The sequence below is a fragment of the Pan paniscus genome, chromosome 1 (assembly GCF_029289425.2).
Source record: "Pan paniscus chromosome 1, NHGRI_mPanPan1-v2.0_pri, whole genome shotgun sequence".
NCBI lineage: Eukaryota > Metazoa > Chordata > Mammalia > Primates > Hominidae > Pan > Pan paniscus.
In genome coordinates, this window is record NC_073249.2 from 28,558,624 (window position 1) to 28,702,802 (window position 144,179).

Below are 144,179 nucleotides of genomic sequence, written 5' to 3' on the forward strand. Positions count from 1 at the left end.
CAGGCTTTTAAAAAGCAAACAGCCATGCTGTCAACTGCCTCTGGAGGGAGGCAGCATCTAGGACTTGAGGACCTTTGGGAGGAACTGAATTCTGCCAATAGCCTACATGAGCTTGGAAGTGGAGCCCAGGCTCCAGATGAAAATGCAACTGGCCAATACTTTGTGCCTTGTGAGACTCTGAGCAGAGGACCTAGTTAAGCCATGGCCAGATGCTTGAATGCTGAAACCATGAGATAGTAATGTATGTTTTACACCACTAAACTTGCTGTAATTTGTTACACTGCAATAGATAACTAATACAACTACCCTGGGGACAACATGACCAGTTCTGAAGGGCTGAAAGCTCTACCTGAGTCTGTTGATGCTGCAGGGCTCCAGATGGCAGTTTATCCATGGGCTTGAACCTACAGGGGGCTGGAGGCTTTTAAGAGACCGTGCCTGAGATCTGTCAATTGCCTTCAGCTGGACGTGGCTAGCTGCCTGGGGTTCCTGAGGTCTTGAGGAGGCATTAGCTATTTTCTACTTGAAGCAGCCTTGTGGAGAGTGGAAATGACACAGCATGAGGCCACACCAGTCTGGGCAGGAAAGTGCCTTTTGATATTTATTAACCATGTAACTTGATCAAGTCATTTAAGCTCTTTGAATCTCAGATGTGTCAAAGGGAGATAATATAATTTTTAGAGTTATTTATAGAAGTAAATAAATAATATATATTAAACACCTAACCCAGAGACTGGAATATAACATGTGCTAAATCCATGCATTTTCTTTAAACTTAGCTTAAGCGCTGTCAGACAGCCTTAGTTCAATTCTGCCTCTGCTGCTTGCTAGTATGTTACTTAACTGCTCTCTGCTTCCGTATGATCATGAAGAAAATTAAAATCGCATTCGTACTTATTGTATACAGTTGTAAGCATTAAATAAAATAATTCAGGTAAAGCACTTATCATCTGCATGGCACATAGTAATGTTAATATGTGTAGTTATTATCCCTTCACTCCCAATGCCCAAACTGGAATTCTTCACTTCCTCTTCCATAGTCTCATGAACTAATTGAATTTCTAAGATAGCACTTCTCATATTCTCAGATACCTGTATTGTAAGAAGTTGCATGCATTTCTTTCTCTCCCACTCTACCTTTCACTTTATGAGGCAGGAGCCATAATTGATTTATTTCTGCAATCCACCCAGAGCCTTGTCTATCACCTTCCATGTAGCAGATGATCAAAAGCATTAACTTGACTGAACTTTGAATTAAATTGAACAGTGCTAATGGCAGATAAGTACTACTTATGCATCCTAAGAAATGCCAGTGACCTCGTAGAATCTTTTGGTCTTTTCTTCTTGGTAGGTCAAGTTGGACCGGATCAATCTGTCCCTAGCTTTGGTCGAAATATCCCTACATAAAGACTTGTTCATATCATTCATCAATCGACCAACTGAGCATTTATTTTCTGGGAGATGTACATCTATAGCATCTAGTAGATGCTTTGGTGGTACAAACCAAGAGGCAGAAGCCAGATTCCTCTTCTCAGAAACCTCCATGATAATGCAGGGAACACTCTCCTAGTCCAGAACTCCTTTTGCTGTAATGTTGCCCCTGCCCCAGCTCTGCTCATACCTTCTCCTCTGAACTCAGGAGAGACTCCCCAAAACAGCTGCTCGCCATCCTCAGCCACATGAACCTCACATAATTAAGACCCATTACTGAATCACCCTCAGCCCTTGCCTCACTTAGGCTTTGCCTGGAAAACAAGGATATTGATGATGACCTGCCTGGTAGGGCGACTGTGAGAAATAACTCATTAAAATGGCTGCACAGTGCAATGAAAAGGCCAGAGAATAAGATCAAGCAGCTCTCCCTGGCACTCCATTCATTTTCAAGGGAAAACAATTCCGGATCAGAGCTATAAAAAGAATGCCAAAGATAAAGCGAGCCTCTCTCCCCACCTCGGGTTATTTGTTTTCAATGAGGACCCAGGCACTTGCCTGCCTCCTTTTCAGCCTTTATCACAGCACATTTCTCATCTGTTCTTTTATTCATGCTGGGTCATTTTCATTGTCTCCTGCTCAGAAATGTTTGATAAGAATCTAGCTGAGTGGCATTAGGAAAATCCGCTGCTCAACAAAGGAACCTGCCATTGTGACCCACGCACTTCAAAGCTCTTGCAATATCTTATTTTTATTGTTTCTTTATGTTTTTCAAAAGTACAAACAATGTGGTTTGCGTCCTAGACCATCTGTGGGAAAATATATTTCTCATTAGTTGGATCCTGAACTGCCAATGACTGAAGAAAAAAATGTATAGTAATTCATGTTAAGGTTTGTAAAAATGCTTAACAAATTTTTTTTCTTCTAAAATACAATAGCAATGATTAGATACATGGGTAGAAACCCAAGAGTCAAGATGTCACAACTAGATTGCTCCTGAGTTAATTTAGCGTATCTTTATTTATTAATTCCATATAACTGAGAGTGTAACAAATGCAAAGTATTATGATTGGCCTGAGGGGAGCAGAAAGAGCCTATGCTTTTCATAGGAAGGGCCCGACATGTCTACCAAGTATTACGGAAAAGGACAGTAACAAGGGACCAATGAATGGTATAGACAGGCTTCACAATTATGAGGATTACTCTTAACAGTGCATAGGGCTAGTTTAAAAGATCAAGTTAGTCAAAACAAAATTGATAATACATTACAGAGAACAGGAATTAAAGGAAATTCTCCAAATAGCAAGGAGGCATAAATTGAAGGGAAATGGTAAAGTGGCTTCCTATGATTCATTCATAGAAGCAGAATTAATTGGGCAAACTCAGCAAAAGGTAGTTATTCTGAACTTTCCTCATCGCAAATACCATCCTTGGCCTTCTCCGGTGACATACTAACACTCACTGGGGTTAGTTTCCTGGACTGTAAGATGTTCCTAGTTCCTATCTCGTTCAAACTATTTTCCCAACATCTAGCAAGGTGCCTGGTGCACAGGCAAGTATGTGTTTTATGAATGAATCAAATAAAAACCTGAGTCTAAATGGCATCTTGAAAGGGACTCCACATTTTGTTTCCTTTCTTCCACCAACTCCTATTTTTGGGACACCAGTGGCAAATATTTAACTTAATCATATTTTTCTGTCCATGTCATATCATCATCATCATCCCTTGCAAGGCTCCTTTCTTATGTTATTTTACTTTATTATTTTCTCCTTTTATTCTTCCAGCCTGACTTTCATTCATTTCTCTCCCATAAGCACCCACTCCTGGGTATCTACTTTATGTTCTTAGTTAGGTCCATACCTGTAAATATCATGATATTATTGCATATATGTGATTAATGTACACAAATTGTATTTATCTGTGGATCTCGTTATATTCATTACTTTTTCATGCAAAAATATATTTTTGAGATTTAGTCATGTTGTCCTTTACAGATTGATTGATAAATAAGATAGATGACAGATAAATAATTTAAAAATTCTGACTCTGCATTGTATTCCATTATTTGTGTCTGACATAACTATTCGTTCCTTGGGAAGAGATTTATGGTTGCCTTTAACTCCTCACTATTTCGATTGCCTCTACTAAACAATCCTTTCCTCATGGATTTTGTTGGTAACTTATAATTTTGATACAATTTCAAATTTAAAGAAAAGTTGAAAGAATAGTGCAGGAAATGCCCATATACTCTTTACCTAGATTTATTAATCATTTCATATTTTGCCCCATTTGCTTCCTTACTTCCTATTTCTATTTATATGTAGGCATTTTTAATCATTTGAGAGTAAGCTGGAGATATCAGCCCCTTTATCCCTAAATATTTCAATGTTTATTTCCTTAAAAACACAAACATTCTTTTATATGTCACAGTTCCATTATCAAAATCTGGATATTTAACACTGACATAATACAATATGATTATGTAATCTACATTGCATATTCAAATGGTAACATTTGTCCCAGTACTGGGCACAGAGCTATTCTGCTCTCCCAAACCAGTATCCAGTCCAGGATCATGCATTGTGCTGTGTTGGCTTATCTCTTTAACCTCCTTTAATTTGCAACAGTTTCTCAGCCTTTTTTCTTAACCTTGACTTTTCTGAAGAGGACATATCAGTTATTTTGTAGAATATTCCTCAATTTGGGTTTGTCTAAAGTTTCTTGATGTAAGGTGAAAACTGCCATATTTCTCCACTGTAAGGGTAGTATTTTCACCTTTGTAACTAATAAGTAATATTTTGCAAGATCCTTTGAGACTATGTAAATGTTCTTTTCTTCCCTAAATTTTCACTTTTCAGTTTTAGCACCCATTGATAATTTTCTAACTCCAACATTCCTTCTGCTGTAAGGAAGAGCTTGTTCTTTACCCGTATTTATTTATTTATTTATTCATTGACTGACAATATCAATATGGATCAATGGATTTTCATTTTGTCAAATGAGTTTAATTTATTACTATTCAATTATAAAATTATAATAGATTTGGCCTGTGACAGCCACTTCAGGCTAGCTCCAATATGGTTTTAACATATCCTCATTACTGGACAAGCACTTCCTGACTTTCCGGCACAAACAAGATGTTCTAGGCTCATTGTTGACTTCTGCCCCAGCCCTGGAATCAGCCTTTTCTCCAAAGAACGCTGATTTCTTTTAATGGAAGGTGGTATTTAGAAACCAGGATCTGGGCATTAGATAGAACCATTGCCGCCAATGTGGCATGGCTTTTAGGTCTTTTCAGGCGACAATGGCTAGGAAATATATATAATATATCATGTATTTTATTATACTGATGTTCAGACTGATACCCCTAATCTCAATTCAACAACACACAGTACATTCTACTCATCCTTCTTGCTGTGTTTGTAACTCCAACAATGGGAAATCTGGCTCCCATTATCCTCAATATTTTTACTCTTTTGCTAACCATTACTACTTCAACAAGCAAACTTCATAATAAGTTTAATGTTTGCTTACAGTTCTTCTTCATATACAATCTTCAGAAGTGAAATGCACAGATTTTAACTGCAGTTTGATGAGTAGTGGTAAATGAAATCACCCATCTAACCACACAGCTATCAAGATATAAAGCATTTCCATGATCCCAGAAAGTTCTTTTGTCAACCACCTTCCCACCAGCAGCCATTTCTTATATTTTATTTTTTCCACCATAGATTTTTGTCTGTTTTCCTGTTCTTGGCCTCATATAAATGGGATCATAAAGTATCTACTCCCGTTTGTTTTGCCTCTTGCTCAGCATGTCTGAGACATTGATCCACGCTGTTGTGTGTTCTAACAGTTCTTTCCTTTGTATTGTTCAGTAGTATACCATTGTATGACTATACCACATTGATCTATCTATTCTTCTATTCATAGACATTGGTTTCCAGTTATTGTCTATTATGAATAAAGTTGCTATAAACATTCTTGTAAAGTCTTTTTGTGGACATATGTTTCACTTCATTAATCTTCCAAAATAACCAATTTTTGATTTTGTTAGTTGTCTCTATTATTTTTCTATTTTGTATGTGATTGATTTCTTCTCTTATCCCTAGCATTTCTTTCTTTATATTTACTGTGGGTTTAATTGCTCTTCTTCTTCTAGTTTCATGAAGTAGAAACTTGGGTTTTATATGGCCTCCCAAAGGGCTGGGATTACAGGCATGAGCCACCGCACCCGAATGACTGAATATTTTTTAGCATTCCATTTTATCGCCTCTACTGGCTACTTAGCTTTACCTCTTTGCATTTTTTGTTTAGCAGTTGTTCTAGGGATTGTATATGCATCCTTAACTTATTACTTAGAGCTAATATTGCCTGAAATATAAGAGCATATTGCAACAGTATAATTCCATTTGTCCACTCCCAGCCTTTGTGCTATTGTTACATACATATTATATCTCAATACATTATAAACCCCAAAGACAGTACTCTAATTTTTGCTTTAAACACTCATATATTTTAAAGAAATGGAAGGAAGAAAAAATACTTTCATCCCACTGAACTCTCTATTTCAACTATTATATTTTTTCTACCCTGTATTTCCATTTGGCTCCTATTCATAATTTATATCTGCTTCTTGTTTCCAACATCCTTTATTAGAATTTTGAAAATACTTATTACATTTATTTATATTCCTGTTCTTCCCAGACCCTTAACTCTGCTTCCTCTGGTATATGTTGTTCAGTTTTTGGCCTTTCTTTACTGATGTTTGTGTTCCTCAGAATTCTCTTTTTTTTTTTTCTTCTGAAATCCTATCAGCTACCATTACTGTTCATATATACCTTGGAGGAGAGTCAAATGCCTAGATTGTATAGACTCCAAGTGAGTTGGGAAAGGGGCACGCTTCTAAGCACTTCAGGGTGATGTTGCATTCTGCTATAATTCCTAGGTATGTAGTAATGCCCAGAACCTCCACTCAGGCACTGCTCTTTTCAGAGGCTGTCTTTCTCTGTGGTAATCTCTAAGCCCAAAGCATCAGCAGGACATTGCTCTCATATTGCATATTGCTCTTATATTTCATGCAATATTAGCTCTAAGTGATAAGTTAAGGATGCATATGCAATCCCTAGAACAATTGCTAAAAAAAAAATGCAAAGAGGTAAGTAACCAGTAGAGGAGGTAAAATGGAATGTTAAAAAGGTTTTGGTAAGGGAATCCTCAGAGTGGCCTGTCCAGCAAATCTCTATTGACTATCCTGGTCAGGATCTAGGATCTTATTCTGTTGCCTTTGAGAGGCATAACTATTTTCCTGTCCTATAGGGTCAATGTGGTGGGCAGTGATCCATCCAGATAAATATGAAGGAAAGAAAGAAACCAACTGGCAAGCACTTTCCAGGCATAACTCTAGTATGTTAGTCAAGGTTCTCCAGAGAAACAAAACCAACAGGAGACTAATTGGCTCACAGGATTATGGGGGCTGGCCAAGAAGTCTCAAGGTCAGTAGTCAGCAACTTGAAGACCCAGGAGAGCCGAAGTGTCATTCCAATCTGAGTCCAAACACCTAAGAACCAGGAGAGCTGATGGCGTAAATTCCAGTCTGAAAGGTGGCAGGCTCAAAGCCCAGGAAGAGCTGATGTTTTAGTTCAAATCCAAAGGTAGAAAAAGACCGATGTTCCTGCTCAAATAGTCCGGCAGAAGAATTTTCCTCTTTCTCAGTCTTTAGTTCTAGCCAAGCCTTCAACTGATTAGATGAGGCCCACCCATATTAGGAAAGGCAATCTGCATTACTCAGTCTACCAATTCAAATGCCAACCTTATCCAGAAACAACCTCACAGACAAACCCAGGATAATGTTTGATCAAATGTCAGGGCATCCTTGGTCCAGTCAAGCTGACATAAAATTACTCATCACACCCAAAGTGTCTGTGACATTTTGCCCTCCCCCAGGCTCACCCTTACCATGTCTCCCACCCTCACCATGAAAATCTCTACAGTTTTTCTCTTCATTTTCAGGATCTGGCAACTTCCTCTCACTTCAAGATTGGGCTTTGGGAGGAAGCCAATATCCTGTGCTAGCTCACCACCTTTTTTGAAACTAGAAGCTTTCAAAGCATTTAATTTCTACCTGACATAGGAAACTCCTAATTGTAAGATTACTCTAAGACATTTCTTTAAAAGGTACAGAAGACTCATTTGCGGTTTTCCAACTTCTCTAACCTGAAAGAAGTATGAGAGGAAAGCACCAACTTGTTATTAATCAAGCTGTGTCTGCCTGGTTTTCTGTGGGTGTGTTTTGTTTTTAATAAATGACTGCTGATAGTTGAAATTCAATATAACTAGCCATAAAAGAAATGTGACAGGTCATGGGCCAAAAGAAGTTAACTGTAGGAAGTGGAAATTTTGAATAAGACAATGAGATTCAGTGAGTGATAAATATAGTGTATCATGTGAGCTTTTAGTCCCAGAAGAAAATAATTTTATAGACTTAAAGTTATTGATGGTGCCAGATTTCCCTTCCCCTGAGGGAGCATTTCCCAGCCTTTCATCCAAACCTTCCCTTACTCCACACCCTGCACTCCTTTTCCTAATGGGTTTCTGAAGTCCCAGTTAGAGAATGCTGCAGGGTGAACGGAGAGGCGCTGTGTGTCAGCCTAAAAAACAAATCCAGAGAAATCTGCCAAGCATCAAAGTGCGGTTAAAACCTGGATCTGGTCTCTGGTGTGGTCTGTTTGTGTTTTATGTTGCATTTCAAGATGTTTGGAGCAGCCCCTTGGTTCTTGAAGAAGAGGGAAGTAGATGAGATTTCAACTGCACTATTACTCATTCCTTTGTCCTGTGGAGAGCAGAGTTATGGCTACTGTTGCAGAAGGAGGCATGATTATGTTTACTCACATATTTCTTTGTGTTTTTCTTCCTACCAGGCCAGGTGGTCTCAGAAGAGGCAACTGGTTGCCAGGAAGCACAGTCTATGAGACCCAGAAGTAACTCTGGAGATCCTCCAATTACCTCTCACTTTACAGTGAAGGAAACTGAGGCCCAGATGGAGTCAGTAGGTTACTTGAGATCTCACAGTTGCAGAAGTGGACTAGAAGCCAGGTGATCTGATTCCTAAACCAATGGATTTTCCATTACACTGAGAATTCACACATGAAGTGAAGTCCTTTAAGACTTTACTTTAAGACTTTCCTTTAAGTCCTTTAAGACTTTCACCTGTTACATAAGAGTATGTTATTCATCTTGATTTTTTATTTTTTAGGTGGAGTTTTGCTCTTGTTGCCCAGGCTGGAATGTAAATAGTGTGATCTCGACATACTGCAACCTCTGCCTCCCAGGTTCAAGCGATTCTCCTGCCTCAGCCTCCCGAGTAGCTGGGATTACAGGCACCTGCCACCACGCCTGGCTAACTTTTTTGTATTTTTAGTAGAGATGGGGTTTCACCACATTGGCCAGACTGGTCTAAACTTTTAACCTCAGGTGATACACCCACCTCGGCCTCCCAAAGTGCTGGGATTACAGGCATGAGCCACCACACCCGGGCTTTGATTTTTTTTTTTTTTTTAATGAATTAATGGCCTTGGCTTTCAGAGGTAATGCTTTTATTCCTATTTATTTCTACAGTTTGCTCCTTTAAATTACTCCTTTCTTGGTGGTGGGGAAGTTACTGGGTAGAAATAAGATAGCCTAATTTGAAACAATTAGCCTTAGCTTTTATTTTTTGATGCAAGGGTTTATAAAGCCTAAGTTGAGGAAAAGCTAGAGATGGGGCACAGAGACCTGCCCTTGCTTTCCCAACCCTGAACGACACACAGTCAGTGGGTTGTTCACTCAGTTGTCAGCCTATGTGCTTTCCTAGAGCTGCTGTGATGTGTCAAGTTGTGTACAATGCTGGGCATATGAAACTAGAGTATATGATTTCATTCTTCAGGCAGCTGAGAAGACACAACCCAATGAATCAATTTCTTGCCAGCATGTTACATGCCATAATGGAAGTATACACAGGTGCTGTGGAAGCAAAAAAGAGACACCTAGCCCAGGAGACATTGATTATATCACACTCATTCTCATTTACACATGTGTTGGGTCTTAGTTATCTATTTTACCAGCATTCTACATAATACCAGCTCATGGTAGTTGACAAATAATTGTTAAATGAAAGAATGCATAGCTAAGCATTACTGATTTTGTAAATATAGTCTAGAATGGGAAAGGACTCAGTACTTTGCTTACACCCACAGGTAACCAACCAGCAACCACAGGCCTGAATCTGATGCACCGTCTTCTGCTCGTGCCATGGTTTTTGTTTTTGTTTTTTTTTAATTGAGTCATCTTTACTTAAAAATGCTAATTTCCAGCTTCACTTGTAAGATCAGAATATCTGAAAACACTTTACACTTATTCCAAAATGACTCCAACTGGTTGGAGCTAAGTAGAACTTAGAGCCTATGATGATTAATTTTATGTGTTGATTTGACTGGGCTAAGGGGTGCCCAGATAGCTGGGAAAACAATATCTCTGGGTGTGTCTGTGAGGGCGTTTCTGGAACAGGTGTGAATCAGTAGACTGAGTAAAGAAGATCCACCCTCACCAATGTGAATAGGCATCATCCAGCCCATTGAGGGCTCAAATAAAACAAAAGGCAGAGGAAGGGTGAATTCTGTCTTCCGGAGCTGGGACATCTTCCCTTAGATATCAGAGCTCCTGGTTCTCAAGCCTTTGGACTTCGGGACTTACACCATCAGTTCTCCTTGATCTTATGCCTTTGGATTCGGACTTAATTACGTCACTGGCTTTGCTGTTTCTCCAGCTTGCAGACAGGAGGTGGTGGGTCTTCTAGGCCTCCACAATTGCATGAGCCAACTCCCATAATAAATCTCTTTACATATCTACCCAATGGGTTCCATTTCTCTGGAGAATGCTGACTAACACAGATCCCCTTCGATCAAGCACGAGCCCTGAGTTGGCCATAGTCCTACCTGTCATAATGAGAGAACTCTTCTCATTTGTGTTATGGGTCCTGGAGGCATTTGATTATTGGTCTGGTCATTCACAGGAAACCCATGTAGAAACAGCAAGTATACCTAGGAAAACTAGGAGAGAATTCCCAGAGTTCTAAGGGCTTATAGAAGTGCAGTGTCAATGAATGCAGGATTGAGCCAAGCTGGAGAGAGGGAGGCTGGCCTGCAGAAGAAGATATCCTTTACTGGTACCTGAATTGGCTCCTGCCAAGTTTATCTCTGCTGATGAGGAAGCTTTGCCTCTAGTTTCTCTCCTGAGAAGGGAGAGTTTCAATCAACCTTGGCTTTTCATAAAGGACTTGGGGCTGCTGACTGAATAGCCTGTGTGTTGGGGTTCACCCATGGGGATCTGCAAGGATGCCTGAATCTTCTGATCCATCCAATCTCTCATTTTACACTTGAAGAAACTGAGGCTGAGAAAGGGGAAGTGACTTGGCCAAGGCCACACAGCAAGGTCAAGATCCAAGACTAAAACCAATTGCTTCTCTGTTTTGCTTATTACTACAGCACAGAAATAAAGAAATAGAGAATGGGAGAGGAGAGGTAGGTGTGGGGAGGCGATATGAAAACATGGAACAAGTGCTCTGCTTTTAGAATAACTAGAACTTTGAGCCCAGAAGATTTCTTTTCTTTTAATAAATAAATGTTTTATAATCTTACTTCTGTGGCTGGTGGGAAAAAAAGTCCTTCAAGTCCCCAAGGAATGTTAGGAAAACCTCCATTAAATTCTAGTCTTCAAATCTGAGTCATAATAACTATAATAAACTCTGGGAGTGTTTCCTTAGGGTTTCTCTTTTAGGGTGGAGAGGAGGCAGCAAAAAGAATAGGCAAGTTTTCACAAGAAAAACTTGTAAATAGGCAAGTATAACAAGAAAATGTATAAACCGGGATGGCTTCATAATTAGGCATAGCCTAATTGTGCTTATGTGTCTAGTCAAGAAACTCTATCTAGAGTTCCAGGGGAAGAAGGTGTTGGGGATGAGGGAGTAGGATTGGTTTGAGGGTAGTAGACTATATAAGGCATCATGCTCCTTCCCATGGAGGGGATGTATGATGGTTAATATTAGGTGTCAACTTGATTAGATTGAAGGATGCAAACTATTGTTCCTGGGTGTGTCTGTGAGGGTGTTGCCAAAGATATTAACTTTTGAGTCAGTGGACTGGGAGAGGCAGACCCACCCTCAATCTGGGCGGGCACCATCTAATCAGCTGCCAGCACAGCCAGAATAAAAGCAGACAGAGGAACATGGAAGGAGTAGACTTGCTGAGTCTTCCAGCCTTCATCATTCTCTCGTGCTGGATACTTCCTGCCCTCGAACAACAGACTCCAAGTTCTTCAGCTTTTGGACTCTTGGATTTACACCAGCAGTTTGCCGGGGGCTCTGGGGCCTTCAGAAGGCTGCACTGTCAGCTTCCCTACTTTTGAGGTTTGGGGACTCGGACTGGCTTCCCTGCTCTTCGGCTTGCAGACAGCCTATTGTGGGACTTCACCTTGTGATCATGCAAGTCAATACTACTTAATAAGCTCCCCCTCATTTATACATCTATCCTGTTAGTTCTGTCCCTCTAGAGAAACCTGACTAATATAGCATGTGTATGTGCTTTTCCCTTTGCTTGGAATGCTTGTCCCCACTCTGACCCTAAGCACCACCACAACCTTCCTTCCTGGAGCTCAGGCGGTTATCCTCCAGGGCTCTGCTGATTCCCTGGGCACCCCGCACTCTGCTTCACAGCACTCATCACATTTGTCACTTGTGTAATTTGTTGCTTATCCCAGGCTTCCGTATTACATGATAAGCTCCATTAATGACAGTGTTGTCTGCCTTGGTTTTGTTCATGATGAGCACAGTGCCTGGCCCACAGTACCAGCTCACTAAGTATTTAGCAAAGGGCTTTATGAGGTCATCCCTGGCTCCAGCACCTCACAATCTTTATGGTGACTATTCAGAGGGCAGCTAAGCAGAAAAGAAGTTTTCAACAAGGCTGTTTCTGGCCTGTTTTCCCTCTCAGTACTACATGGCAAGTCACGTCTCCAAACTGAGGAGTGTGCCTGAAGAGTCAGGTCTGGCAGAGAAAGGATTTCTTGCCCTAGGTTTAAACAAGCAATGTCAACATAACTTCCAAAGGCATCGGCTGCTTGGAAGAAGTGAATCCCTTGGGTCATTCCCTTGATTATTGTGAACCCATGGCTGAGCAGGACAGAAATGTCACACAGGTGGACTGAGAACAAAATGATTTCAGATATGGGAGCCCCAAAGTGGCATCCCAAGGACAAGTGCTCAGAATTGCATGACTTGGTTTTCTGTTGAGCTATTCTGTCTTGGATAATTACAGCATGAGCTCTTGGCCAGTGGTGGGAATTAATTGGTTTTAATTCTCTCGCAAAGATTCTCTTAAGTAAAAGTAAACCATTTGCAAACTGGAGTTCTTTGAGTTATTGGTAACAACTTACTTTGCACACACCTCATAGCACACTGGTTAATAGCCTCCGCCAAATAACTAATATTTAGGCACTTTGCTAATGTATGCAAAGTGCTTTTAAGTATTATGCTATTAAATCTTCACAACATCACGGGTAGGTATTAGCACCATCTTACCTATTTTATGGATATCCAAACAGAGGTCTTCAAAAGTTAGAAAATCTGCACAGTCACAGAGCCAGTGGAGCCACAGCTGAGGCATGGACAGGCTGCTCTCCTACCACCTGCCAGGCCGCTCTTGCCCAGCTCATGAGGTCCAAAGTTTTCTCAACAAACTGCTTGGTGTCGATGTTGTAACCTGGAGCATTGCCCTGCAGCAGAAAGGCAGGCCTGGACATTCGCATGTCAGCATGGGGCGAAGCTGATAATTTCCAGTTGGGATCCAAGAAAAAGAAAAGCTCTCCACATGCCAACAACATTGTTATGAAGCTCTCTTGACCCAGCTACCCAACAGTGATCTCAAACATTTGGTCTCTCCAGTGTGTGTATGGGGGTGGGGGGCAGCTGGGCGTGTAGCCTTGTACACTTTGCACTTGGAGAGGTAGGGACAGGGGTCTAAATTAAGGGAAACCCTGCCCAGGGGCTGGCTTTGGGAAGCATGCCCAGCAGCCATGTGGAAGTTCACTGCATTAAGGTGAATTACACCAGGTGGGGTGAGTACAGGACAAGGAAGTAGAAGTCAGAGCCTGCTTTTCAAAATCACCCTGCAGGCTGTTGTCCCCAGAAGAAGAGATCAACCTCAGGGGAGACCAGAGTCCTAAACACAAAACAAAAGAGTAATAAGGGAGGAAGCAAATGAAGTTGCTTATCTCATTTATTTATTTTTCTCTCCCATTTCCGCCTATGCTCCTCCAACTGAACCCCCCCTAGTCTCTGGTTTCCTGGCCACTATCTGGCCAATAACCTCCACATTAGCATCCCCAGCCCCTCTGTGCCCCCTGTAATCTCTTCTCCAGGCTTTGCTGAGGACTGTATTTACTGCCACACAGGATTTCCGTAGGTGATAACAGCAGGGCCTGGTTGGCTTGACCCTCTGTTCAGAGCCAACCCTTGGCTTCTTATGGTGTCCTCTTACAGCAAGGGAAGAATCTTAATTTCTCCCAAGAATGTGACTCTCTTTAAGTGTCTTACCTACACTCAACAACTAAGCAAGCCTCTTGATGAGCAGCCCTTCACTCTCACATCCTCAACACTGTGGACTGAGAATTTACATTTTTTTAAAAAGGCAGGGCACAGTGGCTCATGCCTGTAATCCCAGTACTTTGGGAGGCTGAGATGGGAGAATCGTTTGAGGCCACAAGTTTGAGACCAGCCTGGCCAACACAGGGAGACTCCATCTCTACAAAAAAAAATTTAAAAATTAGCCAGGCATGTGCTACTTGGGAGGCTGAGGTGGGAGGATTGCTTGAGCCCAGGAGGTCGAGGCTACAGTGAGCTGTGATCACACCACTGCACTGCAGCAGTGTGGGTGACAGAGCAGGACCCTGTCTCTAAAAAAAAGTAAAAGATAAATGCAAAATCAAGTCTGTTCTGCTCTGTATGTGTATGGGTGCCCCACATGGAGAGCCAAGAGACATAAGAGGTGCTGAGGGGAATTTTCCAAGGCGGGTCACCCACTTACAAATCTCTAATCTGGGGACTGGATTGTGTGACGGACCTGCAGAACCCACCCCTCCAGGACTCTGACAGGCATCGTCAATCCAGGTCCCCACAAGAAGGGGACCCTTGATGGCCATTCTCATAGAACATGTCCCCACCCTACCACATTCACTCACCACAGGCTGCTAGCTTTTCACTCAGAAACATATGTGCCTTACAGGGTGATGTGTTCTGTTTTTTAACTTCCTACTAATGTGTAATGCACATTCAGACAAGTACACAAGTCGCAAGCTCAATACATTTTCACAAAGTGGACAGACTTGGGTCATCAGCGCCAGATCAATAACAGAGTATTTCCCATGGCCAGAATCTCTTGTCTGCACCTGGCCCCATCACCGCCCACCTCCTTCCCACCCAGTGTAACCACTGTCCCGACTTTGAGCACCACACATCAGGCTTGCCTCCCAGGGGTCACTCTTTAGAAGCTGATTCCAGAGATGCACAGAAAAGACTTTACTTTTTCTTCATCAGCAATGCCTGAGGCTGGGGAGGCTTGTGGAGCTTGATCTGGGTGTTCTGTGTTACTTTTAACTGTCAAGATCCCTAACACCTTAACACCACGTAAACCAGAGGAATCATAGGGACAGGATTATCTCAGAGAGAAACACAGCGGTGGGCAGCCGGCCAAGTGTGGAGGAAAGTGAGATGAGATCAACAAGAAGAAGGCATTGTCAAGAGTCAGGAGCTGCAAGAGGTCGGGGCCCCCAGGGACAGACTGCAAAGAAGGCAGGAAACTTAAATATATGCTCATACTTTTACCAAAAGGAGAGAGAAAAGAATTCCAACCCCTTCCTGCAGTCTTCATCCCATCATTGTATCTTTCAATTTCTTCCCCATTCTAGAGACACTGTTGTAAGCAAAGCCACACCCTCTACCTCTTTAAACACCCATTGCACAATAGAAATATAATGTGAGACACACATAATTTTTATTGCAGTAAAAGATACATAACATTTACTATTAGTGGCATGTAGTGCATTCACAATATTGTGTAACTGACACCACTATCTAGTTCCAGAACATTTTAATCATCACAAAGGAAACCTCGTACCAATTACACAATCATTTTCCATCCTCAAAACCATGGTTAGATGCTACAAAGAAGGTGGCAATGCCGAAGTTATATGAGTGTTGTACAGGCCTCTTCCATCCTTGTCAAGGGGAATGCTAACCTTCTCTTCTTTATACAACACTCACGTATGTAATTTAAAATTTTTTAGTAACCACATTAAGAGGTGAAAAGAGACAGATGAAATTAATTCTAATGCTTTCTTTAACCTAATATTATATAAGCTATTATCATTTCACATGTAATCATTATACAAAAATTACGAAAATAGCTTACATTTTCACTTGTACTGAGTTTTTGAAATTGGGTGTGTATTTTACATACACAGTGCATCTTAATTTCTATTGGCCACATGTCAAGCACTCGATGACCACACGTGGTTAATGGCTACCATGTCAGACAGTGCAGCTCTAAACAATTCATAAGATGCTATCAACATCCTAAATCATCTTTTTAAAAAGTGATTCTTACATATGCAGAGATTCTAGGCTATGATTTCGATATAAATTTTATGAATTTTAATTAACGACATTTTAAATGGAAAAATTAATATTAATTTTAACATAGGCTGGGCACAGTGGTCCAAAACTGTAATCCCACAGCATTTTGGGAGGCCAAGGCACGTGGATCACTTGAGCCCAGGAGTTCAAGAACAGCCTGCGCAACATAAAAAACCTCATCTCCACAAAAAATACAAAATTTAGCCAGGCAGAGCTGGGTCCCAGCTACTCATGAGGCTGAGGTGGGAGGATGGCTTGAGTCCTGGAGGCGGAGGTTGCAGTGAGCTGAGATTGCACCATAGCACTCCAGCCTGGGTGACAGAGCGAGACTCTGTCTCAGAAAAGAAATTTAATATAAATTTACTTTCTTAATTATAAAAAATAAAATATTTGGAAGCTACAGAAAGAAAAAGTAGCTGTAAGTCCTAAAACAAGGGCAAGGGTAATCACTTTTTAGCACCAGGTGTGTTTAGGACTTCTTTGTGGTTCTTTGCTCATCATATAGCAAATGAAAACTAAATGCCAACACAGCCACTCACCCAGAGACAAACATGCAGACGTCCAAAGGGTCATGACTGTCAGCACACAAGGCCAGGCAGGGTGACCCCTGAGGACAGCGGCAGATTTGTCCCATGGCCTGACAACCCTCCTATTTCATCAGCAATTTTCTAGCAAACCAGGAGCTTGCACCAGCCAAATCTAGAAATCTGGACTCAGCCCAGCATCATGGGAAGCTGCCCTGGCAGTTTTAGGGGATGCAGTTGGTCCCTTCCATGAGGGCCCTGTGGAAGATACACCTAGAATGGTCACACCTTTGCGCCTCTGCAACCATGTGCCTGAGTGTCCCAACTCCGCCACCACCGGAGCTCCCTCCCTTGTGCTGCCTTATGCTTATGGGGGTGTCCATGAAGACTCCTTTTATCAGGAAGTCTTTAAAAGAAGGGGAAATGTCCCTTTTGTTGAGGACTCAGGTGGGAAGAGGAGTGAAAGCAATGGCTGAATTCCCTCCCATTTCAAAACTCCTTCCAACCTTCCAACCTCCAGATCTTTCCAGCATTCTCTCTCCCACACATTTGGACCTAAGCTTAAAAATATGACCTGGGTAATGAGGAGGTGAGTTAACTACTTTGTATCCAAGAGCCTTTCCAACCCAAACATTCCAGGGTGTTAGGATGCCATTCATTCCTCCACCTGTCACACATACAGACACACACACACACACAGAAATCCACATGCTCTGCCTGAGTCTCCAGTTCCACCCCATAGAGAATCACACAAAGAAATGAGAACAGGTCTCCTCAGCCCTGCTAACTCACAGGAAATACAGATGGCTAAAAAGAAGCACTGTTATTTAGCATCCATGCTCAGAAAGAAGGAAATCTAGCAGAAACCAGAGCTGGTATCCAAGAATGCAAAAACATTTTTGGGGGGATGCTTCATGCCACAATGCCCCAAGTTGGAAAAAAATGTGCCATTTCATATGTTTATAACAACATCTGATTTAATATTATACAGTTTTGCTTAGTCACAAACCAGAACAAATACTGTCAGATTTATTACATCCTTCTATTCTGAGACTTAAGTAATCATAATTAGCAATGGAGCCATTCCACAGCTTAAGGGAAAGCTTTACAATTCTTTGGGACCTATGATTCCTGAGAGGCAGGTTATTTCAAGAATTTAAGGTTTTAAAGCTCTCAGTGGAGCTTGAAATTCATCCCTTACATTTCACATGAAAAGAGTTTCCTCTGAAGCTTGGCTGGGAGAGAGGAAGAGAGGAAAACAAGTTGACACAGACTCTCACTGAGCTCTTAGAGAATGGGGCCATCGTTCATCAACATTCCCAATCTTTACCTTGCCTTTCTTTAAAAAGAAAGAAAGGAAAGGAAGAGAGGAAGAGAGAAAGAAAGAAGAAAGAGAGAGAGAGAGAGAGACAGGGAGAGAGAAAGAGAAAAAGAAAGAGAAAGAAAAAGAAAGAAAATACCATTGGCACTTATGCTTTTAAAATCGTTAATGCTGTATTTGGGACCCCCTTATCTGTTGATTCACTAAAAGAAACTGGTTGATTGTTATAAGGAAATTAAATTTTCTTACAAAACATGCTTTCTCATTTACTCCCCCACACATGCATGCACACACGGTCATTTGTTACATGATATGTGGACAATCGTTAAGCCCCAAGCATTGCCTCTGCTTGGCTGACAAATTCAGGATTCGTTAATGATGTGGTCATTGACTCTGTTGCGTGGAGGCTCAGGTTGTGGGTTTGGTACCTTCAGAGCTTCACTCCCTTTCAGGGCATACACGATCCTCTGCTGCATCCAAAAGTGGGGCTGTGGTCCCCTGAGGACTAGGGGAGGTGTGTTTGGATCAGTGTGACCCCATCACTCAAAATGAGCACATCCATGCTTAGCCATGAAGTAGTCTAATGGGTTCCATTTTTCTCAGAAAGCCAGAATTTGTTACTCCAGTATTTCTTTACATACCACTAAGAAGAATGTCAACATTAATGTGGGGTGAGTAGGAGTGATGGAAACTTGGTCTACAGAAAATCAAGTAAAAGTTTTGAACAGCTTGGAGTCTTTATAAAAATGAGAATTTCTAGGTTCCATTGCAGAACTACTAAATCAGGATATCTGAGAATCTGACACAGGAATCTACCCATGGTTCACAGGTGATACAAACACACACACCAGTCTTAAAGGTCCTTTCAGTAAGTCATAAGGTTTTAAAACAAGATTGTAGGATCAAACCAGTTTCCGGATGAAGGTACCACCACACTTTGAATTCATTCTTGCCAACTTATTTTGTAGCATTGCCAGAAGGCACAAGCCTTGAGTTCTAACTCTAGCCCATCACCTATAATGTGGACAAGTTAGTTAACCTCCCCAAAGCTCAGTGACATGCGTTATGCATTCAGAAGAAGAATGATGATACGTAAGCAGCTTACAAAAGACTTTCACACCTATCCTACCTCACTGGGTCATCAGCAAGATCTAATCATATAGAGTGGATGAAGGTGCACTGCAGGTTTCATGGCACTTTACAAATGCAAGGTACACTGGGTTTTGTTTGCGGGTTTTAGTTTAGTTTAGTTTAGTTTTGTTTTGTTTTGAGATCAAAATATCTGCTTTTTTTCTGACAGAAATTCCATTGCTTTTGTATTCCTAAACTACATCCTCCAGCCTAGGTTTTATCAATAATACTGAATCCCAATATTGAATTTATCTCCCCAGCCTTGCACAAAACTGGAGAACTACAGGTATCTCCCAACTAGGGAAGGGTCGTTTCTGCCAAAATCACCACTTGGACCAAAGGGACCAGGGTCCTAGCACCTTGAAGGCAGCAAGAGCCCAAGTAGAAAAGAGAAGGAGAAAGAGCAGAGCTCAAACTCACTGCTTCCAAATTTACCAATCAGATCTCCCCCAAACAAGAGAGTGTGAGGAGGCAGAGAGGGGCCAAGACTAAGGAATGTCTCTTCATTTGGACATACTAGGGATGAGTGTGATTATAACACATTTATTGTAGCTAAGTTATCTGTATCCCCAAATTCCTCAATTTTTTGTTCTTTGAGCCCATTGTGCTTACACATTATACCCAGTCATATATAGGTATATATATTATAGGGATAGCATCTTCAGAGAGGGAATAAACTCCTATCCCCATCTCCAGTGTCACTTCCATGTAGATCTTTCTAGAAAGGTACTGTGTGTTTTTGCCCCATAAGGTTCTGAGATGGGCCAGTACAGTACATTGTGTTCTTCAAGGCCTTTCTGTAGTCAAGATAAAAATTGTCAATCCTTTTCTATTTTCCATCTCAAATTATGTCCAGACATCACACTGCCCAACAGAACCTATCAGAGACTGTGCAGCAAAATCAAGTGATATCACAAAGGTACCTCAACAATAAAATGACAATAAGATGCTCTAGATTTGAACATAAACCCCTCTAACACCAAATTACCAAGGAGTCTGAAGTCCAAAATTAAATTCCAAGTTAAGGGCCAAAAAAGGCAAAATGAGAAATTAAAATCTGAAGTTAAATCATCTCACTCTCAAGTTCAAAAACATTACATTGCAATTTCTTATTCTTTTTGGTGTCAGCAAGAAGAGTTCTGAATGGGCTGCGTGGGATCGGTGTTCTTTCAGCAGCAGTAGCCTAGGATGCCTTTCCAGGAAGGGACTTTAGAGTTGGGATTAACGCAACTCCAAGTCTCTGAAGTGTTGTACCATTTTAAGTTATTTTTTAATTGTGGTAAAATATATGTAACATAAAATGTACCACCATAACCTCTTTTTTTATTCTTTTAAAGACAGGGCCTCACTCTACCACCCAGGCTGGAGTGCAGTGGTGTGATCATAGCTCGCTGTAACTGTGAACTCCTTGGCTCAAGCTATCCAACCACCTCAACCTTCCAAGTAGCTAGGGCTAAAGGCATGCGCCACCATGCCTGGCTAATACTTTCATTTTTTGTAGACATAGGGTCTCACTATGTTGCCCAGGCTGGTCTTGAACTCCTGGCCTCAAGTGATCCTCTTGCCTTGGCCACCATAACCATTTTTTTTTTAAGTGTACAGTTCAGGAGTATTAAGCACGTTCACTTTGTTTTGCAACCAATCTCTGGAATTCTTTTCATCTTGCAAAACTGAAACACTATACCCATGAAACAACTACTCCTCATTCTCCATTCTCCCATCCACTGGCAACTAGCATTCTACTTTCTGTTTCTATTTTATGTCTAGAACAGTGTGACTGCTCTAAGTACCTTATATTAATGGAATCATATAGTATTTGTCCTTACATGACTGGCTTATTTCACTTAGCATAATGTCCTCAGGGTTCATCCATGTTATAGCATGTGTCAGAATTTCTTTCCTTTTCAAGGCTGAATAATATTCCAATGTATGTATAGGCTACATTTTGTTTATCCATTCATCTGTCAGTGGACATGGGCTATTTCCATTTTTTTTTCTTTTACTATTGTAAATAACGCTGCTATGAACATGGGTGCGTGTACCTCACTTTTTAAATTGCTCAAGAAGTTCAAACAACACAGGAGATGATCACAGCACAAATTTAGAAAATAATCCAGTCCCCAGTCCCAGAAAATTTATCCAGGCAAAACTCATTCCTAAAGCCCAATACTTGGTGTTGCCAAAAACAACAGCAGATTCAGAAGGGAAAATCACTTTAGAAGATTCTTCAAAGGGAAAAAGGGTAAATGGTTTTAAATGAAGTGCTCTTCATTCATTGCCAGGTGACCATAATCCTTGGAGAGGCTAATTATGGCACCATTTTTGTTTGTTTGTTTTTTGTTTTTTGTTTTTTTTACCATATCTGGGGGAAATGAACTCATTCCTATAAAGAGTCTGCTCTGACAGTAGCATTTGAGACATTACTGCTTTAAATGCATTTTCATGGTTCAAAATAATAGCACTATTAAAAAATGTTTCTTCAACAAGGATTTGTTTTCTCCCTAAGAAGCTTAATGTGGACACTACAAATAATGACCAAAGCTGCTGAGTATGGCATAACAAAGAGAAAACAAAGCACTCATCCTGTCCTCCAGATCATGCCCAGAACACTGTCTGCCAACATGTGGCTTGCCAACTGGAATGATGCAAATGTCAGACCCACATCTGTGGAAAAGGGGCTCGTCCCACAGGAAACAAGCTATTGGGGAATGGGGAGAATGATATAATTAGAAATTTAAGACACAGCATAACTCAGAAAAATGTTGGCTGGGCAGCACATTGCTAAGACTTGAAATCTTTATTTTGTTCTCTTTTCAAAAGCCCTGTGAGCATAATGAGCAGAATATGGCTTTAAGAACTAAGATTCACCCCATCAGGCATTAATGGTGTCCAGAAACTATGTGAACAATCTTACTTGACATCCCCAAGACGTTTATATCTGTCCAATGCAAAATCAGAGGGGGGAACATGTTAATTTTCTCAGCCTTTTGATAGCATATATACAAGATCTCTTAGCCCCACAAAAGCTCCAGATATATTCTCTAGGACTTCGACTGCCTTAAAATATAGACTTGCATTTATCTTGGCCACATTAACGAGATCTGTTTGACCAATACATTTATATTTATGATGACTGAGGGCAGATTATGGTTGTTAAAATTTGTCCTTGGGACATGAAAACACTCTTCTGTCATTAATACATTTTATAATATAAACTATGATGTCAGGTCAACATAAAGGGTAAAAACGTTCCTAAAGTATGCACACATCATTTTTTAAAGCAATTGAGCCTAATGGAATAACAAAGGTCATCATAACAAACCATTACAGCCTTGGTCTTGGCAACTCTGGCCACAGAAGAACCTCCAAGAAACGATCATCATTCCTCCAATGTTATGGCATCCAGACGACAGGAATGGCTCGCAAATGAGTCATACGGGCTCAGATCCGCGGTAGCTATGTGAGCGCTGGACGATCAATTATTCATGTGTTTACAAAGAGCTTTCCCGGTTGATGTTAACCAGAGCTGCCTGCAACGAAGAGCTCTCCAGCTGTCCTCGGCCGTCCTGGGCCTCGGACTAACAAGCGGCTTTAATTGCTGGGCAGGTCATGTGGAAGGTGCTCCTCCCTTCAACCCAGTAAATTCAATCTCTCTGAGACTTTGTTACGTGTAAAAATGTTAATCAGAAATAATTATAACAACAATACTTTATTTACAGTACTCCCAGTAAATTCTAAAGAGGGAGACAAAAGTTAGACTTAACTTAGTTCCCACAGGGATCCACCAGGATTGGAGACTGACCAATACCAGGTCAGGGATTGGTAGAGGGCATAACAAATGCCAGGGAAGGGGAGGGACTAGGGGTTGTGGGTTTCACAAGGAAGGTAAGAGGAAGAGCAGTCTAGAATGCTCTGTAAAGGTAAAGGAGCATGACTGAGGACCAGCAAGGGTGAATGCACTAGACTGGCCAACAAATAACCAAATGTGAGTGAATTTGACCTGCCTATCAAAAATGGCCTTGGAAGAGGCTGAATGGGAAGTCACTTCTCAGTCCTTTTTGTTACTTTACACAACCTACAGCCTGTCCAGGAAGAATAATAATGTAATTAAGGCAACTCTTCTCTCTGAGCCAGGCCACAGAGCATGGGAGCAGGTGCCCCACCACCCAATTCCTCAGCTGTGTTTGGAGGAAGAGCAGAGTTATAGTCAGAGCTGCGGCCCAAGCCTCTTCCTGTGAAGAGGGTGTGGTCAGAGCAGACCAAGGGATGCCTCAGGGACTTTTTTACTATCCCAATTCCAAGAACATCTGTGGTACCGAGCCAGATTCTTCCTCTTGCTTGAAATTGGGTAACTTTAGATATCATCATAACTCATTCATCCATTCAGAGAAAGTGGTTGAAGCAAACAATCTCTGTTCTTGCAGACAGCAAAGCACAGTAGTGCTTTGTGCAGACATAGATAGAGTCAGGGCCATAGGACTTCTGAGGTAATTCTGCTTTGTAGGGTGGAAGGCAACACTAGTTGAGAGGACTTGCAACAGAAAGGAAAAGCTAGGGCCGGGCGTGGTGGCTCACAACTGTAATCCCAGCACTTTGGGAGGCCGAGGCGGGCAGATCACGAGATCAAGAGTTCGAGACCATCCTGAACAACATGGTGAAACCCCGTCTCTCTAAAAATACAAAAATTAGCTGGGTGTGGTGGTGTGCACCTGTAGTCCCAGTGAGAGGTGAAGCCAGCTGGACTTCCTGGGTCTAGTGGGGACTTGGAGAACTTTTCTTTCTAGCTAGAGGATTGTAAATGCACCAGTCAGTGTTCTGTGTCTAGCTAAAGGATTGTAAATGCACCAATCAGCACTCTGTAAAAACTCACCAATCGGCACTCTGTGTCTAGCTAAAGGATTGTAAATGCACCAATCAGCACTCTGTAAAATGGACCAATCAGCACTCTGTAAAATGGAGCAATCAGCAGGACATGGGCAGGGACAAATAAGGGAATAAAAGGTGGCCACCCCAGCCAGCAGCAGCAGCCCATTTGGGTCCCCTTCCGAAGCTTTGTTCTTTCGCTCTCCACAATAAATCTTGCTGCTGCCCACTTTGGGTCCGTGCCACCTTTAAGAGCTGTAACACTCACTGCGAAGGTCTGCGGCTTCATTCTTGAAGTCAGCGAGACCAAGAACCCACCAGAAGGAACCAACTCCAGACACACCAGCTACTCGGGAGGCTGAGGCAGAAGAATTGCTTGAACCTGGGAGGCAGAGGCTGCAGTGAGCTGAGATCTCACCACTGCACTCCAGCCTGGCAACAGAGCGAGACACTGTCTCAAAAAAAGAAGAAAAAAAAAAAAAAAAAGAAAGGAGAAGCTAGCAGAAGAGAAACAGGGCACCCCTCCCTGGTGCATGAAGCATCCTGGAGCACTTTCATTACAGGTGTTTTTGTAACTTACATCACAGGTATTGCTGTAAGGGCAAGGTTAGAGAGAGTTTGGTTTCCCTTCCCTCACCCTGATCCACCCTATCCATCCAAAAATGCATGTTTGGAAAATGAGCCCGAAGAAAGAGAGTGCTTCTCCCTAAGGCCCACAACAGGAGAGCTGGTCTAAGACACTTCTCCACACCTCCTTTAACCTATCAAGTCCCAGTTCCATCCTTTTACTCCAGCAAGAGGGGCAAGGGAGAGGACAAGGGGAAGTGTCCCAAGAGAGGTCTCCTTCACATGGTGGGAACTCTTAACTTCTTCAGTCTTCCCATGAGTGCACCCCTCCTGCTAACTGGGATTCCTTGGCTCACTGGCATTCTGCCTAGAGATCAGAGGATCATTTCTCAAAAGACAGTCAAAAACAGACCTTTGGGAAGGGCAGCATTAAACACAGATGTCTTCATGAAGGCCTCTCCAGAGCCTTTTGCCTTTGAAGAGAAGTGAGGCACGCAGGACTTTCCAAACTTACTGGTCCATGGAATTGTTTTTAGAAGCATCCCGAAAGGCAAACTTTCAGAATTCCACGGACCAATAAAACACGGGAAATGCAGTGTTAGGGTGTGGTAGCAACACTCCGATTATACCCACAATCAAGGTCTGGTCTGAGAGCCACTCTGTCATTTTCAAGGAACTTTAATGTATCTGTTCTCCACCATCATGGGTTGCTTTAATTTGATACACTCTTGGAATGCTGGGAGCACTTGCCTGGAATTTCAGCCTGCCATCACTGTTGGTGACAGCCTCACAAATGGTTTCCCGAAGTCCCATTTGGCTAGTCTAATTTACCCAACCTCCCCATGCACTCTTACCAAACTGGCAGACCCTCACAAGCTCATCTCCTCACCCTGCCCCGTTATCAGTAAAGGGAGAAGGAGAGGAGGAGTATTTCTCCCTATAGGACAACAGCCTGAATTCCAACAGCCTCCCCTTCCCCAATTTCTTTCTGCCTTCGTGTGTATAAGTTGCTGCCCTGGTCTTTCGGTTGGAAGTTTCTAACATTTTCTGCAGAAGAGTCACAAAAGCAAGCCTTTAGGCAGCCCCTCCGGAGCCTGGCCCACATTGTCCTTTTCAAGACCTCCAGCTCTGAGTTTGTGACTCCCCACTGTGGCTGCAGCATAAGTTGCCACACAGAGGAGACGCCCACCGAGGGTGGATATTTTGGCCTGACCTCAAACATCTGTCATTTGCTGTTGTAAGATCTGAAAGTCTGGGATGGCCTACATTCCTGATCCTATATTTCAAGTGGAATAGTGTGCAAATGCTCAGTATCCAAAATAAATGGGATATCAGCTTTGTCTCTGGCATTAACCAACTCATTAAATATAAAATAAACACAAGTAAATGGCCTTTAAATCTCACTGACAGAAAGCTTGGCAACTACTCTGAGATTCTAGAGGTCACTGGAACTTCTCTCTTCAAACAGGACTCTTCCTCACACTGTGAGGCACAGAAGGACAGGTCTGCCCAGTGAGGAGGGTTTCTGGGTGCTCCCTTCCACGTGGGTGCTGCCCTGCAGAGCTAGCTACCCCGAGAGCCTGTCCATGGAGAATGATGGTTACTGCCCCGATAGGGCACAGAGAAGTGGCTGTTAGTTCTTACAAGTGGTTAGAAATTCAGGACTAAGGCTTTCACTTGCCACTAATTATAAATACCTAGGAAGAGCCACCAAACCTTGGGTTTCTGATTGCTCCCTACCTATTGGCTATTCCAAGAGAGCCCATATTCACATAGTTTCCTAAATCCTGTGTACACTCACTCTCCCACGGGTCCCCCGGTCCCATTAGTAATGCTACTTGCTGAACACTTCACTTTGTCTCAATCTATCTGTAGTTTCAACATCAACTGGACTTGTTGGGGAAGGTGATGGCCCAGGTTCTCTGGATAATTGATGTAATTATTCACCTCATGCCAAGCATGCAGAAAACAAACTGTAATAATTCACCAACCATAAAACAAGCACATGCACCTCTTTGCTCAGAACTTTACTTCAGGGCTCAGCTAGATTTCAGCGATTACTGACCTCTTTTATAAAATCAAAGTGAAAAATGTGCAGCTTTTGGTAAAAAGCATGTTGACTTGATAGTCCTTCAAACGTGGGTGCTTGCCTGGGAGGCTGTGGGTGAGCAGGTCCATTATGCAGAAGACCCAGCTGTGGTCAGGTGTCAGAATTACTGGCTTTGCCCATTCACCTCAGTCAGCTTTCTTTTTTTTCCTTTTTCTTTTTTAGAGATAGGGTCTCACTCTATCACTCAGGCTGGAGTGTAGTGGTGCAATCATAGCTCACTGCAGCCTCAATCTCCCGCTCCTGGGCTCAACCAATCCTTCTACCTCATCCTCCCGAGTAGCCATAGCCAGGACTGCAGGCACACACCACCACACCGAGTGCATTTTAAAAACATTTTGTAGAGACAGGATCCCATTATATTTTCTGGGCTGGTCTCAAACTCCTGGGCTCAAGCCATTCTCCCACCTTGGCCTCCCAAAGTGCTGGAATTACAGGCATGAGCCCCTGTGCCCAGCCTCAGTCAGCTTTCACAGTCTAACTTTGTGCCAAGAAGTTAGTAAGATCTGAAACTAGTCAAAGTAGCTTCCATTTATTCACAGTTTTAAAAACATTTTTCAAGTTTAGTCAACTTCCCAATATAATCAAAGGACAAAATGGCAATAAAAAATATACTTCATCAGATCTTAGAGTTATACAATCAGTTAAAAAATAGATATTGGGTTTTAAACAACTGACATATGCTTTCCTTTTCCCCCTTTAAACGTTTTCAGTAGTCTATCTGAAATCACTGAATCACTTTTCTTCTCCTCCACGGAATTCAGAACTTTTTCACCCGGAACTGGAGAAGGAGCACTCCGTCATTAGCTGAGGGGAATGGCAAGGATCCAGGGGTCCTCCATGACTACACAACCATCATCCTGAGCACCTTTAGGAAATCCAATGCTGTCTGAGAAGCAGCAGGGCCAGATCCAGATCTATGGAAAATTAATATCTGCAGTGCTTCCTGAAGGTCACCTCAGTCTTTACGCCATTTCAAAAGCTAGCCCGGCACTTGAGAAGAAAAGGGAAGTGGCATTGCAGCCATATTTGGGGAGCAATTTAATTTTCATTGCGTACCTCATGAACAGGGGCAATAACACATTCTAGGACATTCTTCCAGCCCACCCACTCTTCCTCTTTCTCTTCTTCTCTTTCTCTAACGAGTGGTAGTGACAGGATGCAAGTCTGCGCTCTTGGTAGATAAACGGAGAAGCAGGAGAAAGAACTATTCCATAATCAGTTAAACGGGGAGTTTTCAGAATCCTGTCTTGTCATTTAAGTGACTTACTGAAGTCCTACTAAGTTATTGAGACTATATTTCTTTACTTTTTGCACTGGGACATTGAAGCATTGAGACACCAGAAGTCCAAAAGACAAAAAATGTGAAAATCACAAATTTAAAGAAAATGTTGAGGTCTCAGTTCTGAAACACCATGCTTCAAGTGTTGTCATTTTTGAGAACATTTTAAAAAGGCGTCTAATATTCCAGGACATACGGTTCCCATTACTGGCCCAGCAGGTACACAGGGTCTCCCACTTTGATGGTCCCTGGGTTTTCCAGCACAAAATACTGCCCAAAGAGTGGTGATTTTCCATATAACTTTCGTTCTGAAGGGTCACACTGGCGATAACTGCAATAGGAAAAGATCATGATGAGTCACAGCCAAGCGGATGCAAGAGCTCAACCAGCACGTGGCTTCCATCCCACACAGGGCCTCCGCATGCACAGCTCGAGAGGGCACCATCCCGTCAAAGCTCAACAGAACAGCGCCTCCTGGAGTGGGGCAGTGAACAGCCTGCCCAGCAAACAACGACAGAAGCATAAGCAATGGCCACATCCCCACATCTTTTCTCTACCTTTATGTTCCCCCTTTCGGCATTAAGACGTTAGATACTTGGCCAGGTGTGGTGGCTCATGCCTGTAATCCCAGCACTTTGGGAGGCCGAGGCTGGCAGATCACAACCAGGATGGAGATCAAGACCATCCTGACTAACACGGTGAAACCTCATCTCTACTAAAACTACAAAAAATTAGCCAGGAGTGGTGGCAGGTGCCTGTAGTCCCAGCTACTCGGGAGGCTGAGGTGGGAGAATGGCATCAACTTGGGAGGCGGAGCTTGCAGTGAGCGGAGATTGTGCCACTGCACTCCAGCCTGGGCAATGGAGCAAGACTCCGTCTCAAAAAAAAAAAAAAAATTAGATACTCAATGTGTCTAGACATACTTTATCATCTTCCTTTGCCCTAGGCATCTTTCCTCCTGTCTCCTCCATGTCTGTCACCTGAACCACCGTCCTAGCCGTCACTTGGGCTGGGAGCCCATCCTTTACACCACTGTCCTCTCTTCCCACAGCCTGTCCGCAGCTGCCGAGTTCCAAGGTTCTTCCTGTACAACATCATTTGACTTGGCTTGCTTTTCCTCATTCCGACTGTCACGATCTTGCTTCCAGCATGCTCAGACTATCATAATAACTGCTTAACCAACCTCTCTTCCTCATTCTCTACCTGTTTTCAATTCATTGTTGACACTGCACTATATCACTGTTTTAATTGTGTTCTGGTCTTATCATTCCTAGCCTCACAAACCTTCCATGGCTCTCCAGTGCCTAAAGAATAACATTCCAACTATTCAGCCTGGTGTGTAGGGCTCTACCTGGCCCCAGCCTGCTTTTTCAGACCTGTTGCCATCTGCTCCTTACCTGTGCCTCTGCAGCTCTCTGCTGGATTTCACCTTGCTTTGCATTGTACTGACTCGGTAAGTCCTCTGTGATTCCTGTGGGATGCTCCTCCTCCAGGTCCCCATGCTTTAGAATTGTACCTGCCTCAAGGCCCAAATCAAACACCACATCTCCCAGGAAGGAAGCCCAGGTTCCCCCAGCTACGAGTAATTCCCCCTCCTCAATTCTCTTTGCCCCTCCAATACTCACACGTCTTGTCCTGTAATGTCAGGGCACAAGTTTGTCTGTTCTACAAGGCAGAGTCCCTGGAGAACAGGAACTGTGATTAATGCCCTTGTACTGCTCACTCCCAATGCCGGGCCTCCTACGTCACCTGTGACCCACCATTGTTTGCTGGCTGGATTAGTATGCTCATGAGTAAAACCGTCTGTCAGAGGCAGTATAAATATGAATATTTTTGTCCAGCAGAAAATTAAAGAAGACGCAGGGAGAGGGTACATGAACAGATGTGTGGGACTCACATGGCAAGATTCCCCCACCTTCCCCACCGGGAAGAAGTTAACCTTCAGTTTTTTATTTAATCTAACCCTAATTTTACATCATTTTTATATTTAAAACATTTTTAGATAAATCATTCATTTTATTCTGCCTTGCTTTAAAAAAAAAAGTGAAAAAGTGACTGCAACAACTTGGTTCTAATGTTGTTCTTCAAATCAGAAATTGTTAAGGAGAAAACAGGGAGTCAAATCTAGAACCACCTTCTGGAGACCCGCAGCTCCTTCCCCAGACTGTAAACATCCTGTAGGCAGCACTGTGTCCACTTTGTTCTCTGTTGCATTCTCATGGCCTGGAACAGTGCCTCACACATACACTGTAACCACTCAAAAATAATGTTGGTTGAACAATGAATGAACAAATGAATGGATGAATGAAAATAACGAGCTGCTGATGCAGGCTTCCCTGCCTTGCCAAGAGTATTTCCTCTCTCTGTAATCAGGTTTCTGCAATGCCCTTGGACCTGACAAACCAGGCATCTCTCCTAGCCTGGCTCTCCTCTTTCAGCATGCAACATTCATGACATTCTGAGATCTATCTGTCAGAGGGTGACCTCTTCAGGAACAGGGGACACATCAGCTGCTTGTATGGGTGTTTCCGTTGCTGCCAAGCTCTGCAGTCTAAGAGTCCAGACTCTCATTATCTTGGGGAGAAATTGAGAGTTGGAGTTCTGCGCATCACACATGGATAGTTTATAAGGAACTTTACACATGTTCTCTTTTTTAATCCTTACAACCTGCTTATGTGGGAATTTGCCTTTTCTTCATTTTACAGTTAAGTCTCAGGGGAGTAACAGACTTGCCTGAGATCACAGATCTAAAGGATCCAGCTGGGGCCAGAGCCCAGGCCTGGCTGACTTCAGAGTCTAGTGGACTCTTCCCACCCAGGATGTAACCCTGGTCGTCGACATCCTCCTGAGTACACCCACAGGCCTGAGAAGAACCGAGGGGTCTCACAATTTAGTCATCTACACCAATTTCTAGCCACTTACATTTTTCACCTATCCCTTCCTGCCAACCAAGCACAGACACACTCACTCCCCGACCAGGTAATGAGGAGCAGAGGACCGTAAAGAGCGGCTGCCCCTCCCGGCACAGCCTCCCTAAACTGCACAGGTCAGGGTGAGGGAGCTGCTTTGTGAAAGTGCAGGTGTGGTCACCGGCTCACAGGTGGCGGTCCACTCCGCTGTCTAGGAGTAGAAGCGGGAAGAGCTATGGGAGTGGAAAAGGGGTTCTCGGTGGGCCGGCCTGCCAGGGCTTTCCTACAGCTGCCTGGTTTTGCTGCGGGCTCTCACCGCCTCCTGCACCACCTCCTCTTGCTACTGCTGCCGAAGCCCGCCTCCAGGCTGTGGGAAGACTCAACGAGGTCACTAGCGGCGCCTTGTGGCATTAAGAGGTATTGCAAGCAGTCTATGAATTCGTGTGCACACCAAGTTCAACACGCTGAAACAGTATTCTTTCATACATGGGTCTTCTACGATTTTTTAAATATGTGACTTTTCATATATGTATTCCTGTTGGTATTAATAAATTAAAACTCATTTAAAATCTTCCTTAGTGCACTTTCTCCTTAAATGAACATGAAACATAACTTCTAATGAGCAGGAAGCCCAAGACACTTTATTTAGCTTAAAACCGAGGTCTCTATTATTTACAAGGTGCAATGTAAATGGAAACAGTTTGTTACCGTTAAAGTGCTGTGCACCACAGAGGGCTGATCCTTGTTTACCCTGCCTGGTTTACGCATTCACTGGTCAACGTCCAGGCCATGACTCCAGGCAGAGTATCTGATCACTGCCCGATCCCACCACTGGCGTTCATGGGACCATAAGTCACCAGCGGCAGAAGCCATTCCTGAGGCTTCATGACTGCCTATCTCTATGGCCAGGTTAAGAATTAAACAGCATTGTTAATCCCAATACTTTGGGAAGCCAAGGCAGACACGTCACCTGAGGTCAGGACTTTGAGACCAGACTGGTCAACATGGTGAAACCCTGTCTCTACTAAAAATACAAAAATTAGCCAGGCGTAGTGGCGCATGCCTGTAATCCCAGCTACTTGGGAGACTGAGGCATGAGGATTGCTTGAACCCAGGAGGCGGAGGTTGCAGAGAGCTGAGATTGCTCCACTGTGCTCCAGCCTGGGTGACAGAGTAAGACTCTGTCTCAATAAATAAATTAATTAAATTAAATTAAAGAATTAGACGGCATTGTGAACGTTCCTGGGAGAGGTGCCACACTGAACCTCCAGAGGCTGGCCGCTGGGCAAGTTCGTGTTAGGTTTCATTTAAAGCAGCCTCTGAGTATGGGAAGAAGTGTGGTCAGGCTTCTCCTCCTCTCAGAAGGTGTCAAGTTTATAAACAGTGACTCTCAATGACCGCAGCTTACATGGTCACTGTGTACAGTATTTTATCATCTATAAAAATCCTATATCTTGCCTTATTCCAGTCTACCAGAAGAGGTATTACAAGTCCAGTTTATACCAATAAACAAACTGTGACTTGAAGAGCCTAAGCGACTTGCCAATGTCACACAATTAGGAGGTGACAGAGCCAGACTAGGGTGGAGAGTCTGCCTCCTCCCATGGAGTTACCACTGCTATATATTCTGTGTTTAGCTCGGCAGAGCACAGCCTGACACAAGTGGCTGCTGGCAAACGTCATTACTGTCACAGTATTCGTGCATCCAGCAAAACGTTTTTTTTTGAGTACCCATGCAGTAACTGTGCTATATTCTTTCCATTAGGGGCAAAATGTCATGGAAGCAACAACGGCAGACTCCAGCCATTCCTTCAACCATGGGGATCAGTGTGTACATCACTTTCCCTTAAGAAAGAAAAGAAAAATTCCATTTTCATATCTTCCTGTTAGCAGACATGCCTCCACTGTGCCTCCCGCTGTGAGCATTTTACAGACAAAGCCTTCCCTATGCCTCTGTATTTCTTCTCCTACCACTGCTGTGCCACCGTGGGCTCTGCCTGTGGGTGACTAACATCAGGAGGCAGGGCTGGTCAGGCACAGAGGTCTCCCAGCTGAGCGCTGGCATTCCAGAAGCAACCCCAGCCATGGGCACCATGAGTGCCCAGAGGCAGAATGTGGTGTAGCTCTGAGCAACCTGCCCAATAGCAGAGAGGCTGTGGACACCACTGTTTGCTTCCCTTCCCATGATTTATGGGATGTGGCCAGGCCTTTCTCTTCCCGATTTATGACCACCTGTCTTGGGAAGAACATAAATTACACATCCATGGCAATTTAAATCTCAGTAAGAGATAGGAGAAGACACCTAGGCTGGCCGCACTGTCTCCTGGGGTATTAGAAGCAATTAGGGCCAGATTGTTGGGCTTCACAAAGCCTGCGGAAGATCAGGGGGGTGTGCTGGCTCCTTGCGCCCCCCGCCTTCCCACCCTCACTCTGTGTTTAGGGTCAATTATCCTCCTTCTATAAACACAGGCTCCCAATGGAGGAAGGGGGGCACTGAAGATGCAGAGAACGAGCCCAAACACGTGAAGTGCTTTGCGGAGGCTGTTTCTGCAAGAGCATAAACCTTCTAAATCCAGAGGGAAGGATGCCCCACACCGAGCAACACACTGGGGGAAGAGAAAGAACAAGATGGACAAAAAAGGATGACAGCCAATTCCCCAAACCACTTGGCTGATTTACACAGAATCATCTATTTCTGTCCTGCCTCCTTTATTTTATAGGGAAGAACACTCAGGGTCTGAGTGCGGGCAGGGGTAGGAGCACAGCAGTCGGTGTGCTGCAGATCCAGGTCTCCTGACTCCCAGCCCGGGATCTTCCCGCTGGCCCACCCTGCTTTCTGCCCCTGGTAGCTCCTCTGTGGCCATGGAAAACAGGAAGACTGAATTCTGGTTTGTTCTGATGGTGAGTGAGCACATTTCAGAGAATAGCTATAACCCTGATCCTCTCATCAATGTTCTGTCACATATAGTGACATTTCCCCCAAAATTTTACTATGAAAATTCTCAAACAGGCAAATGGTGAAATAATTTTACAGCAAACACCCATTTACCCGCTGCTTGAATTCTGAGCTTAACACTTGACTATATATATATATATTTGGTTTGTTTGTTTGTTTGTTTGTTTTTTTGTGTGAGACAGAGTCTCACTCTGTCATCCAAATTGGAGTGCAGTGGCACAATCTCAGCTCACTACAACCTCCACCTCTCGGATTCAAAGGATTCTCCTACCTCAGCCACCCGAGTAGCTGCAAATACAAGTGACCACCACCATGCCCAGCTAAGTTTTGTATTTTTAGTAGAAACAGAGTTTCACTATGTTGGCCAGGCTGTTCTCAAATTCCTGACCTCAAGTTATCCACCAGCCTCAGCCTCCCAAAGTGCTGGGATTACAGGCATGAGCCATCGTGCCTGCCCTTGACTATGTTTTCTTTATCACACATGTATCTATCCATCAATCCACTGTATTGTCTTTTTGCATTTCCAAGTAAGTTGCAGACACCAGTACATTTCAACTCTGAGCAGTTCAGCTTGAATATTATTACCTAGAGTAAAAACCATTATTTGCTTTTTTTTTTTTGAGGTGAAAGTTACATGGAATGAAATATACCAATCTTAAATGCTCCACAATATTAGCTTTTTACAGAAAAGTTGTTAATGTTTTGAGTATTGAGAAACATCTCTCAAAATGTTGGGATTCCCTTAGGCTGGTCTGTAGCCCCCTCTTTGAATGTTGCTGCAAATCACACCCAACGCTGTTGGAGCCAGGTAGAGACCAGCTGCTTGCTATCCACCTAAGGATTCCTTGAGTACCACAAACCCCCTTCTCCGTAATTCCCTCCACCCACCCTGTTTGACTTCCCTGCTGACCACTGTCTCTCTGCCAGGTGGCCTAGGCCCTCATGACCACCTGCTAACCTTGCTGCAGCCTGGCCCACACCCTGGGACTTATCTCCTATAGGATGACAGGTGCTGTCCAGAGAGGTCAGGCCACAGCCTCATGCTCAGGGATGAGGTGACAGCGGGGATGACAGCCCTCCAGCTCAGGGCTTCAGCTTGCCCAGAGAGGGGGCCAGATCTGGGACAGTAGAATTGTCGGGGAGGGATTGGTGCTGATCAAAGAAGACTGAATCGTTGGCCCCCAAAAAGGCCATGAGGTTGGTGAGAGGTGGAAGGAAGGGGAGGCAGACAACCTCACGTTACAGGGAATGAGTCCTGCTCCACAAAGTCTAGAGCAACCTCTCTGTCATGCGTTCGTTCATGATGGTTTGGATACAAGATAGTCACATCTCAACTGCATTCCTTCCTCAAGGTTCCCAGGGCCCTCCCTTCTACAAGATACAGCTGGGGGTGCCAAGTCAGGACCAAAGCCAAGGAAGGGTCTTACACAAAGCCAAGGAAGGGTCTCAGGGGCTGTAGAGAAGAGACCTGACACCTGGCCTGTGACTCAGCATTCAATGTCAAAGGGACCAACGAAGAGAAGCACCCTTAGTTCATTTTCAGAGTTTCAGCAATTTCCTGGGTCCCAAATTTGGCAGATATCAGCTCTGAAGTGCTTGGATACTAAACTGTTATTGTTGTTTTCACAAAAGTAATGCAGAGTAATTATAGGAAGTTTAGAGACTGCATATAAGAATAACCCTTTTCCATAATTCTATGACTGTACCAAAAGAGTATCTCCATTTTGTTTTATATCCTTTCAGCCTTTTATCTACTCATGTGCATTTATATGTTTTTTAAAAAGCAAAATCAAATAAAAATGAAAAAGTAAATAGTGCTATTTTATAATCAACTTTGTAAAATCAACACGGCATCTTGACTATCTTTATATACAATTTAAAATGATTCTCGGTACTGTGTCTTTCACCTAAAATTTTTCCTTAAGAAATTTTAAAGTAAACATAAAAGTAGAATAGTGCAATAAACCCCACGTAATTATCACCCAGATTCTATTTATGAAGATTGTGACACATTTTTTAAATGTACTCATCTATCCTTTTTTTCTTTTTGCTAAAATAATATATGGCAAGTTCCAGATGTCACATCACTTCACTCCTACACACATATTTCAATCAGCTTCTCTAAAATATATTGACATTTCTTATACAACCACAATGCCATTAGGACACCTAGTACATTTTTTGGTATCATCTAATACTTAGCCCGTAATAAAATTTGTCAAAATGCATAAGCAATTTTCAAACATTGATTTATTTGAATTATGATTTCTAAATGAAAAATAAAAGTACTTCTTTAAGCAGACATGTTGGTGTCCAAAACACCAGGGAATGTTTCCCAAATTATCTCGTTAATGGGACCCTCTTGAGTTTCAAGACTATGTGTGTGGTGTTTTCACTGTTTCCTCTTATAAACATTAAGCAACAAATATTGCTTCTGTTCCCGGCACCTAAACCCGAAGATGAGCCCCGTCTGCCCAGTCCTACCTCTTCAGTGTTTCCAGCGGTTCCTTCCTGCTCATGACACCGGTGTCTGGGTCCACTGTGGTTAAAATGCATCTGGACACGCACACAGAGCATCATAAGGGGGACAGAGCAGAGCGACCTTATCCCCACCTCCACCCCACAGGGACAGGAAAGCACCTTACCTGGAACAAGCCATCACCCTTTTCAGTTCCACGTCACCAATAAGAAGCTCATCCCAAGAATCCTAGGGGACAAAGCACAAATTCCCATGAGCACCTCTGGGCCCTGCCCCTGACACGTGTGTAGAGACTTCCCAGGAGCCCTCGCACCTAACGATGTCACCCACATCAGTGATGGCAGCCTTCTATTCTCCCCCAGCCCTGCTCTGCCAAGTGATACCCACACACCTTGGCGTTCCCTCTCTCTGGCTTTGATATGCCAGTTGATTCCCCTGAGATGAGATTTCCCTCTCCTCTCACTTGTAAAAATGTCGTGGAAACTTGCCTTGCTCAGGGAGGCTCCCTGATGATCCCACTTGACTGGTGGTGGGGGGTGGGGTGCACAAAGTGAATGGGGTGGGTGAAAGTGGGGAGGGGGACAGATGGGGGCATTGCTCATTACTTCAGATTATATCACATCCCTTAGTGCCTGCCTGAAGTTATATGGATCAAGAGCCTTCAGTCACTGAGTATGTGCATGTCTCCCCTAGCCAGATACGGACACATCAGGAGCAGGACCAGCAGCCTCATTCCTCTTTGATTTTTGCTGGAGTATTTACGAAGCACTGTGGCCAGGGGAGCTGTGGGCTGGGTCAGTGGAGCCTAGTTTCCATGACAAACCGCATTAGTGGACCAAGGCCCTCCAATCCAGCAGCCAAGATAGGCCATCCATACATGGAATTCTAAAGATAAATATTTTATTTTTAAATGCCAGAAATATTCACAAAAAGCACTCCAAGGCAGCACGTCATGTGTTGGTTTAACTGTGCTGGCAATACTTACTCTGGGGATTCAGAGGCATGGCTCTCCAGGCTGGTCTGGTTAGAGGAAGTTTTATAAGGAATAGGTAAGATGGGTGCTGAGTCTAAAAGGGCAGAGAGTTTGAGAGGCACAAAAGAAGGGTAAGGGGACTCCAGGCAGAGGGGACAGCAATAAGAAGGAAGGGCGCCGAGGAGGCAAAGGACATTTGATTATAGTCCTGACCTTCTTACCCTCGGAGAGAATTGCCCACCACACGAGGGCGGAAGGCAAAGACCTGGAGTTAAGCAAACTGCCTTGTCCTTGGTTGATCATGAGCTCAGAATTTTAACTCCAATAGTGTGTGTTATTCTTGATATATATGACACAGGGGTTTTGTTCTGTCGTAAATCATAAAATGGATCTCAAGCACATATTTTCAACAGTCCAGAAAACTGGGCACAGCGGATTAGCACAGCCACAGCCTGTCCTGTGAACATTTCTCCACAAGGGGGCACTATGGTCACAAGAAAACACATAAAAAGGGTATATAAAAGGAGAGAAATAAGGGTTCCACTTAGGAAATTAAGTTATTATTAATTAAAGAAATACTTCCAGAGCCCCTTCTATTCCAAAAAAAAACTACTGGAGATTGAGTCATAAGCACTGATGAGCCCAGGAAAGTCTTCCTACAGCACCCGGAGGTGACCAGTTCAAACAGGACAAGCCTGGTAATGGGAGAGGCTCAGAGCACACAGTAGCTTCAGAGAAGGGAGGGAGCGCTTTGAGGTCCGGCAATCAGAGCAGGCTTCCCAGGGGAGGGGGCTTTTAATCCAGGCTTTTAGAGAATGTCAAGAGTTTTAAGTAGGGAAGGGAGTAAGATTCTCAGTGACCAGGAGACACCAGTTTGCAGTTTGGAGCTTTCGTTCGTGATATGGTTTGGCTGTGTCTCCACCCAAATCTCATCTTGAATTGTAGCTCCCATAATCCCCATGTGTCATGGGAGGGACCCAGTTGGAGGTAATTGAATCATGGGGGCGGGTCTTTCCCATGCTTTTTTTGTGATAGTGAATAAATCTCATGAGATCTGATGGTTTTATAAAGGGCAGTTCCCCTGCACGCACTCTCTTGCCTGCCACCATGTAAGACGTACCTTTGCTTCTCCTTCACCTTCTGCCATGATTGTGAGGCCTCCACAGCCATGTGGAACTGTGAGTCCATTAAGCCTCTTTTTCTTTATAAATTACCCAGTCTCGGGTATTTCTTCATAGCACTATGAAAATAAACTAATACAGTTGGTAATAAAGGCTGGAAAAGCAGACTGTGGCAAGGTTACAGAGGAATGTAATGATTGAGTGGGAAGTTTGGACCTTTGTGACATGGAGAGCCACTAAAGGCTTCTGAGCAAGTCAGCAACACTGATGATTTGTTACAAACTTTTAGAGCGGGAGAGATCACGCTGATCAGCTCTAGGAGGCTTGGCTGTGGCAACATTCAGGAGGGAGCACTCAGTGGTCCAAACTTAAAGTAACAAACGTCGGATCTGGCTGGTGGCTAAGAATAGAAAGGGGAGCCAACATGGCTGGGGCTGGGAGGAACACAGCAGAGGGAGGAGCCAGGGCCGACTGTCACGCTCTGAGCCTGGGTGAAAGTAAAAAACATGCTGCCCTGGATAGAAACTGTGAAGTCAACAGAAGGAGTTTGGGGGCCAGGCGCAGTGGCTCATGCCTGTTATCCCAGCACTTTGGGAGGCCAAGGCAGGTGGATCACCTGAGGTTAGGAGTTCAAGACCAGCCTGGCCAACATGGCAAAACCCCGTCTATACTAAAAATACAAAAACTAGCCGGGCATGGTGGCATCTGCCTGTAATCCCAGCTACTCAAGAGGCTGAGGCAGGAGAATCGCTTGAATCCGGGAGGCAGAGGTTGCAGTGAGCTGAGATCATGCCAGCGCACTCTGGCCTAGGTGACAGAGCAAGACTCTGTTTCAAAAAAGAAAGAAAGAATGAGTCTAGGGAGGTGGGGTGAGGGTGTAGGGGCTGGGGTGGGAGCACATAAGTCTGAGTTTCTCTGTCAACCAACAAAGAGTTGGAACTGTGGTGCAGCACTCCAGAGGGAGTCCTGGGTGGACATTTGAGGGACCTATGTCAGGTGACAGAGGGCGATGCTGCAGGAGACAGTGTGATCACCAAGGAGGGGAGAGAAAAGGGTCAAGGCCAGAACTTTTGGAAGTAAGGGATGAGGACAAACAGCAGAGAAGCAAGGGCAGTACAGCTAAAGGAGAAACGTTTCAGTAAGTAGTCTCCATGTGTCCTCAGAGCGGGGTGGTGGTGACTGAGAAACGGTCACTGACTGTGGCAAGTAGGGTGGTTGTCTCTACTGTGGCTTCGGGGAGAAGTGAGGTGTAAGAAATGAGTGTGGGGAGTGCCGATGATGAAGGGAGGCAGAGAAAAGCCACAGTTGCTGAGAAGGTAGCTTCCGAGATGAGGAGTGGGTCTGCTTTCCAGAAACTTCCATGCAGGTCCTCGGCCTTCCTCCATACTAGCCTGCTCTCCCAGCTGCACCCTGGCCCCACCTGCTCTAATCCTTCTCCAGGCTCCTGGCAGAGGCAAATGTGTATCATGCAAATCGGATTCAGTCACTCCCTGGCCAAAAATTCTTCCCAGACTCCCCAAAACCTGACACCAAGTACCTGTGCTCTCAGCTCCCCTCCTCTCCTGAGCCCCAGCACTGCAAGATGGCCATTCTCTCATACCTTCATAGCCCTGTGTATGCACCCCTCCCTCAGTGCCCCCCTTTCTCCTGGACAATACTTTGTCCAGGTCATTCATTTAACAGATAATTAGTGCACACCTTCTATGTACCAGGGGCTCTCCTAGGGGCTGGAGATACAGCAGCCCCTGTCCTCAAGGAGCTTGCATAGGGGAAACAGACAATACACTGATACCTGAGTACACACGGCTTGTTAGGTGGGGTGTGTGCTGTGGGGGGGCTGGATGAGCGGGGTCAGTGAAGCCCGCAGCAGGGGACTGAAAGAGGCACTGGAGTGAGCCATGAGGCCTGTGAGGGAAGATATGCCAGGCAGAGGACCCAGCCGGGGCCCAGAAAAAAGGCCAGTATGGCTGGGGCAGAGTGAGAGAGCAGAGGGGAGTGAGAGGAGAAGGGGCTGGGAGCTGGCGGGGTGCAGGTCATGTTGGGCCTTCCAGGCAATCCATAAGGATCCCATCTTTTACTTGAAGAAAGGTGGAGAACCATGAGAGGGCTTTGAGCAGACAAATCACATGATGTTACTTACATCAACAGGGTTACCTTGATGGATGTGCTGAGAACAGCCCATGGATGGTGCAGGGCTGGGTCAAGGGTGGGGCAAGGAGGCCAGTGAAGCCAGGCTGCTGCAGCACCAGTGGTGACTGCATCCGGGCAGAGAGGGGAGTGGGGGGGAAGGCCCAGCCACCAAGATCTGTCAACTGTAGGAACTTAGGATGTGAGAGAAAGAGAAGAACAAAGGGTGGTTAGCAGTTTGGGGCCTGAGCCAGCGGAAGTCAGAGCTGTTGTGTGCTGAGATAGGCGAGACAGCACAGCAGGCTTTGGGGTGGAAACCTGAACCTCAATTTCAGATATCCTGACGTTGGATTAGACATCCACATGGAGATATGGAGAAGCAGGGGAAAGCTCTGGCAGAAGGATATAGTTAGGGGTCCTCAGGGCAGAGAAGGTCTTAAAAACAGATGATTAAATTAAAAAAAAAAAAAAAAAAAGGAGAGAAAGAACAGATCAGAAAAGTGAGTGCAGACAAATGAGAAAGGGTCTGAGACCAGAGCCCTGGGTGCCCCATGCTTCAGCTCACCCCACAATGCAGGTGTTAGTCACGTCCCCACGTCTGGCTGCTTGCCACCCTCCTGGCCATATCTCACTGTGCTGTGACTGCTTGTTCACTATCTGACCACACTGAGCTCCTTAGGAGAAGCAAGTGCATTTCTTCAACCCTTGTTCTCATGTGTCTATTCACAGCGCATGCCACACAGGGGCAGCAACCCACTCGATGATGGGTGAGTTACTAAAAACAAGGCCGGCTCAGCCACCATTGTGTTACCGCCCAGCTTCACATACAGAATGTTCTCAACTAGGAAACACTCAGAGATAGAGAGAGAGATACGGGTTTTTAGAGTAAGACTCAATTGAAAGAAATCTCCGAGATCTGAAGTTCTACTCTGGGCCATCTCCTCTTCTCCTCTCATCCGAATCTTACTGTCACAGAATTTTGGAGTGGAAATGGCTTCAGCATGACCCTCGGTGCACAAATCACACCGGGGGGAAAGAAAGCTTAAAGTCGATCATAGGGGAAAAGCTGGTACCTGAGCCAAACTCCCAGGAATTAAACTCTTCCTTACCTCTCTGTGGTACTTAATGTCCTAGAACTTTTCCACAAATTGTCATCGACCTTGATTCTCACAGATCCCATCAGGCGAGGGAGTCATTGAAACTGCCCGTGTTTTACAACTGCAAGAAGCAGATGCCTCGGCGAGTTTGGTGACCTGTCCAGGCTTGTACGGTCACTTGCTGAAGCAGGTGGATTAGAATCCAGCTGTCCCAGCCCCACACATATGCCCTAGAATTCTCAGGGTTCCTCTGGCCTTGTACAATTGGGGTTCAAAACCCAGCCCCTCCTTGCTGTGGTATAGCCTAGGGCAGGCCACCTCACCTCCCCAAGCCTCTCTCTTCTCTCCTGTAAGATAGGAATGATAGCTTTATCCCGCTGGGCTGCCGTGAGGCATAGAAGAGACAACATACTTAAGCGCAACACAAGTATTCATTCAAAACCCTCCCCACTCATTTCTCTTTTCCTGAGAAGGAACGTTCTCAGGAGAAATGGCTCTCCTAGCCACAGCTGGTGGAAGATGAATATCAAGGAGATGGTCAAAGGCAACCAAACACTGATTATTTTCCTGTTGTCTAAGTCAGGCTGGCCCATGGTGCACAGGAGCAGGACAGGCAGAACTTCCTTGTCACAAAGAAGCACTGAGAGATGCCCAACCCAGGACCGTGGGGGACATGCACACAGTCCACCCGCCTCACACTAGGAAGTTCTCCGCCATCTTTAGAAGAAACGCTACCCTTGGAAGTTTGGAGCAATGAGTATTTTATATGAAGCATTAGCAGTGGATTCGGGCGTACTTTTATTGTCCTCCATCGATTGATATTGCTTTTATACATCTCATAAATTACATTATCCAAACTGACCCTTCAACAGACCCTTAAGGTAACCCTAGGCAGAAATATGATCATCTCATTGTTCAGGCAAGGTAAATGGGACTTAGCGGGGCTGCTCAAAGTCATGCAGAAGCCAGCGCAGAAGCTGAAACCAGCCATCACATCTTCTGGTTTGAATGTGGGAATCAAATTCTTAGATTATTTCTCTTTCAGCATAGTTTTGCCTCCGTACAGCAAAAGTGAAGAATATAATTGGTTCCTCTGAGTATAAAAGGTTAAAACTCAATTGCTTTGATTCCATTTTTCCCTGTTATGGAGGAAATGGGCAGACGTAAGGACCACTATATGGTCCCCTTTACCTCTCCCTTCTCAACATAAATATGAGGCACAACCAGAGCTCCTGAATTCCTAGCTGTGGGTCAGGGTTTCTGTTGAGTATCCACAGCTGGTGGCCACTCACCATGCCTCTAGGCCACCAACCTCTGCCTTCATGGAAGCCCAGGGAGAGAATCAAGTTAAATAGCCAAAGGCCATTTATTACAAAGGTAAATTTGCTGCCAGAATCCTGTGGAATCCCAGAAACCAAGCCTCAGGGCTGTTCAAGCTAAGTCACCACGCAAACATCTGAGGGCAGATGGAAGGTGGCACTGCAAGCATTTCAGGGTAGTGCCATGAAGCTTAGGGGCAACAACCTCTCCCAACCCTCACCCAGCAGCCTTGCAGTAAATGCCTGTCTTCTCCAAGAGAGCTGTCTACTAAACAGTAAGACCATCCTTTAACAAGACAGGAGCACACACTTTCTTTGTTCCATGGCCCACACAGATCATGTAGTCTATGCAAGAAAATGTGACTCAACAACGAACCTGTCAACTCAGAATTCTCCTTAGAAGCCTTAGATACTGAACTGCCTCCTTGATGACAGTCTCTGACCCATCAACATTTGTATCCTCCACACAGAAGTCTGCACTTATTAAGTGTTGAATAAATCTAAAAATCAAATTGTTATGTATTACAGAGTTGATAAATAATGCACCCTTCAGAATAATCTAATCCAATGTCAAAGACTCTCATACCTTAAAAAAGAAGTCAAATCCAAGGAAAGATCCAAAGGGGCATAGCGTTACCTCTGCATAGACATCGCATCCTGAAATTACAATATTGGGCCTGAAGTTGGTTGCTTTAACTTTCTTCTCGAGCCTGGAGTTGAGATCCGCCAGCGACGCCTCAGAAAGGATCAAGAATGGGCTGGTGTCTGAGTAAGCAATCTGATAAGGAAATAGACATTGTTATAACACATGGCACACCAACTTTTCAGTGGTTAGGTGTGCCTAGTTCCTTGACATAGCCTCCATGCTCCACCCCACCCCACACACAATCTTTCAAAGTAGTTCTCTTGTTCTTTTAATAGAAGTCACATTGACTCAGAAGTTTTAAATAGCCTTGCAGATAGCAGAAACTGCATGGTGGAATGAAGGGAACAAGGACTCAGAATCAATCCTAAGCTGCCACAAGGCATGTGCCCTTGGGGACATCACTGAACCTTTCTAAGCCTCCCATTTCTCAAATGTTTAATAAGGTGGTTGAGTTTGATGACCTCATTATGTTTGATTTAAATGTTCACTAATTCCATGAATACTTATTTTATGCAACTTACAAATTAATATTTATGTTGACCATAATTTATGCATTTGCTTGTTTCTTTATTTATATATTTTGAGACAGAGACTCCTTGTCACCCGGGCTGTAGTGCAATGGTGCCATCACAGATCACTGCAGCCTCAACTCTCTGGACTCAAGCAATCCTCCCACCTCAGCCTCCTTAGCAGTAAGGACTACAGCATAATTTATTTTTTTTATGGCCATGGTAAAAGCAGTATATGGTACTACCAACCCTGCTTTTATGATGAATCCTTACAGCTTTATGCCATTAAGGCTGATCATTTGAGTCTGTGTATCTCCATACCCATGCCAACTTGCACAACTGGAATCTGACATACAACTGCAAACTGTAAAAATTCTGGACTCCATGTGCAATTACAGAATGGAATGAAAAAAAGACACTGGTGCAGAACAGTTTTGAAACCCTACTGGCATCAGAATGCTTACACAAATAGGAAGGTAGATGCTCAAGGGCAAAAATTCAAGAGTCCCCCAAACAAAGAAACAAACAATGCTTCCAAGGGAAGGGCTTTATTTCTGCCTACTGCTTGTGATCTGAGCTACCAGAGGGCTGCCCCAGAAAACAACAGAGCCGAGTCATCAGAGATGCCACCTGAGCCCCCTGATCTGGGGGTGACTGCTTTCTACCCATGGAGGCAGCAGAACCTCTCACCTGGTCCTTGGGTCGGAACAAGTCTGCTATTTGATGAGGACGTCTCGGTCGCATGTGAGGCTCGAAGTGCACCAGGCGGTAGGGCTGTGACTTCAGGAAGCTGGTTATCCACTGGGCGGCGGCCTCGCCACAGTCCCTGCCCTCTATCTCCAGGCCGTGCACTCTGCAGGGGTGGCAGGAGCAAAGGGCAGACATGGCTTTGAAAATCCATGCACCCTAATATGTGCCAGCTATATCAGAAAAGCTGCTCCCAGCTGTAACATTACTGTCATTTCTTAATTATCAGAAGATGTAATTTTAGTCCTGGCCCTGACTCCAAACCTGTGTAAGGCCAAATGAAAATGAAAGCACCCCTTTAAGCATTGCTTTCCTCATTTTAAAAATCAAGTTTTGTACAACTGTGTCTCCCTACCTGGAAGGAATGCAGGGAGGATGAAATGAAATAATATATTTGAAAATGTACTGAGTTCTCCAGAAGAAAACTAATGTATCAGTATAAAGTAAACTTAGAATTACTGCAAAATCTAGTTCACCCAGCTGAATAGCGACCAGAAATCTTTATTCGCAGGCCTGGCTATGCTTTGCCAGTATAGTACAGCAACAATATGAAAATGTTCTACAAAGCCTAAAACATTACAGATAATAACTATATATAAAACAAACATTAACAATAATATTATATTTATTTAATAATAACAATAATAATCTACTGGATTTGATTGCAAGTTATAACTTTGTAGGATTTGAAGTTCCCACTCCCCAGCACATAGTCCTGTGCAGGGCTGTTTGGCGTTACATGAATTTCACAGCTATGGAGAGGAAAATAAATGCTATGGTGTAGGCCAGTGTTTCACAAAATGCAAGACCATTACCACTGCTGGCATTCAAGATAACTGTAGATGGCACCTGGGTATAGCATTAAATAACAGTGAATTGCACAGAGAGAAATTTCAGTTTAGTGGTAATAAATCTTTACCTTTTAGCAACACTTGATAATCATCTCTTTTAACAAAGAAAGAACACAGCTTAGGTCCAGAGACCTCTGTAGGCAACAGCTTCTAGCTCGAATTTAGTAATGTTTTAGCATATTGAGTGTTTGTTACTTTCTGGCAAATTATATAGGTAGCCATATAAAGTTTGTATACAGGTAGCCATATAAGGTTTATAGGTAGCCACATAAATTTATATATAAACCCATATATATAAATTATATAGGTAGCCATACAAAGCCGTATACCTGGCAAATCATATAGGTAACTACATAAAGTTTCTTTTTTAAATAAATGTGTTTAAGATTAGTTTTTAAGCTGAATCAATTTAAAGAGAAATATTAAGTAAACAAGAGTACAGGTGGTTTATGGTTTGGCCTACTATCATCGTGGTGTTATGCAAATGCTGGAAGTTTGAGAAAGCTTAGTGGATCAAGTAAATCTACTTGGGTGAGCATTCCATTTCCACAAATGACTAGCTCCATGGCCTTGGTGATAGTTTCTTATTCTGAGACTCAGTTTCTTCATCAATAAAATATGGGTAGAAGCAGAACTCTGTTGTGAGGATTAGGAACAATCCGTAAGAAGTCCCCAAAAAATTCTTAGGACTGGGATGTGCTCAGTAGGTAGTAATGACCCAGGGTCCCCCAACCAAGTTATTTCAACCTATCTTTGTATAGTTACTCCATAAATCAAACATTTAATCAAACAAAAGCATCCATTCTCTAATAATAATGTATAAATGGATTTTTATATTGTAAAATATATTGAGTATAGTATCCTATATAATTTTATATAATTTTATAGCTTTATATCTAAAATGAGAACTCATTACTAACAGTGTCTGGGTTACATTAAGCAGTGAGATTGGTGTATTCAAAGTTTTCATAAATTTTTAAAAACTTTTTATTGAAGCGTAACACTCATGTAGAAAAGTACACTGCTATAGTATATGACTTGATACCTTTTCGCACACTGTCACCCCACCCATTCTAAATTAACTCCTGAGAATCAGAGGGCTGAAATATGCACCCAAGGCCTATGAAGTAATGAGACCATTTACAAAGACCAGGAGTGTCTGCCTTACTCTTTTCTGGATCAAGATGAAAAATAAATAAAATGAATAAAATAAACATACCCAAATTTATACACCCAAATGGATATTACCTTTCAGAGCAGTCACCTTGGGAAGTAATCATTCTAACCTAGTATTAGTCATATCTACTTATTACTACTTTTAAGCCTAACCTCATTTTTTAACCAAAAAAAAAAAAAAGGTCCTATCGTTTTCTTATTCACAGGGTTTAGCTCCAAATAATTTTTTACTTTTCCCAAAAATCAAATCCACCAGTTCTAGAACTGAATATATGTGGGGGGCTTAGCATCTGTGTGTGTGTGCAGTTTAATGTCTGAAATGCTAATTTCAGAAGCATCTTATGAAATGCCAGCATTACCAAATATCTAGGTATGGAGACAGCCTTGAAGGTCATCTCCTTGTTAGATGCCTCTTTGCTGGTGCCTATGAGAAAAAAAAAAATCACCCTCCTTTCTCCAGTCAAACCCTTACAGCCCACCAAGGCACCCTCTCAGTCTCAACTTGCCATTCAGCAGCAGTGGGCTTCCCTTAGTTGCTTTTACAGGAGGGTGGGAGGGCACACACAGCGGAGGATATAGACAGAAAGGCTGCTTTGACTCCTTGGGGCTTCAATTGGCAATAATTATTTTTACGAAGTCAAAGCATTTGCATCTATCTTGGGCCATTTAAACATCTGCCCTGCTAATCTGACACTGATTTCCATTGCAACATCTATTTCTAGATCCTGGGGTTCAGGTTCATAATCACCCAGAACTTGAGGCCTTTCAACGAGTAGAATTTGTTCTGCCTTCTTCCTGCTCCTGCCACATTTCTCCTGAGTTCTGATTGGCCTCTGCTGTATCTTGGCCCCAGCAACCCACCTGCACACTGTCCCAAAAAGTGCAAGTGAAGAATTAAAATAAAATTCCAAATGCTCCTATAACCTTTGACCCTTTGACAAAGATAATGTAGGCATGGCTTGAGATGGTTTGAGGTTTGAGGCTGTTTGTCTGAATAATCCATAGCAAAAGTCCATAATTCTGTGTATCTTATTAATAGCAGGCAAGGCATGTGAGAAAATCAAGTAACATCTTCGACCATGAAAACAGGTGTACTGCCTGTGATCACGACCCCAGCGCCCCAAGAACTCATCAGAAATCTTTAGGAAACTGTGGGCTGAGGTTACAACTCCCTCATAAGAGAATAGGTTGGGCTGTCAAAAGAAACCTGAATCCAGAAGATTCTTGGAATCTTTGCTCGAAGAGTCTGTATACTACCATAGCATGTCTAAGCCTTTACATTTTGCAATTTCCAAGCATGCCCTTGTTTAGTCTTTTGGGCATGGACCAAATGCCATATGGGACTGTGAAAAAAGTTTCAACATAATTTCAAATGAATTAAAAATTAAACAAAAAAATTAACTATAAGAAAATATGGGTAAATATCTAACCATGGCAAATAAACACAAATCAGGACATGGAGAAACATGAAATACAGATTGCAATATAAATATTTAAAAGCTTACCTCATTCAGGGAAAAATACAAATTAAATTAACAAGAAATTATCATTTTTGCCCATAAAAATGGCAAAATGTTTTTTAACATAATGGTTAAAATGGAATCGGTAAAACCATTCTGCAAACAATTTAGCAAGATGTATCAAAAGCCTACAGGATCCATATTCTTATTTCAAGCAAAACCACTGCTAGAATTTTTTCCCTAAGAAAACAACAAATGATATAAACAAAGATTTATGCCAAGATATTCATCACATTCTTCTTAATACCTGGAAAAAAATTAAGACAATCAAAATGTTTAATCATGGGGCATATTAAAATGCATTAGAGGACACCCACAAAATGAAATATTATGCCAACATGAAAAATGGTATCCTTAAAGATTTTTTAACAATATGAAAAAATACTCAACATGTCAATTTAAGTATATAAACAATATTAAAGGATTTTTTGTATTATTTCAGTTTGGTTTTTAAGTAGTAGGCATAGAGACCGAAAGAAAATATGCCGCAATATTAATTACAGTTATCACAGGTAGTTTTTGTTTCTTTTTTTTTTTTTTTTGGTATTTCCCAAATTTTCAACAATGAATATGTACCACTTTTCTAATCTGAAAAACCACCAAATTCAAAAAAGTATATCATCAGAATTGCATTTTGTGAACTTTTCTGGGTCTTTAGACGTTCAGATAACTACATTTTTTGAGGTGATGCTATTTTTTTATGATAGGCTATAAACTACATTCACACTGCATCTTTATTCCAAATGCAGAAACTATAACAAGAATATAACTGGACCAACTTTAATTTTCCCATAATGAGATAAGAAATCAACTCTAGACATGACTTCTTGGAGGCAAAACTAGTTTTCCTAGAAGAATTGCTTCATTGCAGCCTTTCTGATGTTGAGGGAAGGGCTTGTGTACAGAACATCCTCCTGGGTTACATCCCCAGCCTCATTCTGACACTGACCCCTGGGCAGCCGCTGGCTGGATCACTCTTCTAGCTAGAGTTGTTCTTTTCTATTTTGGAACTTCCTTTCATTAGAACTAAATCTTACGGGTCACATAGCCATTTGCAACTCCTTTCCTAACTCAGACTTGGAAGGTGCCCAGTTTTTCTAAGCCAAGTAGAAAAAGTTCTATGAGAATACGTAGATCGAGTTTCACCTCTGCTAGGACACTCGCCCCCACCACTCCCACCCCATTTTTGTGCTTGATCTTTGGGTGCTGTTATTTTTCTCTTGCTGACATGTCAATATGCTTTTGTTCTCATGGGTTTCTACATAGCACTTTCATGTCTGTCATCTCCACAACACAAGTTTCTGAAGCTGCTTCCTTCTTTCTCCTTCTTTTAGATCTTCATAATGTTGAGGACTTGGTTCTGTATATGGTACACATGCAATCAACGGTTCATTATTGATATGTTTCTCAGGATTCCCTCTCGAGTTTATGCTTTCTCAAAATTGCATGACTATTCATTCACACAAGGGCTACGACCTGCCGTTTCCTTACCTGCACCTGTGCACTGCATTTGTGGTGGGTGTTTTGATAGGCAGTAGTAGGTCCTTTGTGTAGGCTGCACTGAGAGTCAGGGTGTCACCATCGCAGGTCAGGGAAATCAGGACCAGGCGAGGTTCCTGGCGAGCAGTAACCATGTTTCCCTCCTGGTTGATCACAAGCCAAAACCTGCCGTTTTCAAAACACAGGATATGTGTGAACCATTATGGCAGGAAGCCAGACCCTGGAGGAGCTTCAATTAGACACTGTTGTCATCTTTCATTTCTTCCCCATAAGCCTGGTGTGTGTGAGTTTGAGTGTGTGTGTCTGTCTGTCCTAAACATCAGCACACAGGACTGAGTCTGTCACTTAATTTCAAAGGGTTTCATAACCACTCAAGCATCCAACATATATCTGGAGAACAGTTTGAGCTCTTTGATGGCACAGAAATCAAAGATGTTAATTATATTTTCATTTCAATCTCTAGAAAGCCTGATCACTTTCATTAAACATGCCCCAAGCAGATGACAATAATCTATTTTACAGGAAGACTTTAAGGGCAGGAGGAAGCACAGGGCCTGGCATCTGGTAGGCAACGGGCTCTTGTCAGTGGAAATAGCAGGACTGCTGCTTATATTGTTCACAGGGCATGGAGTTCAGCTGAGCAACACACAGTGCCACATATACTCTGCCAGTTCCAGCCTCCCACATTTTAAAAATTTTTATGTTCCAATATTCAGTGCTGTCCATTCTGCAATTTGCTAAACTAGACAGTATTTTTTTTTTCTGGCCCAGTATTCCTGGCCTACAGGTACTTCCTAGAAAAAAAGATAACTGGAGAAATAAAGGTAATAGAGCCATTTCCAGAACAAGAACAACACGTTTTTGCAGGTTATCTCTCAGCTACCAAGGAAGCAAAACATATTGGCATTTCAATCCTTACAGTACACACTGATCAAATGATTACAATTATAGAAGTGAGCATGTGCTTTTGAGATTTCCAGACATAAGAAAAAAATATGGCCGGTACTTTAGGTCGTTCAAGATATTTCTTGCATCACTTCCAGCAGGTTATCATGGTTGAGTTGTTCAGCTACACTAGAAAAATATGCTTAGTATAAGCCCTTTCCGTAACTGCCCTTTTACCAGACTTTGTTTCTGCACAGACAGAGGCCTGCCCTGCCCCAAATCCTTGGGACTAGCAGGTGAATATTCTCTCTAATATTCTTCCTGGTAATGGCAGTTTACATCGTTCTAAAATGCAAATCTAACTTTATGACCCCCTCATTCAAAATCCCTCCATGGTTCCTGCTTTCAGGATAAAACCAACTCCTAAACAAGGGCGTGCCCAGCCCTTCATGATCCAGCTGTTGCTCCAGCCATTCTTACCTCCCGAGGTCTTCACACAGGCCAGTCTTTTATATATTTATTTTTTAATTGCAGTAAAATATATATATAACATAAAATACCTAGCACACTCCTACGTATAGACCCCAAAGAACTGAAAACAGGAACTCAAACAGACATTTGTGTATCAATGTTTATTGCAGCTTTAATCAAAATGCTGAAAAAGTAGTAACAGCCCGAGTGTCCATCAACAGAGAATGGAATTTTTTAAATGTGATTTTAACCATTTTGAAGTGTGCAATTCAGTGGCAGTAAAGTACATTCACAGTGTTGTGCAACCATCACCACTATTTGCAAAACCTTTTCATCACCCCAAACAGAAACTCTGTACCAATTAAGCAATAACTCCTCGTTTTCCCCTTCCCCCAGCCCCCAGTAACATCTAATCCACTTTGTCTCTATAAATTTATCCACTAGACATTTCATATAATTGGAATTATGCAATATTTGTCCTTTTGTGTCTAGCTTATTTCAATTAGTATTATGTTTTCCAGGGCCATCCATGTTGTAGCACATATCAGAACTTCATTCCTTTTCATGGCTGAATAATATTCCATTGTGTGTATATACCACATTTTGCTTATCCACTCATCCATCAATGGACACTTAGTTGTTTCCACCTTTTGGCTACTGTGAATAACATCATAATGAACATTCAACACTCAATGCTGCAAAGAACATTCATCCTATTTATGTCCCAGTTCCTTTTGGTAAATACCTTAGAGTAAGCTTGTCCAACCCGTGGCCCAGGACAGCTTTGAATGAGGCCCAACACAAATTCATAAACTTTCTTAAAACATTATGAGATTTTTTTTGTTTTTGTTTTTGTTTTTGCTCATCAGCTATTGTTAGTGTTAGTGTATTTTATGTGTGGCCCAAGACAATTCTTCTTCCGATGTGGCCCAGGGAAGCCAAAAGATTGGACCCCCCTGGCATTGACTATGCCAGCCTTTCCCCCAGCATACCCCATCCTCACAAGCCGAGTGTCTTTGCCCAGCTTATTCCCTCTCTAGAAAGTTCTTCTCCCAATTTACTTGCCCAGCAAGTTCTGAACCATTTTCCAGTTTTCAGCTCAAGCTGTTACTTTCTCTCTGAAGTTGTCCCTGACGGCCCCAGCCAGCTTCCAGCAATGCGTCCTCTATGCTGGCACCCTGGCACGTGTCACATCCTCTATGCTGGCACCCTGGCACGTGTCACAACCTCTGTTTAGTCGGTTGTCACCTAGGACTGTAAGCCAGTGTTGGCTTCTTTTGATCACACTTTCTGGGAGTGTGTGATGAACGAAAATAAAGAATTTATCATAGTGTCTGGTACAAAGGCCAGCTCTTCTTGTCATCTATTGTAATATGAGCTCGAAAACTGCTTTTTGAATCTAAGTAGTAAAATTCCAGTGCCCTTTGCCTCTGGGGCCTACAAAAACTCTACCACTTTTCAGAGCCTACTATACGAAACATGGATTTTTTTTTTTTTTTTTTTTTTTTGAGACTCAGTCTCACTCTGTCGCTCAGACTGGAGTGCAGTGGTGAGATCTCTGCCACAGTGGAGCTCTGCAAGCTCCGCCTCCCGGGTTCACGCCATTCTCCTGCCTCAGTCTCCCGAGTAGCTGGGACTACAGGCGCCCACCACCAAGCCCGGCTAATTTTTTGTATTTTTTAGTAGAGAAGGGGTTTCACCCTGTTAGCCAGGATGGTCTCAATCTCCTGACCTTGTGATCCACCCGCCTCGGCCTCCCAGAGTGCTGGGATTACAGAAGTGAGCCACCGCGCCTGGCCCAAAACATGGAATATTTAGGATTCTTGGCTTCCTTCCTGAAGCAAAGATGCATGCATCACTCACCTTTCAACTATGTCATGAATTGCCCTCTGTCTGGGGAGCTGGTAGGAGAAAGGTTACAGCTCCCATTAGTCCTGTGTTACTTGCTGAACTGCGAGGGCTGCTCTGGAAAGGAGTTTCAAGTGCAGCCTCACAATAAGACCCGAGGCTGGCCTGAAGCCAGACCCTAAAGAGGACAAAGCTGCCGGCTCCCGGGTTTTGCAGCCTTCGCTGAACCCCAGGAATCCACGCAGCTCTCAGAACCCAGACAGGACATTAACAAAATCGCTCTTTACAAAGCCCCAGTGTGCTAAAGAAAATAAGAGTCCTGGTTCTGCTGCTGTGTGGCTCTGAATTCAGCTTCTTTATCCACAAGAGTGCTTGAGAGCATTGGAGAGAATTGGGGAAAATAGCATCTGCAATGCCCCCACAACCCCTTTTTTTTTTTTTTTTGATTCGGAGTCTCGCTCTGTTGCCCAGGCTGGAGTGCAGTGGCGCAATCTCGGCTCACTGCAACTTCCACCTCTCGGGTTCAAGCTATTCTCCTGCCTCAGCCTCCTGAGTAGCTGGGATTACAGGTGCGCGCCACTACGCCCGGCTAATTTTTGTTTGTTTGTTTGTTTTTAGTAGAGACGCGGTTTCACCATGTTGGTCAGGCTGGTCTCGAACTCCTGACCTCAGGTGATGGACCCGCCTCGGCCTCCCAAAGTGCTGGGATTACAAGCGTGAGCCACCGCGCCCGAAGGTATTCGTTGAACTGCTGTCATTACTATTATGAGCTCCGCCTTGGTGCGCTCTTGGAGGGCTGGACTCCACAGTTCCAGCTTTCTCCAAGATCTCAAGAAAGTCACTCAAAATAAAGCGACTGGGAACAAACCTCTTTAAGCTAGCCGCCTCCACTAAATGGAGATTAAGAAGTTTGCTCACTGGCAGACACCTGGGAGCGATACCACACCTCAGCAGGAGCACATGACGCCAAAGAGCCAGTGGGAGGTGGAGATCCGCCCACCCCGGGAAAACGGGTCCACGCGCTCAGAGTCCCAGAGCCCTGGGGTCTGATGCTGGGGGGTGAGGGTTCCTTTTTCTCTTTGGCCTTGTCTCACCCAACTCCCAGTTTCTTTGTAATAGGAGGAAGGACCTGTTAGCCGACTCTGCAGACCTCCCCTGCGCTCCTGCCTTCTCACCACCTTGCCCCGAGCCGGATCAGCGCTGCCCCGCGCCCGCGCTTGGCCGTACCTGTCCCGCAGGTTGCCGCTGCGCAGCCCCATGGCCGTGCACTCCGCCTCGCTCACCGGCACCCCCTTGCAGGATTTCACAGGGTAGATCCAGAGCTGCGCCACGGTGCCCACCTGCTGCAGCAGCCGCCGGCGCCGCGTGGGCCATGCGCGGCGCCAGGCAACAGCCCCCAGCGCCACCGCGGTCAGGCCCAGCGCGGCGACCCCGAGCCACCCGGGCCGGGATTGCGCGAGGAGGACAAAGCGCGCCAGCGAGGAGGAGCCGGCGGCGCCCATGGCTGGCTTCTCCGCGAGGTGGCGGCGGCAAGGCCGGAGCGCGCTGGTCGCCCGGGGCCGCTAGGGGAAGGTGCGGCCTTTGGCCCCGAGCCCAAAGGGTGGGCAGCTCCTGAACCCTTCCGGGCCAATCAGAGCAGTGCGTCCTTCTGGGGGGCGGCGCGGGGAGTGGGAGGTGGTGGCTCAGCTTCCACGTGGTCGGCGCCCCACTGCCTCTGCAACCTTCCGTCGCCTGCGCTGCAGGGCGCTGTGCCCTCCCCCACCCCACGATCGCTGCAAGTGACCAATTTATTTACTTACGTATTTATGGGGTTATTTGACCTAAAATAAACAATATACAACATTTGCAGGACAAAGCGTGATTTTGAAATTAAAAATCAGACAGCTGGCAGCAGCCTCTCCTGGGAATAGTGGAGAGCTGGTAGGCCCTGCCTGGCCTGTGCAGTGTCCAGCTCTCTGCTGCCGCCGCCCTCCCCTCAGTCTGCCCAGGGGCTAGGAGCTTCCAGAGAGTGGGGGTCTGATGAAGGAGGATGCTACCAGGCCCTCGGCACCGGCGAGCCAAGGCCAGAGTTCTCCTGGCGGCCCCTGGGAGCGGCAATGGGCGTCTGAGAGTGCCTTCTACACGGCTCGGGGACGCTAGACTCCTACCGGCGGGGAGCCTCGAGCTGGAGCTGCATTGGCAAGGGCCTTGGCTCAGTTTAACACTGCACAAGGTCCCCAGGCTGCTTCCGGCGGGAGGGAAAGTCACTTGGTCCTGCAGGCACTCACCTCAGTCACTTGTCACTTCCAAATCAGGTTATATTCCAGACAACAATGTCAGCATACCCCCGAACAGCGTGGTTTAGGAGTCAGGCTCCTGCTTGATGTACCAAGCTATTAAAGGAAAAAAATTCCCTCAGACGCTTGTTAAAAAGGTAAGGAAGACTATTCAAGGCTACTTAACAGGGGCATCACAATAGGGGAAAGAGATTAGGCTCAACTCTGTATTACAGCAAAGACAGCTCAGGATTCATAGCCAAGAAGCGAAGTTCCTCGGGGTCAGTGAATGGAAAATCACTAAGCGGAGACATCAAGTGTAGAGGATTCTTGATAAACCCACTTAACAGGATTCTACTGAACAAGGCAAGGACTTACACACTGAGGGTGACATCTGAGGAATCTGAGCAGACATCAAGGGTGATCAGATATTAAGGATGGGAGAATACTCTGGAAACTGACTAAGCAGGATTCTTGCTAAACTGGGCTCTGCAGGGAGTAGGGTGGCAAGGTCAAGGCCTCATGAAGAAAAGGGCTCAGAAGAGACCGAAGTTTGGTCAAGGAGAGTCTGTGTCATCCCCAGCTCAGCCATGGTCCCCTGAGCCAGGAGTGTACATTTCAAGACTCAGCCAGAATTGCCCATGCAGGGCAAGGGTGCATGGATGAGAGAAGCGGGAGTTCGCCAAGAGAAAAGAACAACACTCTTCCTCCAGCTGGCAACTCACTGCAGAGCAGTTCAGTGCTCAGGGAGGCTCTGTCTTTATTGGCCTGAACACTTATCTGTCCTGTTTTTCTGCTCTATTCTCTTCTCTTCCAACCCCAGGTCACACCTTGTCTGTAAAGGACACAGATCAGCAGGAGGCACGACTTGATCCTCCTCGGAAAGGCAGCTCCGGGGCACCAAATGTGCGTTTCTGTTTATCTCCCTCCTGAATTCCTCTTTGAAAATTTAAGAGGAAAAAATGGCTTCCCTATTTTAATGGCTGACTTTGAAGTTCTGATTTTTCAATTTCATCACTTCCAGAATTTACCCAGGCCTACAGCTCACTTACCACTTTTACCTCACAGGGTGTGGGGAATGGTGGTGAATTTCAGTCCCAGAACCCAGCAAAGGAAAATGGAGGAGGAGGGAACAGCCACTCCTCACTGACCACTAGGAAGGCCCCTTGCGGACACTGGCCATCCTGCCACAGACAGGCCACCTGTGTGCCTGCAGCTCACAACGCCCTCGCCCCCTGCCAATGACAGAAGCCAGTGTTTGTGGAGTCAGATTGTATCTCTGGAGGCAATCAGAAAGGGTAAGGAAAAATAAATTGCAGTGACTCAAATTCTAATATACAGAGAAAAACCCAGGAAGAAGACTCATAAATACCAAAGATAAAGCAGGATTGAGATTCACATTTATTATTTACAAAGAAACCATAAAATTGTAATTAGGTGAATTCATCCACATACTATTTCAGTGAGTATTTTTGCTTAAGATCATACCAAAGTTGTTCGTTTCTTTGTTACAAAAAAATTATTTGCACTGAAAAAAATATGTTCACGCTGTCTTCCTTGCATTCCTACTCTCAAAATTCCATTCTCTTTTAAATGTCATCCTCTTCTTTATCTTACTTGGAATTCCAGGTGGTATATCTGGCAGTTACACACAAACAGATTACTTTTATGTGGCTTAGTAAAGGTGTAATAGAGTACTAAAACTAAGTCTATAAGAGAATTTCCATACTCAAGTACAGCCCAGATTCCATAATGCTAGAGTAAAAAGCACATGAGTGGAAAGTCAACAGGACTCAATGGCCACGTAAAGACCAATATTAGGCATTTGTGAGTGTGGTAACATGCATCCTGCACATCAGGACACAGTGATCTGTTGCTTCCCATTTCTCCCAAAACATAGACTGATAGGTAATAAAAGGCACACATTTTAAAAACATTTTTGCAGCTTTTTAGTTGATTCATTAAACTTGCTTTATTCATCAATATTAAAGTCAGGAAGTAAAAGTGTAATAGCCATGATAACATTCAAAATAGCATTTTTGATGATCTTAATTATTTTTAAAGCCTTCAGTACCTAAAATTTATATATATACTTTCATATTCCCACCTCTAATACTTTCCTTGCATTAACCTGGAGCATACACAACTTTGAAAAGTCAAAAATCGAGATTGTTTTCCAGGGTAAAGATAGTTGAAGGGTGGATAATAAGGATTTGCTGATGTATCGTTGCTGCTGTTGTTAAGATCTCAGTCAATCCCTCCTGGTTGCTGAAGCCTGAATAAATAATAAGAATCTCTGGTTATTTGGTTGTTTATCCTACTGTTCATAAATAATTCAAACTCCCACAAAACAGTCACTTATTGAGGTTACACATATAAATGTATGGTGCAGTGCTGTGCAGAAAGCATGGCCCATTAGCTCTAACTCACATCAGCTCCCAGGCCCTACATCAGCTGACCTATCTAAGCCTTTGTTTCTCATCCATAAAGTGCCTGTTATCATATCTATCTCACAGAGATCCTCTCACAGATAAAGATTACACAAGGCCTTCTGGGCAGCAGAGACAATTGGAAATTGAGGCTGAGTGAACCACAGATGTTTGTTGCCTCCATCCACTGCAAAACAGGATCTGATTGGATGAGTTTGTGACAGAGTGATATGGAAAACCCTCAATCGTTATGGTATCTCACAGCCATTGGGCTCCCTCAGATGCAGAGAACACATGAAAGCCCTTGGCTCACACAATGATCCAGGTCCAGTCAATCATGACTGGAACAGCAGGACACAGGATCAGTTTCACTCAAGCTAGATGGCTCAGGCTTGGGTCCACTCTCCCCAAATGGGGCTTTTAGAAATGCCAGGCACTTAGGAGCTTCACAGTTTCCCCTCTAGTATTAATACTTATTGTATTTCATCAAATCCAAGATATACCAATTGTAAGATGCACCATTATTTTATGCATCACAGATAATTTTATGCATCACTGATATTTTTCAAAAGGCATCCTGAATGTTATAAGAAGCTGACTGATATCAGAGATGTTAGAATAGGATCTCAGAACGGATGAAATATGTTATGAAATATGGTTATGGTTATGCAAATACCTAGTCATAACAGTCATCAATAGAAGTATAGCTCCTTTTTGCCCACCTCAAAGGCAAAGCCTGTGTCATCTTTATACCCACTATGGAACCTAAGACTGGATCATGATGGAATGATGGCAATAAAAAACATAACTAATATTTACTGAGCACTTTATTTGTGTTGCAATGCAACTTTATATGAATTAATACTCAAGATAACTTTTGTTGCTTGTTTTGGTAAGTACTATTATTCCCACTTTGCAGATGAGGGTACTGAGACTCAAAGAGAAGTTAAACACCTCAACCAAGTTAGGAAGATGCTTGGATTACAAACCCAAGTCTATCTAATGCTAGATCTACACCTTCTAAGCCACTATGTTACACTGTCCTTAAGGAGGGTCAGGTTGTGGGTGTCAAGACTACAAAGGCAAGTAACACACGTGAGAAGCTCAGGCCAGAATCAGAGAGAAGGATGGTCAAGAGTTTTGGAGATGAGGTAACTTAAAGAACTGGGTCATGGATTTTATGAGAAAACTTGCTTAAAATCTCCAATTTGAGGTCCTCTGACCAACTTTCTCATTCCTTTAATTTGGGAGTTAGGCTTTTGCCTCCAGGAGTGAGGGCTGTATTGGACACAATGAAATCAATGTGAGAACATTATTTTCTAACTCACGATTCAGGACCCAGTCACCATGATGCACTGATTTTTTTTCAAACTTCAATTATACTTTAAAAATACATTTGATAAAAGACATTCAATTTAAACATTTCCCAAGCTGATGTTGAATAATTTAAACATTTCCCCTTCTATCTGAGACAGAAAAAATAAATACATAACTCTGAGAATGTACATAACTCTGAGAATCAATCACCTTCATTTCCCTATTCTTTAATGATATTCTGTAATGAGCTGTGAACATATACCTGTCTTTCTGCTGAGCCTCTTCCATCAGCATTTTACCATTAAATGGGAAATAGGGGTGGAGAAGGCTGAGGTAGGAGTACACAAATTACTGCAGGGAACAGAAATTAAGGGCATTTTCCAACTCCAAAGATCAGAATACAAAACTGTTCATTCTCTCAAGAATTAAAGCAGCATAACATAAAAAAAATTAACACAAGAAAATGCAGCAATGGCTTCAAGACAGCATATTCAGAAGCAAAGCTGACCCTTTACCATATCACCCTAGTGGATCCATCACTCATCACTACACCATCCGATACACAGGGTCGCCAACTCTCAGGCTTCCAATTTTTTCCACTGAATAATAGATCCCAAAAAGCGGAGACAGCTTGTATAATTCCCTCTCAGAAGGATCACACAGGCGGTAGCTGAAACAAGCAAAAATTCAATCATCAGACACAAAAAGGAAATAATAATCGAAGTATTCTCAATAGAACTCAAGTTTGCCTTCCAAGTTATTTATAAATACACAGCAAGAATTTTCTAAAATGTTGCGAGAGAAGTCTGTGGACAATTAGTCAAACTGCAAATAATTCTAGTTTTTCTAGAAGTATCCTGAAAGTCTACACAATTTCTCCATGGCTTCAGTTTAAGTCCAAAAAGAAAAAAACTTATGTGTAAGTATAAAATAAATACTTTGTCTATATGGGTACCTTCAACTTCACAACTCATTGAAACAAATGCCCCTAAAACTCAAAATGGAATGGCCCTGAACTCTACAAATCTTCTGTTTAGTGCATTTAAGCACCATGCTTTCAACCCCCTCCAGGTTTATGAGCCCAAAGCTGGGGTTCATTGGTGAACAAAAATTCAGACAGACATGAAGTTGGCAGATGGGTCTGGACTACTGCAGAAGTTAATCTTTTTCCAGTGTCCTGTCTAAAGAAAAAAATAACTTTCACAGCATCTTAAATAATTATCACTACATCTTAAAAATCAAAAACAAAATAGAACTGTAAATCTGAAGGCATCATGAAATAACGTCTTTTCTAAGCTAAACCCATTGGAAACAATCCACAAAACAGAGGAAAGAGAAACAAAATAGAATACAGCTCCAAAGAATGTTAAGCCTAAATCACTATCTTCGTTGGGAACTAAAGTCAGCCAAACTTCTTTAAATAACAAAACAAAAGAGAAATCCTCAGCATAAAAGAAGCTCCTTGGTAAAAAAGCTCTGACAACTCATTACATTCATTTTTTTTCCAATATTTCATTATGCAGTTTCAATTATTCTCATATTCCTTGATATTGATTCTAATAAAGGAATTTGAGTTGCAATAAACATGACTAAATAAAGTGTTTGAGGCCTACATTTGGAAAGACATATATAAATATTATTAAAAATTGATATGAGAGATATTAAAATTTCAAAATGTAGTATTATAGAATTAAAAGTTTATCAAAGCTGGGCATGGTGGCTCATGCCTGTAATCCCAGCATGTTGGGAGGCAGGCGAATCACTGAGGCAAGGAGTTTGAGACCAGCCTGGCCAACATGGTGAAACCCTGTCTCTGCTAAAAATACAATAATCACCCAGGCATGGTGGCACACACCTGTAGTCCCAGCTACTCAGGAGGCTGAGGCAGGAGAATCACTTGAACCCAGAAAGTGGAGGTTGCAGTGAGCTAAGATCATGCCACTGCACTCCAGCCTGGGGGACAGAGTGAGGCTCCTCTCAAAAAAAGAAAAAAGTTTATCCAAAGCACTAGAGGATCCATCCAGAAAAAGAGAGGAAGCAACAGTGCTCTCATTAACCAATAGACACGAATCAGTCAGAAGGTAGACTGGAAGGTTCTCTGGAGAGAAAGGTCATATCTTCCCTAAAGCAGACATAGCACCTAAACCCATAGGTAGTTCTGGGGTGGAGATAATATTTAAAAGACACTGGCTGTGGTGGTATTCTACCTCTTCAGGGTGTCCAGTGGCTGTTTCCTGTCTATGACTCCAGTGTCTGGGTCCACCGTTGTCAAAATACACCTGTCATGCAGTAACCAAGGGTTAGGTGATGCTTAGGAACCAATGAATGGGCCACACCACAGTCCTGGGGTCTAGCTAGGCTCCTTACCTGGGGCATGCCATTACCTTTTTCACTTCTACACTACCAATTAGGAGTTCATCCCAGGTATCCTAAGAGAAAAGAGAAAGTTATCTTTTAAATGGTGGCTTCATTAGCCTTTGAGTCTGTTTATTCTTTGGCTCATATTAAGTATGAAACTATTATAGCAGAAGAAAGCAGCACAAGGTGACACCAAGAAATATCTCCCAGAGGACTCAAAGGGAGGCAGCATGCTGGCAAGTTCAGGTCCACCTCTTGACTCCCAGTCTCAAAACCCTGATTCCATCATCGCAGGGATGACAGATCTTCTATAGAATGCAGTTTGCCATGAGAGTCATAAATTAACAGGAAAGTCAATGTGTAGATATACAATGAGAAATGTGTAACTTGCAAGACAAACCCACACTTCCCTTGTAGCTAAGCTGCAGTGGAACCCAAGTTACAATCTGAAGGTTCTTTGAAGAGTGGGGACATCACCCAAGAGAAGGCAGTCATGATTCACACATTCATTGCTGCCACCTTCACAGACAGGCAGCCTGCTAATGGGGTCCTGATCCCACTGCCACTGTCTGTGCCTTGCCTTCCCACCCTTGAACGTGGGAACCACCAACACTTGCCTCAGGGATGAACTCAATCCTCACAACTTTGAGGGAGGCGCTATCATGAGCCCCATTTTACCCAAAGAAATGGAGGACTAGAGAGATACAAAATTGTCTCAAGGTCACACTGGAGGATGTAAAGCAGCTGGGTTTGAAATCTTACTGATTCTGAAGGTAGGACTTTGAACGACCCAGCTTTTAACCATATATATGTTTATATGTGCACACACACATATACAGAAACATATATGAGGAATATAGAGATTGTATTATATATATAATATGATTTGTTTTTATACACACACACATACATATACACATATAAGGTGGTTATATGGATTATATTGTAGGGAGGCAAAATATCACCTCTACCCTCTTAGGGTTTTTTGGCTGGGCCTAGTAATTAAATTGACATAAGATAGATCAACAGGAGAAATGCATACATATTTATTTAATATAACTTTTACGTGGCCCTGGAACCTTCATGACAAAATGAAGATGCAATTAGAGTTGAACACTTACATTATATGCAGAATTGGGCAAAGATGTGGCAGGACTAGGGTACTTAACTAGGTAGAGAGGGACAGGGAAGATAAGGATTGGCTTGACAGGGTTTGTACAGATTTCCCTCAGCCTCAACTTTTTGTCCTTGATGATAAGCATGACACTTTCCTTCTGGTATTGGGAGACATCTTTTACACAGGAATTTCATCTCCTGCTTTTAAGAAACGGAAGGGCAGAGTGATCTTCTTGCACCTCTGTTTTTCAAGTGTCCTTAACTCAAAAAAGTCAATATGCTGGAGCGGCATATTTTGGGTTCATGTGATCTTAACTCCTTCAATATTACATATACATGTATAACATGATATGGTTTGGATCTGTGTCCCCACCAAATCTCATATCGGATTGTAATCCCTACTGTTGGAGGTGGGACCTGGCGGGACAGAATTCAATCATGGGGGTGGATCTTTCATGAATGGTTTAGCACCACCACCTTGGTGCTGTTCTCATGATAGTGGGTGAGTTCTTGTGAGATCCGGTTGCTTAAAAGTGTCTGGCACTTCCCCTTCACTCTCTTGCTTCCGCTTCTGCCATGTAGGAAGCTGGACCCCCTTTGCCTTCCATCCTGTACAGACTGCAGAACCACGAACCGCTTTTCTTTCTTTCTTTCTTTTTTTTTTTTTTTTTTGAGGCAGAGTCTCACTCTGTTGCCCAGGCTAGAATGCAGTGGCACAATCTCGGCTCACTGCAGCCGCAACCTCCGCCTCCCAGATTCAAGCGATTCTCATGCCTCAGCCTCCTGAGTAGCTGAGATGACAGGCAGTGCCACCATGCCCGGTTAATTTTTGTATTTTTAGTACAGATGGGGTTTCGCCATGTTGGCCAGGCTGGTCTTGAACTCCTAACCTCAGGTGATCCGCTCAACTCAGCCTCCCAAACTGCTGGGATTTCAGGGTGTAAGCCACCGCACCCAGCCTAAACCTCTTTTCTTTACAAATTTTCCAGTCTCAGGTATTTCTTTATTGCAATGTGAGAACAGACCAATACATATATCCAGACAGATTACAACTTTTTGACTTTATGATGCATTTATTGGGAGGTAACCCCATGGTAAGTCAAGAAGCATCTGCACACGGGAGGGGGTGTATGTAGAGCTATATAAAGGTTGCAGGCCCCTCCGTGAATAGGGAGGCCATCTGTATTCTTTATCTTTAAGGCACCATGCCTGTCTCTGCTGCTACCTACTGATTTAAGGTTTGAATTTCACAGGGCAATCCTCTGTCCAGGTCTCAAGGTAGGAGGCATTGGGGTACGGGGCCTCACTACTGCCTCCATAAATCAACAACATAGACTGTGAGTCTAGGGAATTCGGAGAAACAATCGTCTTGACTTAGGAACTAAAGAAACCTATTCCTACTCCCCTGGCTGCTTCGCTTGGGCAGGAGGCATAAGAGGTCTGAAGTCTCTGCAGGAGGCAGAGCAGGGCAGGGGGTAGGGATTAGCCCCATAACTTTTCTCCCTCTGCCGCTGATGACCAGGCCATGTCTGGTCCTCCTTCAGTGGCAAGCCAGCCCCTCCAACCCCCTCCCGGGCCTATAGTGGTGCTTCAGCAAATGCAAATGGTTCTCCAGTACCTAACCGGGTCTTCAAAACTCAGAAATCTCCTACAGGGCATGACCACAGCTAGAGACTAAAGTAAGGAGGTCTCCATGGATGCACTGGGTTCTAAACCATCCTTTAGGAAACTGCTGCTTTGTGGAAATAAACGCCACGGTCCAACCAACCAGTTGAGGATAACTGCGTGTACACAACATGTGTAAGGAATGGAATCACCATGTCCTACTCAGGACTTATTACAAGCACTCCTAGCCAGTAACTTATTGCGAAGAACTACAAGACAACCACAGCGGGTGGCTAACCTCCTGGCAGATCGTGACCTCCGATGGGGTGTGACCCAGGAAGGCAGCTACTGTACTGGGAAGTAAGGATCAATGGGTACCCTGGCCTGAGAGGCAGCCAGGAAGGCTGGGCACATACCACACGAGGGCGCTGCGGACCCAGGAATGGAAGCCGACCCAGCCGCCCTGTGCTGAACGGACCCTGGCTCTCCAAGTATCTTCCGTTCAATTTTTTGTGTGTGAGAGCTAAAGAATTTAAGATTTCCAAGACACATAACGGTGGCAATTCTGCGCCGTTATTATGACAGAAGGCAGGGAGTCTGACAAATTCAGTTAGTTGTCTATTCTCACTGTTAGACAACCGCAAGCCCGCGTTTAAAAGAGCAAATTGTCTGGATTCCTAAGAATCGTCCGCAACACCCCCAAATGCCAGCTCTAGTTACTTCCTAAAATATTAATCACCACCTATAATCATATATATTCTCAACCTAATCTGATCATTGTCAGCATTTTGGTGTAAAGCATTATTTGCAGTAAAAAAAAAAAAATACTATGCTAATTAAGTTTAAATGCAATTATTAATTCAGTTATTTAAAATAATAAATTATATACTATTAAAATAAATTTAATAATGCATGAAATTAAAATTTCCATTACATTCTACTAGACATACAAAGAGTGAAATACGCTATTCAGCAAGTTCCAGTGTCTTCTCAAAGGAAGACATACATGCGACCAACAAGCACATGAAAAAATGCTCAATATCACTGATCACTAGGGAAATGCAAATCGAAACCACAATGAACTACCATCTCACACCAATCAGAATGGCTATCACTAAAAAGTCAAAAAATAACAGGTGGCGAGGCTGTGGAGAAAAGGGAATATTTATATACTGTTGCTAGGAATGTAAATTGGTTCAACCACCATGGAAAGCGATCTGGAGATTTCTCAAAGAACTTAAAATAGAACCATCATTCAGCCTAGCAATCCCATTCCTGGGTATATACCCAAAGGAATATAAATCATTCTACCACAAAGACACATGCACGTGTATATTCATCACAGCACTGTTCACAACAGCAAAGACATGGAATCAACCTAGATACCTATCAACAGTGGACTGGATAAAGAAAATGTGGTATACATACACCATGGAATACTATGCAGCCATAAAAAAACACAGATTATGTCCTTTGCAGCAACATAGATAGAGCTGGAGGCCATTATTCTGAAAGAATTACTGCAGGAACAGAAAACCAAATACAACATGTTCTAATGTATAAGTAGAGGCTAAATGTTGAATACACATGGATACAAAGAAAGGAACAACAGACACGGGGGCCTACTTGAGGGTGGAGAGTAGGAAGTGGGTGAGAATTGAAACACTACAGGGTACTATGCTTATTACCTGCCTGACAAAATAATCTGTACAGCAAACCCTCAGCAACACACAATTTACCTAATAAAAAACCTGCACCTGTACCCCTGCACCTAAAATAAAAGTTGGAAAGATAAAAATAAATAAGTAAATAGGTAGAGAAAAAGATTCCGGGGTCTTCCCTAAACACAAAATCAGCTCGAGACGCTTAGTGCGCCCCCTGCTGGTAATCAACCTTTCCGCAGTCTGCCGAAATCCAGGCCCCAATGACATTTACTTAGAGTGATGGGATAAAACTATGGAGTTTTCAAGATGAAAGAAGCAAGGTAAGGAAGAGGAAAAGGCAAGGAGAAAGGGGAGTACTATACATAAGGGTTCAGCTCTGAGGAAATAATCCTGAGGATTTGCTATGAATGAACGTGTGCACATCTTGTAAATACTAAATTAGGACTAGAGGTTTTTCCATCACAAGCAGCACCCAGAGAGAGAAGTGAAATAAGGGTGGGGCGGGTGGGTGTTGTGGAACACACAACTGAGGGTGTTTGTCTGTTTGAAACCTTCATAGATCCATGTAGGCATTTGCCAAGCAAAAAAATTGGATGTATGAAACTTAAAAGTTGACTACTAATGGAGAGTCTCCCTCCCTTTTTTCCTGTCTCTCTCTCTGTAGATGCATACGAATGTGTGTACACACACACACACACACACGCACACACACGGGTCTATATAGACACACAGGTGCATGGCTATATCCACACAGATAGAGGAAGTAGATACAGATGTGGAGAATATATATCTCTACCTATATAGTCCATCTCTCTATGTATAGCCAGAGAGAGTGCACAGTCAGGTGAGAATGGAGGCCAAGGTGAGTTCTTAAATACCAGCTGACCACAGAAGTATAAGACCGCTGAGAGTGAGGTGGAAAGAGCCTGCATGGCCTGCCGTGGCAATGGGCTATGAAAGACATCACTTGTAAGAGCACAGATCAGAGCAGCAGTTCAAATTAGATCCAGGCCACCAGGCCTTTGGGATTCTGTTCCTTGAGCCTCCTGCCACCGCCATCCTGGCCCCTTCATCTGCTTAATCTCCGTCGCAGGACTGGCGCCTCCCTTTCGCTGCTCATGGTTTTCTATGCATGTGTTTATAATATTGTGTTGTACGCACAATTGTTAGAAACAACTTTAAACTATTTTGTGATAAGTTGAGGGAATAAGTAAATAAGACTATTCTGTTTCTAAATCCATAGCAATTTTTCTGACTTGGTATCAATGACTCTACATGATTATAGAAAGCTCAAAGTCACCTACTGGAGACTGGCTAAATATACATGGGACATATGTGCAATAATCATTATTCGGGTATTAAAAAAGGGTGTGCCCAGTCTAGACAACATGATATAACCTCGTATCTACCAAAATTACAAAAATTAGCCAGGTGTGGCAGTGTGTGCCTGTGGTCCTAGCTACGCAGGAGACTTGAGGCAGGAGGATGGCTTCAGCCCGGGAGGCAGAGGTTGCAGTGAGCCAAGATCATGTCACTGCACTCTAGCATGGGTGACAGGGTGAGACCCTGTCTGAAGAAAAAAAAAGAGGATGTGAGTCTATATCTATTAACACTGAACACTTTTCAAGGTGTTGCTGAGTGAAAAAAACACGAGGCACATTTTATATGTGTGTGTGTGTGTGTGTGTTTATATATAATAGAGGATGATTCCATTTACATAAAAAATCTATACATAGCTATGTGTATACATTTATAGCAATAAATCTGGAAGGCTCCTCATCAAGATTTAAACATTATTTGTTTTTCATAATCTTAATTTTTTTCTTTTGCCTTTTTTGCTTTATTTTTTATAAGAGGTATAATCCCAACAGCACATCTTAAAAATAATTTTTGTCTAGATAGTTCATTAGATTCTCTGTGACATCAAATACATGATGTCTTTTCCAACACCATTTCTGCAATTCTCTGACACCAATTGGGTGTCCAACAATTCAACTCAATTCTGACACTCACTACTAGAAGCAAGTAGAGATCCCTTAGGTAAGGGCTCAGTCCTACAAGACTGCCCCCCATCCCAGATGCCAGCCAAGTCCAGGCCACCCATGCTTCTCACCAACTGGCTATAAATTGAGGGTTCCCACAATCCCCTCCTAAGGTTTGACAAGTTTCTAGAATGACTCCCAGAACTCAAAAAAGGCTTTACTGTTGTTCCTGACTTATTATAAAGGACGCAACTCAGGAACAGCCCAATGGAAATGCTGTCTAGGACAAGGGATGGGGATGGAGGCTCTCCGAGTTTTCATGCCCTCTCCGGGTGCACCACCCTCCCAGAACTTCAATGTGTTCTCCAACTCAGAAGCTCTCCAAACCCCATCTTTCAGGGGTTTTTTGGAGGTTTCATTTCATGTAAATGATTGATAAAATCATTGGCCATTGGTGACTGAACTCAACCTCCAGCCCCTCTCCCTTCCCCTGAGATCAGGGCTGGGTGGGGCTGAAAGTCCCAACCCTCTAATCATGGCTTAGGCTTTCTGAGAACCAGCTCCCATACCAAAGCTGTCTAGGGACACCCCTCTTTCCCCAAGAGTCATCTCACTAGCATAAAGTCAGGTATGATTGAAAGGGGCTTGCTATGAATGACAAAAGAAACTCCTCTTACCCCATCACTCGGGAAATTCCAAGGGCTTAGGAGCTCGTGCCAGGAACCAGAGACGAAGCCCAAATATATATTTCCCATTATACCAGAGTTAAATGATCTCAAACCGAAAGTTATTTTTTCTATTCTTAAGACATACAAGCTAATGAATATTCCTTAATGTCATATTTCAAAATTTAATCACTCTTCTTATAAAGAAAGACCATGCCATGGTTCCCGCAATTGGATCCAGTTCATATCAAGCAAGTCTTCAGCATCCACTGCCCCCAAACACACACACACACACACACACACACACACACACACACACACACACACACCCTGCCCAGAGTGCCTCTTTCTCACTGGGATCCTTCAAGTCTGATGTCCTGACTTCAGCTGCAGCCCTCTACCTACTGTAGCCTTGATCCCACTTGGCCCTGAGACCCTTGCAGGCAGACACAGTGAGGTCATCTCTGTAATCTTAGCATCTATCTCAGAGACTAGCACTAGGAAACCCTCAAACATTTGCTGCAAATATGAATATTTTAGAATTTGGGGACTAAGACAGGATGCCATACACTAAGAATTACCAACTTACATAGGACATTACTTTTCACTTACTAAATTAGTAAAAATTAGCAATGCCAGCAAGAGCACAATGAAAAGGGCACGCTTATGCTCACCTTGAGGGAATATAAATTGGTATAAGGTTTCTGGAAAGCAATTTGGCAATATATACAGAGAGCCTTTAAAATGCTGCATTAGCATTTCCTAAGAATACTTTTGGAAATGTAGATACCCACCATTTTACAAAGCTGCTCATTATTTATGTGAGAGAAAATGGAAAACAACCTAAATGCTCAATCATAAGGGAATGGCTAAACAAGTTATTGCAGAGTCACAGGATGGACTAACACGGAACCACTGGAACCGCGCAAATGAAGGATTTGCAAAGACAGAGCTGGTTGCCATATGCCATTAAATGAAAATGGTGGAATTTAATACTATTTCTACAATATTGTATAAACCATACTGGAAACACAACAAAATGTTATCACAGGCTACCTTTTAATAGTATGATGATGAAGAATTTTTTTAAATTTTACTTTAAGTTCTGGGATACATGTGCAGAATGTGCAGGTTTGTTACATAGGTGTACCTGTGCCATGGTAGTTTGCTGCACCTGTTAACCCATCATCTAGGTTTTAAGCCCCACGTGCATTAGGTATTTGTCCTAATACTCTCCCACCCCTTGTCCCCCACCCCCCGAGAGGCCCTGGTGGGCGCTGTTACCCAATGAGGAATTTTTATGCGTTTCTTTAATCTACACTGTTTTTCAAGCTGTGCAAAGAGTATGAGTTACTTTTTAAAATATCTTTTATAATCAGAAAAAAATTAACTATCTGAAAAGCTTCTTGAAATTAATCACTAAAATGTTTTCCACAGCCCTGGTTCCAGACTCCCTGGGCTTTCTCATGACCCCATGTTTGAACGGCACTGTGTGGAGACCCAGTGTGCTTTATCCTTCAAGGATAAGTATCCTCACATTACACAATATCTGGTGTATGCTCCTACGGAATTGCATGAGACACATTTCTGTAAACCTTAATGCATATTAAATGTGCCTGGAGGCATCTGTTGTTTGGGACACTTGGACCTGGAAAATCCTAGCAGAAGAGAAAGACAGAAGCCTAAGGCCTTTTTTTTTTTATTTTATTTATTTATTTTTTTTATTTGAGACAGTCTCACTCTGTCACCAAGGCTGAAGTGCAGTGGCACGATCTTGGCTCACTGCAACCTCTGCCTCCAAGGTTCAAGCAATTCTCCTGCCTCAGCCTCCCAAGTAGCTGGGATTACAGGCATCCACCACCATGCCTAGCTAATTTTCGTATTTTTAATAGAGATGGGGTTTCACCACAGTGGTCAGGCTGGTCTGAAACTCCTGACCTCAGGTGATCCGACTGGCTCGGCCTCCCAAAGTGCTGGGATTACAGGCGTGAGCCACGGAGCCTGGACTGCCTAAGGCTTTTTTAGAAGCTGGCTTCTGTTCTCTGGAGACCACCTACTCTTAGAAACACCAGCAACAGGCTACAAAAAGGGAAGCAGAGCTCTTGAGATGTGGCCATGTTGCTCTGAAGTGTATTCACTGACTGGGACATCCTGCAGGCTGACGCGGGTCTGTGTGTTCCACCCACATACCAGTTTCCTCTCAGGGGAGGTTACGGCCACGAGAATTTTAGTGCCTGATGGACATAAGACATCCTAGTCTCCCACTCTGGGCTTGGCTGGGTGGTTCCACATGACCAACAGCAGAGGCTGGGAGGGGCAGCTACCAGTTGAATTCCCAAAGGCAGTAGCCTGGGCTGTGCTGGACTGCTTTTCAGCACACTTCGTCCATGCAGTGACTCACAGCCCTCCAGAGAACAGCGAGAGAAAGGTATGGGGGGTCATGGTCTCCGAGATCACTCCTGCCTACCTCCACTCTGCCGTCTCTACTCCAACATCTGTATTTGAAGGGCTTGTCTCTTGGGTAGCATTGTAAAGTGAATGACCTCTCCTTACAAGGGATCGATAAGCGTGCGTTCACTTATCACACTCACTCGAGGGGAATACCGCGCACCACCGTCTCTGACGACACACTTCCTCCTTGGTCTGAAATGTAACATATTTAGAAGTGGATGAGACCTGATAAACACAATTCAATGGCCAAGTCCTTGCCTCGAATTCAGTTCAACAAGGTCTCACACAAAGCCTTGTTCACTCAGGGGCAGGGATAAACTAGAAAAAGCATGGTGAAGGACATCTCGAGAAATGGACTTTAAGTAACTGTTAAGATTAAACGAGTTCACTTACAAAAAAGCTAGAACACAGCATGTGCAATATGAGTTTTTGTTTGTTTTGTTTTTGGTTTTGTTTTTGTTTTTTTGAGACAGAGTCTTGCTCTGTCGCCCAGGCTGGAGTGTAGTGGTGCGATCTCGGCTCACTGCAAGCTCCGCCTCCCGGGTTCATGCCATTCTCCTGCCTCAGCCTCCCGAGTAGCTGGGACTACAGGCGCCCACCATCACGCCCGCTTAATTTTTTTTTTTTTTTTTTGTATTTTTAGTAGAAATGGAGTTTCACTGTGTTAGCCAGGATGGTCTCGATCTCCTAACCTTGTGATCTGACCGCCAAAAAAAAAAAAGAAAAAGCCAATGCAGCGGTTCTATCAGAGAGGGCGTTCTGAGAGACATTTGTGAAAAAGTGCCTTTACCGAACACACATACACAGAGAGAAAGAGAGAGAGAGAGAAGAAAGTGCCCAGGGAGTTAAACAACTTGAGGGCTGCAAAGAGCCTTTAAAGTCCCTTGGTAGAACCTGTTAACTTTAAGATCAGAAAATCATGCTCAGGGAGGTTAAGGCCAAGCTCACGATGATTTAAAGGCCACTCTGGTCTCCAGGCACGTCCGCAACTCCTGCCAGTTACGACTTTGCTCCCCTGGAAAACCCTAGCCCAGTGTTCCCACCACTGGCTGCACACTAGAAACCCCAGGGGAGCTTCAAAAGCTCCCTCTGCCCAAGCTGCACCTGAGATGGAGGCACCAGTGTTGTTTAAGGCTGTCCGCTGGCCCGATGTGCAGCCAGAGGGGGACACACCGGCCCAGGCAGATCTCACTGCAGGTCTCCTGTTCATCCGCCTTCCGCTGGCCGCCATAGCTGCGGGCTTTCCAGGGGTGTCTCGCTTACTCACTGGGTGTAGTGATAAGAAAGCTGCGTGAGGCTGTGCGGAAGGAACCTCGCAGAAGCATCTCCTCCTGCTCCTTGATGAGAAAGAGGCAAAAGTCCTGTAGTCCTTGGCTGCGCCATCTTTCACTCCCTCTTGCCCAACCCCTAAAAGCCCCTCTGGAAAAAATATTACAAATGACTCAGGTGTAATCAAAAAAGCAAATGTAGAAGGAGATCTCCTTAAGTAAAGGAGTTCTGTTGGCAAATTCTTCAGAAATGTGAATGTATTCCTACTCCATCCACTCCTGATGCCTATCCTCCTGTTTTAATCACTGGAGCTTTTCCTAATTAAGGCAAATCCATCCAAGACTCTTGCTGGAGTCCCCTAAAAATATACGCATGTCAGAAGCTCCCCAGATGAGGACATGGAACTTTTACCTTGAAAGGCATGCCACAAACGCCTGCAGGGAGGGGACACCTGCATTCCCCAGGCCCCTGCTTGGTTCTTTTCATTACGAAAGAAAAATGACTTTCAGATGCTTTCAGCTTGCTTCTAACAGAGATAATGAACATGAAATTCAGGCTAATCTTCATTATGCCAAAGCTGATACCTGTTCTTCTTCTCCATTTTTTACTGAGCACAATTGTCCTGCTTCTTTCAGAGGGCAGCCCCTGACACCCATGACCCCCCAGCCCATCCACAGTGACTGGGGCCCTATACAGGTTTGCCAAATGACCTGAAAATGGCTTTAACAAGGTGGCAGAGTTATGTAGTTGGCTGATATTCAGGGACTTTTGACAGCCAGCCACAGTGCAAGTCCTCACTTGGCCACACGCTGGCTATGCGACCTCGAGAGCAAGTTACTCAACTTCTCTGAGTCTCAGTTTCCTTATCTGAAAAACAAGGATCAAAACACTACCCGCCTCAATGGCTATCAGACATTTTCCGCCATGACCCACAGTGAAAACCACATTTTACACTGTTTCCTAATACTCTCCCATGTGTACACATGAGAGAGTTTTGCAAGACAATTCTTAACCCTTCTACATATACTCTGATATCTTTTATTCCACCCTATACTTTCCTGTACTTCTTTTAAAAGTGTTAGTCAGGACTCACTACACTGATATTAGAACCCAATAATGGGTTGTGACCCACAGTCTGGAAAGGGAACTAGAATTAGATAATGCATGTAAAGGGTTTGGCATAGTGCCTGTAACGTAGTAAGTGTTCAATAGCAGTGAATCGTGATTCTTGCTGCTATTTTTGTATATTGTTATCATTACCGCTACTTCAAGAAATCCCTGAAGCCTGGTATAGACTGCTGTTCTTACACCAGAAAACGGACTTGTTATCTCAAATCCTAACCCACCCAAACTCAGATTCTGGGGACTGAAAAGTCTAGTGATCATGATTTACAAAAACTGTGTTTCTCAACAGCTGGAAAGGATAGGACTGGGAGGACCCAATCCACACAGCCAGTAAGCAGTGAGGCTCAGAGTCCAACCACAGCTGTTCAGCTTCAAAATCTCCCTCTCTGGAAGTTTCCTGGAGAAACACTTCCTGAGTGAAAGATAACATACCAAAAGTTTTCTGCAAGCTTCTCCACAATTCTTTCATAATGTGGACTGAGGACTGATACAAACAAGTTATTACATTAAAAATATCAAGTTTAGCTCATCAGGACAGTGAGCAAAGATCAGTAAACACTGACCCCACAATGGCCAACTACAGAGATAGGAAGCATTGGTCAATTTCATTATTTCTAAACTTCATTTTGCTGCATTCCCAGAACTCAAGCACACCACACTGACCCAAGGAAGCAGCCTTTTAAAAATCGTTTAATATTCTGAGCTACACGGACAAAGTACAAAGTACTTTAGGCCACAAACAGTAAATGTTACACAATACATTCTCCTATTACTCTGTGTTTTTGCAATAAATGATGGCCTGAATTTCATGGTGAGGTTTGCTAATTTTTAATGATTAATTGGCCTATTGAATATTCATTTTACATTAATATTTAAGAGGGTCCTACTCATTGAAAGAGTTACAGTTTTGTGATGGTACCAGGTAAACAGATTAATGCATTAGGCCTTTAACTACTGGGCTTCCTAATTTAAGGAAGAATAAATCAGCAACATTAGCGTCATTTAATAAGAAGGATCTTTTTTTAATGTGCGTGGCCAGAGGACTGTTCGAGAAAAATCAGTGTTCTACCTGATTTGCTACTTCTGTAAGCCCATCATAGTGCAGGAATAAAATGACAAATGGACTTGGGAGCACAAATTCATTTAACAGTTTATTTTTTTTCACTTTTAATTAATTAATTTTTTTTTTGTAGAGGTGGGGTTTCACCATGTTGCCCAAGGCTGGTCTCGAACTCCTGGACTCACACAACCTGCCCGCCTTGGCCTCCCAAAGTTCTAGGACATGCCTGGCCTTTTTTTTTTTTGTACTTTTATTTTCAGTTTATTATTTAAAAAAAAAAAAAGAAGAAGAAGAGACAACTCCACTCTCACTGCCCAAGAAAGCAGGATTAGGTTTACATTAGCCTTAGGTTCAGTTTGACAAGTTATAGGAGAGCAAAAATTATAGGTTGGCAAGGTACAGGAAAGCAAAAATGCTTCAGCCAGGGACAAGAGTGTCTTTTTTCTTATTTCCTTGGCTCAGGATTTTAAACTAAAATTAATATCAAAATAATCTGTTCTTTAGTGGAAACAAATCAGGAAACATTTTATTCCCTAAAAGAAAGTTTCTCAGAAAATAATGGAAGAATTACAGGATTCCTGTGGAAAAACTGTTGCTTCATGGATTAATTTCTACGCCATGAACTAATTTCCATTCCAATCTTTAGTAACATACTTCTTGAAACAGAGAATTTCATTTGCTGTTTGCCAGGCATTTAATGAATCCGATATTATGTACATCCTACTAGACAATGTGGGAAACTAGAACTGGGAGGGGCAGGTGGGTTTACTGGCAAGCCATTGAGGCTTGAGCCTCAGGCGCCTTATTTGCACAGAACCTTTCAAGGCCTTGAACCTAATTTTATTTTTGTTAATTTTATATATTTTTGTCAATAATTTTATTTTTTTCTTAAAGGGGCCCCCAAATTGTATAAATTTCAGGTCCCACCAAGTCTAGATTCATTCTTAGAAAAATCTATTTCCTTCCCTCAAGAAACTAGTCTCCTGAGTACGTCGGGGGCCTCTTCCTCTCTGGCACTCTCCATTGCCCTCCCAGCCCTGACCCTGTATCATCTCTGACCCCCGTGGTCCCTGCACTCTCCTAGCTCAGTGCTTCTCCAGACACTGTGGGCATGAGATTCACCTGGAATGCTGCTGCCAGTGCAGAGATGCAGGCCTTGTCACAATGCTCATGTAGGTTTCAGGTAGGGCCTGCTGATCTGCACTTTAGAAAAAAGACTCTTAGCTAGGTGAGGTAGCTCATGACTAGAATCCCAGCAGTTTGGGAAGCCAAGACAGGCAGATTGCTTGAGTCCAGGAGTTCAAGACCAGCCTGGGCAACATAGGGAGACCCTGTCTCTACAAAAAAATACAAAAATTAGCCAGGCATGATGGCATATGCCTGTAGTCCCAGCTAGCTGGGAAGTTGGGAGGCTAAGGTGGGAGGATCACCTGAGCTGGGGAGTTCGAGGCTGCAGTGAGCCGTGATTGCACCACTGTACTCCAGTCTGGGTGACACAGTGAGACCTTGTCTCAAAAAAGAAAAAAACAAAGACTCTCTAGTGACTGGGCCTGGCCTTGGTATTTCTGTCTCAGGCTTCCCTGCCTTTCAATGAGTGTTCAAGAGAGTTGCCAGAATAATATGTGCCTGGCACACTGTACAGGCATTCAGCAGATATTTATTGGAAGAATGCAAATCATAATTACTTCCTTGCTCAGAGTTATTACCAGCTCCTCAATATCCGCAGTATAAAATCCAAACTCCTTGGTGTGGTGGCCTCCAGCCAGCTCCAGTCCAGCCTCCCTAACATTTCTCCTTTACCCCCATGCTCCTGTGATTCTAAAATGCTCCCAAGCACCCCTTTATTCATGGCCTCTCGTGCTTCTAGGCCTCCCAAGCGCCTGTCACCTTTACCCATAAAGACCCTCCTCTGACCCTGGCCTGCACACAATCCACACAAGTATAGGGTAAACAGCATTGCTTCCGGGGACCTGGACCTGACCCCTCCCCATGCCCAGGCCTCCCTTCTCCAGGCAGATTTAGGTAGTTCTACTTCTACACATCTCTGGTACCTTCTAAGTGTGTACACTAAAGCACGTCTGACACTGGGCTGTCATTGTCTCCTGGCCATGCCCCTCATATTGGAACATTCTGAAGAGCAGGATCCATATCTTTTCATCTGTATCTGGGCTCCTACAAACCATGCCTGACCTATAATGGATGATTGAATTTTAAAAATTAACAAAGGCACAGAGGAATTCAACTAGATAACAAATGACAAGATAACACCATCAAGTAGACAACTTCTGTATACATTGCTATTGCTCTTTTCTTTTCCTTTTTTTTTTTTTAATAGACAGGTTCTTGCTCTGTCACCCAGACTGGAGTGCAGTGGCACAATCTCCGGCCCCGGGCTCAAGCCATCCTCCCACCTCAGGCTCCCAAGTAGCTGGGACTATAGGCACACACCACCATACCTGGCTAATTATTATATTCTTTTAGTAGAGATGGGGTTTTGCCATGTTATCCAGGCTGGTCTCAAACTCCTAAGCTCAAGCAATCCTCCTGCTTCGGCCTCCCAAAGTGCTGGGACTATAGACATGAGCACCTACAGCACCTGGCAGCTATTTTTCAAATTATCAGATAATACGGAGTGCCTACATGTACAATGGTTTATACTAGGCTCAGTGCAAAGGTTTATCCTAAAGAACCATGTTTATCAACAAATTAGGGGCCGGGCACAGTGGCTCATGCCTGTAATCCAAGCACTTTGGGAGGCTGAAGCAGGTGGATCACATGAGGTCAGGAGTTCAAGACTGGCCTGGCCAACATGGAGAAATCCCATCTCTACTAAAACTACAAAAATTAGCCAAGGTGGTGACATGTGCCTGTAGTCCCAGCTCCTCTGGAGGCTAAGGCAGGAGAATCACACAAACCCAGGAGGTGGAGGTTGCAGTGAGCCGAGATCGTGCCACTGCACTCCAGCCTGGGTGACAGAGTGAGACTCTCTCTCAAAAAAAAAAAAAAAAAAAATTAGGGCACATTTTACTCACACAAAAGGAAGTACGGTCATTCATTCAGGGGAGCAAAGAATTGAGAGGGTGTTTAAGAGCCTCTTCTCTCAGAGTTAACTATTTGGGATCTCTAAATTGGAATTGTCACCCCAGCTCTACAGATGCTGGAGTTACAAGTCTTGTGTTCTAATGCCAGCCACCATTTCTCTGCTAGGCAAAGTGTATAACACCTCTGAGTTTCATTTTCCTTATAAAAAGGAGACAGTAACACAAATTTCACAGGGTTATTGTAAAGATCAAATAAAGTAATTTATCTGAAATGATTATTTAGCTCAATGCCTAGCACCCAGTAAACACCCAATAAATGGTATTTGTCATTGTTACTTCCACTGCTCGGAAAGTTTAGCTCACCCCTGAGGCTTAATATGATGGCTAATCCTTCTTATCACCAAGCAATACCCAGCTATATATATATCACATACAGAGTTCAGGGTTTCTACTGGGTTCTGATGTAGTTTTCCCTTAAGACCACAAAGGTGTGTCCTTGAAAAGGGTGGAAATGTCTGGTGTCAATCCCATAGAAGAGCATGTGGGTGCCCTGGGAGAGAACTCAGGCCACAGCATGGTATGTCTCCAGGGGCAGATTGCCTGTGTCCTCTTGGTCTGCACTTTGGGGCATGGGGCTTCTAAAAGTCTCAAATCTTTGAGAGCTCTGCTGAGTGATAGAGAGTGGAAAATGGCTTTATCTTTCTCTTTATCTTCGCTTCCCTCAGTTATCTCTGAGCTATGATTACATATTCCAACCTCAGATTTGCTACAATTTCGAGTTTTGACTGTTTGCTTTGGGGCCCAAGCATTAACGGGTGAGAGCAACGCCCCCCTGAGGCCAGTGTGTTGATGGCAGCAACAATGAGTGAACAACTCCGCAAGCAATGAGTGATGGCAGCAGCAATGAGTGAATGACTGGACCCTGGCGGATCTGAGTTGGCTCTGGCTAGAGCAGAGTTCCCTTAGCACTGCGAGCAGCACATCTGAGCACGATGCACAAAAGCAGTGGGTCGCTTACCTCCTCAAAAGCATCACAGCCGGTCACCACAATATTTGGCCTGAAATTCTCCATTTTCATTTTCTTCTCCATCCTGGTATTCAAATCTACCAGGGAGGCATCTGTCATGATCAGGAGCGGGCAGTAGTCTGGGTAGGCCACCTTGCCAAGAACACAGGATAGTCAAGCCCCACCACTCCACAAAATGGCCTAGACCAACTACAAAGCTAAGTAATGTCCAGAAGCAAAACCTCTTCAGTGCAGAAGAGGGGAGCAGTGTTCAGGAAGGACAGAGATGTGACTTTGGGCTTGCAGTGGCCAGGAGCTGGAGCAGTTCCTGCCCATACACAGGGACAGGGCTGCAGCCAGGGCCGGCTCTGGGCCAATGTCACTCACCAGGCTTCCTCTTCCTGGTTTCCCACTCCCACTCCAGCAGCGACCCCCTTCCCCCATCATCCTCAAACAGCGAGGACCTGCTGCCAATCAGCTATACTCCAGTAATAATTTCCTCAACAACACCATTCACTCACTAGGCATTTACTGAGCACCTACCAGGCACTGTTCTAGTGGGGAAACAGCAGTAAAGAAAGCAGATAAAAACCCCTGCCCTCAAGGAGCTTGTAGTTTAGGGGCTATGGAGAGAAATTCCCTGAGGTCCTTGTATTTTAAACCTTAGCTCATGGCAGAATCAGAGGCTTTGGTCTTTTGCACTGAGCCTAGTATAAACCATCGTACGTGTCGGCACTCTGTATTATCTGATAATTTGAAAAATAGCTGCCAGGTGCTGTAGGTGCTCAGGGGACAGTTTTCCTTAGGGGGAGGCACCTCGCCAGCACCTGAAATAAGCACATGTCACAGATTGTGAGGGGCGGGTCAGAACAAAGTCCGCTTCTATAATTCCAGGAAACTTGGATTTAGTCCCAAACAAACTTCTCACTTTTGTTTCTCCAGCCAGTTTTCTCTTGCATCTCCATCTACCTGGGAGTCACCCCTGGCTCCCCCCTCCACAATATCTCCCATATTCAATCCTCCATACACCCTAGAGATCCCACTTTTGAGACACCTCTCATATCCACCTTCTTTTCCATCCCCTGGTACCTCTGCCTAGGCTGTGCCCTCATTATCACTCACCAGGGCCATTATCATATTTTCTTAACTGAGGTCCCAAGAGAGGCTCTTTATCAACTGGGAAGGAAGCCAGAAAGAGAAGGGTGACTAGTAGCAGTGAAGGTAAACTCTCTGTAAGCTCACCTGGAAATTCTGATCAAGAGTGGGGAGAAGTTTTCTTGATGTTCTTCCCTTCATGTTTGTCTCAAATTGAACCAATCTATACGCTTCAGTTTTCAAGAAGTTGGTGAACCACTTAGCTGCCTCATTGCCACAGTCTCTGCCTTTAATGTCAAGGCCAAATATCCTGGAAAGGTCACAAAAGAACACCAGGTTACTTACTTATATCAATACACTGAGGGATGGTGTCAAAAATGAACAGCTGGACTGTTGGGACCGGACCATCCCAGAGGGCTGTTAAGTGGTCCCTGGGTCAAAGCTGGGCAGAAGCGCAAGAGAAAGGAGTAGTGTGCGCTCTGGGGAAGAGCTGCCCAAACCCTAATGTACGTGCAAATCCTCCAGGATCTTGTTTGAATGCAGATTCTGGTTCAGTAGGTCTGGGTTAGAGTCTGAGATTCTGCATTCCCAACAAGCTTCTGTATGCCTAAGCTGCTGGTCCATGAACGTAAGGATTTAGGACACTTTCACAAGAGGAGAGGGGCTGCCCTGTGGCAGATGCACCCTGAGCTTAGAATCCAACAGACCTGGGTCAAATTGGAACTCGGCCATTCTCTAGTTCTGTGACCATAAGCAAATCATTTAACTCCTCTGACCTGTCTTCAGTTGTAAATTGAAGATAATTATATGGTACCTACCTATGTCACTTGGTGGGAACAGATAACTTTAGATAACACAGCGGCCCTCAAGGTTTTCTTGCTTAAATTCCCCTAATGGAGTTTTAAAAAGCTATGGACCCTTCACAGAACTATAAGTTGACAGGTAAACTTTTTCATCATAAGTTTAATTTGTTCTGAAAGACATCATTTCCATTGAATTCTAAACACTGACATTTAAAATAAAATGATTACATTATGCTTTTAAAAGTGTGTAATGGGATCTAAATGCCATGTTGGTTTGATATCCACCATTATCCATTTAAACATTTTTGTATTATTCCTCTTTTTATTCATGAACACATATGTATATTATTTTACTTATGTAATTTTATCCTAATGTATTTTTATGGCTATCGCTCACTTACTGTATTTCTTTTGAATCAATTAAATTTGGTTTGTTTCTTAAGCTTTCAAGTGTGAAGAAATGTTTTCAGGATTGCGTTATCATTACAATTATGATTTATATACAATTGATCATAACAAAATAGATATGCTATATATTTTTATAATTCATGAACTTAAAAAGTGAGATTTTATTTGAAATTAAATGCTTAATGAACCCCATAAAATATCCATAAAACTCTGAATGAATCTCACATATTGCTAGAATAAGACAAGGTTCAGTATCAATTTTCTTTCTTTTAAATAAGCCCTGAGGAATTTTTCACACAAACAAATAGATAGAAATGGGAGTTATAGTAATTTCACTTATTCCTTGAATCTCCAGGCAATATATTTCACATAGTGATTTGTCATCAAAAAGTATTTTTAATGATTTATCAGCAACAATTTCATTGGAGGCCCTTTCACTTTAATGTAAGACAAAGAGTTGGAACCACTGACTTGTACAACAATTTTACCCTGTCATTAACGTCACCCTCTTTATCAACACCAGCATTTTTCATTGTTTGGGTCCCTGTATGTTTTTCCCTCCAAGGGCAATGCCCCTAGTAAGATGTGGGGTGGACAGACAAAAGCCTTTCCTTTGTACAAAGAAGAAAGGTTTATGGTGAGACAGGAGAACTTGCTGATTGTAGATATAATTCACAGGATCTGGAAATTGATTCCCCTACCCTCATCTACCGTGGGAAGGCTCATACCAGTGTGAGGACTCCTGAGGCGATGCATGTGAAGGATTTCAAGGTGGACACCTGAGGTGCTCCCAGTTAGATGAACCCCTGTGTACCCTGCAACTCACAATCCTGGTCTGAGGGTAGAGACTCCCAACCTCTCACCTCCTCTCCTATCTACTGTCAAATCTCAATGCTGTTCCTTTCACATTTCTTGGGCCTTTTCCTTCCCTCTAAACCCCCTTCTCGAAGCCACTGTTTCACCTCTGATTAATTCTTGGCTCTACAGACATCTCATGATCCTCTCCTGGCCTTCTGCCTTTCCCCTAAAACTGATTCCATCCCACCGTTCAGCAGTTCCCTAAGTATATGCTCCTGGATGGAGCTCTTCCCTCATCCCCTCAGAACAGCACTTGTACATAAGTGCACACATATTACTCACAGCGTCCACCCACCCGGGAAAGCTTATGGGTGGCACTTTGAAAAGCAGAAAAGCCCCCAACAGGGCAATGGAATACTGATTAACCGGAGCCCCTTCCCCCCGATGGAAGGCATCCCTCCACCAGCCCTATCTCCCATCCCTGCACTGGATGGTATCGCTCCCTCTGCCATGCCATCTTCTCCAATTCTTGCAGAATTTTCCGCAGAATCCACTCTCTTCTACATTTTGACACAAAATGTCTCATCAGCAACATTCCATAGAAAAAACTGACCCTCACTCTGGGTTCAATAAAACTTCATTAGTAAGCAATCTCTTAACTCACTAATCAAAAGTAACTCACTAAAAATTATGTAAGAGGACATAAAAACTTGAATAGACTCTTACAAAGAAAATCCAGATACTTTTACTGGCAAGTTCTATCAATAATTAAAGAATAAATAATACCAATCTTACACGGCAAACAAAAAAAGTGTTTTTAAGACTTGCTATGTAAAAGTGGAAGAAAAGAGTAAATGTTTAGGACTAAATCTAACAAAACATGTAAAATCACATTACAGATAAAATTATAAAACTTCATTAAAGAGATAAAATAAGACACAAACAAGTGAAGAAAAATAATATTCATAGATAAGGTGGATTAATACAATAAAGATAATAGCTATTTAAGACCTAATATCCAGTTAAGTGCTTACTGTATACCAGGTCCTCTTGCAAGTGCTTTATTTAATACACACACACACACACCCAGACACACACATACACACACACATATTTTCACATCAATTTTCTGTAAATTGAACCACAAATTCAATATAGGGTTGAAGTCATGTCTTACTTCCCCCTACTTTAAAACATTAGCTTCACCTTTTAAGACAATAATCAGGCCGTGCACGGTGGCTGATGCCTGTAATCCCAGCACTTTGGGAGGCCGAGGCAGGTGGATCCCTTGAGGTCAGGAGTTCGAGAACAACCTGGCCAACATGGTGAAACCCCACCTCTACTAAAATACAAAAATTAGCCGGGTGTGGTGGTGCATGCCTGTAGTCCCAGCTACTCAGGAGGCTGAGGCAGGAGAATCACTTGAGCCTGGGAGATGGAGGGTGCAGTGAGCTGAGATCGTGCCATCGCACTCTAGCCTGGGCAACAAGAGCGAAACTCCATCTCAAAAAAAAAAGGCAATAATTATTCATAAATACTTGTGATAATCAAGAAGCCATACTGGTCTATAATTAGTATAAAAAAACTTACCACCACACAAGGTGAACAGGGAAAGCTGATTCAAAACACTAACAGTGAAAGTTTAAAAAAAAATAAGTGGCCAGGTGTGGTGGCTTATGCCTGTAGTCCCTGCACTTTGGGAAGCCGAGGCGGGTGGATCACAAGGTCAGGAGATCGAGACCATGGTAGCCAACATGGTGAAATCCTGTCTCTGCTAAAAATACAAAAATTAGCTGGGTGTGGTGGCGTGCGCCTGTAGTCCCAGCTACTCAGGAGGCTGAGGCAGGAGAATCACTTGAACCCAGGAGGCAGAGGTTGCAGCGAGTTGAGATCGCGCCACTGCACTCCATCCAGCCCGGGTAACAGAGCGAGACTCCATCTCAAAAATAATAATAATAATAAAATAAAATAAGCGTAGAATAATATAAAATTCATAACACTTCAGCCTTGTCCAAATGTCTGTGAAGGGACTTTTCTTTTTACTAACTTGAGGTTGTTGGTTTATGTTATTTGATTCTGGGCTCTGGTGGGCTGGCTGTGGTAATCACTCTGTCGCTTACCATCTGTTAGGGGCTAAATGTTTGTGTCTCCCCAGAATTCCTTTGTTGACACCCTCACCCCCAATGTGGGGCCTATGGGAGGTAATTAGGGTTAGATGAGGTGGAGCCCTCATGCTGGGATTGGCACCCTTATAAGAGAAAGAAACACAAGAATGCTTTCTCTCTTCATGCAGGCACCAGGGAAGGTCATGTGAGGACATAACGAGAAGTGGCCATCTACAGCCCTGAAAAGGGACCTCACCAATCTACCAGCACCTCGATCTTAAACTTCCCATCCTCCCAAACTATGAGAAATAAATGTCAGTTGTTTAAGCCACCCAGAATATGGTATTTTGTCACAGCAGCTGGCACTAACTAAACACACTATCTATATTATTTCTTCAGTTTTTAGCAGTTCCCTTGGCAACCAATCCATTAAAAATAGCTTATAAATACAGGCTGAACTAGTTACAGCATGTCTAACCAGCTAGAGAGGGCAGTGCGCTGACTACACCTCTGCATCAATCCAAAGGCACAGCTCTCAATCATTTTCACCAAATTGCCAGGGTTCCAGGCTCTCTATTCCCACCTCATCCAGATCTACAATTCATGCATGGAACAGAATTACATAAGAAGAGGCTGCAGGCTGAGCACGGTGGCTCATGCCTGCAATCCCAGAAGTTTGGGAGGCCAAGGCAGGTGGATCACCTGAGGTCAGGAGTTCGAAACCAGCCTGGCCAACATGGTGAAACCCCATCTCTACTAAAAATACAAAATTAGCTGGGCGTGATGGCACATGCCTCTAATCCCAGCTACTCAGGAGGCTGGGGCAGGAGAATCGCTTGAACCTGGGAGGTGGAGGTTGCAGTGAGCCAAGATCGTGCCATTGCACTCCAGCCTGGGCAACAAGAGCAAAACTCCGTCTCAAAAAATAAATAAATAAAAAAGAATAGGCTGCAATTGCTGTCTTTTTCAGACCCAGGCAACTCACCTGCAAGGTCTTCCTCTTTCCCTCTTTCCATCCAGGAAGGTGTGTGTCCCCCTAGATTTCTGCCTATTTAGCTGGTAAAGAGCCTTGTGGGAAAAACTTGCTCACTGTTGGCAACACAGTGAGTCTACAGGGCAACACCTATATTACTCATGTGACACATGTCAGCTACGTATTTACCCATCACCTTCACATGTCTTCCAATTAAGCCGAGATGGCTACACACTTCCTCTTCAATGAACTGATGGGCTCAAAACCTGTCATTTATGGAAAAGCTTTTCTTCTCCCTACACAAACACGTTAAAGGCAAAAGCCTTAGGAGGGAAGTGGGTTCAAATCCCAGCTCTGTGTTTTCGTGGCAGTGATCTAAGACGTGGTTTCCTCGTTTGTAAAGTGGAATTAATGACCCCCCTCATGGGCTTGCTAAGATAATTACCTGAAATACTGAATTCAGTTAATTATTGCTTCAGACTTTTGAAAATTGGGAACCATGAGTTGTGGATTTCAGCTTAGACGCTTTGCTTGAAAAAGCGTAAGATGAGAGTTCACGGAGTAATCTGAGGCTCCCCTCTGAGCCCTGGGACAACACCAACTTCCACACACTTAACAAGCTCAGTTGGTGACAAGGGATCCAGTTCATCCCATGACAAGCATCTAAGTCTTCTTAATGTGGAAGGACAAGACCCCAGCAAACCACGGAACTTGACAACCCAACAGAAGTCCCATAGGCCAAAAGGAAGCCAAGGCCTGAGGTGTGTCTTTGGCCAGAAGTGGAAATCCCTTACACCCAAGGAATATGCCTTCATCTCAACCACACACTTCAGAGGCTGCAGAGTCAACTTGAAAAGCTCTGGAAGCTCCAGCATCCTTCTCACCCAGCCCTGAGATACAGCTGCTAAAGTCTCCACTAGCTCCCTTGTCTGCCTGGTTGGAGAGTTGACAATTCTGAATGAAGATTTGAATGAAAGGAGAAAAGCCCTAAAGATGAGCACATTGTACCACCTTTATACTCGTAGTAATCCTGCTTTTAATTTTCTGCATGTTTTACGCTTTGACATCTTGGAGCCTTGTTGACACTGAAGAAACTACTTCTCCCAGGGCTGACCAATTCCTAGAAATAATAGACTGATGACCTGCAAGTGTGCCTGTAATAGGAACACCAACCCATCCAGAGTCTGCACTCCCAGTCACCTCCTTTATTTGGTGCCTACATGCCGGGCCACTAGTCCCATGCCCTAGTCAACCCCAGAGCCAAGTACCAGACAATCTGTGTCCCAGAGCCTACTGAAATTGTTCAAACTAGCCAGCTGTAAGCCTGCCGCCCCTGCCTTGCTTCTCCTTTCCTATGGAAACCACAATAAAAGCCCTTGCCCCCATGTTCCCCCTGCTCCCTCTGCCTCCTGACCCACCCTGGTACTCCCCCACTTGGCCTTGTGTGGTGTGGCGTGCCTCCAGTTTCTAGAGAATCTGTTGGTATAACATCTTCTTTTTTCAGGACAGTCATTTCTGTGTCTGTGTGTCTAACCATACCTGATTAAAACAAATCCTAGGTACCCTTAAAACAATACCCTGCATCATCCACTCATGTCCAATCCCAACTCAAACTGCACTTCTCTTAAATGTTTCCTTTACCAATGTCATCCTCTACTGTAGAAACTATAACAAGACAGAATGCAGGGAGGAGCCTGAAGAGAAACCAAGCCTGTTGCAGTTCTGTGGATGCCCCCAAGCGGAACACCTGCACTTGTGGAGTTTGTTTGAGGAAGGCTGCTTGCTAGGCAAAACCAGCTGGTCCATGTCTGGAGCCGTGAAGATCAGGCAGTTGTTCTCATAAATGATGGAGACAAGCACGAGGCGAGGCTCCTGCCGGGCAGTGACCATGTGTCCATCTTCCTTAATCACCAGCCAAAACCTGCAGAGAAACAAACCAGGGCACACTCAGAAAATCCTCTTCCACCTCCCAACAGCTTCCCTCCAGCTTTCTACTTCCTCAGAACTCTCCACCCACCCCATCTTGGGACCTAACAATCATTTTCCAGACAATTATCCAGGTCTGGCCAAATGATTTGGGTCTAAAAGTTGGTGACCCCAGAAAGAGCTTATTTGGCGGAAACAGTTCTGGGAGAGTGTCTGGCTGATGTATGGCAATCTCCAGTTTCAAAAACAAGAACATGAGCCTGGCTCAGAGACTCTCCCTCACTGCTTAGGCAACCCTGCTGCTTGTCTGGGGGTTCTGCTTTGGTTAGAAGCTTCTGTAGGTCTGTTAAATATGTCTCTGTGGCCCTGGGAGAAGTAAAATAGCTTTCAGGTCCTTTTGTTGTAGAACAAGATGAGGTTGGCCAAGTGAATTTGAGTCTGAGACAAAGGTCTTGCAATGTTGCTGCCTCCAAGAGGAACCAGGCCAGCCTCTGCTCTGTTTAACTTGCCGCGGCATGCGGAGGTCCTACCTCAGGAAACCTCCCAAACAGCCTTTCCTCTTCATGCACACATTCTGACATAGAGAACAAAGACACACAGAAGTCACATGTTAGATAAGAATCCCACTTATTTTCCTAGAGAGCCCACTGTACTGGACTTGGTTTTCTTACTTTGTATTTCTACGGGATGAGCTGAAGAGTGAGGGGAAGCTGGCCAGGCCCAGTTGGTTAGGCTTTTACCTACAGCCTAGCATATAGGTTGGGGCTGTATCACACAAAAGACTGTGTTGCCAAAAAGAAAAAAATCTTCCACTCCTAGGGAAAATAAATTTCAATATCACAGTTTAGTTTCATTTTGTTTTGTTTCGTTTAGTTGTTTTGTTTCATTTCGTTTGAGACAGAGTCTCACTCTGTCAGCCAGGCTGGAGTGCAGTGGTACAGTCTAGCTCACTGCAACCTCCACCTCCTTGGTTCAAGTGATTCTCTTGCCTTAGCCACCCGGGTAGTTGGGATTACAGGTGTGCACCACCACGCCCAGCTAATTTTTGTACTTTTAGTAGAGATGGGGTTTCACTATGTTGGCTGGGCTGGCCTTGAACGCATGGCCTTAAGTGACCTGCCGCCTCAGCCTCCCAAAGTACTGGGATTATAGGCATGAGCCACTGTGCCCAGCCCAATATCACTATTTTAGAAAGAAGATAGAATCTGCAGACAAGCGGGTGAGGAAAATGCAGGCACTGATAAGTAAAAATTGTCTGAAAGCCAGAGGCTCTCCAAATGTGAGGAGGATAAAAAGCACAGCCCCTTCCAGAAGCAGGGGTGGCTCCTCCCAGGGAGACATTCCAAAATATGACCAGAGCCATCAGGGAAAGCCTGAGGAGACCTCAGGAGGACATCCAATATCCCAGCACAGGGAGCTCCGTCTCTGCCCTGTCCTGACCCTGACAGATAGTCTTACATCTGCAACCTCCTTATCCGTAAAGTCCTTTCCAGGTGCTGGCTAAACTGTCCCTTCCCCGCAACCACACCAGAAGACAATGGCTGGCAGCCTGTGCTCTGCTAACTGGCATTATGATGGTGTGGCAGTGTAAAGGCATTCCAGTAACTGTCTTGGCTACCCCCTTCCAAAAAGCTGGTGACACTGGGTAGCAGCAAGTCCCCAGCCCTCTGAGGAGACCACCTTTTTCTTTCTTTCTTTTTTTTTTTTTTTTTTCTGAGACAGAGTCTCGCTCTGTCACCCAGGCTGGAGTGCAGTGGCGCGATCTCAGCTCACTGCAAGCTCTGCCTCGTGGGTTCACACCATTCTCCTGCCTCAGCCTCCCATGTAGCTGGGACTACAGGCGCCCGCCACCATGCCCGGCTAATTTTTTGTTTTTTTTTTTTTTTTTTTTTTTTTTTTTTAGTAGAGACAGGGTTTCACCGTGTTAGCCAGGATGGTCTCGATCTCCTGATCTCGTGATCTGCCCACCTCGGCCTCCCAAAGTGCTGGGATTACAGGCGTGAGCCACTGTGCCCAGCCCACCATTTCCTAAGTGTATATATGCATATGTGTATTATTTATTCATTTACATATATTTATACTTAATTAATTTCAAGAGAGAGGGAGACAGGGTCTCACTCTATCACCCAGGCTCTGGAGTGCAGTGGCATGATCTTAGCTCATGGCAGCCTTGAACTGCTGGGCTCAAGCGATCCTCCTGCCTTAGTCCCCTGAGTAGCTGGGACTACAGGCACACACCACCACGCCCAACTGATCTTTTTATTTTTTGTAGAGATGGGGTCCCACTGTGGTCTGGACCTCCTGGCTGGTCTGGAACTCCTGGCTCAATTAATCCTCCCTCCTTGGCCTCCCAAAGTGCTGAGATTACAGATGTGAGCCATCCTGCCTGGTCAAAGATGTCTTTAGATCCCACAGTTCTCTGGCTCACTCATCCTGGGGCTGGGTTCTGTAAATCAGAGGATGTCTGCCCAGAGAATGGGGCTACAGTGAAATAGGCAGGCATCCACTGACTTAGATGCCTCACAGGGCTGGGCCCTATTCCCTATTTCCAGCCTTGTCCCTTGGTGCACAGTTCTTTGGTTAACCTCACTAAAGTCTTCACCCTTAACTTCCAACATGCCCCTTCCCCAGACAAGACTCCCTTTGAGATCTGCACACAACCAGAGCCATGTCCAAACAGGAGTGGCAAACCTGTTTGCACATTATTTCTGACATTATTTCTCCATGGGCTGAATCTTCTCATCTCCCATTCATCCCTTACTAATGTCGCCCTTCACCATGGCTCACAGCCTGGCCTGTGGCTCCAGACTGTTGTATAATAATACAGGTGTTAACTGCTGAGGTTAACAGTGGGAAGTTGTCACTAGAGGTTTCCCATTCATCACTGTCACTGAAAAACTGGCAACTTACAGGGAGTCCAATTTTGGAACAGGACAAATACAGCAATCACAGGTTAAAAGTTTACCATTTGTAACATACCCCAACCATCTCATTTCCCTGTCAACCTGGGCAATATTATTTTTCACCTCTTGTGCACAAAATGATGCCCAGTGAATGAATAACTAGTTCTATTCTGCCAGATCTGAAAGAAGAGATAAGTCTGGAGCATAGATTTCATCATAACCAAGTTACCCCAACCTAGTCTGCAACACTAAAAGCCAGCACCTTGAATTTACAGGTAAAACATGAGTATGTGGTAGAGGGATCAGTGTAGAAGCCTGGAGCCCCGATTCCCCAAAAGAGCTACAGAGCCCCGAACAACCAACAGCAATGGGTAAGTGGAGCCCAAAACAACAGAAAAAAATATCATTTCTCAATTACAAACTGGCCTGGGGAGCAGGAAGGACTGAAAAGTGAGGGAAAGCAGGAACTCTACTACTGAGTGTGGGAGGAGAAAAACAGCAGGAATTGGGCAGGGAATAACACCCTGGATAATAATAAACTTAAGGGATTCCTTTCTCCAACAGTTCATCATTTGTGCAGAAGAAATAAAGGACTGGCTTCAGTAAGGGTTTAGAGAGATAAAACTGATCAACTCACATATGGCTGCTAAGGAGAGCAGAGATTTCCAAGGTCAGGGAGGACAAGCACACCCTCCCAGCAACTGCACCAGGCACCGAATGCCAGCATTCTGCCAGGTGGACTTTAAACACTCAATGCTTAGGGTGCTCAAGCCAAGTGTTCACAAGTATACTAAGAGCTTTGAACAAAATACCTTTAGAAATTTGAGACCCAGAGCACTTCCAGAGGAAAATCCCAGCTCCTTGGAACAGTTAGTTCCAAAGACACAGGTTCAGAATGGAATTCATTAAATGAGGCCTTTCCCTGAACTCTAGGAACATTTGTAGTAGTGTTATTAAATTCTCAGGTGGAGAAGACAGCGGCTATCAAACAGAGTTCTCTCCAGCAAGCCTGCTTTCAAATTGTGAATTATGCTTTGATAAATAAAATGTAGTTAAAATGGGGCTTTAGATACCATGAAGTTCAACCTCATTCTTTTGCAAATGAGACAACTTTGTAGAAGTTCGCCCAAAGTCTCCTGATCCTCAGTGCAATCCTTATACTTTTATATCATGCACTGGTTTCATACAAACAGCATAAGTTCTGTACTCACACAGATCTGAGTTCACATCCCCACAGCACACACTGGTTTTCTGGCCTTGGATGGGATACTCATTCATTCTGATACTGTTTCCTTATTTGCAAAATGGTGATAATACTATCTAGCCCACAAGATTGTTATGAGGTTTAAATATGCTAATCTATGCGACAGGATTTAGCTCAGTGTCTGCTGCATTTTAACACTGAATAACATTAATTTCATTGCCTTTCCCTCTACCCCAGGCTTCACATCACCCCACCCCATCCTAAGCGTTTATTGTTTAAAACAAGGGAAAGGTAATACAGTTGTATTTATTTTAGGATGCCAATGGGAGCAAAAAGCACAGGCAAAGGACACGTATTTTCTTTCCATGGTTGCAGTAGTCATGGCAAAGCAGTGACAAAGAGAAGTGGGAAAGAAACCGTTCTTCAGGTGATCAGAGGAAACGCAGATTAGAACTGGAAACTGTCTGTGAAACCAACCCTTCAAGCGAGGAAGGAAGTAGTGCAACCTAGCCTGCAACACTAATTTTCTCTGGACATGCATCGTGAGAATTTGGTTCTCCCAGTTTTTTGGAAGGTGTCCAGTCCCACACAGCCTGAAGTCTTTCCAGTAATAGGAAGGCTTTTCTTATCCTTCATATTTGAATAAGCTCTAAACATCCTCTTCTTCTTCATGGTCTTGGATAAAATCCTTTAATTATAGCATCAAAATCACCAGGGGGAGATTTAAACATTCTACACGAGTTGGCCCCACTCTTGGTGATTCTGCTTCCGTAGTCCTGGGATGGGAATCTCAGGAAGTTATAGTTGAAAAAGCTCTCCAGGATAAGAAATCTGGGGTAAGGGTGGGAGAATGAAAATCCTCCCATGATTCATATGGTCTGTGTACACAACACTTCTCTAAGACTCTCTGAAGTTTTCCAATACCATGGAAGTCCACATTTCTTTAAGAGGGCAGCAGTCTTCAGAAAACAGTGCATCCGCGTGTCCTGGAGTGAACACAGGGATGCAGGTGGCTCTCTGCTAGAGGAATCCTTGAATGATCAACTTGCAAACCTCCCTCCCCTCGGACACAGGGCCACAGCTAAACCATCTCGGCCAGATAAGAAGACATCTTGGCTGGGCACAGTGGCTCACACCTGTAATCCCAGCACTTTAGGAGGCCGAGGTTGGTGGATTCCCTGAGGTCAGGAGTTTGAGACCAGCCTGGTCAACACGATGAAACCCCGTTTCTACTAAAAATACAAAAATTAGCCAGGCGTGGTGGCGCACACCTGTAATCTCAGCTACTTGGGAGGCTGAGGGAGGAGAATTGCTTGAACTTGGGAGATGGAGGTTGCAGTGAGCTGAGATAGTGCCACTGCACTCCAGCCTGAGCTACGAAGTGAGATTCTGTCTCAAAAAAAAAAAAAAAAAAGAAGAAGGCATCTTAATCCTAAGTATGAAATGTCTATGTGTCAGGCCCAAAAGTCCCAAAGTTCCAGGCTGTGAACAACTCTGCCTATGGGAGAAGGGGGGACACTATTCCCTTAATGGCAAGTATCACCTCTGCCCCAGAGTCCCCATGCCACTTGCTCATCCTTCATCAAAGTGTATCAGGCCTCCAGGGCACCCCCAGGATTGGAGAAATGTGAGGAACAAGGCCCAGCAAGGCCTAAGCCAATGTCCTTGAACAACACTTGGTTTCTTTCTTGCTGCTTTCTAGTGCCAATAGCTTTATTTTTCTACTTTGGTATACTAGGATAGAATCACAAACTTTAGAGCTAAGGAGACTTGGAGATACAGGTCAGACCCCCTCCTGTTACAGAGGAGGAATCTCTCGTCTAGGGAAGGGCAAGGGATTGCCCCTACCTACTTTACCAAAAATAAACCCGGCATGAACTTGGCCTTCCCAGATAAACGACCAACGGCCCAACAGTCAGCCCAGAAACTCAGGTGGCAAACCTCTATAGTCCTTCCCAGATAGATCGGGCCCCACCTGCACCCCCGCTCCTCATCCCAGGCAGGCTCCGCGCTGCCCCGCGCCCGCGCTCTGCTGTACCTGTCCCGCAGGTTGCCGCTGCGCAGCCCCATGGCCGTGCACTCAGCCTCGCTCACCGGCACCCCTTTGCAGGATTTCACCGGGTAGATCCAGAGCTTCGCCACGGTGCCCACCTGCTGCAGCCGCCGGCGCCGCCTGGGCCGTGCGCGGCGCCAGGCGACAGTCCCCAGGGCCACGGCGGCCAGTCCTAGCGCGGCGACCCCGAGCCACCTGGGCCAGGGCCGGGCTGGGAGGCCGAGGCGGGCCAGCGCGGAGGAGCTGGAGGCGCCCATGGCAGAGCGAGGGCGGGCGCGGACCGGCGCACAGACCCGGCAGCGACCGGAGACCGGGAGGACGAGGAGGCCCTTAAGGATCCGGGCGGGCGAGAAGAGTCAAAGTTGACCCAACTACTGACCCTCTCACACTTTCACCACCGAGACGGCAGAGCAGTTCCGCGGAGAGCGGGAATGCCTTAATGCGGTGACCAAGCCTGCGCAGTAATGGAGGAAGACAGGCAGACAGCGGCCGGGGTACCCTGGGCGCCGTGGGAGCGACGCCGCCCAAAGCAAGCGAGCTAATGGGGCGGCCTCTGGGGTGGTCAGTGTCTCCTCCCTCTTCCCCGCCCCTACAACACGACAGTTACCCATGCAACATGACCTTCAGCGCCAGCACTCTGCCACCCCCTTCTCTGCTAATACTGCACGCTTAGTCGCTCGACAAGATCACCGCAGAACGTGAAGGCGGGTTGCCCAACGGAGGATTTACAAACATTTGGGAACGACTTTTTCTGGCAGGTCGCTGTGAGAACTGCAGGACTTTCTGCACACAAAGACTCAGTCTAAACCTCTGCACTCAAAGACGAGGAACTCTAGCGTGGCTTATAGGAGCATGACTCAAGGTCCCCCACCCTCCGCTGCCGCCTAACCTCGACCCCAGTAAAATGTCTTCCCGAGAAAGCTCAAGGCAGCCAGGAGAATTCCCCGTTTATTCTAGCCAACACCCGATGGTAAGGCCCCTGACCTCCCTTTTTTAGGATATTTTCTTAAAAGGGCTTACAACTGTGAATCCTTTCTCTGTTGCTTTGAGATGTATATGTATCGCCTACACCTCAGAAGTCTCTTTCTCAAGGACCTGAAAGCCATTGCTCTGAAATGCAGTCATGGGGAGGATAGGCCTCTGTCCCCCCGTCTCTGTGGGAGGATAGAATCCCAGCTTCATAACGGCCAGCTCCAGGCACAGCTGCCCGTCATTAATACTGACCACCCCTTCATGATTTTTCACTTGATCCCCTGCTAGCTTCCCGGCCCTACTCTCTCCTTCACCCTTTAAAACGCCCAGTCTGCTATGCACAAATGAGAATGATCAGCTTTTTCTCCTGCTGTAAGTAGTTACTGAGTAAAATCTGTTTTCATGCTTTAACTAATGTCTGGGTTTGTTGATCTTTAACAGCTCCATTCAAGCAAGCTATTGGGTTACCAGTGGATTTTCTCAGACAAATTAAGGTTTGAAGTCTTTCAAGTTTTTTGTTGTTGTTCTGTTTTTCAAAAGTTTGTCCCTTAAACTGTGGCACAGTTCTAGGAAAGTTTAAGGAGGCCAACCAGTGGGCCACCCCCCAAATCTGGGCTGGCCACCTCCAGAGAAAGGGGCCCGTTCTGGAGTGTGGGAAGAAACTCCGGGAAGGATGGAGAACCAGAGGAGCCAGGTTCCCTTCGGCTGTTTCTTGTGAAAAGTGAACGACAAAACAAGGCCTGAATCTCTCCCCACCCAGGAAAAAACCTCAGGCCAGCAGAATTAGTCCCTCAATCCCCATACATTTACATCATGCTTGGCAGCTGCGACTTATGGATTTGTTTTTTAAGCATGGTGTGGTGAATGCGACGTGTGTACACTTGTAGCTGACCCCCTTTGCCTCTCCCAACTCCTGAGGAGGGTCAGAGCCCTCCCTGCCCACAAGCCTGCTGTCAGAGTGAGGGGCTTACAAAGCCATCGCCTCGCTGTACGTGAGCTCCCAGACAGGGCAAATGTCTTATTGATTAATCATCTCTTTCTTTCACCACATAGATATTGGTCATTCACCAGGCTTTGTCCTAGATTGGCACTGGGGATTTAAAGTTTAGAAGAAGCTGCCCTTCCATCCAGTTCACTGACTCCCCAGAAGACTGACACCTCCCCTGCAAGTCTAGAGGATAATGTCAGAGGAGAAGCAAGGTCAAGATGCAGAGGATGCAGAGGCAAAAGAGCAGCTGAATCTCAGGACAGTGCTGTTTTCAGAGGGCGGAGCTTTGGAGCTGAGACTTGAGGAGGGGCTTGGAGATGGGTAAAGGAGAGGATTCTGGGCAAAAGGAGCAGCACGTGCAATAGCCTGAAAAAATGGAAGGAACAAGAGAGTGTGGCATGTTTGGGCAACCACCAGCAATCCAGCTGTATTAGGATGTACCTGTGCATGCAGCAGGTGGCGGGAGTTGAGGCAGGACAGGTGGGCAGAGGTCAGATCAACAGGCATCTTATCTCTACTTAATGTGGAGACACCTCAGAATTCTGAACAACAGTCTGGCATGATTAGACTTGGGTGCTAGGAAGGCCATTCTGGCTGCTCTGAGAAAGAATAACACCAAAGATGGTTAGATGAGTTGCAAATGCCCTAGTTCAGGCTGATGTAATTCCAAATCAAGGAAAAATAACAGTGGGGCTGGAGATAGACATGTGGTTAGGAGAGATGGTCAGGGGACAGGATTAACAAGAGATAGTGATGACAGAACACAGAGCCAGAGGGAGAGGAAGAGCCCACGGGGCCTCCCGTCTCTGTGGCATAAAAGTCTGGGGTGGGATGGGGGTACCATTCTCAGAGATTAAGAATTCAAGAGAAGCTGGGCACAGTGGCTCACACCTGTAATCCCAGCACTTTGGGAGGCCGAGGTGGGCGGATCACGAGGTCAGGATATCGAGACCATCCTGGCTCACATAGTGAAACCCTGTCTCTACTAAAAATACAAAAAATTAGCCAGGCATGGTGGTGGGCATCTGTAGTCCCAGCTACTTGGGAGGCTGAGGCAGGAGAATGGTGTGAACCCAGGAGGCGGAGCTTTCAGTGAGCCGAGATCGCGCCACTGCACTCCAGCCTGGGCGACAGAGAGAGACTCTGTCTCAAAAAAAAAAAAAAAAAAAAGAGAATTCAAGAGAAGAAGATAGTCTGGGAAAAAAGATGATGAGCCTGTTGTGAACAGCGAGTGAGAGGTATCTTTGAGACATCAAAGAAGAAATAGTTACCTAGATAGATGGGTAACTTGACCTTTCCATGCTTCCACCTCCTCATGTGCAAAATGATGGGGATAGACATCAAGTGAGGAACTTTGCCATGGTGAGTGCTGCCAAGTCTTTGCTGTCTTCACCAGCCATTATCTATCATAGCCTGCCCTGTTTAAGCTTCACCAATGCTGGGGTTGGGGGTGCCTTCAGGGGAGCAGGGAAATTCCTTATCAGTAATGTGTACATTTGCAGCCCAGCATCTTCATTTGTAGAATTAGTGAGGGGTGATGAGAGGCTGTATTAGTCCATTCTCACACTGCTATAATGAAATACCTGAAGCTGGGTCATTTATCAAGAAAAAATGTTTAATTGGCTCATAGTTCTGCAGTCTGTACAGGAAGAATGGTGGCTTCTGCTTCTGGGAGACCTCAGGGAGCTTTTACTCATGGTGGAAGACAAAGCAGCAGTGGATGTCTTACATGATAGGAGCAGGACCCAGAGAGAGGGGGGAGGTTCCACATGCTTTTAAACAGCCAGATCTCATGAGAACTCACTCTCAGGATGATAACACCAAGGGGAATGGTATTAAACCATGAGAAACCAGCCCCATGATCCAATCACCTCCCAGCAGGCCTTAACTCCAACACTGAGGGTTGCAATTGAACATGAGATTTGGTTGGGGACACAGATCCAAACCATATCAAAGGTTGAGGATTCATGAGTCTAATTGGCTGTTTGCATATCTTTTTTCCCTTCTGATTTGAATCAACTTATCTATTTTTTTGTTAATTTATAAGATCCTTCTATAAATTAAGAAAATTACCCTTTTATCATGCCTTCCCAAGTCATAACTTTTTCCCCTAGTTTGTCATATTTTGGCAACTTCTGCTTAGGAAAAATCTTTCTAGTGAATAAGACATCATTGTCTGCCTAGAGGCACTGACATAGATAAAGAAAACTCTGTCAATTAAAATATCAACCAAGAAACCAGAGAAAAAAAGAAGCCTAAAACCCAAATATTACCTTGCTTAGCCAGGTCCTCTTCAGGAAGGTGAGTACCCGGCAGCCAATGGAAGTATTCATCAGGGCCATGTAGCAGTTTGTCTTTCCTGGGGAGATGAGCGCATCAGATTATCAGGCAGTGAGGATAGTCAACCTTCAACCCATATAACAAATCTCATGACGCAGGCTACGCTAAAATATTGTAACAACCTCAACATCTCAATGCTCTAACAAAATAAAAGTTTATTTCTCACTTACATCCCAGTTTGATGCAGGCCAAACATTAATCAAAGGTCCCCTTAGGCCAGGCCCAGTGGCACACACCTGTAATCCTAGTGCTTTGGGCGACTGAGGCAGGAGGATCACTTGAGCCCAAGAGTTCAAGACCAGCCTGGGCAACATAATGAGACCCTGTTTCTACAAAAAATTTAAAACAACAGAAAAAGAGAGAATGAGGCAGGCATGGTGGTGCATGCTTGTAATACTAGCTACTTTGGACACTGAGGCAGAAGAGCCACTTAAACTCAGGAGTTTGAATGGATATTAAGCATATATATATAGTGGAAGAAGAACCATGGCTAGGAAGTCAAAATGCCCTAGTGACTATGAAAATCCAGCCACATGACCAGGGCTGAAAGCACCAGATTACAAACTCAAGCTTGATAGTCAGCACCTTCAGCTTTGAAAGGAAGATGGCATTGGATCTCTCACCTACTTTCCCTTGAAAGCATAAAACCAAGTGGCAGGAACAGAGCAAGATGTCTGATTAGCAGCCTCTATAGATCATCCTCCATGCAGAGACACCAATTTAACAACTATCTATACTACAAAGTACCTTTATAAGAACCAAAAATCAGGTGAGCAATCAAAGTACCTGGTTTTAACTTCGTATCACTGAAAGGGGCACTGAAGAGGGTAGGAAAGATAGTCTTGAATTGCCAGTACCACCCTCCCCAGTCTCCTGGCAGTGGCCAAGAGAGAGTCTGTGCTCTTGGGGGAGGGAGAGCACAGCGATTGTGGAACTTTGCATTGGAACTCAGTGCTTTCCTATCACAGCAGTAAGCAATATGGGCAGAACTCAGCTGACACCCATGGAAGGAGCACTTAGACCAGCCCCAGCCAGAGGGGAATCACCCATCCCAGCAGTCGCAACTTAAGTTTCAGCAAGCCTTGCTTCCACAGGCTAACGGGCTCTGGGGTACTAAATAAACTTGAAAGGCAGTATAAGCCACAAGGACTGCAACTTCTAAGCAAGTCCTGGTGCTGTGCTGGGCTCAGAGCCAGTGGACTCGGGGGCCATGCAACCTAGTGAGACAGTAGCCAGCACATGTAAGGGATTTCTTGACCCACCCTTCTAACCCCAGGCAGCACAGCTCACAGCTCTGAAAGAGTCTTCTTACTTGAGTAGAAAAGGAGAGTACTTTGTCTTGCAACTTGGATACCAGCTCAGTCACAGGAAAATAGGACACCAGGCAGAGGTGTGAAGCCCCCATTCCAGGCCCTAGGTCCTAGATGACATTTCCAAACATACTCTAGGGCAGAAGGGAACCTGCTGCCTTGAAGGCAAGGATTCAGTCCTGGCAGAATTCATCACCTACTGACTAAAGAGCCCTAGAGCCATGAATAATCAGCAGCGGTACCCAGGTAGTATATGCTGTGGATATACTACACAGCATATACTAGTTTGTAAACCTAGATTACAACACCCAAGTCCCTGTGAATACCTTGAAAGCTTTCCCAAGAAGGAAGGGTACAAACAAGCCCAGACTGTGAAGACTACAATAAATACCTAACTCTTCAATGCCCAGATGCTGACAAACATCCACAAGCATCAAGACCATCCAGGAAAATATGACATCACCAAAAGAACTAAATAAGGCACTAGGGACCAAGTCTCAACTTGGGTGAGATTCTGAAACATGCTGGCTTCAGGTGTGACCCAGCACATTCCCAGCAGTGGTGGCTACAAGGAGAGACTCCTTCAAGCAAAGGGAAGAGTAAACAGGATTTTGCCTTGCAGCTTAAGTACCAGTGTGACCACTGTGGAGTAGAGCACCAGGTGGGCTCTTGGGGTCCTTGGTTCCAAGACCGGGCTGTTGGATGGCATTTCTGGACCTGTCCTGGGCCAGAAGGGAGCCCAATGCCCTGAAGGGTGAGTCCCAGGCATAGCAGTATTCACCACAAGCTGACTGAACAGCCCTTGAGCCTTAAGCGAACATCAGCAGTAGCTTGGCAGTACTCCGGTGGGCCTATGGCGATGGTGGCATGGAAAGAAGCTCCTCTGGCATGGAAAGAAGCTCCTCTGCCTGTGGAAAGGGGAGGTAAGAGTGGGAAGAACTTTGTCTTGTGATTTGGGTGCCAGCTCAGCTGCAGCAGAATAGAATACCAGGTAGATTTCTAATGTTTCTGACTCCAGGCCCTGGCTCCCTGACAGCATCTCTGAACCCACATGGGGCCTGGGGGAACTTGCCACCCTGAAGGGAAGGACGTAAGACTGGCTGGCTTTGCCACCTGATGATTGTAAAGGCCTAGGGCCTTAAGCAAACATAGGCAGTAGCCAGGTAGTGGTCACAGCAGGCCTTGGGCAAGACCCAGTGCTGCACTGGCTTCAGGTGTGGCCCAGCAAAGTCCTATGGTGGTGGCCATAGGAGGGATGGTGTCACCCCTCCCCCAACTCCAAGCAGCTCAGCACAGAGAGAGAAACTCCATTTGTTTGGGAGAACATAAGAGAAGAGAACAAGAATCTCTGCCTGGTAACCAGAGGGTTTTTAAAAAATCTTATCCAAGACCACCAAGAAAGTACCTCCACAAGCCTGCAAGAGGCACAGAATTAGCAGGATTAGTGTGCCCCCTAATGCAGATACAGCTGCAGGGACCAAAACCTAGATTACAACACGCAAGTCCCTTTGAATACCTGGAAAGCTTTCCCAAGAAGGATGGGTACAAACAAGCTCAGACTGTGAAGACTACAATAAAAACCTAAGTCTTCAATTCCCAGATACTGACAAACATCCCTGAGCAATCAAGACTATCCAGGAAAACATGACCTCACCAAACGAACTAAATAGGGCACCAGGGATCAATCCTGGAGAGACAGAGATATGTGACCTTTCAGACAGAGGATTCAAAATAGCTGTTTTGAGGAAACTCAATGAAATTCAAGATTACAAAGAGAATGAATTCAATATCCAATCAGATAAATTTAACAAAGAGATTGAAATAATTAAAAATTCAAGCAGAAATTCCAGAGTTGAAAAATGCAACCGACATACCGAAGAATGCATCAGAGTCTCTTAATAGCAGAATTGAGCAAGCAGAAGGGAGAATTAGTGACTTGAAGACAGGCTATTTGAAAATACACAGAGGAAACAAAAGAAAAGAGATTAAAAAGGAATGAAGCACACCTACAAGATTTAGAAAACAGCCTCGAAAAGGCAAATGTAACAGTTATTGGCCTCAAAGAGGAGGTAGAGAGAAAGATAGGAGTAGAAAGTTTGTTCAAAGGAATAATAACAGAGAATTTCCCAATCCTAGAGAAAGATATCAATATTCATGTACAAGAAGGTTATATAGAACACCAAAGAGATTTAACTGAAAGAAGATTACCTTGAGGCATTTAATAATCCAACTCCCATGAAGAAAGGATCCTAAAAGCAGCAAGAAAAAAGAAACATAATGCACAGTGGCACTCCAGTACATCCAGCAGCAGCCTTTCAGTGGAAACCTCACAGGAGAGAGTGACATAACATATTTAAAGTGCTGAAGGACCCTAGAAGAGTATATCCGGTGAAAAATATCCTTTAAACAAGAAAGAGAAATAAAGACCTTCAAACAAAAGCTGAGGGATTTCATCAACACCAGACCTGTCCTACAGAAAATGCTGAAGTGAGTTATTCAATATGAAAGAAAAATACATTAATGAGCAATAAGAAATTATCTCAAAGTGCAAACTCAGAGTTAATAGTAAGTACACAGAAAAACATAGACTATCCTACCACTATTAGACCACTATTATTGTGGTGTATAAACTGCTTATATTTTAAGTTTCTACTTAAACATGACAAGACTGAAACATGAACTGATCAAAAATAATAACTACAACAACTTTTAGATGTAAATAGAAACAACAAAAAGTTAAAAAACAGGGGCACTAAGTTAAAGTGTAGAGCTTTTTGTTTTCTTTTGCTTGTTACTTTGTTTAATCAGTGTTGTCATCGGTTTAAAATAATGGGTTATGATATAATATTTGCAACCCTCATGGTATCCTCAAATCAAAAAACATATAATGGATACACAAAAAATAAAAAAAAAAAAACAACAAGAAATTAAAACATCCAACCAGAGAAAATCTTCACTAAAAGGAAAACAGGAAGAGAAGACCATAAAACAGTCGGAAAACAAATAACAAAATGACAGGAGTAATTTCTTGCTTATCAGTAATAACATTGAAAGTAAATGGACTAAACTCTCCAATCAAAATACACAAAGTGACTGAATGGATTAAAAAAAAAAAAAAGACCCAACAATCTCTCACCTACAAGAAACACACTTTACCTATAAAGACACAAACGGACTGAAAATAAAGGGATGGAAAAAGATATTCCATGCAAATGGAAACCAAAAAAGAGCAGGATTAACTATACTTATATCAGACAAAATAGATTTCAAGATAAAAACTATAAAAAGAGACAAAGAAGATCATAATGATAAAGAAGGGGTCAATTCAGCAAGAGGATATAAAAATATAAATGTGTATCCACCCAACACTGGAGTGTCAAGGTATATAAAACAAATATTATTTGAACTAAAGGAAGGGATATACCCCAATACAGTAATAGCTGGACTTCAACACCCCACTTTCAGCATTGGACAGATCTCCCAGACAGAAAAATCAACAAAGAAACATCAAACTTCATATGCACTACAGACCAAATGGATCTAATAGATATTTACAGAACATTCATCCAATCACTGCAGAATACACATTCTTATCCGCAGCACATGGAATTTTCTCAAGGATAGACCTTATGCTGGACCATAAAACATGTCTTAAAACATTCAAATAATTGAAATAATGTAAAATATCTTCTCTGACCACAGTAGAATAAAACTAGAAATCAATAACGAGGAATTTTGGAAACTATACAAATACATAGAAATTGAGCAATATGCTCCTGAATGGCCAGTGGATCAATAAGGAAATTAAGGAATTTGAATAATTTCTTAAAACAAATGATAAGGGAAACACTGTATACCAAAACCTATGAGATACAACAAAAGTAGTACTAAGAGGGAATTTTATAGCTATATGTATAAAAAAGTATAAAAGTAGGCCAGGCACAGTGGCTCACGCCTGTGATCCCAGCACTTTGGGAGGCCGATGCGGGCGGATCATGAGGTCAGGAGATCGAGACCATCCTGGCTAACATGGTGAAACCCCATGTCTACTAAAAATACAAAAAATTAGCCGGGCGTGGCGGCAGGCGCCTGCAGTCCCAGCTACTCGGGAGGCTGAGGCAGGAGAATGGCGTGAACCCGGGAGGCAGAGCTTGCAGTGAGCCAAGATCGCGCCACTGCACTCCAGCCTGGGTGACAGGGCGAGAAGCCGTCTCACAAAAAAAAAAAAAAAAAAAAAAGTATAAAAGTAAAAAAGTATAAAACTTCAAATACACTGTATAACACTACATCTTAAAGAACTAGAAACGTGAGAGCAAACCAAACCTAAAATTAGAAGAAAAGAAACAATAAAGATCAGAGCAGAAATAAATGAGTTTGAAATGAAGAAAACAATACAAAAGATCAATGAAATGAAAAGTTGGTTTTTTGAAAAGATAAACACAATTGGCAAACATTTAGTCACACTAATTAAGAAAAAAAAGACAGAAGACTTGCCATGATGTGATTATTACATATTGCATGCCTGTATCACAACATTTCATGGATCCCATAAATATATACACCTACTATGTACCCACGAAAATTAAAAATAAGAATTATAAAAGATCCAAATAAATAAAATCAGAGATGAAAAGGAGACATTACAACTGATACCACAGAAATTCAAAGGATAAGTAAAGCTACTATGAGTAGGTACATGCCAATAAATTGGAAAACTTCAGTAAAGTTGCAGGATGTAAAAGCAAAAAGCAAAAATCAGTAGCATATCTATATGCCAACAGCAAACAATCTTAAAAGAAATCAAAAAAAGTAATTCCATTTACAATAGCTACAAATAAAATTAAATACCTAGGAATTAACCAAAGAAGTGAAAGATCTCTACAATGAAAACTATAGAACATTGATGAAAGAAACTGAAGAAGACACAAAAAAGTGGAATGATATTCAATGTTCATGGATGGAAGAATCAATGTTAAAATGTCAATACTACCCAAAGCAATCTACAGATTCAATGCAATCTACAGATTCAATGCAATCTCTATCAAAATATCAATGACATTCTTCCCAGAAATAGAAGAAACAATCCTAAAATTTATATGGACCCACAAAAGACCCAGAATACCCAAAGCTATCCTAAGCAAAAAAATAAAACTGAAGGAATCACTTTACCTCATCTCAAATTATACTACAGAGCTATGGTAACCAATATAGCACGGTACTGGCATAGAAACGGACACATAGACTAATAGAACAGAATAGAGAACCCACCAATAAATTTATATATCTACAGTGAGCTTATTTTCACAAAGGCACCAAGAATATACACTGGGGAAAGAACAGTCTTTTCAATAAGTGGTACTGGGAAAACTGGATATCCATATGCAGAAGAAAAAAACTAGACCCCTACCTCTCACCATATACAAAAATCAAATCAAAATGGATTAAAGACTTCAATCTAAGACCTCAAACTATGAAACGACTAAAAGAAAACTTTGGGGAAACTATCCAGGACATTGGACTGGGCAAAGATTTCTTGAGTAACACCCCACAAGCATAGGCAACCAAAGCAAAAATGGACAAATGGGATCACATCCAGTTAAAAAGCTTCTGGACAGCAAAGGAAACAATCAACAAAGTGAAGAGATAACCCACAAAATGGGAGAAAGCATTTGCAAACTACTTGTCTGACAAGGGATTAATAACAAGAATGCATAAGGAGCTCAAACAACTCATAGGAAAAAATCTAATCTGATTTTAAAATGGGTAAAAAATCTGAATAGACATTTCTCAAAAGAAGACATGCAAATGGCAAACAGGCATATGAAAAGGTACTCGACATCACTGATCATCAGAGACATGCAAATCAATACTATAATAAGATATCACCTCAGCTCAGTTAGGATGGCTTTTATCCAAAAGATAGGCTGTAACAAATTCTGGTAAGGATGTAGAGAAAAGGGAACCCTGGCACACTGTTGGTGGGAATATAAATTAGTACAGCCACGATGGAGAACAGTTTGGAGGTTCTTCAAAAAACTAAAAATAGAGCAACCATAAGATCCAGCAATCTCACTGCTGGGTATATACTCAAAAGAAAGGAAATCAGTATATGAAAGAGATATCTACACTCTCATGTTTATTGCAGCACTATTCACAATAACCAAGATTTGAAAGAAACCTACTACATGTCCATCAACAGATTAATGGATAAAGAAAATGAGGCACATATACACAATGGAGTATTCAGCCACAGAAAAGAATGAGATCCTGTCATTTGCAACAACATAGTCAGTACCGGAGGTCATTGCATTAAGTGAAATAAGTCAGGCACAATAATACAAACTTCACAGGTTCTCACTTATTTCTGAGATCTAAAAATCAAAACAATTGAACTCATAGAGATAGAGAGTAGAAATATGGTTATCGGAGGCTGGGAAGAGTTGGGAGTTGGGGTAGTGGGGATGGTTAATGGGTACAAAAAATAGAAAGAATGAATAAGGTCAACTATTTGATAGCACAACTGGGTGACTATAATCAATACTAATTTAATTGCACACTTTAAAAGAGTGTAATTGGATTTTTTGTAACACAAAGGATAAATGCTTGATGTGATGGATACCCCATTTACCCTGATGTAAATTTTTTATTATTTATTTATTTATTTATTTATCTATTTATTTATTTTGAGAGGGAGTCTCCCTCTGTTGCCCAGGCTGGAGTGCAATGGAGCGATCTCGGCTCACTGCAACCTCCACCTCCCGGATTGAAGCAATTCTCCCACCTCAGCCTCCCAAGTAGCTGGGACTACAGGCGCCCGCCACCACGCCTGGCTAATTTTTGTATTTTTAGAAGAGGCGGGGTTTCACCAGGTTGGCCAGACTGCTCCGAACTCCTGACCCCAAGTGATCCGCCCGTCTCGGCCTCCCAAAGTGCTGGGATTAGAGGCATGAGCCACCGCGCCCGGCTTTTTTTTTTTTTTTTTCTGTTTTCTTGAGACGGAGCCTCGCTCTGTCACCAGGCTGGAGTGTAGTGGCGCGATCTCGGCTCACTGCAACCTCCGCCTCCCAGGTTCAAGCGATTCTCCCGCCTCAGCCTCCTGAGTAGCGGTACCACAGGCACGCGCCACCATGCCCAGCTAATTTTTGTATATTAAGTAGAGATGGGGTTTCACCATGTTGGCCAGGATGGTCTCAATCTATTGACCTTGTGATCCACCTGCCTCAGCCTCCCAAAGTGCTGGGATTACAGGCATGAGCCACTATGCCCGGCCCCTGATGTGATTATTATGCATTGCATGCCCGTATCAAAATATCTCTTGTATCCCATAAAAACATACACCTACTATGTACCCACAAAAATTAAAAATTAAAATAAAAACAGGAGTTTGAGGCTTTAGTGAGCTATAATCATGCCACTGCACTCCAGCCTGGGTGACAAAGCAAGACTGTGTCAAAAACAAAAGTCCCCTTAAAAAAGTGATTGAAAACAAGAAAGGAAGGAAGGGGGAGAATGAAATGATAAGCTATGTATAGTGATCTTCAAAGTTAAAGAATATTTTTTAACTTGAAACATTAGTAAGTACAATGTTAATTTTTAAAAATCAATGTAGCCTTGTTTAGGGCCTTTAGGGCCTTGTAACAAAAAATATATATACACATACATATACACATATATATTTATATATAATATATTTATATTTATTTAATAGAAATATATTATATATTATATATTTACATTTATTTAATATAAATATATAAGTACATAGTTATATAGTATAATTATTAATTATAAATATATATTTAGAATATAAATAATTTATAGTATATATTTACATATACACATATTTACATGTAATACATACTATAAATTATATCTTACATATTATATAAATATAAACATATATCTTATACATATTATACACATGTATAATATGTATCCCTGTGCCGTTTTATCCATTCATAGTGACTAACATCTCTGCATGCCCACGAGTTTCTCTTCCTCCCTGTGAGGATTTGAACTGGCAGAACAAACCAGCTCAGCTCAAGGAGAGTTACTTGTGTATTAGTCGGGCAACTCTTTAGATTGCAAGGAGAAGACACACATTCAGATTAGGTTAAGGTTGGGGGTTGTCATCAGGATACCCAGGGAAGTAATGCCTCAACAGCCAAACATGTGTCCCAGAACAACATCTGAGGCGGCTAAGAGCTCAGAAGGGCTCCAGGAGAACAAGCACAAGGGTCAGTTGTTGTTCAAGCATGAGCAACTTTCATTCACGCCCTGCTATATGCTAGATGCTAGTATGTAGTCTTTAATAATGATAGAGGAAGATAGAGAGTCTGATCTTGAGAAGCCAGTAAATCGCTAAGGTAGCATATCAGGAAATAGCCACTTCAATCCTGGCTGGAAAGTAGAGAGCAAAGGCCAGGAGAGAGGAGTGTACTAGGAAGGTAAACAAGCACAGATGGTAGAAAAAATTATACTGCACGCAGAGGAATGTGGACTTCATTCCACATAAGTGAGTAACATCATGTACCAATAAGAAGAGAAACTGGGTGGCTGGAAACATGAATATAATGGAAAGGTTTCATTTGTATACTTATGCTTTTTGAATTTTGAACTGTGAAAAGTATTACTTGTTCAAAAAATTCAAAAATAAAATTATTTAAAAATCCAATGCAATGAGTCTGGTGGTGTACTAGGCTCTGGGAGAGCGAAACAGCAAATATTCCCTATCAGCCTACAATCTACTAGATATTTTTAAAGTTTTATGGCTCATCGGTGACACAACACAGCTTTAGGTAGATTCCCAATGTCAAAACATGTGTAAACAAATAATTATAAGAAAAATAGTAATTGTTTTCCTAAAGATATGGGCTTAGAGCTTTGAAAGTGCATGTTGTGGGCTGGGCAGCTTATTCTGCTTGAAGGTTAGTGGGAGGTAACATGTAAACTGGGATACAAAGAACACATGCATAGGAGCTTCAAAAATGGAAAAGAGAGTAGAAGCAATTAATCAACGAGAAATACAATTTTCCGAAAAAAAAAAAAGAAATGTTTTTGGAGGAAAATAGTTTCGTATGATGATCAGACCAGCAAAGGGAATGACAGGAGGTGAGGCTAACAGTCGGGATGAGACCAAATTGTGCAGGCTTTGCCTGTTGTCTTAAGAACTATGAATTTCTACCCCAGAAAGCTCAAAAAACCCTTCATGGGCATTGGCATTCTGGAAGTTGGTGAATATGTACCTTTAGGAAAATGGATTTTATCTCCAAATAGTGGGGGAAAAAATTAATGGGAATTTCTTTTTCTATTTTGAGTTTTTTCCCCATAATTTTTACTGAAACTTTCTGGTTTTATTCTGGTTAATATAGGAAGTTAAGAAAATCAGTATATAGCCAGAAAATATAGATGGGAAAACTCAGAAGCAAGTATGTTAAGTATGTTTGTTCTTTTTTTCTCCTTGTCAAATATGTTCACAGTTGTGATTTTTATATATCATATAAGATATCTTCTGTTACCAAGATCGCTCCTTGTCAATGTGTTGGGATTAACTATCATCAATGTTTCATCTTTTCCACAAGAAATCAAAGCTTCCTGACGGTTTGCAGCCCCCCCACAGCCTGGCCCATAGCTTGTTTTATTTGGCTTACACAGTTGTTTTAATCGGGAAGTGTCTAGCTTGTCTTTTAAAATCAAAATATCTGGCAATATGAGGTCTATATTCAGCATAACGAGAAGCAAACGGACCTGACTGGAGCCTGTCCTCTGTAGGCATCACCGCCCTGTAGGAGCCCCAGTTCCCGCCCACCCAGAGTTCAACCGGACCCCCTCCTTCAGCTTTTGACTTTGGCCCGGGTTAGACGGGGGATTTCCCGGGCAGTTGCTCCGGATTTACACGAGGGGGCGCTGTGATCAGGGTTTTGGACGGAAGGGTGGGGAGGAAATGCTTGAAGCTGGTTCTAACGGGAAGTGAAAGGAAACCCTCCTTTCCTTTCTGGTGAGTAAGTCCTAAGGAACAACCTCCTGTTACCCAACTCAGTGAAGAGTCGGGACTAAGAGTATTTTGAAATAGGAGGAATACTATATTTGAAATGTCAGAAGTCATAGAAAAGTGTGGGAGAAACAATGCCACACTTTTCTATTTTCCCTGCCATTTGAATAATACTTTGCAGTCTATAAAACTCTGTTGGAAGCAGAAGGCTATTCGGTCCTCACAGCAATCCCATGTCCGAAGTAGGAGAAGGCACTTGCTCCTGCAATAGCCGAGCCACTCAGAGTTCCTCGTCTCACCTAGGAGCGCCTACCCAGCCAGAAAGGGGAGGTCCCATGGCTGCTTCCTCACACTTTCCTTTTTAGGGGAGGAGGAGGAGGGGGAAAGGCCCTGGAGAAGGACAGGGTGCCAAGAATATGTGGCGAGAGTAAGGGAGAGGCCAGAAGAAATAAGTTGAGAGATCAGTCCCAGGAAACTTCCTACCTAGAAGATGCCTTTCCTTGGCTGGGACTTGTGCCTCTCCCTGTGTATCTCAGGCACGGTCAATCTCAATTTGTATTTGTTAAGTAAATAAATTACCCGAGGCATCTGTTGGGCCTTAAGCTGTATATGGGAAGGGCCCTGTTATTCCATCAATATTAGTTACAAAATTATGGGGGCTTGGGCTGATGACACTGAGGGTCCGGGGACCTTCTCACCTCTGGTCAACCCTGCCCTGGATGGCCCCTAAGCTCTATCAGTGGCCCTGACTGTGTGTCTTTGTGGCTTTGATTTTGACGATGTTATCAACCAGGATGCAGAATCCTGCTTCCTCTCCCAGTTTTCATTTGCTTTTTTTCTGTGTTTGTTTTCTTTGGCTGCTACAGGGAGATTTGCTTTTCATCTTGGCAGCACGTGCCCCACTCAGAGTGGAAGAAGGCTATGGCAGGATACAGTGTTTTGGGAAGGGAAGAGAATCTCCTTGCTTGGGGACATCCTTTCCAAAACAAATTCCCTGTAAAGTCAAGTCCTGCTAGTGTTTCCCTCCAACCTCTCTGTGTTCTACTACTTGCCCAAGAAAAAAATTATACAAAGTGTCTCCTCACCCATGTTTAGTCACAAAAGACCTCTGTTTCCCAGGCTCCCTTTCATTCTACTTATTCATCAGTTCATCAATTGATTCATTCATTCATTCATTTATTCTGTGACAGTCTTTACTCTTTCCTAAGTATGACCAGAAAATAATGACGTAAGTATGATCTACTCTACAGCATGTAGGTTGTAAGCATCGTTATGGTCTTTTTTAAAATTAAGATACAACTCACAAAACATAAAATGTACCATTTTAAAGTCTACAATTGTATTTGTCCATTTTCATGCTGCTGATAAAGACATACCCTAGACTGGGTAATTTATAAAGAAGAAGAGGATTGAGAGACTCACAGTTCCACGTGGCTGGAGAGGCCTCACAAACATGGCGGAAGGTGAAAGGCACATCTTACATGACAGCAGGCAAGACAGAATGAGAGCCAAGCAAAAGGGGAAACCCCCTATAAAACCATCAGATCTTGTGAGACTTATTCACTACCACAAGAACAGTATGGGGAAAACTGCCCCCATGATTCGATCATCTCCCACCGAGTCCCTCCCACAACACGTGGGAATTATGGGAGCTATAATTCAAGATGAGATTTGCATGGGGACACAACAAAACCATATCAACATTCCATTGGTTTGTAGTATATTCACCCTATTATGCAACGATCACTTCTCATTCCAGAATATTTCTATCACCACAGAAGGAAATCTCATACCTATTAGCAGTCAGTCCCAGCTCTGCTCCCCTTATCCCCTGGCAACCACTAATTTGCTTTCTGTCTCTGAGGATTTGCCTATTCTGGACATTTAATATAAATGGAATGACACAATATGTGGCTTTTTGTGTTTAACTTCTTTTATTTAGCATAATGTTTCCATGTTTCATCCCTGAGCATACAGCATATAACAACAGAACATTCCTTTTTATAGCTGAATAATATTTCATCATATGGATAGGCCACATTTTGTTTATCTAGTCATCAGTTGATGAACTTTGTTCTGGCTATTATTAATAATACTACTATGAACACTCATGTACATATTTTCTTTTCTTTTCTTTTTTTTTTTTTTTTTTGAGTCAGGCCTTGTTCTGTTGCCCAGGCTGGAGTGCAGTGGCACAATCACAATTCACTGCAGCCTTGACCTCCTGGGCTCAAGCAGTCCTTCCAGCTCAGCCTCCTGAGTAGCTGGGTCTACAGGCACACACCACCACACCTGGCTAATTCTTGTAAGATAACATATTTTCAATACTCATGGGTCTATATTGGAGTGGATTCATTGGGTCCTTTGCTAATTCTGTGTTTAACTTTTTGAAGAACTACCAAATTATTTTCTACAGTGACTGTACCATTTTAGATTCCTTCCAACAATGTTGAAGTTCCCTTTCTTTCATAACACAAGCAATTTAAGGGATTGCTTAAATGGTCTTAGATGAATCTGTCATCAAGTTGGGGGAGGGCATGAATTGATATTTGCACAGTGCCTGTGCAGAGACACCTGACAGTAACCCTTAGGACGCTGGATAATTTATCCCAAGCCATGGTGAGGAAAATGGGAAGGAATAAGGCAGTCAGTAACATGGAGCAGATTTGCCAATCTCTTACCCTCATCAATTTAGGGATTGTGTTGGTCTTTAACAGATGGAGAAGAGGTCTGAGAACATTTAATACATGTCCACTGCTGAAGGAGCAAAAGAGTGTAGGCCTGCATTTTGCCTCTCTCCTGTAAGACTTCTGAGGTGCCTTTGAACCCAGGCCTCAGAGAATGAACAGCAGTGGCAAAGACAATGCCCTTTATAAGTGTGTAGAGGGTTGAGGAAATGGTTGGGGTGGGGGGCTTTTCTGTAGAACTGCCCTCTTTTCATGTTCCCTTCAAAGGGTACAGTGAAACAGAATACTGTATTGTCAACTAATTTATAAAAAATGTGCTCAATACATCCTGCTATAGAAATTCCATCAATGTACTAGAAAACTTACATTTATCAGAGTTCATCTATTGAATAGCAGCTGGAGTTGTGTGTGTTCATGGATGTGGAATGAGAATACAGAAGTTCAATCTTTATAAGCACACAGCAGAAACACTGTAGGTAGAAGGGTCAATTTGAGACCATCCCTGCCCATCTTTGATTGGCCTGTGAAACACAACAGGAAACTAATTCATCTGAAAGATGTGCTAAAAACACTTGTTGGCTTTAACAAAAGGAATCTTGGCTGATTTTACATTAAAACTTCTAACAAAGGAAAATAAATGCTCTTGGGTGGAGAACATGTCTTTATAACCAAACGCCACAATTGTTACCATATAAATAATTTTTCTTTATAAAAGAATAAAAATATATATGTACCTACATATATGCATGTGTATATGTAAAAGACAAATATAAAACTTCAAATAAATTATTTTGCTTTGGATAAGTCACTTGAGCCTTTGACAGTGTGAGAATGTTTTTCTTGGCCAGGCGTGGTGGCTCATGCCTGTAATCTCAGCACTTTGGGAGACCAAGGCGGGTGGATCACTTAAGGCCAGGAATTTGAGACCAGCCTGGCCAACATGGTGAAACCCATCTCTACTAAAAATACAAAACTTAGCTGGGCGTAGTGGCGTGCACCTGCAATCCCAGCTACTAGGGAAGCTGAGACCAGAGAATCGTTTGAACCCGGGAGGTGGAGGTTGCAGGAAGCCAAGATGGCATCACTGCACTCCAGCTTGGGTGACAGAGCAAGACTCTGTCTCAAAAAAAGAAGAAGAAGAAGGAGGAGAGAAAATGTCTTTCTTTGTCTCTCAGTAATCAAAATGGGGAATCAATATATTTAGTAATGCTCACCCCACCTGGCCTCATCAGCATCTTCCCCACGATTATCTCTTTTAGTGTTGTTTGCTCACCACAAGCTGTAATATTGATACATATGAATTATGACTGAGCATCTATTATATGCAAGACTCTTACATTTGCAAAACAAATTTGGGAGCATTCTTCTCCCTACAATCTTAGAATCAAGTGTATAAAATATACATATACATAAATGTATAAATAAATAAATATAATACAAGGTGGAAAGTGATGAAGGTCATGTAGGAGGTTGGAACCTAGTGATATAGAGAATCAAAGGGAGGAAAAATAACTTTTGGTGTGGAGTCAAGAGAAAGATTCTATTCTTGTTGAGAAAGGCTGAAAAGCATATTTTGAATGGGGAGCTCACTCTGGTACCAGGGCAGCTATTAAGAGAAATTTTAAAAGGAAATGCCCAATTAGACTTGGGGTGACTATGCTAGATACTCAGTTAAAAAAAGAGAGAGTTTGTACATGTGCCTCATTTAGGCCTTGTTCCCTTCCTTTCGCTGCATGAATAATTAGTTTTTGAGACCTAAAAGTCCATCTTCCACCCAATTAGTTCCTCTAATTAAAAGCCATCATGATGACAAACGTTTTCTCTCATATCCTTCATTTTTCCAAATCTAAATGCACAGCTTCTAGAGGTTCTCTTCCAGTTCGAAGTTTTTACAATTTGAGAATAATGAAAAATGACCAGCTTTCCCTAATCATACGTATAGGAAAGTGTGTACCTTAGGATTTTGATGCTCCTTGAGGAAGGCCATGTGGATTTCTTTTCTTTTCTTTTTTTTTTTTGAGATGGAGTCTCGCTCTGCCGCCTAGGCTGGAGTGTAGTGGTGCGATCTCAGCTCACTGCAAGCTCCACCTCCCGGGTTCACACCATTCTCCTGCCTCAGCCTCTGGAGTAGCTGGGAATACAGGTGCCCGCCACCATGCCTGGCTAATTTTTTTGTATTTTAGTAGAGATGGGGTTTCACCATGTTAGCCAGGATGGTCTTGATCTCCTGACTTCATGATCTGCCCGCCTCGGCCTCCCAAAGTGCTGGGATTACAGGCGTGAGCCACCGCGCCCAGCTGGCCATGTGGATTTCAAGTGTCATACAGAAAGCCCAAGTCCACAGCTTGGAATGTTCCTAGTCATTATTAGGATGATTAATGAAAAAATTCCAAAAGCCAATACGGACTCAGATTAAAAGCATCAAAAACTCCCCACTCTGGCTCACTTTATCGTGACTCTGCTGAGCATGTGGTATAATAAAGATAGTGGGTTAATTAGGAGAGAATATTATAGTAAGGAAATATAGGTCTCACCTATAGAAACTTCAGGAAAGGTTTACTGCTTTAGCTTGGCTTGACATGGTACAAAGCCCACTTCCATAATTCATTCATGCAACAAACTATGTCTGGTAGGTACTGAGGATCTAACGGTAAACAAGAGAAAAACAATCCTGCCTTCAAAGCGGCCACAATGTTTTCCAGGTTTCTTTGGGCCAAGCTCACTGCTTTCTTTTGCAATATCCTAAAGTGCTGAGGAAGCAATAACTAAAAGGAGGAGTCTTTGGCAATGATAACAGCAATCATTATAAAAACAGAGGCCTGGTTTCCAATAATATTAAATAGTAGACTAGAAAACTAAGACACATACAAGAATGTTTTGGGCAGCGTTATTGGTGATAGACAAAACCAACCCAAATGTCCCTCAACAGCACAAATAGATAGATAAGTTGTGGTGTATTTATTCAGCAAATGAATGTACAGCAAATAAAAATGAACAAACTATAGCTACACACACACACACACGAGTTAAACTTTTTTAAAAAATGAGCCAAAGAATCCAGACAAAAAAATAATACATACTGTGTGATTCCATTCCTATAAAGTTCAAAACCAGGAAAAACTAAAGCACCATGTCAAGGGATACACAAGATGGTGGTGAAGCCACAAAAAGACGCAATCAGGTAATAACCATAAAACCAGGCTGTGGTTTCATGTAGAAGGGAGAGTAGGTGATGTGACTGGGAAGAAGCAGGGGGAAACTTCTGGAGCCTGGAGCATTCTTTTTTGTGGCTTGTTCAGGGGTTACAGAGGTGTTCACTTTATAATGATCTGTCCACTATTACGTTTCCTGCACTCTCAACATGTGTACTGTTGGGAGAATGACAAAATAAGGAGAATGACAAGCCAATACCGACATCAGGACAGCAGAAAGGGGTCCCACCATCCATCATGTTCTGGGGCAGTGCACAGTGATCTAACAGAGTGGAAAACAGACACCTAGAGTGGGGCGTTGGTCCTTGGGCTCTGGGGCTCTTAGGCTGCATGAATGGGAGAAGAACCAGCTCCTCTCTGTCATGATCAGTAGCTGGCAGTCAATTATAAGCTGAAAAGAGAGACCCTGGGTTTCCAGCCCAATTCTAGCACCTCAGTGTTTATGGCTGGGGGAGAACCAGCCCCCTACCTGCATAACCAGGAACTACAGGCAAATCCTTGCAGTTGCAAATGTACGTCTATCCGGTAGTGAGTTCTACCAGGATTGATTGGCTTCATTCAGCCTACCCTACAGCCGGTGTTCTTGGAGGTCTGCAGAAGACCAGTGCTTTCTCTGGGAGAGCTGTCTATAGGGATCAGCCTCAGCTCTCGTGTGTTATATTTCACAGTAAAGAAGGAAAAGAAGATAGGGTAGGCAGAAGTATAACTGATCAAAGATGTCCACATCATAATTCTCAGAACCTGTGAATATGTTACCTTACATGGCAAAAGAGACTTCACAGATGTGATTAAGTTAAAGATTTTGAGATGGGAAGATTGTTCTGGATTATCCCGGTTGGCCCAATGTAATCATGTCTCCTTATGAGGGAAAGAAAGGGGCAAGAGAGTCAGAGAAGAAGATGTAATGATAGTAGAATTTGGAGTGATGTGATTGCTGGTTTTGTAGATGGGAGAGGGCATGAGCCCAAGAATGTGGCAGCCTCTGGGAGCTGGAAAGACAATACCAGAAAGAAATTTACAACATTCGCAAATATGTAAAAATCAAACACACTCTTAAATCATCAATGGGCAAACAAGAAATCACAAGGGAAATTAGAAAATACCTTCAGATGAATGAAAATGGAACCACAACATACCAAAACTTTAGGAGATAAAGCTAAAACAGTGCTTAGCAGGAAGCTTAGAGATGTAAATGCCCAAAAATCCCAACTCAGTAGCCTAATGTTCTACCTCAAAGAAAACCAAGAAGAGCAAACTAAACCTAAAAGAAGGAGAAGAAAGGGGTTGATAAAGATTAGAGCAGAAATAAATAATACAGAGAATAGAAAGGCAATAGAGAAAAGCGATGAAACCCAAAAATGCTTGTTCTTTGAAAAGATCAGCACAATTGACAAACCTTTAGCTAGACTAACAAGAGAAAAAGAGAGAAGACCCAAATTCATAAAATCAGGAATGAAAGATGGGAAACCACTACCAATCTTACAAAACTTAAAAGGTTATTAGAGAGTATTATGAAAGCTGTGTCCCAACAAGTTAGATAAACTAGTTTAAATTGACTGATTCCTAGAAAGATACCAATTATCAAAACTAACTCAGACCTAGGCAACATGACAAGACCTTGTCTCTACTAAAAATTGAAAAATTAGCTGAGCGTGGTGGCATACAGCTGTGGTCCTAGCTACTTGGAAGCCAAGAGGTTGAGGATGCAGTGAGCCATGTTTGTGCCACCCAGCATCTTTCCATGGTAAATATACTGAACAAATTAGCAACAGAAGGGAACTTCCTTAATCTGAAAAAGACCATCTAAGAAAAACTCACGTCATTCCTAATGGTGAAAAACAGAATGGAATGCTTTCCTCCTAAAATCAGGAGCAAGACAAGGATGTCTGCTTTCACTACTTCAATTCAATATTGTATTGGAGTCTCTTGCCAGAGCAACTAGACAAGAAAAAGAAAAAACAGGATCTATATTGAAAAAGAAGTAAAACCATCTCTACTATATCATAGTCTTGTATATAGAAAATCCTAAGTAATCACTAAAAAAACTATTAAGTCCAGTAAATAAATTTAGTGAGATAGCAGAATACAAGATCAATATCCAAAAATCAATTGTACTTCTATACACCAGCAAATGAATAATCTGAAAAGGAAATTTAAAAAATAATTCTACTTACAGTAGCATCAAAAATAATAAAATACTTAAAAATAAATTTAACAAAAGAAATGCAAAACTCATATTCTGAACACTACACAACATTGTTAAAAGAAATTAAAGAAAATTTAAATAAATGGAAAAACATCTAATCTTCACGGATTGAATGACAATATTAAGATGACAGCATTCCCCAAATCTATAGGTTCAATGCAATCCTGTCAAAAATCTCATCTGGCTTTTCTTTTCGTGAAAATTGATGAGTTAATAATAAAATTTATATAGAAATGCAAGGAACCAAGAAGAGTAAAACAATTTTAAAAAAAACCACAAAGATGGAGAACTCACACTTTCAAAACTTACTACAAAACTACAAATATTAGGACATTTTTTATACTGTCACATGGTCCGGCATATAGTTCATTGGAATAGAATTAAAAGCCCAGAAACAAACCCTTATATGTATGTTTAATATACATAGCGGAGTCTTGCTATGTTGCCCAGGTTGGACTTGAACTCCTGGGCTAAAGCGATCCTCCAGTCTTGGCCTCCCAACGTGCTGGGATTACAGGCATTAGTCCGAGCGCCCAGCCTTCAACTTATTTTTCACATAAATCCCAAAACAATTTAATGTGGGGGAAGAATTGTCTTTTCTTTTTCTCTGTTTCTTTCTTTTTGAGAGAGTCTCCCTCTGTCACTCAGGCTGGAGTGCAGTGGCAGGATCTCAGCTCACTGCGACCTCTGCCTCCCAGGTTCAAGCAATTCTCAGGCCTCAGCCTCCCGAGTAGCTGTAATTATAGGTGTGCACTACCACACCCAGCTAATTTTTTTATTTTTCATAGAGATGGGGTTTCACCACGTTGGCCAGGCTGGTCTCAAACTCTTGACCTCAGATGATTCACCTGCCTCAGCCTCTCAAAGCGCTGGGATTACAGGAGTGAGCCACCAGGCCCGGCCAGAATTGTCTTTTCAATAATGGTGCTGTAACAACTGAATATGCACATTCAAAGTGCACCATACAGAAATTTAACTCCAAACAGAACATAGACCTAAATATGAGTTAAAACTATATTTTTATATAGTTTTATAGGAACTAAAACTCTTAGGAAAAAATAAAAGTGTACATCTTCATGATCTTGGATTAAGCTAAGACTTCCTAGCCAGCACCAAAAGCACAAGAGACAAAAGAAAAAAAATAGTCACAGTGGAATTCATCTGAGAAAGGAACATTTTGGGACCCCCAAATTACTAAGCTAAAGGCAAAAGTCAAGCTGGAAACTGCTCAGGGCAAACCTGTCTCCCACTCTATTCAAAGTCATCCCTCTGCTCACTGAGATAGATGTGTATCTGATTGCCTCCTTTGGAAAGGCTTATCAGAAACTCAGAAGAATGCAACGCTTTGTCTCCCACCTCCCAGTAACCTGGAAGCCCCTTCCCTGCTTTGAGTTGTCTCCACCTTTCTGGATGGAACCAATGTACTTCTTACATATATTGATTGATGTTTCAGGTCTCCCTAAAATGCATAAAAACCAAGCTGTGCCCTGACCACCTTGGGCACATGTCTTCAGGACTTACTGAGACTGTGTCACGGGCACGTGTCCTCAACCTTGGCAAAGTAAACTTTCTTTTTTTTTTTTTTTTTTTTTTTTTTTGAGACTCGCTCTGTCTCCCAGGCTGGAGTGCAGTGGTGCAATCTCGGCTCACTGCAAGCTCCGCCTCCTATGTTCACGCCATTCTCCTGCCTCAGCCTCCCCAGCAGCTGGGACTACAGGCGCCCGCCAGCACATCTGGCTAATTGTTTTGTGTTTTTAATAGAGACGGGGTTTCACTGTGTTAGCCAGGATGGTCTCTATCTCCTGACCTCCTAATCTGCCTGCCTCCGCCTCCCGAAGTGCTGGGATTACAGGCGTGAGTCACCGCCCCCTGCCGGCAAAGTAAACTTTCTAAATTAACTGAGACCTGTCTCAGATTTTGGGGGTTCGCATTTTGGTAACCGCGAGGGATTCTGAGTGGAGGTGCTCTTGACCTTTGACAAATCTCCTATCGGTGCTTGGTACCAGCATGGGCTATGTTTATGGCTCAAACCAATAAGACAATTTGCTGAGGTCTGGGAACACCCCCTCCAGACAATCCCTGATCTCACAAAATTTGGTCGAGATCTAAAATTTATTTTGCTGTACAACTCCCTTTTTTTTGGAGTTTTACTTGCTTCCAACAAGTAAGGCAACACTTCCTACTTTTTTCAATTTAAAGAACCGCATCTTATTCTACGCTGATTGCTATTGATAGTGGCACAAGCATTAAATTTTAGGGTTATATGCTTGGGAACCCCTCTTTATTTTGTCCTAGCTATTACTTTACTTGTGTCACCTAGAAAAGGACCAATCCTTAATTTTATTTTTAAAACTGTGTTCATGGGAGGCTTAAAATGGGTCATAACACGCATCAGGTTTGTTATTTCCTGGGCTGCATACCTTGGATACAATAGCATTATACAAACAAGTTTCTTTTAGAGTCCCGGTACACTTATAATAACCATAAAATAGTAGGACTGTAGCAATCTTTTGTCCTACCTCGGTGACTTGATGTATATACTGGGAACAGTCCTAAGTCTGAGGAAGGTCAGTTGAAGTCCTTACTGTAGAAGTCCAAATTTTAAGGAAAATGAGTCCTGCGATGAGTTTCCTCATGTTTCGGCCATGCGTGGACCAGTCAGCTTCCGGGTCTGACTGGAGCAGGGCTTGCCGTCTTCTTCAGAGTCACTTTGCAGGGGTTGGCGAAGCTGCTCCCATCCACGTACAGCTCCCAGTCTACTGATGTTTAAGGGTGGTCTCAGAGGTTGGGGCCACTAGAATAAACTGAGTCTAATACTTCCACACAGTTATGTTTAACTGGGCTCTCTGATACCAGGAGCAAGGTGGCGGGGTTTAGGGTGTTGTAAACTCAATGGTTATGCGGGGACTTTCACAGAGCAAGCTTTGGTATCTAGTTAGTCTAGCATTCATTAGCTAATGATGTCCTTTGGTATTGATTAAAGTCACCACAGCATGGGAGGACTTTATGTGTAGGTTTTGCCTAAGAGTTAGCTTATCTGCTTCTTGTGCTAACAGGGCCATTGCTGCCAGGGCCCTTAGACATGGGGGCCAGCCTTTGGAAACCCCGTCTAGTTGTTTTGAGAGATAGGCCACTGGCCTTGGCCAGGGCCCCACGGTCTGGGTTAAAACTCCAACTGCCTTTTTTTTTCTTTTTGACACACAGAGTGTAAAAGGTTTTGTCAGCTCAGGTAGCCCCAGGGCTGGGGCCGACCTGAGTTTTTCTTTTAACTCATGAAAAGCTTGTTGCTGTTGGTTGTAATAGATGTAGTTTATCTAATTTATATTTTTATTGATTGTCATCTACCAAAATATTGACTTGAGTCCTGTAGCTATTTGATTTCAAGCTTTAAATTGATCTGGTATTCCTTGCGGGGCTCCAATTGCATCTAAATAGATGTGAGAGTTGAAAGACCCATAAGGGGCTTCTCTCGCTTTATGATGTCTTATTTTTTTTCTTCCTCTGGTTGATGAAATGCCAGGGTGAAAAGGACAGCCAAATGGACTAAAGCACAAGTGCCACTCTAGTTATTTGGCAGAGTGCCCAGTAAAGGTCCACCACAACACCACCATACATCCGCTCGGGGATGAACAAGGGCTGACTGATTGATAAGTTCTTGAAAATTCTTAAGCTCACTGCATCCCTTCAGGTCTCCAAGGAATGCTAAGTTTCCTCCCTGTCATGAGAGACACGAAGTGAACTTAGCGTTGGGAGACAGAAGCTGGATGGCCTTCGGGGGCTGACCTACAGGGTGCCGGACATTGGGATATAGCAGAGAGAGCTTGGCACGACTTATTACTCTAGGCTGTAGAATCCTGGAAAAGAGCTACCATGGAGCCCATGCTTGGTCGACTGGAGGACCACCTTAGTGGAAAGGGGACCATCTGGGACTCTGGCCTGTCATGTGCACAAGCATAATAAATGCTTTTGTTTAACGTGCGGATGGAATATTTGATCCATTCCAACCAGGCATTTGCATCTTGTTGTGCTGTCTTAATTGCCAAAGTTTGTTTTAAGTCTTTAACTTCTATGATCCTCTAGTAAAATGCATGTTTCCTTTAGCACCTATTTTTATTAGTTTTTAGACCAAAGAAAGCTAAACACAATTTTATATTTAATAATGCTTCTTATATGATTTTTATACCAGATAAGCTAAACTCTACCTTTATATTAGTGTGTTATTAATGTTAAACTTAATTTTAATAAAACCTTGTAGACATATTTATCCAAATTTTCATGTTTGACCATAAGGTAAGATTTTATAGACTCTTTTTAACCTTTTATAATTTTTGTTAGAGAGCAGGTTGGTGCTTTAAGAAAAACCTGTTGTGTTTTTACTTTAATGTCCAGTTCACAGAAAAACTGGATGATACCTTTTTAACTTTAGCTAATATGTTTACACACAGAATTTTCTTTACAACTGATGTTTTAAAACTTGCTTAAACTTTCAAAACAATAATTTTTTTTAACCTTTTACTGTAGGTAAAAATCCACATTCTTATGCCTCCTTATATTCCTTTTACCAAAGTTATATTTTACTTTTCTTATACACCTTGCACATAAAACTGTTTCTTCAATACTACTCAGGAGGCCTTATTGCTTTTTAAATTATACAACTTTTTTGCATAAAATTTTTTTATAACCTTTTTTCTTTCACGACTTTCACAGACAATTCTTCAACATGTCTCAACTTTCTGACTTATTATAAACATTTCTTTCTTTAAACAACCAGTTAATTTATTTCAGGACAAGAATTTACCATATAACACTCTTTTACGTAAATTCTGCCTCCCCCTTTTTTTCCTTTTTTCTTTTTTTGAAGATAACCATTCTTTTTTTTTTTTTTTTTTAAAGAGAACTTTATGTCTGTGGACTAGATTGTCTACGGCCACAAGATTAGAAGTTACTGTAATACATGTTACACTGTTAACTTTAGCAAACTTTACTTTTGTTGAAAACCTTGTAAGTTTGGGATTTCAATTATCCTTTGCTATTAATAAGACCTCGTTTAGTCTAAATTAACTTAGAATTAGTATAGATGGCCCTTTTTTTTTCCGTTAGCAAAGCAGCTACCGCTACAGATTGAAGGCATCTGGGCCATCCGCGGGTTACCGGATTAAGGATTTTTGATAGGAAGACCTCAGCGCTTTCGGGATATGCCCTTGTTTACACTGACAACAAAGAGGTATTAGAGTGTTACAGGGTTATGGAGAATACCTTTAATTATCAATTATAGGTTTTAAATTTACCTTGGCTTTTAAAGGAATAGGGTATACTGTTTTTTTCTTAACTACTTGTATATTTCTCTTTCTCTTTTTCTTTCTTTCTTTGACTTTCTGTCTCTCTCTCTTTGATTTTCCTTTTGCCTCTGTCTCTTCCTCTCTTTCTGCCTCTCTCTCTGCCTCTCTCTTTTCTTGACTCCTTCTTTGTCTCTCTGTCTCTTCCTCTCTCTCTTTGCCTCTTTTTCTCTCTGTCTCTTTCCTCTCTCTCTTTGCCTCTTTTTCTCTCTGTCTCTTTCCTCTCTTTCTCTCTGCTGGTCTTTCCTTGCCTCTGCCAGCCGCTTATGCTGCTGTTCTCTTAACTACTGTTTTGGGGAAGGGGGTCTAAAACCAACTGTAACTAAGTGTCTCTGTACGGAAACTGGTCTGGTTGCCCTGCCTTACAGGTTACCTTGTGCCATACCTTTGAAACAAGGGACCTGTCCAGGCTTCCTTCTGATGGCCAACACACCTCTAATGCTGGCCAGTCTATTTCACACAAAGTTCTAAGTTTTCCTGGTGTCATAGTAACACCGTAATCTCCCTTAAATCTTTTCTTGAAATTTTTCAACATAGTTCCTAGTGGGATGGGCTTATTTGTGCCTGACCCATGCTTCTTCAAGACAAAACACCACACTCACACCACACATACACCACAAAACAAAGAACAGGTAAAAAGGGCACACACACACACTTTTGCGGTTTACACCAAACCAAAATCAAAACCAAAATCAGAGTATCCAGAAATCCAGGCCAGGTCAAAACCAAAACCAAAGTATCAAGCAACCTAAGTCAAGTCAAAAACAAAAACCAAAGTGCCGGTACAGGCACACCGTGGGTGATCAGGCCACACTTCCACTCAAATGGAGTGGGCAAGTTCCCAAGACCAGTCCTATCAAGCAATTCAAACCAAGTCAAAACCAATACCAAAGTGCTGATAAAGGCACACCATGGGTGATCAGGCCATGCTTCCACTCAAATGGAGTGGGCAAGTTCCAAAGACTAGTCTTACCAAGTTTCAGATATCCAGACTCCAAGCGCCAGTTCCTTCCCGGTGTTCAGCCACTGCGTTGATCCTCCACGGGGGCGTGCCACACACTGCTCTGGTGAGGCGTCCCACCGGGGCAAATGCCTACCCGGGAGCACTCTCAGGATCCGTGTCGCTCCGGCTGGTTGGAGTCCCCCTCAGGGATGTTCCACAGGGCAGGCTAAAGCTGCCTAAGGAGCTGCCTTGACCGTCCGTTAATCACCTTGCTTCCCGGTCAGGGAACCAAGAAATGTAGCAGGACCAGCCATGGAAAAAACCCCTCAGACACCAAGACACTGAAGGGAGTGGCTTTAATCAGCTGGGAGTATCGGCAGACTAGCGTCTTAAAATCCGAGCTCGTCAGGTGCTCAACTTCTGTCCCTTTTAAGGGTTCACAACTCTAAGGAGGTCCACGTGAGACGGTCGTGATCGATTGAGCAAGCCAGGGGCTGCGTGACAGGGGCTGCAAGCACCAGTGGTCAGAGTGAAACAGAACAGAACGGGAGGTTTCACAACGTCCTTCCATACTGTGTCTGGAATCTATAGATAACAACAGTTGCTAGGTCAGGTGTTGATCTTTAACTACCCGGCTTAGGTCAGGCAGGCCCAGGCCTGGTTTCAGGTCTGGTTCCTTGGTTTTGGGTCTGGTTCCTAGGCGCCGGGCTACCTGCCTTTAGTTTCGCTTCTCTTTCCTTTTCTGAGTGTAAAACAATATCAAACAATAGGAGAGGGTCTCTCTCTTCCCTCAGTATGAAATGGTGTTTGGTTTTCTTTGGGCCGTATTTGTGTAAATATGTTATTTGTATGTGTTCCAAAATTATGGGCAACTCCTGTAATTCTGATATGACTTAAGTGTACATTATCAGTAATAATCATAATTGTCACGTTAAAATTATTATGTGCCACAAAGGTAACAAACTTTCTTGCCAATTGTGTCTTTGACTATGGCGGCCCTAAAACATTTTGTCATCCACAGACAATTGTTCTCTTGTTTTGGTACTGTTTAGACAGTTGTTTTATAATCAGCTATAACTGGTGCCCTTGAATGCAGGTTTCTAATAACTTTGGAGATTGTGACATCAGAACAGTGGAAAAAGGGGCACAGCTTGGTTTTATACATTTTAGGGAGATATGAGGCATCAATCAATATATGTAAAAAGTTTATTGGTTCCATCCGGAAAGACGGGGACAACTTGAAGCAAGGAAGGGGCTTCCAGGTCACAGGGAGGTGGGAGACAAAGGGTTACATCCTTCTGAATTTCTGATAAGCGTTTCCAAAGGAGGCAATCAGATACGCATCTATCTCAGTGAGCAGAGGGATGACTTTGAATAGAATGGGAAGCAAGTTTGCCCTGACCAGTTCCCAGCTTGACTTTTACCTTTAGTTCAGTAATTTGGGGGCCCCAAGATTTTCCTTTCACACTTCCCCCCTTTTCTTTTTTAAAATCTTTTGGAGAAAGTATTTTAGAAGAAAATGAGTCTCTGATTTCAGGTTTCATCTGATCTCTCATGGCGAGGATGGTTTATTCCTAGACAGGTAGTTCCCAAAAGTTCATTTTTAGCAGGTTATGAAGTCTCATGTCCTATAAAGAGAAAATAAGGGGAGGAAGGGAGAAAAACAAGAGCAAACAAAAGAATGATCCTGGAAAGTGGCTTATGTATGTAAATGGGTTGCTGTTATTTTCTTCTGAAGTTTAAGTTGTCTAGCTTCAGTTTGCAGGGCTTTAAGAAACACAGCTTAGTTTTCAGTGATTTCAAATTAGGAAAAATTGGGGAAAAAAAAGAAAAGAAAGAAAAAAAATATTGAAAATGTTATTTTGTAGACTTGTAGCCAGGAAAAATTAGAGTTCAGCCCAAACTGTAGAAAATAATAAAAACTGAAAAACATTAGGCAAGACTAGAATCTAACAACATGTGTACTATAGTTTTTGAAACATATTTTTTCTCTCTCTCCAGTTTCCCATTTTCACTAAAGACAAATCATGGTAGGACCAACCTGCTTTATTTTACCTGTCCAGATTATTTGTATAAAGTACAGCAAGAATAATTATTTTTCACATAGGCTTTTTAAAATTGGCTTTGATGAAACTTTGTTCCATAGAAGAAATATCAAGACATTTTTAAAGCCAAACCCCACGATGGATTTGTGCCACCACCAAATACCTATGAGTTGGGTGAATTACCTCTCCTCTTGAGGTTCCAAGATAAACCTAGGGCTCCTGGGCCTGTCAGAAGGTGGCATTCTTTACTAATGACAGGTCAGAAACCCTGTACAGGGACTCTGTAGACAAAGTATGAGGCCAGTTTTCCCAAGGGCTTTTATTGGCTGCATAAGTCAGGTTTTATTCCTTAAGGAAAGCATGCCATTCCAGTCAAAGCCTTGGTAAAATAACCAGTTTCTCCAATTGTGTCCTCTTACAAATGAGAACAGATTCTTATTGCACTTATGCAAATAACTGTATTGTCGTAAGTTAAGAATACTCACAAATAGTTTCCAAATTCTGCAGAAATCAGGTAGAGAGAAACAAATATGCTCCAAATTTTGTTCATAGGAGTGTACTCAATTGTTAAAAGCTGTCAATAGCTCAAAAGAAAAGTTTCAAGACTCCGAAAAACAAAACAAAGGATCAGCAATGTTTTAAGCAATAAGTCAAAAAGATGAGTACAGTCCATGCAGTTAATTCCTGTTTTGCTTGATATTCATGGACATTCTAGCTCTCCATGAGCCCACCTTGCGCACATGTCATCAGGACTTTGTGTGGTTATATCATGGGCATGCATCCTCAACACTGGCAAAACAAACTTTGTAAATAAACTTTCTAAATTAACTGAGACCCTCTCAGATATTTGGAGTTCACAAATCAGAATTAAAAACTTTTGTACTTCAAAGGACACCACCAAGAAATTGAAAGGACACCCCACAGAGTGGAAGACAATATTGGCACATTATAGATCTTATTATATAAGGGACTTGTATGCAGAATATATGAAGAACTGCTACAACTCAACAATCAGAAAAAGTAACTCAATTTTAAAACAAAGCATTTGAATAGGTACTACTCCAAGAAGATACATAAATGACCAACATGCATAAGAAAAGACAATCCACATCATTAATCATTAGGGAAACAAAAATTGAATCATGGTGAAATATCACCTCACACCCACTAAGATGGCTATAATAAAAAAGATAACAATAAATGCTGGTGAAGATGTAGATAAACTGGAATCCTCATACATTCCTGATGGTAATGTAAAATGATGTAGCCACTATGGAAAAAAATTTGGCAGTTTTTCCAAAATGTTCTACATGGAGTTGCCAATAACCCAGCAATTCCATTCATAACTTGTGATATTATGATTATATGTTTAGGTTTTCCTCCATGGTTTCTGGCTAATAACTCCACTAGCCCTTGTTACAGTCTTTTACTATAATGTTGAGGTGTTTTAGCCTCAGAAGCAGGCGTCAGGAAATAGAATCTCTCTCTCTGACCTTCTCCTGTCCTCTTTACACCTTCCCAAGGCAAGCCTTTAATCTAACTGTGGGTCAAAAGACTCTCATTCCAGAAGCAGTCCTGCCTCAAACCCTGGGGAAAGGAATGCTATGCAGAGAGGCCACAAAAAGTCTGAATAGACAGGCTTACTGGGTTTAGATCAGGCACTTTTTGTCCAATCACATTTCTACATGGTTGTCAACCGTATCTATGTAATAAAGCCTCAATAACAACCCAAAGGGACATGGTTCAGAGAGCTTCCAGATAGTTGGAACGTGGAGATCCTGGAGGGTGGCATGCCAGGAGAGGGCATGGAAGTTCTGCTTTCCCTCCCCCATGCCTCACCCTATGCCTCTCTTCATCTGTATCTTTTGTAATAGCCCTTATAATAAACCTGTAAACACAATTGTTTTTCTCAGTTCTGAGAGCTGCTCCAGCAAACTAATCAAACACAAATTAATCCAGCAAATTAATCCAGGGGGGCATGGGAACCCCAACTTAAAGATGGTTGATCAGAAGTTTTGGAATCCCAGACTTGTGACTGGGTCTAAAGCGGGGGACACAGTCTCAGGGGACTGATCCCTCAAACTGTGAGATCTGACACTATCTCCAAGTAGATAGTACCAGCACTGAATTAGAGGATGACCATTTGGGTGTCATCTACAGAATTCATTGCTTACTTGCTGGTGGAGAGAAATCCCCACATATTTTGAGGTCATAGAAGTCTTCTGTGTTCATTATTACTGTGTTGATGTGAGAACAGAGGAAAAAAAAATGGTTTGAAAAACATGTTAAACATAGTTGTATACCCAAGAGAAATGAGAATACATGTCCACACAAAATATGTACACAAATGTTCATAGCAAAATTATTCATAATAAACAAAAACACAGACACAACCCAAATATCAATGGATGAATGGCTGAACAAAATGTGATATATCCAACCAATGGAATATTATTCAGCCCTGAAAACAAATGAGGCACTAATACATGCTACAACATGGATGAACCTTGAAAACGTCACGCTGAGTGAAATAAGCTAGTCACCAAAGGCCACATTTTGTATTATTGCATTTATATGAAATGTCCAGAATAGGCAAATCCATAGAAAAATAAAGTTGGTTGGTAGGTATCTGGGGTTGGGAGAAAATTTGGATTGACCACTAATGGGTACATAGTCTCTTTTTGAAGTGATGAAAACATTCTAAATTTGATTTTGGTGATGTTTGCACACCCTTGAAAACATAGTAAAAACCATCGAATTATACTCTTTAAATGGGTAAACTGTAGGATATGTGAATGATATCCCACTAAATCTGTTTTTTTTTTAAAAAAAAAGACTGTCCTTATGTAAAAAGGTTTGTTAGAGGATACAGCAGCAACTTAGAAACAGGGCTTACATTATAGTCAGGAAAATGGATTCCTTGCATGCAAAGATAAAGCAAACTGCAGTTCAATAAGCTAATGTAAAATCAGTAACACTTTCAGAGCTAAGGGATTTCAGAGGTGGGAGGGGTCCTCTAGCCAGAGGAAGAGGGAGATAGGGAGAGGTTCAGAAAAAGCTTTCAGCTGGGCCTGAAAATGTGAAAATTCCTAAGTAGGAAAGTACAGAAGACCTAGACGTGTGGTCCTGCAGGCTGGTCACATCATGGACAAAGGCAGAAAAGATGGAAATGTGAAGGACATGGCCGGGTGTGGTAGGTCATGCCTGTTATCCCAGCACTTTGGGAGGCCAACGTGGGCAGATCACTTCTGGCCAGGAGTTTGAGACCAGCCTGGCCAACATGGCAAAATCCCGTCCCTGCTGAAAGTACAAAAAAAGTAGCCAGGTGTGGTGGCAGGCGCCTGTAATCCCAGCTACTCAGGAGGCTGAGGCAGGAGAATCTCTTGAACCTGGGAGGCGGAGGTTGCAGTGAGCCGAGATGGCTCCACCGCACTCCAGCCTGGGCGACAGAGAAAGACCCTGTCTCAAAATAAAATAAAAAAAAACTGTGAAGGACATGTTCAGAAAGTTTGGCTGTAGCCAAGGGTTTGTATAAGGAAGCAATGGATTTTTTTAAGTCAATTGAAGAGGTTATAATGGTGTATTTTTGTGCTAATTTGCATTTCTATTATTATTGAGGATGTATTTGCAATGTTCTTTTTTTCCTTTTAATTTACAAGAGTTTTGTTTCAATTCTGCATATATTATAATTTATATTACACACACACTTTTTTTTTTAATTTAACCCACAGTTCTATCTGAAATTTGGGTGAGAATATGGCATGATATAGGGATCTATTTAAATTATTATTTTTTACATAAATAGCAAATTGTCCCATCATCATTTATCAAGTAATCCACCCTTTCCAGATAGATTTAAAATGCCTCCTCCATCACATAAACAGTAGCTCCAAGCCCGCAGACCCCGTTTGTCGTCTGGTTTCTCATGCTTCCAGCACAGCACAGTGGTGTGCAGTTTGGGAAGCAAAGATCTTGCAGAGATCTATCCAGAAGAGAACACTGGAGGCCTCCCGAACAAGCAATAATAGAAGATTATGGTTCATTCCACACAGTCACTTCACAGTGGGCTGGAGAAGGCATCAAATGATCTAGCAAATGTCCATCACCATATGTCTGAGTGGTGGAATTACCAATGTTTTTCATATCCCTCTTTCCTCCATTCAAATCTTCTGTGACTAAATATTCAGAAGACGAACAATAAATAGTAATCAAACAAAAAACACTTTTAGGGCATTTAAAGCCTTGAAAGGTTTAAAGTAACTCATCTGCAGGCACGTCTGGGTCCACCACGCAGTGTTATCCTGGGTGCAGGGGCCCCTAGAGATCTTTGTGCCCAAGCTCACCTGGCTGGCTCCCCGCAAGAGCAATCGTCTCTAAGAGTGTGAGCCTATGGCTCCAGCCAATCCGGATCCATCTAAACTCTATTTCCCCAGGAGCAGTTCTCCCTTCCCTCAGCCTCTGCCTGAAACATCACCCCTTAACTGAATAACAAGGGGGTGGGCTGCATAAAAGTTGCTGCCCGACCAGGAGCCGTGGCTCACGCATGTAATCCCAGCACTTTGGGAGGCCGAGGTGGGTGGATCACCTGAGGTCAGGAGTTCAAGACCAGCCTGACCAACATGGTGAAACCCTGTCTCTATTAAAAATACAAAAAAATTAGCCAGACGTGGTGGCGGGAGCCTGTAATCCCAGCTACTCAGGAGGCTGAGGCAGGAGAATTGCTTGAACCCAGGAGGTGGAGGTTGCAGTGAGCTGAGATCGCGCCATTGCATTCCACTCCAGCCTGGGCAACAAGAGCGAAACTCCGTCTCAAAAAAAACATTTTTTTTGCTGCCCATATTTCCCTAAGGAGAGGGGGATTTCACTGAACCCAATACTGTATTTGGAAGCCACAAAGTTGTTTCTTCCCTAAGTTTTGGAGAAATCAACATGGGGAACCCACAGACCCTCAAATGGGAAGAGAAGTGCTTGGGAAAGGGGAACTGCCTAGTGTAAAGTCCACCTGGATGACAAGCATAAAATGTATGTGTGTGTTGAGGGGAGTGGGAGAACCAGAGCAGAAAAAGCGTTTCGGGATCTATCTGGAGGGAAGGCATGACCAAGAACGGTGTGGAATCCACCCAGCCTGAGATGTCTCCTGTGGGGCCTTGTGCAAGGAGAGGCCTCTCGGTCTCACTTCCTCATTTGAATAAGAAGGATAATAACGTCTATGTTACTGGGCTCTTATGAGGATTAAATGACATGATACTGAGCACCTAGCAGGGCCTGAATTTTACTGAGGTGCGCGTGTTAATTTCCTCCACTCAGTTCTGCCTTATATGCATAAAAGGCACCACTTCTGTCCCCTTCAGGAGGGCCTGAAATGTGCCTTGAAGCAGACTCCAGAGCCAGGAGACACCAGTGGGGAGTGTGTGTACAGTAAGTCTCTGTCTCCCCCAGGGAGGGCAAGGTCAGGGACGGGGCCAACCATGTGACTGTACAGGTTCCAAGGTAAAAATGACAAGGGCACAGGAAATACTTTGGCTGCAGCAGAAAACCCCAGAGCTTGGCTTTGCACATTGTCTTTCTGGCCCAGCATAGAGGCATTGTGCAAATTAAACAAATAAACAGCAATCTTGGCCTTGGGCTCAAAAGACTCCACATTCTCCTGTTTCTTCCTCCAGCTGGGGCCTTCCCTGTCGTTCAGACCAAAATCCCAGAGAATTATTTGGTTCCACGCTTTCCCTAAGTCCCATACTTACATAGACAAATTTTGTTACCTCTGTTTTCTTTCCTTTCCTTTTTTTGGGGGTAGGGGGGCAAAGGGGTTGGGGACAGGGTTTCTCTTTGTTGCCCAGGTTGGAGTACAGTGGCAAAATTATAGCTCACTGCAGCTTCAAACTCCTGGGCTTAAGGGATCCTCCAGCCTCAGCCTCCTGAGTAGCTGGGACTACAGGTACATGTCACCATGCTCAGCTAAACATTTTTCATTTTTTTAGAGACAGAGTTCTCACTATGTTGCCCAGGCTGGTCTCAAACTCCTGACCTCAAGCAATCCTCCTACTCTGGCCTCCCAAGGCACCGGGATTACAGGCTTGAGCCAATGCACCCGTTTCCTCAATATGGCTCCAGTGGGCTTTCTCTTTTCCATTGCTCCTGGACCACCCAAGGCCCCTTCCACTCCTCTCTGCTTCAGCAAGGCACACCCCAGGCCAGCCTGTTCCCATAGCAGTTAGAGGGATCTTTTCAAACCATGGAGTGGATCCTACTGCCACGCCTCCCCACTACTTAGAGCCTATCAAAAGTTTCCCCTTCACTTCCCCTCACTGTCAATACAGCCTACAGGAAGTGGGGAGAGGGCACCTTCACTTCCCACCCCCACTCCCTTCCTCTCCCCTCTCCAGCAAAACTGGATTCCCTTCCCAACCACGCTGAGCCCCCACCCTCCTGAAGGCACTGAAGGCATCCCTTCTGACAACCTCGCAGCTCTTATCCCTGCCCAGAGCGCCTGCCCCAAGGCTGTCAAGTTCTCCCACAGGCCTCCCTGCCCATCCACCGGAGGCTAGGGCCTCCTCATTTGCTTCCCCCATAGCAGCTGACTACTCATTTGTCTTTTATCCTTGGTCTGCCCCTCAGTAGGAGGCAAGGAGGCAGGCACCATGCCCCTGGTTGCTTGTGCACTGTCCCAGCCTAGTGACAGGTGCAGAGCAGGTGTCAGGTAACATTTGTTAAATGTCTGAGTGACTAAATAGGTGAAAGAATTAGCCGGGCATGGTGGTGCATGCCTGTAGTCCCAGCTACTTGGGAGGCTGAGGCAGGGGCATCCCTTGAACTCAGGAAGTTGAGACTGCAGTGAGCTGTGATTGCACCACTGCACTCCAGCCTGGGTGACAAAGACCCTGCCTCAAAATAAATAAATCAGTAGGTGAAAGGAATTGGTAATGAATGACACTATAGAGCCAAGCATACTTCTTTGACTCTCCAAGGTACAGTGTCATGGTGGGTTAGGGTAGGACCCTAAGCAGACACCCACATCTTGGACTTCAGGCTGGCATGGAGCCCCAGAATTTGTATGGGAGCTTGAGTGCTGACTTTTTGGAGAGAACCCAGCACCAGTCATGCCAGCACCTCCTCTCTGGGCTGTGTTTGTCTGTCCTTGTTTACTATAAGAGATAGGAACAAAGTCAAAGTATTTTTCCTACTCACACACCCAACACTCAACACAAAACACTTCTGAGACCAGATGTTCCCCATACACTAAACACTTCTCCGGTAGACTCCAGCTGGGTGTCCTATAATTCACTCGATTTGGACCTGAGCCACCTGGAGTCAGTCAGATCCCTCAGGTTAAGGGCCCAGTCCTGCCAGACCGCCTCCTACTTCAGATGCCAATCCCAAGTGGTAGGTTGTCATCTATACTTCTGATCAACCAGCTATAAATCAGAGTTCTCATGACCTCTTCCTTAGGTTCAATTAATATGCTAGGATGGCTCACAGAACTCAGAGGAACACTTATGTTTACCAGTTTATTATCTTAATAAAGGCTGTGATAAGGATACAGACGAACAGCCAGATGTAGAGGTATATAGGGCAAGGTCTGGAAAGGTCTCAAGTGCAGGAACTTCTGTCCCCAAGGAACTGTGGTGTGCCACCCTCTCAGCATGTGATGTGTCTACCAACCAGGAAGCTCTCTGAACCTTGTAGTTCAGGGATTTTTTTTAAGTTTCATTTCATTTATTTATTTTTAATTTCAACTTTTAGGTTCGGGGGCACATGTGCAGGTTTTTTACATTAGTATATTCTATGATGTTGAGGTTGGGTGTAATTGATCCTGTTAGAGAAATGCAAATCAAAATCACAATGAGATACCATTTCATACCAGTCAGAATGGCTATTTTGTTCATTTCTAATTTTTGTGGGTACATAATAAGTGTATATATTTATGGGGTACCTGAGATATTGATATTTTTGATACAGGCATACAATGCGTAATAATCACATCAGTGTAAATGAGGTATATATTGCCCTCAAGAATTTTTTTTTCTGTTTTTTAAATCATTTATTTTTTTAAATTTTAATTTCTGGGATACATGTGCAGAACCTATGCAGGTTTGTTACATAGGTATACATGTGCCATGGTGGTTTGCTGCATGTGTCAACCCGTCATCTAGGTTTTAAGCCCCACATGCATTAGGTATTTTCCCTAATGCTCTCCTTCCCCTTGCCCCCACTCCCTGACAGGCCCCCATGTGTGATGTTTCCCTCCCTGTGTCCATGTGTTCTCATTGTTCAACTCCCACCACTTGAGTGAAGCTCAGGGAATTTTTGGAGGCTTCATCACACAGGCATGATCAATTATTAACTCAATCTCCAGCCCCTCCCTTCTTCTCAGAGGATGGGGGATGGGGCTGAAATCTCCAAGCTTCTAAACATGGCTTGTTCTTTCTGATGCCCAGCCCCCATCTAGGAGCCCACCAAGAGGTGCCTCATTAGAACAAAATATATTCCTATCGCCCAGGAAATTATAAGAGTTTCAGGAGCTCTGTAACAGGATCCAGGGGCAGAGACCAAATATACATTTCCTATCATATCAGTACTATGGTTTGAATGTGTCCCCTCCAAAATTCAGGTGTTGCTAATGGGATGGTATTAAGAGTTGGGTCTTTTAAAATGTGATTGGGCCACGAGGGCTTCTCCCTCATGAATGGGATTAGGGCCCTTATAAAGGAGCTTGACAGAGAGTTCACCCCTCTTGCCCTTCTGCCATTGTCCATGTGAGGGGACAGCCTTCCTTTCCTCTGGAGGATGCAGCAACAAGGCGCCATCTTGGAAGTAGAGAGCAGCCCTCAGCAGACACTGAACCTGCCGATTCCTTGACCTTGGCATTCCCAGCCTCCAGAACTGTGAGAAGATAACTTTGTTCTTTATAAATTACTTTGTCTGTGGTATTCTATTACAGCAGCACACATGACTAAGACATCACAAGATCTCATTCACTCTTCAGCAGATGGACACAGAGCCCCTGCTCCATGCCAGGCATCGTTGAAGGCATGAGGATTCAGCAGCGAACAAACCTGTCCCTGCCCTCACAGAGCTGACATTCGAGTTGGGGGAGTGAACCTGCAAACAAGTGAGCAAACTGATGGAGAAGTAAGTACAGACAGGGCTGGTCATGAGCAGGGGGCTGTGAGGGAGTCACACCTTAGATGCGGTGGGGCTGGGGCTTAGGCGAGTTCGTCACTTTGCTTCAGTGTCCTCATCTGTGAGATGAACTAATGAGCGTCTCTCCCTTTAGGGCCCTGCCCTCCTCTGTTCAAAATCGTGCAGCAGTGCCTCATCCCACTCTGAGCAAGAGCCAAGTCTTCACACGGCCCATGAGGCCTGCGTGATGGCCCCATCCCCAGCTCCACGCCCCCCAACCCAGCTCCCTGTCCCTCTGCTCCTCCTGGGCATCCTGCTGCTCCTCAGTCAGGCCAGGCAACACATGGGACAAATGCCATCCACATCCGGACCACACCTAGGGCAGCCTGTGGACAGCCCCCAGAACTATAGCTGAGGGTCCCACCCTTCCCACCCACACACACTTTCTGAACACTCTGCTCCGGGCAAAGGGTACCTGAATGCAGCAGCAGGGCCGTTGGAGCAGCTTTCCCAGGGCTGTCAGCAGTGACCCAGGGAGACCTCCCTCACAGCCTACTTCCTTGTTCCTGAGCAGAGCTATCCAATGGAAGTACCCAGAGCCCACACACTCCCTACAGATTTTTATGTTGGACATAAAACAATGAACAGAGACTAATGTTGCCCTAGATGTACCAAGCCTCCTATAGAGATTCGTACTGTTTCCTTTCTTGCCTTCTTCTTTCCCTCCTTCCCTCTCCCAGCCAAACATGAAGCACCCACTATATGCAAACATCAGGCTGGGGCCAGTAGGGGAAATCATATCTGTGAACAGGTAGTTCTCATACGCAGCAGAATAAGACAGGGGCTGAATATCGGGACACACATCGTGCTCCCCTGTCCAGAGGCTGATTCATTCCAGCTGCTGAGATCAGGGAAGGTTTCATTCAGGTGGGGCCCTTGCTTTGAGAGAGAAGCAGAATTTAAAGTGCAGAGTGGGGAGGCTGGGGTGAAGGCCAGGAGTGGCCTCTCCTGGCCAATCCTGACTGTTCTGCCACTGGGAACCTTGGTCAGGAGGGAGCCCAGGGCAGAGCGGATGGTGGGGTTGGGAAAAACAGCCGCAGGGCCAGCAAAACAACTCAGATACCTATCCGAGGTGGGGCAGAAGCGATTCCCATTGTTTTTGTTTCCTTTGTGGGGGGCAGCGTGAGAGGAGGCGGCAGGCCTGATATTGTCAGAGTGGCCTTGGGAGCTGCTTAAGAAGTCAAGAGGGAGCCCAATAGGAAATGGCCCTCATGAAATGAAAGACAATGATCCAAAAAAAACAAGAGGTGATTTTCTTAGAGGCAGGACAGGAGAAAACACCTCAGACTCAGCATGCCAGAGCAGGGAGGGACGAATGTACCATCTACTTCAACCGCACTGTTTTGCAGAAGATGCCCAGATTCAGCTAGGTGGGTGACTGGTTCGAGGTCACATGCGGCTGATTGCCTTGCTGACCCCCAGTATAGCACTCAGGTTGCTTCCTGGGGCTGAGAACAGGCAGAAAGGAAAGCCCTAAATGCTTTCTTTCTCCCTGCCTCCTGTGTCAGCTGAGCATGGCTCCAAATTCCCAGCTAAGCAGGACAACTTGCCCAGGTGTCCGGGATGACCTCATGGCATAGTGCCTCAGCAGGGCCTTAAGAGGAGGAGGCTACTGCCCCACCGCTCCCTGGCCTTGGAGGTCAAGGTCTCCTCATAACTCCCTGCCAACTAGCATCCATCGCTCTAAAGCCCAGGCTATCTAGGAGGGCTGGCTCCAGTCCCGACCAATCAGAAGAGCAAACAGGTTATTATCATTATTATTATGATAACAACAGATTATTTTATGCTTGCAGCAGAAGGCACCTGCTTTGTAAAGGCTTCTGTTTGCCAAGGTCAGTTCATGATTGAGGCACCCGCCACTGCCCTCTCCCTGCCAGCCCCTGGTCTCCCACTCCAGCCACACTGTCGCTTCTGAGTTTCTTTCACCTTTAGGGTCTTGCATCTGTAATTACCATTGCCTAAAACCCTCTTCCTCTCCCACCCTTCTGTACTTCCTTTGCCTGGGCATCACCTACTCATCCACAGGCCCCAGCTTGGATACCCCTTCCTTTTGAGAAGACTTTCCAGGATGGGGTGAGGTGCCCTTCCTAAGGGCCCCCTCAACCCCTGCTTCTACGTGCTCATCATACTGGATTATAGTTGCCTGGAAGTGTGCAAGACAATACACACCGAGTTCTTTCTGTGGGTTTCACTATTGTGAGAATTCACTCACTCCATCCTGCTGATGGCTCTAGGAAGTGGTATTACCCCCATTTGTCAGTTGGGCAAACTCATCAGAGATGTTGAGCCTCTTGCCCAAGGTCACACCGTGAGTTGTGGAGTCAGATTCCACAGAGCCAGTGTGGTGGACAGATCTATATGCTACCCAGAGCCTCCTTCGAGTGAGGATCTTGTGCCACTTGCTGGGAGTGTTGTCAGCAGACAACTTTGCAGCGCAGAGCCCCTTCAAGGATTGCCGCAGCAACCCAGAGCTGCCTGGCCTCAAGGTATCTCTGTCCCAGGGCAACTCGTCCATCAGTTGATCAACGTCAGGTATAATTGTTACTGGAAAAAGGGGTCCTGGATTTTGTGCAGGAAGGAATTCAAGGCAAGTTGTGGGGTGGAGTGAAAGAAGCGAGTTTATTGAAGTGACTCCATCACAGGGTAGGGTGTCCTCAGAAAGCAAGCAGAGGAATGTCTTTAAGTTTTTCTTATGTGGGGCCTTCCCTACGTCAACACTAAGCTAAGCTGTGCCTTATGTGTTTTTCTTATGTGGGACCTTCCCTATGTCAACACTAAGCTAAGTTGTGCCTACGTCCAGGTGGGTTGATAGCCTGAGAAATTTTATTATTTTATTGATTCAAATAAAACTATCCTTAACATTTTAGTGTATTAATACATTCAAGTATAACTATCATTATCTTGAAAGCGTATATTGTTATGGGACGTCTGGACTTTCTGTTGTAGGAATTTGTCCTCGAAGGCATTATCAAGCTGTTTTCTTAGCTTTAAACATCTTAGGATGGGTCATGACTGGCAAGGAAAGTGTCTTGCAAGGCTAGTTTTAAGACAGATTTTTTATTTTTTATTTTGAGACAGTGATTCGCTCTTGTTGCCCAGGCTGCAGTGCAATGGCGCCATCTTGGCTCTTTGCTACTTCTGCCTCCCAGGTTCAAGCGATTCTCCTGCCTCAGCCTCCTGAGCAGCTGGTACTACAGGTGCGTGCCACCACCCCTGGCTAATTTTTTTTGTGTGTATTTTTAGTAGAGACAGGGATTCACCATGTTGGCCAGGCTGGTCTCGAACTCCTGACCTCAGGTAATCCACCTGCCTCAGCCTCCCAAAGTGCTGGAATTACAAGCATGAGCCGCCGCGCCCAGCCGACAGAGTTGATTTTAAAGTGGTGTCACTCTGGCTCTCTGAAGCCCATGCTTCCCTAACATAATGGCCCGGCCATCCCATTGCAAGTTGGGTCAACCCTGAAGGGCCATTCTAGTTTCGGAGCTCCTGGTGGGGTGGGCTGAGGCCTTTGCTGGGTCTGCACTGCAGCTCAACTTCTCCCCCTGTCCAGTCCTGCTTCCTTCTCCTGTGGGGTTGATCAAGGCACTCCCGCTAGTCATCACCCTGTACATTAAACTCCAACCCTCAACAGAGAATCTGACACTAGGACTCACAGCCATAACGGCTCCCTCCCTTCTAACACCTCCCAGTGGAGCAGGCCCAGCATCTAGAATGAGGCCAGCACACAGCAGGGGCTCAACTGTGTTTGTTGAATAAGTGAATAAATACATAAATGAAAATACTTTGGGAGATTAAGGAAAGTGCATATTTGCCTTCCAGGTTGTCATAATAGCTATTATTAAGTATGTTGCCATCATATTTGCAATGAGCAGTGACAGCGACCCCTGTGCACCTCCTCAGGGCCCAAGGGTTTTCTCATTGATCCTCAAACTGCCTGTTTGTCCTGTGCACCCTTGTGCCTTGGGGAGCTAACAGGACTTCTTCCATCCCGTTACAGATAAGGTGAGTTTGGGTCTCCAGAAACAAGGCCATAGGCTGACCAGAAGGGGAAGTGAGTTCAGGGCAAAAATTGAGTCATTCCTTGTCAGGGGTGGCTGGGAGAGACCAAAAGCTACACACAAACCCTTTCTTTCCCGCTGCCTTGAACCAGCCCAGCTCCGTCCTCTTCAGCCCTCTCTCTCCTGCTGCTCCTGGTCCACAGCCCCCAACCCAGTTCCCCTGCAGCTCCTGCCGCCAGGTTTGCTTTCCAGCAAAGGGAAAGCTAGGTCTCCAATCTTTCTGGAAGGAGAGAAAAACACAAATGTTTGGGGAGACAGGTTGTGTCTCTCCTTTCCTTTCCCTCTCACCCCTGCCTGTTTCCCTCCCTGCACTCTCCCCATCACCCTGCCCCACCCCTAGCTCTCAGACCTCTTTCCTTTCCTCCCACGGGTCAGAGGCAGCTGACTTTCAGCTAGGGGCAGTTGCAGAGGCAGAACACTTAATACCCTATAGGTTGGGCTCTTAATACACTTCATAGTTAACCTTCCGAATAAGCCTCTGAAATAGATGCCATCTACTTTGCAAATGAAATTCAAAGTTGAAGAGCTTGTCTGAGGTCACACAGATACAGGATTAGAAGCCAGCTGGTCCAATGCCAATACTGTTCCCATTAGGCAGGGTGGCTTCCTGCTGCCCCTGGAGCTTTGAAAGGTAGCTTCTGGGCCCCTGGGGTGAAAAACGGAGGGTTGCATCATGAGAACAAAATTGCAGCCAGTGGGAATAGTTACTGCAGCTGCAGAAATCACGCCAAGGAAGTGTGGCAAAACTGCAAAGCAAATTCAACCCCATCGACTTGGGAATCACACACCCCTTCACATGCTTCCTTCTGTGTTTTGACCACGGCAAATCCACAGCTAAACTATCTCAGCATCTCAAAAATCCAGAGTATAATTTCGGCACCTCAAGTCTTTATTGGAGTCTTGCTAACTATTTTGATTACATAAATGCAATGAGGAATGCATGTTGGATATAATTACATCTAAAGCTTTCTCTTCCTTGTGGTCACTGGAGCTTAACAGGAGTGTGAGCCAAAGCAGCAAAGGTAAGAAGCCATGTTCCCTCAACTCTGCCTGCCAGTGTAATTTCACGAAGCCCCTGACTGTGACAACATGCAACTCTCTGGAAAGATGCACTGAAGACAAAATAGGATACAGCACAGGACACCTCCATATCTCTTGCCTGAGTCACTACATTCCTTAAAAGATAAATGATCATAGTCCTTGCTGTTTCCTACACATAACGTCCGCCAAACAAGCAATAATAGATTATGGTTTGTTCCACAGTCACTTCACATTGTGCTGTAGAAGACCTCAAATGATCAGGAAACGTCCATCACCATATGTCTGGGTGGTGGAATTACCCGCGGTCAGTGGTTACACTTCTGTAATCTGGAGCTGATGTAATCTTGAACCCAAACTTTGATGTGATTTTGCAGCTACTTAACCTGCACCACCTGCGTATAAGCAATGGGCTGAAACACTGTGCTGGAGCAGCCTGACAGGACCTCTCTAAAGGGCTGCTCCTCGGCTTTAAGCCTCAATCTCGAAGATTTCTGAATAAAAGTGACTTTAATGCTTTAAAAGCTTGATTTTTTTTCCCTTCAGTTGACAGGAGCTTGAGAGGAAATGGAAATAAGAGGCAGCTGAAACTGACAGAAAGTGCATAGTCTTGGGTCCTGATTTCAGCACCTCCTGGCCAAAGCACCAGAGCCAAATTCCCTAACTTTCCTCAACTTCAGTTTTATTATCTATAAAACAGAGATAATCATATCTACCTCATCGACACTGTTATTGAGAAAGAAATGGAGATAAAATGATGCTGAACCACCCAGCACAGTGCCTCGTGTACCTACCGAATGTTTATTTTCATTTTTTTGAGACTGAGTTTCACTCTGTCGCCCAAGCTGGAGTGCAGTGGCACTATCTCGGCTCACTGCAACCTCCGCCTCCCAGGTTCAAGCAATTCTATGCCTCAGCCTCCCGTGTAGCTGGGATTATAGGCGCCTGCCCCCATGCCCGGCTAATTTTTATATTTTGAGTAGAGACAGGGTTTTACCATATTGGCCAGGCTGGTCTTGAACTCCTGACCTCAAGTGATCCGCCCGCCTCGGCCTCCCAAAGTGCTGGGATTACAGGCATGAGCCACTGCACCTCACCCCTACTGGATGTTTAATGCATCTTAGTTTGCAGTGATCATATATGTCCCAGAAGTGTGTCCAGGGGAAGCAGATGGGGTTCTATTCAGGGGCTTGTGGAATTCTATGAATGGCTCATTGCTTTATTAAAATGAAAACACTGAAAGACAAATTCAAGTCTGATTTTGTATACGAGAATGATGGCTGTGAAAATATTTCATAATTACATGCTTTTTTTCTCCTTGACTCTAAGAACTCAAAATGCAAAAATCATCATCCTTGCCAGAAAGCATCTCTGCTTCCGAGCTCCGTGACCATGGACATGATAATAATACCATGGAATTAAAGAGCAAGTGAAAGGAAGTGTGAACTCTTCAGCTCTATTTCTGTCTGGTCCTTTGGCTGGGATTTTTATGTCTGGTTTGAACCAGATGCATCTGTTCAGAGCCTTGTCAACAGGTTATGCAAGAGGCACTACCTGAGAAACACTTTTTTAAAAAGCAAAGCCCATCCTCAAGGTGCTTTATTCTAATCCTAGTTTGTGTCTCCAGATGAGGCTGAAGGGTAGAAAGCAGGAAGCATTTAGAGGCGGAGATTTGGCCTGAGGCTTCCAGCAATAAAGCCTTTGTTCTGCCTTCCTCGGCAGGGTGGCTGCTGCACTCACTAGGCTCAGGCACTGAGCCCTGTAGATCAGAAGTGATCTCCTTTTCCCTTGGCTATCCTTGGAGTGGTTTGGCTCAAAACCAACCTTGCCTCTAGAAAAAAAAAAAATACACACCCTATATATTTTTTATTTTCCCACATTTCCCCATGAATGGTCAATGCAGTAGAGACTTTTTTTCACTCAAGAACCATCTGGGTTTTTGGTAAAACCATGGAACCTCTCAAATATGTTTTTCTGTGTGTTAATTACAAAATAAGCTTCTGGGGTGATCTATCAAATGTTCAAAAACGTTCTGGAAGTGATGGCATCATTGAGTTTACTCAGTTCCTCTGTACTCCTGCAGTCAGGGGCTGGAAAAAGACCTCATGGGTGCAAACCCCCTAACCACAGCTGCCTAAATCTAACACTGCAATAACTGTTTCCTGAGGCCACAACTGTTTTCTGCTAAGGGAGACTACCATTCCTCAGAAGACTATTGGAGGGCGGAGGAGGTGGTCTGAGTTCAAGTCCTGCCTCTGGCTGCTTCTTGGTCACAGAGGCTGTCGGGACTTCTCTGGCACGACACAGGTGCTGGGCAGAGGGGTAGCAGATGACTCCAAGGTGGCTGAAGACACAGTGGTCCCTCTCTTCTGCTTTGCTGTAAGCCTAACAGCAGGTTGGGACCAGTGGGCCCTGATGGCTACCAGGACCACTCCTCTCCTCTCCACCTTCCCCACCTCCAAGACCTTCTCTATCACTTCTGTGAGGACTCAGTGAGCAGGCATACCACACGTACTCAGTGCAGGCCTGGAACCTGGCAGGGCCCCTCCTCTGGCCCAGCCTCCCACTTGGAGTCCCACTGGCAGATGCAAAGTGCAGCAGGCCCCCAGGGGCCAGCATTTCCCAGCTGAGGCAGAGGAACAGCTGCATTGGAGTTTTCTCAGCACCTTGTGGGCAGTGCAGCTCCTGCCCCCCTGCTAGGCTCTCTAAATCTGAGCTGGAGGTTCTGGAAATTTTTTTTTTTTTTTTTTTTGAGACAGAGTCTCACTCTGTTGCCCATGCTGGAGTGCTGTGGTGCGATCTTGGCTCACTGTAACCTCTGCCTCCTGGGTTCAAGCAATTCTTCTGCCTCAGCCTCCCAAGTAGCTGAGATTACAGGAGTGCGTTACCACACCCAGCTAATTTTTTGTATTTTAGTAGAGATGGGGTTTCGCCATGTTGCCCAGGCTGGTCTCGAACTCCTGAGCTCACGCAATCTGCCTGCCTCAGTGCTAGTATCACAGGCGTGAGCCACTGTGCCCGGCCCATTTTTTAACAAACTCATGAGCTGAGGCTCCTACAAGGCAATGCCTGTTCTGCTGGCTTAGAGAGAACTGTCCCCTTTAACACACATGCAGAGTTCCCAGGTGAATTGGGGTCTCTCCCTCCCCTGGGTCCTTGGGGAGCAGCTGTGGGCTCCTACTGGTTCCCAGGGAGGTCTCTCCCGACTGGTCATCACCTGCTGTGCCAGGCTCTCAGTGTGGCTGGACTCCAGGAATCTCCCTCAGGCAAGGCTAGAAAGTGAGGAGCTGGGAACCCTTCACACCAGAAACATTACATAAATCGAGGCTTTTATTTACATCATAGGACAAGAAAAGGATACAAAAGAAGTCTCTTGGTCAAGCACATCAAGCGAAAGCTCTAAAACTCAATACTCAGTAAGGTGTGGGCACTGATATTGAAAAAAAGAAAAAAAAAGAAAGAAAAGGTAAAAAGGTAATCTGTGACATGATCCAAATGCTTACACTCCAGGGACTGAGTAAGAGAAACCCAGGGCAGCCCTGCCACAGAGAATGACGGCTCAGGTTGAGTGACATCTGAGATTCATCTTCTGTACCCGTGAACCTGACTCCCAGGACAACCCCTAGGAGGTTTTGACTTTTGACATTAGTGAGTTAATTCTTAACCAGATTCTTAAGAATTTCAGGGCCAAACAGGCTTGAATGTACGGTTTTTCCAATTTGGGGGATGGGAGTGGGGAAGCTCTTCCTGGGACAGACTCCCAGGCAAGGAAAGGCCCCAGCAGCTCTGTCCCCTACCCTGGGCTCTGCCTCCGTCTCCCCACAAGAAACTTGTGGGCTGCCTGGGGCTCGTCAGCAGCCTGCACAGGCTCTCACTCTCTTTCCCACTCACTATGCTTGGCTTTTTCTTCCACTTATGACTATCTCTCCCTTTCTCCAACACCCAGTGTTGTGGGGCAAGCTGTAATTATCTCACGTGTGTGAAAATGTGCCCTAACCACTTTCATCATCTGAGCTAAAACCAGATCACTTGTTTCACTTTTCCTCACAAATATTAACAATGCAGGAATTGGGTCCCAGTGAATCTTCGACATGAAGTTGAAGCTTCAGGAAGTGAAGCAGAGTCTAGCTCCGCAGCTTCAACCTTCTCCTCTACCCCTTCCTTTTTTCTGTCTGTCTTTCTGTCTGTCTTGGTAGGGCTTGATTAGAGAAGCATGAGTGTTGAGGCCTCCTTTGTGTGCCTTGGGACAACAGGTAGGTGCTGTCACTGATCCTGCAGACTGTTCAGCAACAGCCCCTTTGGATTTCTGGATATTCTGGAAACAAAGTCAGAACAGTGGCCTATTGGGGGGTTGGCAGAGGGGTATGGTAAGAGGACCTCCTTCTTTCATCTCCCTGTTCAGCATCCGATGGCAGTCCACAGGTCATCCTTGGTGGGTGTCAGGCCCAAGACCCATGCCCACCTTACCCTTTGAATCCAGGTGAGATGAGGTCAAACCAGGCAGCACAGAAGAAGACAGGATGCTACAAAGGCAGCCAATGAACTCATGGCCTCAGGGGTTTTAAGCACCAGCCCTGGCTACCCAGCCTCCCTTGTCCCTACCTAGAGGCACAGGCCCAGCCTACCTGAACTCCCTCACACTGATGCTCCAGACCTGGCTCCTGGACGGCAAACTTCTCTCTTCCAACGTCCTCTTGCCTCATTTCCATTTCCTTCACATCTGTCTCCTACTTACTGGTTCCTTCTCTAAATCTGTATTTTCATTCGTGGGTGTTATGTCTCCCCCCATCTCTCTCAGCCCCTATGTCCCACCCAGGACAAAGCCCTCTTAGTTGGACTGGCAGAGAGGAGCTGAGCCAATGGCGGGAGTGCGCTGATGGTGCTAGTAGCACCCTGACCACAGCCAGCCACACCTTTGCAGGGACTCTGGTCGCTGCAAACACGTGGCTGGGCCGAAGTGGGCAATGCCAGGCAGAAGAGCCCTCCAGACTAGTCCCTTAGCCAACTTGTCCCAACCACCCGGCCTGCATCTGAACTTGCCCTTCTTCCTCCTTCTCGCCAGCTTAACAGTCATGCAGGGATGGGGTAAAATGACAAGCTTTTATCTACTTTAAACAGTCATGCCACACTGCCAACACAGTTTTCAAAGCATCAAGATATCTTTTCTTCCTTTCTTCTT

General features: G+C 43.7%; 3 protein-coding genes and 1 pseudogene across 7 annotated transcripts in view; all 4 read right to left on the reverse strand.

The window, feature by feature from the left end:
* Positions 1 to 15,660: 15,660 nt before the first annotated feature.
* On the reverse strand, positions 15,661 to 15,778 carry LOC112438641 (U6atac minor spliceosomal RNA; annotated as a pseudogene).
* Positions 15,779 to 27,183: 11,405 nt separating this feature from the next.
* Positions 27,184 to 54,846, reverse strand: MTARC1 (mitochondrial amidoxime reducing component 1). 2 transcript variants are annotated; one of them, XM_034947205.3, is made up of 7 exons: positions 54,311 to 54,846; positions 49,871 to 50,044; positions 44,776 to 44,938; positions 43,517 to 43,708; positions 36,460 to 36,521; positions 36,299 to 36,370; positions 27,184 to 28,280 (listed from the first exon to the last, which is right to left on the reverse strand). In XM_034947205.3, exons 1-7 carry the CDS (start codon positions 54,583 to 54,585, stop codon positions 28,154 to 28,156), a joined length of 1,065 nt encoding a protein of 354 aa, XP_034803096.3. In that variant the 5' UTR covers positions 54,586 to 54,846; the 3' UTR covers positions 27,184 to 28,153. The 2 variants fall into 2 exon arrangements, with proteins under 2 accessions (XP_034803096.3, XP_003807223.4); XM_003807175.5 differs by having other exon boundaries at positions 43,568 to 43,708; positions 54,311 to 54,835.
* Positions 54,847 to 56,716: 1,870 nt separating this feature from the next.
* Positions 56,717 to 96,019, reverse strand: MTARC2 (mitochondrial amidoxime reducing component 2). 4 transcript variants are annotated; one of them, XM_008959229.4, is made up of 8 exons: positions 92,680 to 95,990; positions 86,356 to 86,529; positions 79,669 to 79,831; positions 78,439 to 78,579; positions 61,452 to 61,513; positions 61,292 to 61,363; positions 59,593 to 59,754; positions 56,717 to 57,613 (listed from the first exon to the last, which is right to left on the reverse strand). In XM_008959229.4, exons 1-7 carry the CDS (start codon positions 92,949 to 92,951, stop codon positions 59,631 to 59,633), a joined length of 1,008 nt encoding a protein of 335 aa, XP_008957477.2. In that variant the 5' UTR covers positions 92,952 to 95,990; the 3' UTR covers positions 56,717 to 57,613; positions 59,593 to 59,630. The 4 variants fall into 4 exon arrangements, 2 of the variants coding, with proteins under 2 accessions (XP_008957477.2, XP_014198574.2); XM_014343088.4 differs by having other exon boundaries at positions 59,600 to 59,754; positions 92,680 to 95,976; XR_008624351.2 differs by lacking the exon at positions 61,292 to 61,363 and having other exon boundaries at positions 61,469 to 61,513; positions 92,680 to 96,019.
* Positions 96,020 to 142,312: 46,293 nt separating this feature from the next.
* C1H1orf115 (chromosome 1 C1orf115 homolog) overlaps positions 142,313 to 144,179 on the reverse strand; it is a 9,007-nt gene continuing 7,140 nt past the window's right edge. The window contains exon 2 of the mRNA XM_024925588.4: positions 142,313 to 144,179. This exon is cut by the window's right edge and continues 677 nt beyond it. The gene's annotated coding sequence lies outside the window, so the exon portion shown is untranslated.

Coding starts and splice junctions, on each gene's coding strand:
- MTARC1 (XM_034947205.3), bottom strand. CDS start 54,585: ATGGGCGCCGCCGGCTCCTCCTCGCTGGCGCGCTTTGTCCTCCTCGCG. Junction 50,045..54,310: donor AGCGGCAACCTGCGGGACAG/GTACGGCCAAGC, acceptor TGAAAACGGCAG/GTTTTGGCTTGTGATCAACC. Junction 36,522..43,516: donor GATTTGACTTCTTTTTTAAG/GTATGAGAGTCT, acceptor TTTGTCCCCTAG/GATTCTTGGGATGAGCTTCT.
- MTARC2 (XM_008959229.4), bottom strand. CDS start 92,951: ATGGGCGCCTCCAGCTCCTCCGCGCTGGCCCGCCTCGGCCTCCCAGCC. Junction 61,364..61,451: donor AAGGTAATGGCATGCCCCAG/GTAAGGAGCCTA, acceptor ACTGCATGACAG/GTGTATTTTGACAACGGTGG. Junction 59,755..61,291: donor CCACTGGACACCCTGAAGAG/GTAGAATACCAC, acceptor TGCTTGTTTCAG/CTACCGCCTGTGTGATCCTT.